Source organism: Balaenoptera ricei, chromosome 4, assembly GCF_028023285.1.
Source record: "Balaenoptera ricei isolate mBalRic1 chromosome 4, mBalRic1.hap2, whole genome shotgun sequence".
Classification (NCBI taxonomy): Eukaryota; Metazoa; Chordata; class Mammalia; order Artiodactyla; family Balaenopteridae; genus Balaenoptera; species Balaenoptera ricei.
This window is the reverse complement of record NC_082642.1, coordinates 143,351,387-143,495,565: the sequence shown is the minus strand read 5'-3', so window position 1 is coordinate 143,495,565 and position 144,179 is coordinate 143,351,387. Positions and strand designations below refer to the sequence as shown.

Here is a 144,179-nt window from a genome sequence, read left to right as displayed (position 1 = left end):
TATATATGTTATTTTATTTTATTCTTACTATGATATAAGTAAGCAGAGAAGGTATGAGTGCTCCTATTGCACTGTCCAGGAAATGAAAGCTCAGAATGGCAAAGGGTTAGCTAGCAGGACTCACTGTAAGTGAGCATTATTTGGAATTAGAATCCTGGTCTTTTGATGTATACATTGCAATTTTTCCTATCACTCCATACTGACTTACATCTCACTCTGCTTTATTACTAATAAAAAGAATTTACCTAAAACTTATTTTCCAAATATAGTTAAATACACACGTCCAGTTTACACCCATCTTATAGTTTCTGGATTTATTTATTAATTAAACACTATTTTCTTCATCCTTCCTCTGGCAAATTTATCATTCCCCATGGGTCACAAAGAGTACAATCATTATTTTTCATTGCACATGCTCAGGGTTAGAGGAAAGAGACATTTGTTCTTGTGATAGAGGAGGGAAAATGAAGAACTATTGAAGGTAATGTTTTATTCTCTAGACTTGAAGGTCACATGTCTAGGAATGCCCCCAAAGTGCCATGACTCTGAGCCCATATACACCCTTCTAGATACTTAAACATATTCTGATCACATCTAGGAGTCTCCTGCGATCCCTTCTGAAATATGCTGGCCTTCTCCTGAAGTTGACCACTGCTACCCTGGCATAAGATTGCCACTCTGCCAGGCTCAGCCATCCCGGACTGGCGTTCATCCCTACTGTCATTATGCTAAGCGTGTCTGACCACATCCTCAGCCATAGAACCAAGACCAGGCTGGATCTTTTAATGCCTTACTGAAGATTCAGTGATAATGGGGAAAAGTACAACTCAGAGAGTAAATTATCAACCTCTGCTGTATATACATGATCTCAGAGCCCCCAAGTTCATGCCCATTTTCAGGGTCCTACAGTATTCCTAGGCGCTGGTCACACACACACAAGGAAGGCAGCACCAACTCACACCTCTATTCAGTGTCCTGACTACCATCACACCTCTGAGTATAGTCGCTCCTATCCCAAGACCTCATCTGAAAGAAAACTTTCCTTTTCATTCTACTATGAGCTTCAACTTCTTGTCACAGGATCTCCATTTTTCCTGGTTGATTAACTGAAGGAATATCTTCTCCCTTAAGGAGAAACCCCTCCCCACCCTCACAGAGATGTGGCATTTTCCACTGGCCCCAATAGAACCATCATATCTGAACACAGTAGCCCTGTACCAAGTCATTTCTCAGCATCCTTGTCACCCAGTCTTAGACAACACCACTGATTAGAAATCAAAGGTCCACAAAAACGTTTACGCTCAAAAACAAATGACTTTCCTTTTTCTAGTTTCTTTCCAGTATGTCTAAAATTATGTCTATCTCTTTCCTGAAATCCTCGACATCTGAGATCCTCATTCCAGAAAACAGCTGCTCGAGCAGTAATACATGCAATCTCAAAGAATAAATCACAGTATACAAGCAGACTACTTTACAAATATATTCATAAAGCAGAAACACCTCTCAAAGAAGCAGCAAAATCTGTAGAGACATGGCTTTGCCAGAAACTTATGCACAACAGTTAAAATCACCAAAGAGACTATAGCGTTTCTCAGTGTATAACATCTGCAGTCATGTTTACACACTGAGGAAAAGAGGCAGGGAGGAAAGAAAGAGATGCTAAAATGCAGAATAAGAGATCCATGCAGAAAAAAATTCTCCTGGGAGGATTGTAACCAAGAGATAGAAAGAGATGGAAGTTAGAATGTTAAGAGGACAGATTAACCTCAGATAAGAGGAGACGCTGGTGAAGCCTTGGGAATAGAGGTCTGGGAAAAGACTCTAAGCTAAAACTGAAACCTCTAATATGATCTTGGGAATGGATAGAAAAAAAACACTAGATTTATTTCAATTCCACTTTTAGCACCTGGGTGGTTAGTAAAGAAGCTTCCTTACCTTCCTAAGTTTGAATTAACCTTATAAAAAAAGACGTGTTACTGCACCCCTGCTTACTTCTCACATTAAGAAACAAATAGAAAATATGTGATCACAAAAAAATGGAAGACAGCAAACCTTCATTAAAGTATATAATATCTTGTTCATACTCAAGAGGGAATATATATGAGAAGCCTTGTATGGTGGCTGGATAATTATAGAGCAGAGTCATTCCTTCCAGGAGACAGAAGATAGGATTTCCTCCTCATTAGCTTGAATGTCTCATATTGAGTGTAGGTTAATCTTTCGGTCTATGATATGGAACATGGGTCAGATGTTATGAAGGAGAGGCTGTGAGTTCACTAAAGCAGACCACCACCATGCCCACAATGTCATCAAGGCTGCCTCCTCTCAGGACTGGCATAACAGGTTACAGGGAAAAGAGAATAAGTTTTGAAATCTTCAGATTTTAATATTCTGGATCCTTTGTTTATTAGCAGTGAATTAGACACATACATAAACTCCTTTAACATATGGTAATAAAAGTGGTGCTTCACGAGGTTGCCAGCTTTTCTCTTTCCTGTCTTAGTGAGGCAACACTGGTATGAGTCACTGTAAAAGCCAGAACCACAAAAACAACATCAAGGGCGACCATGATCAAAACGTCTGGAGAGTCTAGGTAGGCTGTCTTCAGCTTGTCTATGTGGGACGAAGCACTGGGCTTAGAAACCAGTCAGAAACTGGGACAACGCCATAGAACCTCTTGGTTGGAGTGCCTCATGACTCAGTTTTTGGCCCTCTCTCTGTATATTTTCTCACCCTGAATGTTTTCATTTGGGTCCCTGACCTTAAATTCCATCTTATGAGTTTCCTGGGGTGCCATAGCCTAGCACCACCCAGTAAGTGACTTAAACCAACAGGAATTTATTGTCTCACAGCTCTAGAAACCAGATGGTCAAAATCAAGGTGTCACTGTCATTGGGAATGTAAATTGATACAGCCACCACGGAGAACAGTATGTAGGTTCCTTAAAAAACTAAAAATAGAATTACCATATGACCCGGCAATTCCACTACTGGGCATATAACCAGAGAAAACCATAATTCAAAAAGAGTCATGTACCACAATGTTCATTGCAGCACTATTTACAATAGCCAGGACATGGAAGCAGCCTAAGTGTCCATCGACAGGTGAATGGATACAGAAGATGTGGCACATATATACAATGGAATATTACTCAGCCATAAAAAGAAATGAAATTGAGTTATTTGTAGCGAGGTGGATGGAGCTAGAGACTGTCATACAGAGTGAAGTAAGTCAGAAAGAGAAAAACGAATACCGTATGCTAACACATATATATGGAATCTAAAAAAAAAAATGTTTCTGAAGAACCTAAGGGCAGGACAGGAATAAAGACGCAGACGTAGAGAATGGACTTGAGGACACGGGGATGGGGAAGGGTAAGCTGAGATGAAGTGAAAGAGTGGCATGGACATATACACACTACCAAATGTAAAATAGAAAGCTAGTGGGAAGCAGCCGCATAGCACAGGGAGATAAGCTTGGTGCTTTTTGACCACCTAGAGGGGTGGGATAGGGAGGGTGGGAGGGAGATGCAAGAGGGAGGGGATAGGGGGATATATGTATATGTATAGCTGATTCACTTTGTTATACAGCAGCAGCTAACATAGCAATGTAAAGCAATTATACCTCAGTAAAGATGTTAAAAAAAAAAAATCAACGTGTCAGCCGGGCCATGTTCCCTCTGAAACCTGTAGGAGAATCCTTTTTTGCCTCTTTCCAGCTTCTGGCAGTTTGCTGGCAATACTTGGCTTTCCTTGGTTTGCAGCTGCATCTTTCCAATCTCTGCCTTTGTCATCCCATGGTATTCTCTTCTTGTGTGTCTGTATCTCTGTGTCTCTTCTTATGATGACACTAGACATGCTGGATTTAGGGTTCAACCTACTTCAGTATGATCTCATCTTAACTTGACTAATTACATCTACAATGACCATATTTCCGGAAAGTTTACATTCTAAGGTACTGGGGGTTAAAACTTCAACATATCTTTTTAAGAGGTACAATTCAACCTATAACACCACTAATATACTGGTGATTCCCAAATTCATATCTTTAATATTGATTGACCCTGAGCAATCTCTCAGTTGCCTATTTGGCATTTCCGTTTGGATACCTAAGTAGGCATCTCAACATGTGCAAAACTTATTAACTGTCCCAACTTCCAACCTCTAAACCTTTCCTTTCTCAGCCTTCTTCATCTCAGTAAATGGGGCTAACATCTGCCTCATTGTTCAATTTAAAAATCTAAAAGTCATCTGCTGTTCTTCCCTTACCCTCATCTCTTGCATGTATTCTAGCAACAGATTTTTCTCACTCTTCTGCCTCCCGGATGGAAGCTGAGTCATCCATTTCTCTTATCTATTCTGCCACCACACAGGTCCAAATCACCATGGATTACAAAAAACTAGCCTCCAAAATTATTTCCTTATATCATTGTCTTTCTATAATCCATTTTTTCATAACAGCAATCAGAGTAATTTTCTAAAAAGATAAATCAAATAATGACATTCCTCTTCTTGAAATGCTCAAAATCTTCCTGCCATTTAGAATGACTTTTATGTATTTATTTTTATCTTTGGCTGCGTTGGGTCTTTGTTGCTGCACTCAGGCTTTGTCTAGTTGCGGTGAGCGGGGGCTACTCTTCGTTGCAGTGTGCGGACTTCTCATTGCGGTGGCTTCTCTTGTTGCAGAGCATGGGCTCCAGGCACGCAGGCTTCAGTAGTTGTGGCTCGCAGACTCAGTAGTTGTGGTTTGTGGGCTCTAGGGCGCAGGCTCAGTAGTTGTGGCGCACGGGCTTCGTTGTTCTGCAGCAATGTGGGATCTTCCTGGACCAGGGCTCAAACCCATGTCCCCTGCATTGGCAGGCAGATTCTTAATCACTGCGCCACTGAGGAAGTCCTTAGAATGACTTTTAAACTTCTCACTATGGTCTACCAGGACTAACAAGGCTTGAGTCCAACACCATCATCTCATACCACTACCCCATTGCTTGGCAGAGTCATGCTTGGGGGTCACTGATTCTAAAAACTCTCTTGTTCAAATTGTCCAGGGTCCAAATATGAGGTGCTCATAAGGATGCAAATGGGGTTGGAAGGAGTGGAGGAGGAGGGAGAGGAGAAGGAAAGCATAGTAACTGGCATTTCATGGTTGCAGAGGAGATATGGAGTCCACCCAGTTTGATAGATCCACTTTAAACAATCTTTTTTTTTTTTTTAATCTTTATTGGAGTATAATTGCTTTACAATGGTGTGTTAGTTTCTGCTGTATGACAAAGTGAATCATCTATACGTATACATATATCCCCATATCTCCTCCCTCTTTCGTCTCCGTCCCACCCTCCCTATCCCACCCCTCTAGGTGGTCACAAAGCATCAAGCTGATCTCCCTGTGCTATGCAGCTGCTTCCCACTAGCTATCTATTTTACATCTGGTAATGTGTATATGTCCACTCTCTCAACCTCATCCCAGCTTACTCTTACCCCTCCCCCTGTCCTCAAGTACATTCTCTATGTCTGCATCTTTATTCTTGTCTTGCCCCTAGGTTCTTCAGAACCAATTTTATTTTTTTTTAGATTCCATATATATGTGTTAGCATATGGTATTTGTTTTTTTCTTTCTGACTTACTTCACTTTGTATGAAAGACTCTAGGACCATCCACCTCACTACAAATAACTCAATTCAGTTTCTTTTTATGGCTGAGTAATATTCCATTAAACAATCCTTCTTGTTTCACTGGTCTTCATACCACTACTTTCCATGTTATCTGATACCTCCAAGTTCTGAGCATTGCAACTGGATTATCTTTTACTGATACTTAACTTGAGGTATCTTTTCCCTCTGCCAGGTCAGGTATTTCTCCTCAAGTGACTTTTTTTAAAGATTTTTTTGATGTAGACCATTCTTAAAGTCTTTATTGAATTTGTTATAACATTGCTTCTGTTTTATGTTTTGGTTTTTTGGCTGCAGTGCATGTGGGACCTTAGCTCCCCAACCAGGGATCGAACTCACACCCCCTGCACTGGAAGGTGAAGTCTTAACCACGGGACTGCCAGGACAGTACCATCTCCTCAACTGACTTTCTAACTTCCAAAATTCATAGCAATCTCTTGTCCATGTGTCTCATCTCATTCTCTTTGGCCTTATGAATTGATACACTTTTAATTCTTAATTCTTCTTTAGTGAAGTTTGGGAAAGAGAGTAGATACATGTATGTAAACAATCTGCCTGATTAATGGGAAGTATCCCTAACATTAATGGTGATTTCTCTATTTCAACTCTTCTATTATAAGTGGCAGAAAACCCTTAGATTTGGGACAAAGTGAACACTATATCATCTGTATAAGATCAATGAATGGGGTGATAATTAAGAGCAGTGTTTCTCAACTTCAGCACTGTTCTCATTTGGCGACAGATAACTCTTTGTTGTGGGGAGCTGTCCCATACATTGGTAGGACGTTTACCAGCATCCCTGGTCACTACCCACCCTCCAAGTCATGACAACAAAACATCTCCAGAGACTATCAGATGCCTCCTGTGGGGGAGGGGGGAGGGGGGAGGGGGGATTTCCCCTGGTTGAGAACCTCTTATTTAAAGATAAATTAGAGTACTGTTACCAGGGTAAGGAAGAAAGGGACAAGCACAAGAAAGATACTCTACTCCTTAATTTAATCAAAAAAAAAAAAAATGACTTGGAAAACCTTGTAGAAAGACATAGCCTAATACTTTTGACCATGTCAAAAGATACAAACTTCCAACTATAAAATAAATAAGTCATGGGGATGTCATGTACAACGTGATGACTATAGTTAATAACACTGTACTGCATTTTTGAAAGTTGCTAAAAGAGTAAATCTTAAAAGTTCTCATCACAAGAAAAAATTTTTTTGTAACTGTATGTGGCAATAGATGTCACTTGACTTATTGTGGTGATCGTTTTGCAATTCATACAAATACCAATTAAATTATACACCTGAAACTAATATAATGTTATATGTCAATCACACCTCAATTAAAAAATACTTTTGACCCTAAATTATTCTATGATCTCAGTAAAAAGAAATCAGACTCCAAGAGAGGTGAAAAATGGAAAGAGCCAAGGAGGTTCTGAGGAACCTCTGTGGTAGTATCCCTTGAGGAATTCAGTAGTAGTATCCCTTGATCGTCACACAAGTGTTTTACTATTTACAGCATTCAGTGTCTCTCCAGCAATCAGCATTTCCTTTGTCTACATTATATGTCATTATCAATTTATAATTACTGTATATTTTTAGCAAATATTTATTTCTCACCCACAATATGTCAGGGACCATTGGGGACACTGCCCATACAGCAGTGTGTGTGATATTTAGGGCCCCCACCTTCACGGTGTTTGTATTCATATGGGGCAGTTGACAGTAAATAGTAAGCCAATCAATCAATAAATAAATTAACTCTGGCGGTGAAATGTGTTAGAAATGATTGGTGATGGGGGAAGAAGCACAGAAAGCAAGATTAGACTGGGATTCAGTGAAGATCCACTGCAGAGGTGACACTGACTCAAAACCCAAAAGATAATTAGGGGAGATAGTTAAAGGTTTCCCATATGAAGTTCTGAAAAGAAGACTCCAGGAAAAGAAAAGAGCCCAACCATATATGTATATGTATGCATATGTGTGTATGTGTGTGTTGTATGTGCTATGGTCTAAATGATTGTGTTCCCCCCAAATTCCTATGTTGACATCCTCATCCTTAAAGGAGATAGTATTAGGAGGTGGGGCCTCTGGGAGGTGATTAGGTCATCAGGGTGGAGCCTTCATGAATGGGATTAGTGCCCTCATATAAGAGACTCCATGGAGCTCCCTCAGCCCTTCTGCCATGTGACAATGAAAAGACAGTGAATTAGGAAGTGAAAAGACAGCCAAATAGGAAGCAGGACCTCACCAGACACAGAATCTGCTTGCACCTTGACCTTTGACTTCCCAGCCTCCAGGACCGTGAGAAATAAATTTCCATTTTTTAGAAACCACTCAGTCTATAGTATTTTTGTTAAAGCAACCTGAACAAAGTCAGTATGTATATATTTGTACATTTAAGTTCACTTTTTCTCTACCTCCTTGCTCCTCTCTGGCTAACTTAGGCCAGCAAACGGCCCATTCTATCGATACTTGCCCGCTCTCTCCTAGCATCACCCTCTTCCACTTTCAGCTCCCGCTATTACCTGTCTCATTATTTTGGTGTTTCCTAATTTGAATTCATTTGATGGGCTGAACTTATCTTTTTGTTCCAAGTAATGCTAAAAAGTGCTTGCCAATATAAGGATTGACTACTTTTGGATCAGATGTCCTTTCCTAATCCAATCAAAAAGTCTATCCAATCCAATCAAAAAGTGGGAAAAGGTCAGTTAGTACCAAAATACTTGCCTGCAGTTTCCCTTGAGCAGTACTGCAGTCAAGTCAGTTTCTCTTTAAAGAGTCTGTGGATAGGCAAGCTTTCTGACTGACAGATCTCCCAAAATCACCAGCTAAATCACCCTTTGCTGTGTACTCAAGGTCTTTCTACCCTTCAGCTCTGCTATCATTCATGTTCCATTTTTAATTTATCACCTGGAGAAATCCCTGGGAGATACCAGAAAAATCATCCTAACAGTAGCAGAGGTTAAAAGTAAATATATAAGTATATTTCTCCCTCACAACAGTGTAAGATTGAAACTGATTTTCCCCAGACACAGAAATGAACTTATGTTTTATATTTCTTAATTCACATTCTCTGGTGTGAGTCATAAACACATTTATGGAACCAAAAATTATTGCCCAGACATTTGAGCCAAATCACGTTTAAAGCTTTGGATAAAATAGCCATGAACAGAATAGATGCAACTGTTACCTTTTGGAGCTTACACTGTAGTGGGGCCATGCAGTGACTATTTACCATACCTCTCTGACTGCCCAGCACTCCCTGAGTGCCCCTCCAGTGTTTTGTAAATTTTCCACCTAAGCAAGGCTGCCTCCCTAAGGAAGATCCCCAAAACTCAACATTCCAGGGTCTCTTACAACTAAATCACAGGCATATGACCATAGCCCTGCCCCTCACATGCATTGTTGGTATTAAATGCAAAAGAACATGCCGTGAAGATGAAGGGACACACGGACTCTACATTTTGTGAGGGTTACGTGACATTGCAAAGTCATCCAGGCTAGAGAGGGATCAGTAAGAGGGATTTTTATATTTGGAACCCAAGATGCAGAGTCCTCAGTTAAGCAGCCTCATGGTCTAATTTGTGCATTTTCTACATTTGTGAGGTCCAATATGGTAGCTAATAGCCATACGTAGCTATTGGACTCTTAGACTGTGGCTGGTGTAACCGATAAAGTAAATTTTTAAATTAGGATTTCAAAACTGCTGCTTCATTTAGTTACTAGAAAACTTTTACATATATTTGGTATTATACCGTATACATTACTTTTTATTTGAAGTCTTCAAACTCCTGTGTGTATTTTACGTAACAGTCCATCTCGATTTGGGACATGGGAAGGGGGAAAGGTAAGCTGGGACGAAGTTGAGCGAGTGGCATGGACATACATACACTACCAAATGTAAAATCGATAGCTAGTGGGAAGAAGCCGCGTAGCACAGGGAGATCAGCTTGATGCTTTGTGACCACCTAGAGGGGTGGGATAGGGAGGGTGGGAGGGAGACGCAAGAGGGAGGGGATATGGGGATATATGTATATGTATAGCTGATTAACTTCGTCATACAGCAGAAACTAACACACCATTGTAAAGCAATTATACTCCAATAAAGATGTTAGTAAATAAATAAATAAATAAAAATAAAAAGTAATGTAAAATTTCTCATTAATGATATCTTAATTACATGTCATAATAATATTTTGGGTGGATCAAGGTAAATAAAATATATCCTTAAATTAATTTCACCACTTTCATTTTACTTTTTTTTTTTATTATTAATTTATTTATTTATGGCTGCGTTGGGTCTTCATTTCTGTGCGAGGGCTTTCTCTAATTGTGGCAAGCGGGGGCCACTCTTCATCGCAGTGCGTGGGCCTCTCACTATGGCGGCCTTTCTTGTTGTGGAGCACAGGTTCCAGACGCGCAGGCTCAGTAATTGTGGCTCACGGGCCCAGTTGCTCCGCGGCATGTGGGATCCTCCCAGACCAGGGCTCGAGCCCGTGTCCTCTGCATTGGCAGGCAGATTCTCAACCACTGCGCCACCAGGGAAGCCCCCATTTTACTTTTTTAACATGACTATGGAAAACTTTACATACGTGGCTCATGTTATATTTTTATTGGATAGCAATTTTCTAGACCAATGGTTCTCAAATTTTAATATGCATCTGAATTAACTTGAAGGCATGTTAATCAGTGTTTTAATTGACAGTAACAGAGGGTGAATCAAGGAAGAATCTGAAGAAGTAACCTTTCAGGTGAGGTCTGAAGTGAAGATTTAGGGAGAAACCTGCTACAGAGTGATGGAATAGCATGAGCTAGGATTCTGAGGCAAGAAACTGATTGGTATTTCTGGGAAGCCCCAAGAGGCTCTTGAGGCCAGACCATACTGGGGAAGGATGAAAAGGTGGTAAGAAGTTGAGAAAGGCAGATGGGAACCAACCTGTGCGTGGCTTCTGTAGGTCTTGGTAAGGAGTCTGAATTTTACTCAAAGTGCAAAGGAAATAGATGAAAGAATTTCAGTCAGTGGATTATGGGGATCTGACACAATTTCTGAAAGATTATTCAGGCCAATGCCTGGAAAACTGATTGAATATGAGTAAAGTGGAAATGAAGAGAATAGTAAGAAGGCTATGACAGCAATAAAGGGAGGTCTAAGTAAAATATGCTAAGACAAGCTAGTGGAAGTCTAAATCACTACTGACAATAATGATTATGAAGACTGTACAAATACTTAAAAAGTTTAGGATACAGTGTTAACTGAAAAGAGCAGGATATAAAATTGAACAGATATTATGCTTCAACTATGTGAGCTACATATGCATACAAAGACCTAAATGAGACTACACCCCAACTACGCCAAAAAAGAAAAAATATATGGATAATATTTTTCCTTTATATTTATATTTTCCTCCAAAATTTTAAATTAATGTAATATTACTTTACAACATAAATTGGAAATTTTTCTTTAGTTAACTGAAAGATTTCTCTTGCCTGTCCTCTTGGTAGGGTGATATATTTTTATCAGCCCAGAAGGTGAAATTGTTGATAAGTCAAATTTTCATTTGTGTTTATCATGGTAGAGGGTTTCTGTTTATTGTTTTTAATACAAAGAGGCATTCCATTAGCTTTCCAATATCATTCGTTGCATTACAACCACAAAGAAGATATTATCTGCTTGAAGAATTCCTAGTTTTGTTAAAAATAATGCATCAGATCTCCAACTGGAAAACAATGGTGATCATCTGATTTCAAATCTCCCCATATAACCTCTCAGCAACAAAAAGAACATAATATTTTCCAAGCAGTTATGATTTATGTACTTAAACACTTAACAATTGTTATACGCTAATTCTATATCCTCTTGCCCTACTACCCTACAAAAAGAAATCAAAATGTATAGAAACTATACAAGTATGATTATTGAAGGTGAATTCCTCTATAACCTTGGAGTAGAAAAAGGCTTTCTAACTATCACTTCAAAATCCAGATAGCAAAAAATAAAATTTAAAAATTTGTCCTCTTAAAAATAAAAATTATTTGCATAGCATAAGCACCACAAGAAAAGCCAAAAGAGAAATGACAAACTGGGAGAAAATAATTGCAACATATGTCACTTTAAAAGATCTAATATATTAATATACAAAGAACTTTAGTTGAGCAAAAACACACCAAAATCCTACAGAAAAATGGGCAAAGATTTGAACATATGATTCACAAAATGATGAAAAGTAATACCTTATGAAAAGATGTTCACGGGGGCGCCTTCAAGATGGCAGAGCAGTAAGACATGGAGATTACCTTCCTCTGCACAAATACATCAAAACTACATCTACATGTGGAACAACTCCTACAGAACACCTACTGAACGCTGGTAGAAGACTTCAGACATCCCAAAAGGTGAGAAACTCCCCACGTATCAGGATAGGGTAAAAGAAAAAAGGAAAAACAGAGACAAAAGAATAGGGACAGGACCTGCACCTCTGGGAAGCAACTGTGAAGGAGGAAAGGTTTCCACACGCTAGGAAGCCCCTTCACTGGCGGAGACAGTGGGTGGAGGGGGGGAAGCTTCGGAGCCACGGAGGAGAGCGCAGCAACAGGGGTACGGAGGGCAAAGCGGAGAGATTCCCGCACAGAGGATCAGTGCCGACCAGCACTCACCAGCCAGAGAGGCTTGTCTGCTCACCCGCCGGGGCTGGCGGGGGCTGGGAGCTGACGCTCGGGCTTCGGAGGTCAGATCTCAGGGAGAGGACTGGGGTTGGCTGCGTGAACACAGTCTGAAGGGGTTAGCGCACCACAGCTAGCCGGGAGGGAGTCCAGGAAAAAGTCTGGACCTGCCTAAGAGGCAAGAGACAATTGTTTTGGGGTGCACGAGGAGAAGGGATTCAGAGCACCACCTAAACGAGCCCTAGAGATGGGCGCGAGCTGCGGCTATCAGTGCAGACACCAGAGGCAGGCATGAAACCCTAAGGCTGCTGCCACAGCCACCAAGAAGCCTGTGTGCAAGCACAGGTCACTATCCACACCTCCTCCTGGGAGCCTGTGCAGCCCGCCACTGCCAGGGTCCCGTGATCCAGGGACAACTTCCCCAGGAGAACACACTGTTGCAAAGTCACACCGGCCTCTGCCGCCGCAGGCTCGCCCCGCATCCATACCGCTCCCTCCCCGCGGCCTGAGTGAGCCAGAGCCCCCTAATCAGCCTCTCCTTTAACCCCATCCTATCTGGGCAGGGAACAGATTCCCTCAGGTGACCTACACGCAGAGGCAGGGCCAAATCCAAAGCTGAACGCCAGGAGCTGTGCAAACAAAGAAGAGAAAGGGAAATCTCTCCCAGCAGCCTCAGGAGCAGTGGATTAAATCTCCACAGTCAACTTGATGTACCCTGAATCTATGGAATGCCTCAATAGATAACGAATCATCCCAAAACTGAGGCGGTGAGTTTGGGAGCAAGGGTAGACGTGGGGTTTGCTTTCTGCATCTAATTTGTTTCTGGTTTTATGTTTATCAAGTTTAGTATTTAGAGCTTAATATCATTGGTAGATTTGTTTACTGATTTTGTTGCTCTCTTCCTTTTTTATATATATATATTTTTTCCTTTTTCTCTTTTTGTGAGTGTGTATGTGTATGCTTCTTTGTGTGATTATGTCTGTATAGCTTTGCTTTTGCCATTTGTCCTAGGGTTCTGACAGTCCATTTTATTTATTTATTTATTTTTTTAGTATAGTTTTTAGAGCTTGTTATCATTGGTGGATTTGTTTTTTGCTTTGGTTGCTCTCTTCTTTTTTTCTCTCTTTCTTTTTCTTTTATTACATTTTAATGTTTTTATTTTTAATAATTTTTTCCATTGTAATAACTTTATTTTATTTATTTATTTTTTCTTTCTTTCTTTTTTTTTCTCCCTTTTCTTCTGAGCTGTGTGGCTGACAGGGTCTTGGTGCTCCGGCCGGGTGTCAGGGCTGAGCCTCTGAGGTGCGAGAGCCAAGATCAGGACACTGGTCCTCCAGAGACCTCCAGGTCCCACATAATATCAAACGGCGAAAGCTCTCCCAGAGATCTCCATCCCTATGTCCAGACCCAGCTCCACTCAATGACCAGCAAGCTACAGTGCTGGGCACCCTATGCCAAAAAACTGGCAAGACAGGAACACAACCCCACTCATTAGCAGAGAAGCTGCCTAAAATCATAATAAGGTCACAGACACCACAAAACACACCACCGTATGTGGTCCAGCCCACCAGAAAGACAAGATCCAGCCTCATCCATCAAAACAAAGGCACCAGTCCCCTCCACAAGGAATCCTAGACAACCCACTGAACCAACGTTACCCACTGGGAGCAGAGACCAAAAACAATAGGAACTACGAACCTGCAGCCTGTGAAAAGGAGACCCCAAACACAGTAAGTTAAGCAAAATGAGAAGACAGAGAAATACACAGCAGATGAAGGAGCAAGGTAAAAACACACCAGACTAAACAAATGAAGAAGAAATAGGCAGTCTACCTAAAAGAGAATTCGGACTAATGATAGTAAAGATGATCCAAAATCTTGGAAATAGAATGGAGAAAACACAAGAAACGTTTAACAAGGAACTAGAAGAACTAAAGAACAAACAAACAATGATGAATAACACAATAAATGAAATTAAAAATTCTCTAGAAGGAATCAATAGCAGAATAACTGAGGCAGAAGAATGGATAAGTGACCTGGAAGATAAAATAGTGGAAATAACTACTGCAGAGCAAATAAAGAAAAAAGAATGAAAAGAATTGAGGACAGTCTCAGAGACCTCTAGGACAACATTAGACATACCAACATCCGAATTATAGGGGTCCCAGAAGAGGAAGAGAAAAAAAAGGTCTTGAGAAAATTTTTGAAGCGATTATAGTTGAAAACTTCCCTAATATGGGTAAGGAAATAGTCAATCAAGTTCAGGAAGTGCAGAGAGTACCACCCAGGATAAATCCAAGGAGAAACACGACAAGACACATATTAATCTAACTATCAAAAATTAAATACAAAGAAAAAATTTTAAAAGCAGCAAGGGAAAATCAATAATTAACATACAAGGGAATCCCCATAAGGTTAACAGCTGATCTTTCAGCAGAAACTCTGCTGGCCAGAAGGGAGTGGCAGGACATATTTAAAGTGATGAAAGGGAAAACCTACAACCTAGATTACTCTACCTCTCTGATTACTCTATCTCACTGACATTCGACAGAGAAATTAAAAGCTTTACAGACAAGCAAAAGCTAAGAGAATTCAGCACCACCAGACCATCTTTACAGCAAATGCTACAGAAACTTTATAGGTAGGAAACACAACAGAAGGAAAAGACTTACAATAACAAACCCAAAAAAATTTAGAAAATGATATTAGGAACATACATATTGATAACTACCTTAAATGTAAATGGATTAAATGCTTCAACCAAAAATCATAGACTGGCCGAATGGACACAAAAACAAGACCCATATAAATACTGCCTACAAGAGACCCACTTCAGACCTAGGGTCACATACAGACTGAAAGTGAGGGGATGGAAAAAGATATTCCATGCAAATGGAAATCAAAAGAAAGCTGGAGTAGCAATTCTCATATCAGACACAATAGACTTTAAAATAAAAATTACTACAAGAGAAAAAGAAGGACATGACATAATGATCAAGGGATCAATCCAGGAAGAAGATATAACAATTGTAAATATTTATGCACCCAACATAGGAACACCACAATACATAAGGCAAATGCTAACAGCCATAAAAGGGGACATCGACAGTAACACAATTATAGTAGGGGTCTTTAACACCTCACTTGCACCAATGGACAGATCAACCAAACTGAAAATCAATAAGGAAACACAAGCTTTAAATGACATATTAAACAAGATGGACTTAATTGATATTTATAGGACATTTGATCCCAAAACAACAGAATACACTTTCTTCTCAAGTGCTCATGGAACATTTTCCAGAGTAGATCATATCTTGGGTCACAAATCAAGCGTTGGTAAATTTAAGAAAATTGAAATCGTATCAAGTATCTTTTCTGACCACAAAACTATGAGACTAGATATCAACTACAGGAAAAAATCTGTAAAAAATACAAAAACACATGGAGGCTAAACAATACACTACTTAATAACCAAGAGATCACTAAAGAAATCAAAGAGGAAATCAAAAGATACCTAGAAACAAATAACAATGAAAACATGATGACCCAAAACCTATGCAATGCGGCAAAAGCAGTTCTAAGGGGGAAGATTATAGAAATACAATCCTACCTCAAGAAACAAGAAACATCTCAAATAAAAAACCTAACCTAACACCTAAAGCAATTAGAGAAAGAAGAACAAAAATATGCCAAAGTTAGCGGAAGGAAAGAAATCATAAAGATCAGATCAGGAATAAATGAAAAAGAAATGAAGGAAACGATAGCAAAGATCAATAAAACTAAAAGCTGGTACTTTGAGAAGATAAACAAAACTGATAAACCATTAGCCAGACACATCAAGAAAAAAAGGGGGAAGACTCAAATCAATACAGTTCGAAATGAAAAAGGAGAAGTGACAACTGACACTGCAGAAATACAAAGGATCATGAGAGATTACTACAAGCAACTATATGCCAATAAAATGGACAACCTGGAAGAAATGGACAAATTCTTAGAAAAGCACAACTTTCCAAGACTGAACCAGGAAGAAACAGAAAATATAAACAGACCAATCACAAGCACTGGAATTCAAACTGTGATTTAAAATCTTCCAACAAACAAAAGCCCAGGACTGGACGGATTCACAGGCGAATTCTATCAAACATTTAGAGAACAGCAAACACCTATCCTTTCCAAACTCTTGTAAAATATAGAGGAGGGAGGAAAACAACTAAACTCATTCTATGAGGCCACCATCACCCTGATACCAAAACCACACAAAGACGCCACAAAAAAAGAAAACCACAAGCCAATATCACTGATGAAAATAGATGCAAAAATCCTCAACAAAATACTTGCAAACAGAATCCAACAGCACATTAAAAGGATCATACACCATGATCAAGTGGGGTTTATCCCAGGAATGCAAGAATTCTTCAATATACGCAATTCAATCAATGTAATACACCATATTAACAAATTGAAGGAGAAAAAACATATGATCATCTCAATAGATGCAGATAAAGCTTTCTATAAAATTCAACACGCATTTATGAGAAAAACCCTCCAGAAAGTAGTCATAGAGGGCACTTACCTCAACATAACAAAGACCATATTTGACAAACCCACAGCCAACGTCGTTCTCAATGGTTAAAAACTGAAACCATTTCCACTAAGATCAGGGACAAGACAAGGTTGTCCACTCTCACCACTATTATTCAACATAGTTTTGGAAGTTTTAGCCACAGCAATCAGAGAAGAAAAAGAAATAAAAGTAATCCAAATCAGAAAAGAAGCAAAGTTGTCAGTTTGCAGATGACAGGATACTAAAGATGCTACCAGAAAACTACTAGAGCTAATCAATGAAATTGGTAAAGTAGCAGGATACAAAATTAATGCACAGAAATCTCTTTCATTCCTCTACACTAATGATGAAAAATCTGAAAGAGAATTTAAGGAAACACTCCCATTTACCACTGCAACAAAAAGAATAAAATATCTAGGAATAAACCTACCTAAGCAGACAAAAGACCTGTATGCAGAAAACTATAAGACACTGATGAAAGAAATTAAAGATGATACAAACAAATGGAGAAATATACCATGTTCTTGGATTGGATGAATCAACATTGTGAAAATGACTCTACTACACAAAGCAATCTACAGATTCAATGCAATCCCTATCAAACTACCAATGGCATTTTTCACAGAACTAGAACAAACAACTTCACAATTTGTATGGAAACACAAAAGACCCCGAATAGCCAAAGCAATCTTGAGAAAGAAAAATGGAGCTGGAGGAATCAGGCTCCTGGACCTCAGAATATACTACAAAGCTACAGTAATCAAGACAGTATGGTACTTGCACAAAAACAGAAATACAGATCAATGGAACAGGATAGAAAGCCCAGAGATAAACCCAGGCACACATGGTTACCTTATTTTTGACCTTTTTAAAGGAGGAAGAATGAACAATGGAGAAAAGACAGCCTCTTCAATAAGTGGTGCTGGGAAAACTGGACAGCTACATGTTAAAGAATGAAATTAGAACACTCCCTAACACCATACACAAAAATAAACTCAAAATGGATTAAGACCTAAATGTAAGGCCAGACACTAAAAAACACTTAGAGGAAAACATAGGCAGAACATTCTGTGATATAAATCACAGCAAGATCCTTTTTGACCCACCTCCTAGAGAAATGGAAATAAAAACAAAAATAAACAAATGGGACCTAATGAAACTTAAAAGCTTTTGCACAGCAAAGGAAACCATAAACAAGACGAAAAGACAGCCCTCAGAATGGGAGAAAATATTTGCAAATGAAGCAACTGCCAGAGGATTAATCTCCAAAACATACAAGCAGCTCATGCAGCTCAATATCAAAAAAGCAAACAACCCAATCAGAAAATGGGCAGAAGACCTAAATAGACACTTCTCCAAAGAAAATATACAGATTGTCAACAAACACATGAAAGGTAGCTCAACATCACTAATCATTAGAGGAATGCAAATCAAAACTACAACAAGGTATCTCCTCACACCCATCAGAATGGCCATCATCCAAAAATCTACAAACAATAAATGCTGGAGAGGGTGTGGAGAAAAGGGAACCCTCTTGCACTGTTGGTGGGAATGTACATTGATACAGCTGCTATGGAGAACAGTTTGGAGGTTCCTCAGAAAACTAAAAATAGAACTACCATACGACCCTGCAATCCCACTACTGGGCATATACCTTGAGAAAACCATAATTCAAAAAGAGTCATGTGCTACAATGTTCACTGCAGCTCTATTTACAATAGCCAGGACATGGAAGCAACCTAAGTGTCCATCGACAGATGAATGGATAAAGAAGATGTGGCACATATATTCAACGGAATATTACTGAGCCATAAAAAGAAATGAAATTGAGTTATTTGTAGTGAGGTGGATGGAGCTAGAGACTGTCATACAGAGTGAAGTAAGTCAGAAAGAGAAAAACAAATACCGTATGCTAACACATACATATGGAATCTCAAAAGAAAATCGTTCTGAAGAATCTAGGGGCAGGAAAGGAGTAAAGACGCAGACATAGTGAATGGACTTGAGGACACGGGGAGGGGGAAGGGTAAGCTGAGATGAAGTGAGAGAGTGGCATGGACTTATATACACTACCAAATGTAAAATAGATAGCTAGTGGGAAGCAGCCACATAGCACAGGGAGATCAGCTCAGTGATTTGTGTCCACCTAGAGGGGTGAGATAGGGAGGGTGGGACGGAGACCAAGAGGGAGGAGATATGGGGATATATGTATAGCTGATTCACAGTTATACAGCGGAAACTAACACACCATTGTAAAGCAATTATACTCCAATAAAGGCGTTAAAAAAAAAAAGAAAGCGTGTTCAATTTCAATCATAATAAGAGGAGTTCAAGAGATATCACCAATCCCATAAAAGTGATAAAACAGATAAAATCAAAAGCTTGACAGTATATTTTATTGGCAGAGCTGTGGGCAACAGGCAATCAGATGCAATTCTTGTAGAAATGCAAAATGGTATATTCCCTCTATAAGAGAATTTGGCAATATTTAACAAAACTACACATGCATTTACTGTCTAACCCAGCAATTCCACTTGTGCTTATTTACCCTGAAGATATAGCTGCAACAATAAGAAAATACATATTCCCAAGGTTATTCATTGCAGCATTATTTGCAATTGAAAATACTGGAAACTATCTAAAGATCCAGACATATGAGAAGGCTATACAATGAGATACTACAAAGCATTAAAAAATTAATGAGGACAATCTTTATGAACTGATATAGAGTGATTTCCAAAATGCATTATTCAGTATAAAACACTGAAGTGCAAAATAGCATGGATGACGTGCTACCTTCTGTGTAAGAGAGAAAAGGGAAATAAGGACATTTATACCAATAATTCCAATTTCAGTCTATCACCCCAGATTTCTCCCTTTCTATTTCCAATTCCACAATCCTATAATGCATCTAAAATTTCTTTGCCCACTGCAAAAAATAAGCTGCTCCTCTTTACAAACAAAAAGAAACACATGAGAGACAAACTAGAAAACAATGAAGCTGGTTCCACTGAAGGCATGGGGAGACTGAGATGAAAGGCCTATGGGAAGGACTGACACTTCTCTGAATACATCTTACTGTTTGCTTTTGACTTTCAGAAGCTCTACATATTCAAAAAACAGAATTAAGTCAACAAAGATGGGGAAAAAACCCAAAAGAAACAACAATGATAAAAGCAACAACCTCAAAAAACTAAAACTGAAAACAAATGGAAATAAATGAACCCAACTACATTTCAATTAAATTAAAGTTGGGGCTAGAGAGGGAGAGTTTGACTAATTCAAGTATATTATGAACACACTAATAAATTATATACCCTTAGTCTTGGGTCGAGTAGGGCGGGGGAGTAATGAAAACAATTTCTGAACTCTTTTTAGTGTTGGGTGTTTTTTTTTTTTTTTTTTGCATGATCATTTTTGATAGTGACATAAGCAAAGTAATTCTGAAACAATTGAAAATGTATTATAGGAATGCAAAACTAAGTTAATGTAAAAAGGGAGTTACAGATGTGAAGTGGTGGAAATTGAGGAAGAGCCCTATGGTGATGAATTGGAATTGGAGCATTGGTGTAGACTCATATATCAAACATGCATATATTTCTTATCTCTGCCCACTGGAAGGCCCAAGAAGCAAAGACACTCGAGTAGCAACAAGCACATCTAGTGATGAGATCTTGATTTCTAATGCCATTATCCATTAAAAGGAACCAGGACTCCTCAGAGAAAGACTGATTCCAGGGCTGGGGAAGGGAAGATTCAATATGGACCTGGAACATCTTTTATATCAGGAAGTTAAGAAGTGCCTGAAGCAATTATGGGATGTGTCACAAGGACATAGGAGCTAGTTTGAAGGGACTCCACTGGCCAAATGTGGGAGATTTTGAGATTAACAAATTATAAACCCTCAAAAAATAGGAATTCATGAGTCCTTATTGATGATCAATCAATCAATCAATAAAGGAGAAGCATTCTTGTTTTGAATACCAAGTGCCAATTGGCCAATGCAGAGACAGATTTGGAGTTTGAAAAATCATCATTTTGCAACCATCATAGTAAAGACTTCTTCAAGCAAAAAACATTCATACGTGTTAAATCTGACGGGGAGAGGGATTTTGCTGAAGAGCAGGACGTTTGGTTTAGTGTATTCCCACAGACTGCGTATTCCTAGGAAAGGAAAAAGCAGCAACTATATAGTAGAAATTTCCAATAAACCGATCTATACACTAAAGTATTTGGGGGAAAGAGATATGATGTATGCAACTTACTCTCAAATGGTTCAGTAAAACAATAATGCATACACATACAGAGAAAAAGAGCAAATGATAAACATATGGGACAAAATGTTAACGATTGGTGAATCTGAGTAAAGGAAACATGGGTGTCTTTGTACTACTCTTGCAGATTTTCTGTTTAACATTATTTCCAAACAGAAAATCAAAAACAAAACAAAAAGTAAATCTACACAAATGTCATTGTTTCATCATCCTCTGAGTAAATGAAAGTGTCACAAATGATAGAACAAACAAGAAAATATCCAAATGGTAAAGTTTCCATCTTGTCCTTCTTTGAATTAGGGACAGATTGTTGGATATTTTACACAAACTTAAAGAAATGATGAAACATCTGATTTAAATAGTTAAATAAAATAGGCTACATTATATACTTAGTAGTGATACTAGTATATTTCCTCTAAAATGTGAAGTTCTTACACTGCAGTCTTTTAAGAGCCAAGCATTTAACGCCACACAAGATGGATTACAAGAATAAAATTACTTCCCTGTGGATAGACTTTTAAAACTAAATTAATATTTCAAAGCATATGGCTGTTACATGAATTTCTCCCAAATTTCCTTTGAAAAGCTAATATGGTCATATTGAGCGGGAAAAAAACCCTCAAACTCAAATCCCACTTTTAATTATGAGATACTCATCAGAAATCCTTGTGAGACGTAAAATTAGAACATTTAAAAGGTGATTTGGGGGCTTCCCTGGTGGCACAGTGGTTGAGAATCTGCCTGCCAATGCAGGGGACACGGGTTCGAGCCCTGGTCTGGGAAGATCCCACATGCCGCGGAGCAACTGAGCCCGTGAGCCACAACTGCTGAGCCTGCGCGTCTGGAGCCTGTGCTCCGCAACAAGAGAGGCCGCGAAGGTGAGAGGCCCGCGCACCGCGATGAAGAGTGGCCCCCGCTCGCCGCAACTGGAGAAAGCCCTCGCACAGAAACGAAGACCCCACACAGCCAAAAATCAATTAATTAATTAATTAAAAGGTGATTTGCAGGGCTGTTAATAGTCGAACCTCGGTGAAAATGTGAAGATGAGAAACAGCAGTATACTAAAATGGGTATAAGAGCTAGAAAGAGAAACCTGGATTTAAAACCTGCTTCTTTCTCTTAGAAGTCACTTGAGGCAAGGGGCAAGATTCTCTAAGTCAGAATTTTCTAAACCAGTGGTTTGGTTCTAGTTGTGGTACCCAGCAAGCAGCATCGCATCAACCAGGAACTTTTTAGAAATGCAAATTCTCGGGTACCACCCTAAACCTACCAAATCGAGTTATGTCCAGTGACCTGTGTTTTAACAGGCCCTGCAGGTGCTTCTGATACACACTAAACTTTCAGAACCATACTTCTAAGCTACAACAAAAATAACAGCAATAAAACATAATAATAGTAATACAATCCATGTTAGGATTATGATGATTAAATGAGATATTACACATGCAGAAATGATTTCTAAACTGTAGCAAAAACACTCATCATTAATGGTAGATTATTATTGTGGGACATAGAATTGTGAGAGAAAAATCTTAAAACCAATAGTACTTTGTGCTTTTATCAAACTGCCCTTCTACAAAGCTTCAAAGAAGGTTAATTCCTTAAAACTTCCCACACTTGGTACTAGGTCTTGCACATAGGACCGCTCATTAAGCTTTATTGAAGCTAACTGAAATAAGTTCAGTTGACCAAGGTCATTGGCAAGTATTTTATCTCTTGTTTTTGATATGGTCAAACTGGGAATTTTAAACGTCACCGAAACCAACCAAGCTATTAATTTTGAAAGAAAATTTAGCTTCTGTGTTTAGGGGCAGATGCTCTGCTTTGGAGTTACACTATCAGGCACCACTCATTGCTGTGTGACTTTGGCAAAGTTATTTACCCACGCTGGGCCTCCTGACTTTGCTCATAGAACAAGGGTGATAATAATAATAGTATCCACCTCAATGGGATGTTGAGAGTATTAATTGAAATTTTAAAGAACTTAAAAATGGCCCTGGTACACAGCATTCAATATTCTTTCTACGCCCTGAATGCCATACTTAGTTCATCTCCCTTTTACTTCTTCATTTTTTCCCTCCTTGCTTTCCTTTGGGTTTTATGCCCATGTCTGCATGAACACTTTCTTTTCTTGGCATCTGCACATCTTTTAATGAAGATGAAGACCAGGCACACATAGAAACCTTAAATGTACATAAAATGATGTATATACTCTTATCCCCTATTATGAATTAGCACAGCTTTTGAAATATCAACTTCTTTGAGGTAAAGTTTACATACACTAAAACATACACATTTTAAGTGTACTGTTAAGAGTACAATTCCATGACTTCAGCACATGTATACACCTGTAGAATAGCCACCATTATCAAGATATAGAACATTTCCATCACCCCAAAAAAGTTCCCTCATGACCTTCTGCCATCAATCTCCTCTTCCTACACACACCCTCAGGCAACCATTGATCTGCTTTCTGTCACTATAGATTAATTGTGCCTTTCTAGAATTTCATATAAAGAAAATAACAGTAATTTGTTTGTTTCTGGCTTCTTTGCTCAGCATATTGTTAGCAGAGATTTATCCGTGTTGTTGCATGTACTTCAAACTTTCTTTTATTGCTGAGGAGTGTTTCTTTGTATGGATATACCGCAATCTGTTTATCCATGGGTTACTTCCAGTTTTCCTTTCCCGTTTTTCTTTTTAACTATATATCTTATGGATTTTCCCCATCATTTTAAAGTTTGGATATAACATGCACATATCCTAATTTACTTAATTGTTCTACCTCTGTTGGACATGTAAGCTCTTTACCATGTTTTAAAATGATAATAAACACTGTTATAAATGTCTTCATGAACTCAAATATTAATGGAATCCAACTTGGGAATAAGATTCTTGGACTATAGTCTTTATCTTTCAATAGTTTAGAAATATTTTCACTCTCTTTTAAATTCCAAGGTTGCAAATGAGAAGTTTAATGTCTGTCTGATTCTTTTTCTGAGACCTTTTTAAAATTATATATGAAAATTTATATGATTTTAATTTATACAAGTTCAACTAGGTCTCTGGGATATGTATATATGCATGCCTCTTTTTAAAAAAATTTTTTGGAACTCACCATTTTACATCAGAAAATTCAAATATTATTATAGCTCAGAATTCTTTAAAAATCTCTTTGCTGTTTGCGTCTTCATTTTTGTTTCTTCTAAAACTGCTTCGAGCCTGCACATTATTCTCATTTTGGGCCTCCTCTATGTGCCTTGGAGTTTTTTAATATTTTTATCAATGATTTCCTCATCTTTGTATTTCTTCTCTATGTTACGAGTATGCTCTCTATTTGATTGAACAGTCTAAGTTGTTTTTGAACATGACCATTTTATAATTTTTCTGTAATTTTTTAAAAATCTCAAGTCAAGCTTTATTTTCCTTTCCAGAAACTGTGAGGCTGTAGGACCAAGTGATGAAGTTTCTCAGAAGCCAAGGATTAAATGTTTGGATCCTAACTTAAGGGCAACAGGAAGCCACTGAGTTTTAAACAGGTGAATGAATGTGATTAAATCTGTAGTTTAAGAAGAAATAATCTAGCTTCAGTCTGGCTGATATCCCTTGAGGCAGGAGAATGGTTATCATGGAGACTACAAGAGCCTATATTAGGGCAGAAATGGAGGCCAAAATGCAAATTCATTTGAGTGGGGATTAGGCGTACAATCAGGGGTACTTGGTGATAGAATGGTTATTGTGGCTGAGGGAGAAGGAGAAATTGACCAGGCTTCTTGCTGGACCTGGTGGATGGTTAGCTCTGCAATGATGCATAAAACACAGTAGGAAGCTCAGGTTATGTTTATTTTGGAGGTGATGTATCCTTGCATCCTCTAATACCCATGTGGCAGTATATTTATAAACTCCTAGCGGAGGACTGACTAAAGTGTTTGTGCATTTGAATTTTGATACATATTGCCACAGTGCTCTCCTTAAACCATACACTGTTTCTGTACTTTCCAATTCTCCTAGGTTTTCCTCACTGGCTTCTTTCTTTGTCTAACATCTTAAACCCTGAAAATTCCCTTCATTTGTGTAAAGATAAAATACAAAGCTTTTCTTCACCCATTAATTCCAAAAGAAAAATTGGAGGGGAGAGCAGGGCGATAAAGGAGCTTATTAAACTCCGTGTCGATAGCCAAAGCAAAGGGTTAGAAAAAGTTCCTTCAGGAGAGGACCAAGCTCCTAGAGTCACTCTATAGAAGGAAGAACTGGAGCGTGGGGAGGAGTCGGGGCCACCCCCGCCCCCAGCCTCGCGTAGGTGCCACCCGCGGAGATGAAATGTGAGCCCGGGTGGCCGAGGACGCTGGGTCGGCCGCTTAGCCCGCCGCCCGAGCGCCGCGGGGACAGACAAAGAGACCTCCGCCCCAGCGCAGCCCCGCGCGGCGGCCCGGGCTCCCCTCGAAAGCTCCCAGGGCGATGGCCAGGTCTCCGCGCCACCCGCCTCTCCAGAGCGCTGCCCTCTCCGTCTGACCGCCCTCCAGCTCCCCCGTCCCCTCCCGGTGCCGGGCTCTCCCTTGGCTCCCAGCCCTCTCTACAGACCGGTCTGTCTGTCTCTCTGTCCATCTGTCCTGGCGCGCAACCTCCGGCCACCGGCTTGGATGGACGCGCGGAGGGTCCCCGGGTGTCCAGGGGTCTTGCTTCCGAAGTTGGTCCTGCTCTTTGTCTACGCAGGTCAGTGACCTAGGGCGGCGGGAGAGGGGAAGGGGGCTCGGGGCGGCGCTGGGGTCACACTCCGGGCAAACACGGGTTGGGCGGGATGCGGGGGACCGTGGTGGGAGGTCAGAGGCTGTGTGGTCCCCGCAGGCAGAAGCAGAAGCCCGCGCCCGCGCGCTACAGCCCTGGGCTTGACCTCCACGCGGTTGTGTTTTGTCCCTTTCCTTACACGTTTCCTTTTTTTTTTTTTTTTTTTTCTTTTCCTTTTTCTCTCTCCGCGAAGCAGCTACCCCCAACCCCACATTTACGGGTTATTGTTTTTATTTTCTGGATAGCGTGCTTTTTTTTTTTTCAGTCGTATCCAGGACTCGGGAATTTGGGGTGAGAGTGGAGACTGAGCTGTGAGAGGAAAGCATGTTTTTTGAAAAGCACCTGAAGTTAGGGAGGCATCGCTGAGGTTTCAAATAAACTAATCTGATGACTTTTCCATTTCAGTAAATGCTACCCACTGGCCCCTCCACCTCCACATTCCGAATATTCCGGATTTTCCCTTTCAGAAATAAAAAAGCCTTAGACCTCTGTTTTTCTTCTTTAGAAGATGATCCTCAAGTGTGGTGGACAGGGTAATTGGAAGCTTTGAGTTGAAATACAGGGTTTTCGAGAGGCATAAATTCACCCAGAATCTGATCTGTTTCCGCTGAATTTGTTAAGCACTTGCTTATAGGTGACAGGCATCTCGTTTCCCTCATCCTAATTATTCTTAGCGAGAATTGCTAATAATTGATGAAGCAAAGCAGTTTTCTTGTTTTGTGACTGATGGGGAGCCCAAAATGGCCTTTCATTGGTTATTCATGTATAAAGTTAATTACACATGCGGCTTTGCATCTGCTTCATATTTTTAAAAACAGGATAAAAGCAGAGTTCTTTGTAAATGTTTTCATGTCTCTAAATTCCTATAACAAACACCACAGGCTTACCTATGACCTTGCAGTAGTAAGTTTATGTATAGCACTGTGACTTGCCTTTCGACACTTACAAAGATATTGCAACCAAAATGAAGACGTTCTTCAACATTCTTACCTGAACATCAGTAGAAGTGAATTTCTCATTCAGCCTTGCCAGAAATGAATCACAATAACTTCTATAGAAGTTTCCAATCTGTTTATTAAAATGTAAATTAGTGGCTGTCTATAAGTTGTTTTAAAGATATTTTATTGTAGGGGAATAGCTGACCTTCAAATACAGAAATTTATGAAACAGGAAAAGTGCTTTCTATTTAATGAGGAGAGTCCACATTCTAATGTGTTTCCAGCACTTATTTCTTTTACTTAAGTCGTATAAGATTTTTAGAATTTGAGAGTCTAACAGAATCAATTGCATTAATATTTGTTTTATATTAAAATCTCTTTATTAGTTCATTTGAAACAATGATAATTCTTTCCACTTCCTCTGTTTACCAAAAGAAAACAAAAATGAGAAAATAGAACGCAGCAAATGAAACTTTAATTCCCTTGCTCATCTTCAGTCACACCACTGAACAACTTTTTCTTGTTCTTTTGTCCATTTTATTCTCTTTGGTGCGCCGAAAGCTTCTAATTTGCACTTTTCCTTCCTTTCTTCCTGTTCCCCCAATGTTAAGTGCACAGCCCCCCCAGGATTCAGTAAACCCGCCCAGCTGTCCAGCAGCAAGCTTGATCAGTTTAAAAAGTTTTCATTCCATTCATTTCTTCTCTCCATCCGCATCCCTCCCCAGTACGCTACAAAATCATTGCAAACCAATACTAGGTCGAGTTACCATCTTTGATAAGAAATGATTAGCTAATTGCTTTTGATATTAATTCCTGAACTCTATTTCAGAGGCCTTTTTATGCTTGCCGTATTCACACAGCTAATATTTATGGAGTGAGATGTGTTGAATGATACATAGGACAGAGACCATGCTTTGAGTCTTGTCTGGGAGATCAGGTGTGCCCATTACTCTAAGGTATAAAAAGCTGTGTTATAGGAGAGATACACCATGTGCTCTAGGTGTTCGAAGGAGGGGACCTTATTGCTGGCTTAGGAGTATACGCTCCATGCAGATGATGTCTATTTTGTTTAGCATAATATTCTCAGAGACTAGCAAAACACCTGGCCCATAAGAGGAACTCAGGAAATATTTGCTCAGAGAAATTAAATTGAGGAGGACTTTTTAGGACCTACACCTTTGAATTATAGGAAGCCTTGGACATAGGAGATGTAGTAGCATAGAGTGTGAACAAAGGCAAAAATCATGAGATTTGTATATGCAAAAACAGATAACACAGTTGGGTTGGAACTAAGAGATAAGGCTGGAAGTGAGGATTGGGGTGAGACGGGGGAACACTGCAGAAATAGGATTAATCCAGATACCCTGTTAAATAAATTGCCAGCTTTAATGGGACAAAAACCTATGTAGATGCACTGTCCGTAACCGGAATTATTTTCTCCAAGGAAAATGCATTAAATACAGGTTCCATTCGTTAAGGAAATAAGAGCAAGATTTCTATACCTGAAGCATCGTGTCTGACTGTGGAGTCACTTTTGGGAAGGGATTCAACGAAGTGTTTATATTATTATCCAACTCCCACTGCAGGCTACAAAGACAGGATTTGGCCAAGGTTTTAACCTTCCTGACCCTAGCCAGTGATTTCTGTCCCCTCCCTTTCCTTCCTTTCTGATCCTTAGCTATAGATTACAAGAGCCAATTCTGAGCAAGTGCTTGGAGCCAGATGCTTTCCTGTACTACACATTTCTTAAGATGGGAGCGGGGAAGCTTCTTTCAGATCCTGCCTTTAACTAAAGTCATTGAAGAAAATTGGAACTAGCTAATTTTCGAGGATGTTAACTTGAATATTAGTAACAATATTATTTATCTTCTGAGGGCCATTGGGATGTTTCATTCGTTTACAAGTGAGAAAATGCTTCTGTACTGTCCAAACTGTGATCTTTATAGGATTATTCTCAAATAAACCGGAGAAAGCAACTAACATATCAAAATAAGTTTGAGGTGTGGTTGACCCCCCAGTTTGGAAATGTTGTGATTGTGAATGTATTTGCCATACTATTAAACTTTCCCTTTTCAGTTGTTTAATTCTGGGAAGTAGACAAGAGTGCTGGAAAATGCCATAAAAAATAATGAACAACGTGTGACAGGATCTAGATGTTTGCTGCAGGTATAATCCAGCTTCTTGGCTACAAGATTTGGGGCTTGGTTTCCTGTAACATTGGCTCAAAATATTTTGATAACACCATGTCCTTACAATAACAGTAATTGAATCTTCGATAATCATGGAGAGCTTAATAAGCTGTCACTGTCTTGGGCATTATCCAAAAGGCACCCCATGAAGCTATTTAAAAATCACTTGTCCTGCTCTGACAGAATAAGGCGGGATGTCAGCTCTCCCACTATCTGAACGGCTTTTAAGAGCATAAAGCAAAACATCCCAGCTAAGCGCTTGAGATAACTGACTAGTCTAAATATTTGACTTAATTAAACAGTACTAAAAATAAGAGCTATAGAAATTCCCTGGGAAAATGATAAAATAAACTGCAAAAAGCAGACACTGTCAATAAATCATTAGATCGTGTTTTCTGCCTTCAAAATTTTGGATTTAAGTAGAGTTACTGAATCTTACAAAGGTAGTTATTTTTTCCTTTCATGTCTTCTTACCACATCCCAGAAGAAAACACTAAGGTTTGTTCATTTATGAAGTAGAATAAAATTGAGGAAAAGAAAACATGAACTTCTGACTTGTTCCACAGAGGCCATGCATTATTGATAAAGGTGAAAGAACTTTGCTGGGTTTTGATCGCATCAATTTGTAAAGAATCATCTTGTCAGGGAGGTGATTTAAAAGCAAAATCTGTATTTTCCTCTCTAGACAAATCAATTACATGGACATGTAGGCATATATATAACATTTGCACTTTTATGTTATGACTTTGACAGAAAAGCAAAAGTCTTATATAATTTAGATAGTAGTTATCGCCTTCAGAGATTGAGTTGGAAATGACCTATTTTGTGATTCTTGAACATGTAACTTAAATTATCAGACTGTACTTAATGTTTTCCTACATGTACCTGAAACTCACATATCCATTGTAATATATACCATTGATTATAACTAAATGATAACCTTAACTTGTTAAACATAAACCATTTAGGAAGAATAAATAATTTTTTAAAGGTAGGGTAATTTTTATTTAACATTTTGGTATAATTTTCCTTGCCAAAAACATGGAAAAAAGACAGTAATTTGGTTTTGTCAGCTCTGGTATGTCCTTTTTAATCAGAAAATACATTCCCCTCTTCACATAGTGCTGTTTCATAGCTTATTGATTCTTAAATCTGGCATCAAATAAACTCTTAATTATTCACCAGTGAATTATCTATAAGAATTTTCCCCACAGCTAACTAACTCATTATCTTCCAATCCAAATGGTTTGACAGTATATGCAGACTCATCTGTGGTACCCTATGTATACAAACTGTAATTATGAAGGTAAAAAATGGTAGAGAAAGGAAAGCATATAATGCATTGTGGTGAAAAATATACATTACTTAAATATTATCTCCAGTTGATATTATTCATGTCAACAACACTTTCCATTAAATGTAGTTGAAAGTAGCACCCTAAAGTCAAAAGAATTTATCATTTAAAAATTATTGCAAGAACTGTGTTGACCAATTTAATGTCTGATTAGTTGGATCACTCATTCCTCCCTTCAATGTCTCATTCAACCAACTCTGGCTACCAATTATGGTGCTCGATGGAGGAGGTTCAAAGACTGGTCTTTGCCTTTTCCAGATTTATGTCCAATAAGGAAGGAAGACTAGTTTAGATGCTTACAAATGTTTTAGAATTGTGAGCACGTAAAATGAAAGTCTAAATGTGCTAAAGAGTGGTCGTTGACTGATCAAGATGTGAAATAGAGTGATTTTTCGGGAAGCTGGGATTTTCAGAAACGTAACTGCACGGATATGGTTTTTATTTTGTAGAGGATTGCCTTGCTCAGTGTGGCAAAGACTGCAAATCTTACTGCTGTGATGGAACCACGCCCTACTGTTGCTCCTACTATGCCTATATTGGGAATATTCTCTCGTGAGTATTAGTCGAATTTGGCCATATTGATACTTTTTCCCTTGCCCAGTTATGTTTTCAAAAAGTACTAAGTTATAGTTATGAGTAGGAAATTCTAAGATTGGCTGTTGACATAAAATCTTTACTGGAGACACTCAACACTCATCACTAGTGTATTGTATTATTTAACTAAATGTGCAAATTACTATACAAAATAAATTGCTTTTGTTAGAAGGGAGTTTAAAGAATATTTTTTATTGTATAATTTGTTTTATGATAATAATAATGTAATAGTAATAGTAATGTTTTAAGTAGACCATATTCATATATTGATCAATTTTTAACATTGTAAACTATATTTTTTTGTCTGTTTTGTTGAAGGATTAGTAAGTTAGAATTTGTCATTTAATGATAGCCACTTTATTTTGCCACGCATATATTTGTCTGACTCAGCCAGTAGATATCAGGGAAAAGAGACATTATGAATAAAAACCAGTTGAGATATGAAACGTCAGTTTTCTACATGATGCATCTAAAGCAACTTTGGGAAACAAGATTAGAGCCCAAGAAATCTAGCCTCAAGAGGGTAAAGTGATAACCAACTACAAAAATCAATGAAACATACATGCAGAAAAGGTGTTAAGTATTTCTCTCTAACAAATTAAGGATTTATTTTAGAGATGCTTCTAGGTGAAGGGAAATGGACGAGCAGAAGCTGTCTTCAGGGTTGTATGTCTGAGGACTGTGCAGCTCTCTGTTCCTCTACACACACCTTCAAGTTGAGAAATAGAAGGTAGAGAATAGGAACATAAGAATTTCACCCATGGGTGACCATCACCCATGGCTTTCAGGAGTCTGCATTTTGTATTTTTCAAGTGACTGTCAGGATGATTTGAAAGCTCTTCCATTGTGACTTAACTCGTGTTTTATGAAGGCTTACGTGGAGCCAGGAAAGATTAGGCAATAAGTGATGTGTGCCTGGCTATTTTAAGCATATATCCATTGAGATGGCTTATAAGTCATCCTCGGTTTCCTGAGAATAGAAAACCTGGCATCGCATAGACTTTCTAGAATCAAAGTGGGGCTGATCTTAGGGATCATGTCTCCATGAATAAGGCCAGAAAGAATCATACTTCAGGATATTCTTGAAGACTGTCATGGCGATGGAAGAAATGTCAGGCTGTAATAAAGATTGATGAACAGAATTTAAGCATTCTTTGAAATGCAAATAAACTCTAAAATGTTTTAATTTTTTCTCATGGAAGATTTGGTGGAAAAACATTGTCCCTTTACATTTAGAAAACAGAATCAGCTCAGAATATAAATACATAATAATGTTTCTCATTTGTATATCACTTCATACTTTTTAAGTAAATTAAAATACTTCATTACTAAATTCAAATTTGATTTTTCCAATGATCTCCACATGCCAGAGGCTGTTGTTCCAGGTAGATGTGAGTGGGCCCCAAAGGTGGTATAGATTTGAGGAACCTGGGGTCAGAATGACTCTGATTCTTTGGTCCTCTGGCTCCTGGCCCATTTCTCTGCCCACTAACTACATCACAATGTGTGTGTTGTGCCCCTTTTTCTCACCTCATAGATACCTCCACCCTGATAAATATATATAGAAAACATAATTACTTACTAATCAAAATAGTTAAAATTTTTTTAATTTACAGTTGTGCTTTACATGTTTTATATTTGCAATCAGATTCATTTTTTATGGTACCTATTCTTAGAACTAATTTTATCACTTGGTTAAAGTAAAGAATTCGTTGAGTTATATCTTTATCTGGGTTATTAGGGCCATGTACTTGTTATGTTTGAAAAAAAGAATTGTGTTTTTTGGAGGGCGGAAATAAACACAGATGGCATTATATTTTAGGCAGTTAAACTGAATTTTCGGTTCAAAATAGAAACCACTAAGTAAATCCCTTGCTAAACAATTCTTAGAGAAAAAAAAAGAGCTTTAAAGTGTTTTCCCCACTGGATAAAGGAGAATACATTTTCAGGATTTCCAGTTATTGTTTAAGATTTGAAAAGAGTTAACTCCACCCAAAGCTTTTCTCTTTTTTGAGTTAGGGTGGGTGTGGGGGGTAGAGAAAGAGAAAATAATTCCAAGAATGCTTACAAAACTTCTTTCATGCACATGTTTTCGAATATTGCTATTTTGGAACTCATAAGCTATGCTTCTTCCCTTCCAAGCACCCAGGCACATTCTTAGCAAAATCATTTCATCTTAACAGAGAATTTAATCTTCGTGGTCATCAGTAAGGTAATAGGGAAGAAAGCAATAAACACAGTGGAATGTTTTGTATCCTAAATGAATAATTTTATAAATCTGGCTTCGAGCCTTGTTTATTTTCAAATAGAAAATGTCTTGGCTTAGCTTAAAATGAGCTAAAGAGAGTACAAAACACGATTTGGGTCATTCTAGACTGTGTGTAAATTGGTAAGGTAAGGCACACTTGATCCTTCTTGCTGAGGCCTCTCTAAAATAATCAGAGTAGAGGTATTTAGCCCTTAATTCCATTTACTTCAACTGCTCTTTCTAAACTTTTGCAAATTAACCGTTAAGATTTGTTTTCAAAGATATCACAAGAGCTATCTTTCAATTTACCTTTTATATAGTTGGAAAGTATTATTTTACTCAGATCTCTCCCTTTTACCCCCTTTTTATCAGTTAGGAATTTTAAAATTTATTTGTGTCTTGTGAAAACAATTTAAAAATTAAACTTTAAAAATAACGTATATACTTTTTAAAATTGAGATGTAATTGATGTGTAACATTATATTGGTTTCGGATGTACAACATAATGATTTGATATTTGTATATACTGCAAAATGATCAATACAATAAGTCTATTTGACATAAATCTATTTAAAATGGCATGCCTACTTTTGCTCATTATGGTCACAGATATTGACTTCCATATAGAAAAGTAACAGTATTATTTTCCAGAATTTAAGAATAATTTTTGCAAAAGTCAGCATATACTATGCAATCAGTTATTTACAAATTCATATTGAGTGCCTGTTACCATGGCAGCATAGGATCCAAAGACGAATAAATGATGTTCCCTGACCTTTACAATCTCACAATCTTATAAGAGAAGAAAATGTAGACAAATAATTCTTCATAGAATTAATCTATGAAGTGTTATTGAAGGGCTGAGAAGAGAGAAAGCAGCTAAGTGTGTGTGTGTGTGTGTGTTTAGAAAGAGATGTTTAGAGAAAGTCTCATAAATATGAAATTTGAACAGAGTTTTAAAGAAAGAGTAGATATTTACATAAGTGGACAGTGAAGAAAGGGAAGAGCATTCCAGACAGAGACAGTGTCCCCTACGAAGGCAAAGATTTGAGAAAGAAAATGGTCAGTTTGGGAAAACCCATGTTGTTCAGTGTTGCTAGAAAAGGAAGGTTAAACTTTGAATATAACATATAAATAAATAGGTAAGACAAAAGATACATCCTTATTTTACAGACTTTTATTGGTAGACTACATTCTTTTATTGGTTATGTCTAACAAAACTAAAATAAAATAGTTCAGTATTCTTCTGGAAATAAGAGCTGGTTTTATGTAAAATGGACGTACTCTTAGATACCACTAAGACAAAGGACAAAGGTGAGAAGACACCAAATGAAGATTATTTTTACTTATTCCATAGAGAAAATATTTAGAGTGAACACTTTGAGATGTTACACTATTTAATACCATGTATGACGGAATATGTGACTTTGGAAATTTTTCTCCATTTTTGATCAGGAATGTAACTACCTGACAATTAGAAATCTCACTGTGTTTGAAAATGAGAATTGGGCCAATTTACAAAGTAAACAATTTCTCATCAAACTGATTCTCAAACATTTCATCCAGCCACTTTTCTCCATGGAAAATAAATATTCTGTGATGAATATGGAAATGGGTATTTCAGTTTTGCTGCTGATGAAATTTGACTGACATTTCCTAGAGATAGGATCCAACATAAAGATAAGGTTTATGGAGTATTCTTTAGAACTAGTAGAATTCAAGGGCTCAGAGGGTTCAGTTGAGTGGCTAATTACTATTACTAATGGGACAGACTAAAAGCAGGACTTTACTGAAAACGAAGAAAGAGTGTTATGTGAATAGGAGAATAATTGTACAATATTGAACATGAGCCAAATAATAACTGGGTTGGACATAGTGAGCCAGATGATAAGATATAAAATTTAATCCCCTCATTCAGAAATAGATTTTTGCTTTTCCATGTTGCTTTCGTAGAATGCAGATATGTCTAGGGATCCTTCAGTGTGCCGTCTGGCCAACACAAAATCCCCACGGGGAAAAATGAAAAGGAAGAACTAATAATGGAGATGCTGGTGAGATTAAGTTTCTTTTCTTCTCAATGAAATGTAAAAGATGTATTGCCCGACGTTTTGCAAAGACAGCTAATAAATATCACAACTGTGATGTTAGAACCATGTTATTCATGAACGCAAAACTGAGTTAAAAGATAAAGGTTTCATATTTCCAAATGGCATTTGAGGTCCCATACTCACTAAGTAGCTGAGCATTCTGAATAAAATAAGTGAGGCTGTTCAAATAAGGACAGAAACGTAATACAGTTTGAAAGGCCTTTGGCATTGGAAAGAACATTATTTAAATTAAATGAATTAAAATGTTCTTAGGACTTAGATATGGTAAAACACCTCCGAAAGGTACATTCTGAGCAAATCAAAGTTTGTGGGAGTCTTGTTTTTGTTTTAATAATGACAGAAAGATAAATAACTAATATAATGTTAAAATGAATATGAACTTGGTTTTAATATTAATGAGGTGACTTTTGGAAAGCACCAAAAGGGATGGGGGCTGGTTGCCAGGGAAACCAACCATGTGATTAGGGGGTTGGAACTTTCAATCCCAACCCCCGGACCTCTAGGGAGGGAAGAGGGGCTGGAGATTGATTTCAGTATCAATGGCCAATGATTTAATCAATCGTGCCTTTGTAATGAAACCTCCATGAAAATGCGGAAGGACAGGGTTTGGAAAGCTGCCAGATTGGTGAACACATGGAGATTTGTGCAGAATGGCGTGCTCAGAGAACATTTTTTTTTAGTTTAAGTAATTGAATAAAAAAAATTTAATGTAGTAACAGATAATGTTTGCTATAAGAAGAAAGTCATTGTTTCTCAGAAGACATGTATTTTATGTATTACATAAATACATTTTATGTATTATTAAGAGCAAATATAAATGTGTAGATATCTAGAATTTTTTGAATCAACTCTATTCAATCATAATTGCCTTTGTAAATTAAGCTTCATTGTTAAGAACATAATTTGTTTTTAGGAAGGGCTAGATAAGTTTCTAAAACATGTTCCCAGCAATTTATTTCTATAATATGTACAGAGATATTCTGTGTTCTACAGCTGGTAATGGAGGACATAGCCATGAATCAAACCCAGTTCCTGCTCTTGAATCGCTTATCAGCTACTGGGAAACATGAACTTAGAAAACAGACAGTTTAGTAGGCTGTGGAAAGGATTAAATGTAGTGGAATCAGAGAGAAGGAGTTTTTAGTCCAACTTTAGGGTGCTAGGAAGACTTCTTGAAGGAGAGCAATTCAAAGAAGAGCCTTGAAAGAAACGTCAATTGATGAAATCCATCACTCACTTGAGTTAAAAAAAACACTTAGCAAACTATGAATAGAGAGGAAAATTTCTTAACTGAATAAAGATCTCAAAAGAAAAAACAAACCCTACCTCAAGAACCATACTCAGTGCTACACTGTTATGACCATTCCCTTTTAACGCAACTATAAGACAAGCTAGCATCTAGTACCACTCTATTCAGCATCTTACTGGCTTGGTCAGTGTAACCAACGAGACAAATTAAAAAGAGATGATTCCAATTGGAAAGGAAAGAACTAAATTGTTATTATTTACCAATGATATGATTGCGTATACTCCTCAGACTATTAAAACAAATAAAACAATTCATCAACACTGCAGGATGTAAGATCAGTGTACAAAAATTAGTGCATCCCTGTACATCAACAACACTCAGAAAACATAATATATATGTGTGTACACAAATCTCACAACACCAGAAACTAAGTACCTAGTAAGAAATCCAATAATATGTGCATGGCACTTATGGAGTAATATAAATACATAAAAGTTTCAAGAGATGAAAGGGAGACCTAAAGAAATTAAGAGATATACCAAATTGTGGATGGGAATATTGTAAGGTTGTCAATATCGAGTTATGTCAATTCTTCCCGAAATATATGTAAAATCAATACAATTCTAATAAAAACCCACAGGACCATTTTTTATTGAGTTTGACAGACAGAGCCTAAAATGTATATGAGAAAGAAAAGGGTGTAGGCAAAAGAAAACAGTTATGATAAACAACAAAGTGAAAAGACATGCCTAGGAGACATCAAGATTTATTATAAAGTTATGGAAAATAAATAGTGTCATACTGGTTCACAGATAAACTGATAGAATATAAAGCTTAGAAACTGACTCGTGATAATGGAGATGATTACTGATTACAAACCAGTAGAGGTGGGTGGATTATTTAATAAATGGTGCCAAGACAATTAACTATCCATACAGATAAACGTTAAACTAGATCACTCCATCACACCACACCCCAAAATCTATCCTAATGGACTAATTACATAAAGGCAAGAAGCAAACATTTACAACATTTTAAAAAAGAGTAGAATGGCATTATAGTCTCAGAATAGGAAAGATTTCTAAAATAAAAGCTAGAAAGCACAAACTGTAAAAGAAGAGATATACTAAATCACTGAACTCTACACTTTAAAACGATGGATTTTATGGTATGTGAATTATATCTCAATCCTTAAATTTTTAAAAAATATATAAGGCAACGATTCCATAGGCGAAGTGTCAGGCAAATTCCCCACTTGGAGAAGATACTTGCAATTCTTATGATTCACAAAAGATTAGTATCCATAATGCCTCAATAGGAAAATGGGCAATGTGTGTGCTCAAAAGAAGTAGTAGAGCAGAAAACCAGAAGGGCAATAAACACAAGGAAGATGCTCCCCCTGGCCAGCTAAAGCAGGGAAATGCAGCTTAAAACAGTACAAGACTGTTCAGAGCTGTCAGGCTGGCAATACTCTGTAAGTCTGATAGCGCCAAGCACTGTGGGCCAACGTGAAAGGGAACTCACACTGCTGGTGGGAAAACACAAACCATTATCAACACTTGGGAGCAATTTGACCACATGCAGAAAAGATGAAGATGGGCATCCTTTAGGACTTAGCAATTTACCCCTTCTACATATATTCCCTGGAAAATCCTCAAATATGCACAAGGAGACATTGTAATGTTGGTTGATATTATTTAAAATAGCAAAACATTGGAAGCAACCTAAATTTCTATCAGAGGAGAATGGATAAGTAAATTAGAGTATATACATACAGTAGAATGGAATATAGCAATTAAATCCATGCATGTTAGTGTATCATTAGAGTAAATCTCAAAACAGTAATGCTATGTGAAAAAGAACTAACAGAAAAAGAATGTGCCAAACACGATACTCTTTGCGTAAATCTAAACACATAAAATAATTCTGTATATTATAGAAACATGCACATGTGGTAAATATGTGGGGGAGGGAAAGGTACAGATGAATTTCAGTATTTCCCAGAACTGAGGGGTTTCCTGGGGTGCAGGACTTTCAGTGCTACAATTTGGGACAGTCCTGGGACAAGTTTGTCACCTTAGGCAGAGGAGTAGGAAGGAGACCTTCAACTCTAATATTTTATTACTTAAAAAATACAAATCTGAAACAGATATTATAAATTATTAACATGTAATAAGTATGGGTAGTGGGTATATGGGTGTTTTATATAAGTATCTATAATTCTCATATTTTGGAAAATCCTTATAATTAAAAGAAAGAAAACAATGAAAAAGTTTAATGAAGACAGTAAGAGATCACGTGGATACCTAAGATTCTAAGACCAATTTCATTGTGTGGGTTTTCCAACACCACAAGCAATTAACTCAGTTCTGACACTATGTACCTGGAGAGAACATCAGATCCACAGGTTACGGGTCCAGTCCTATAAAACTGCTCACACCTCCACCTTTAGCCACCAGTTGCAAGTCCATGGTGTCACCTGAGCTTCTGAACTATAAATTAGAGGTTTCAATGACCCTAGGATTCTGTAAATTTGCTAGAGCACTCACAGAACTCAGACAAACATTTTACTTACTAGAAAAAAACATTATAACTCAGAGACAGCCAGATGGAAGAGCTGCATAGGGCAAGGTATGGGAAAAGGTTTGAAGCTTCCATGCTCTCTCCAGTCATGTCCCTCTCCCTAATTCTCCACATGTTCACCAACCCAGGAAGCTCTCCGAACCCTGTCCTTTTGGGGTTTTATGTAGGCTTCATTACATAGACATGATTGATTAAATCATTGACTGTTAATGATTTAACTCAATCTCCAGCCCCTCTCCCCTCCCTGGAGGTCTGGAGGTTGGAATGAAAGTTCCAACCCTCTAATCACAAGGTTGGTTTCCCTGGCAACCAGCCCCCATCCTCAGGTGCTTTCCAAAACTCACCTCATTAACATAAACTCAGATGTGGTTGAAAGGGGTTTGTTATGAATATTAAGACACCTTTATTACTCTTATCACTTAGGAAATCCCAGGGGTTTTAGGATCTCTGTGCCAGAAATGGGACAAAGATCAAATATTTATTTGTTAATATGAATATCACAGCACCTTGTTAACATGTGGATCCTGATTTGGTTAGGTCTGGTGTGGAACCTGAAATTTTGCATCTTTAACAAACTCCCAGGGGGTTCTGATGCTGCCCATCCTTCAGGCACGCTTGTAGAGAGGGCTGGTGCTCTTTGACAATGTCCTGTACTGCAGGGCAAAGTGATGAAAGAGACTAAGAATTGGGGCTGAACAAGAGGAACAAGTACAAATCAAGTCTGAAGTTTTGAATGATTGCGTAGATAGTGTGTTCTGAGAACTAATGAGGAACATTCAAGAAGGTTTAGAGAGGGGAATGAATTCATTTTTAATATGTTGAGTAGTGGAGAGTGGGGGTAATAGGCTTTATAGCCTATAAGACAAATTCAGTGAACCTTTCGTGGGTGGAATGCACCAATTGCACCTCACTGGAGAGCCTGGAGCATCACATCTAGATTTGGGAGTAAAAAGCCTAGAGGTGCTGGTTGAAAAAGGTGTGGGGGGAGTGAATGGGATGTTCTGAAGAGAAGGGTAAGAAAGAGAACAGCAAGCCCACCATGGAGCCCATGAAAATTCGGGAATACACTGTCTTTCTCCCCTTTCTGCATCTGATCAGCCTCCTGAAAAGTGTTCTACATCTATTTCAGCTTCCCTAAAAGTGTTCTCCATCCCTTCAAAATTCCTTCACTGTTAAAATTGATCTTTCCTTCACTGATCAGCCTGAATACACCTTCCATGGTGGCGGGAACAGTGAATACCTTAATTCTCTTTTACGTGATTTTTGTATTTTAAATTATGTAAAAGATAGGATTTGTGGTGTTTTGGTTCATTCTGAATTGAATATGTTGTCATAACAAAGCAGTTTATGTGAGGATCCATCTTTATTTATTCATCCATGAGATTGTGCCCAAAACAAATCAACTCACAGCTGGTCATATATTCCAGGTTTTAGGGGCTACCTTCATTTGATAGAAGTCAGAGTTGGATATTATAAGGGAAAGAGTGTTTAACGGTGGCAGAAATTATTAGAGTGAAGGGAACTATCATTTATTTAATGCAATCTCTGTCCCAGATGCTTAAAATATATTAGTTTATTAATCTTCAGAATAGCCCCCATTACCTGGGTATTATTCTTCTTCTCTGTACAGATGAGGAAGTTGAGACTCAGCGTTAAGTAATTTGTCTAATTTCACACAGCTACTGTGTAATAAGCTGGCATTTAAAACTATGTGTGCTTGACCTTTTTCTGCTACTACCCACTGGCTCCTGAAGAACTGATGGTTTCAAGATGGGAAGAATGAAAACTATTTATTGCGATAACAACTTATGAAGATCTAAACATCATATTTTGGGGGGAGCTCTTTCTTAACTTCAATCTGGATTAAATTCCCTCCTATATGTTGCCATATTAGTATCCTTTCTCTGCCCTGCTATTATTTATCACATTATTCAAGTTCCTAAATGATCTGTCTGTTCTTCCAAGAGGACAAGAAGCAGGTCTGCCAACTTACCATGGAAGGTACGGGGCCTGCGCAACTGAATGATCCAGAGTGGATCATTTAAACACAAGTAATCCTCCATTTAAGCACGAAAAAGCTGACATTTTGTGAGTTCTAAATAAATATGTATCATCTGGGTAAATATTTGCTTAGAAATATCAACTCATAATTCAAATATGTTATTGATTTCAGAGAATTTCTTTCATGGGGTAAAAATCAGGTATCCTTACAAAATAAAAGGAGTGATTTCTAGGGAGTCAGCCATCACTTTCGAGTCACATTGTTTATAATAAATTATAATCAGATGATAGGAATTAGAACTCAAAAGGCAATTTGATTATAATGATTTAACTTCTTGTCATATTTCATTGTAGAGCACATATTTGAATGTGCTCTAGCCATGCTCAGTGCTTCAGTGGAAAAAGTTGAAAAATGGCTCCACTACAGAAGATCCAGAATCCAAAGGTAGAAGGTGCTTTGCACTGAAGTTTGCCTCAGGCATATACTAGGAGGCCTAGCTTTGGTCCTACCTACCTCCCATACAGGCTTTTGCACAATTCACATATTTGAATATGTTCTATCGATGAGACAGTATGATCTGCCAGCCTGTGACTCATCAGACAACAGGCTTCTGTACAACTCTATTCAGCTGCATAATTTTTGGAGATAAAATGTTTTATCGATAAAATTGAGGAGGCAAGAATTATGCACACACCGTGATTTTTATTCCATTATATTGGAAGAATTCTGATGGACAGCTGCTGGCCAGAGCACACTACCTTCCAGCTGTCTCCCAATTGCCAAATGTTAGGATGAACACACCCATAACTAATGCAAATTTCAGAGGGAGATGATAACCACATAAAGTATGATGGGATACCATCAGAATGTTCCATGGGTGAAAGCCTTGGCTGTTTAACCCACAGTAGCTCAGAGATAAATAGAATTTGTAGTTTAGATACGCATTCTTAAGGAAAAAGAAAGAAGAAAGAAAATCGTACAGGAAACAAAAAGATGTTTTTCATACCTCTGCCCAAATCTGACAAAAATAGAAAAAAAACATGACAAATTACTTCAAACATACTTGGTATGAATTCACACTGTCAAAAAAGGTAAACAGAATGATATCTCTCTGTGCTTCATTTTGCAAAAAATAAGTGCTACCTGTGGTTGCAAATAACCAGCTGTACAGGGAGACCTTCAAGATGGTGGAGGAGTAAGACGTGGAGATCACCTTCCTCCCCACAAACACATCAGAAATACATCTACATGTGGAACAACTCCTACAGAACACCTACTGCTGGCAGACGACCTCAGACTTCCCAAAAGGCAAGAGAGTGCCCGTGTACCTGACCGTGTGGCTGAAAGGGTCTCGGTGCTCCGGCCAGGTGTTAGGCCTGTGCCTCTGAGGTGGGAGAGCAGAATTCAGGACATTAGTCCACCAGAGACCTCCCAGCTACATATAATATCAAACGATGAAAGCACTCCCAGAGATCTCCATCTCAATGCTAAGAGCCAGCTCCACTCAACAACCAGCAAGCTACAGTGCTGGACACCTTATGCCAAACAACTGGCAAGACAGGACTACAACCCCACCCATTAGCAGAGAGGCTGCCTAAAATCATAATAAGGTCACAGACACCACAAAACACACCATCAGACGCGATCCTGCCCACCAGAAAGACAAGATCCAGCCTCATCCACCAGAACACAGGCGCCAGTCCCCTCCACCAGGAAGCCTACACAACCCACTGAACCAACCTTAGCCACTGGGGGCACACACCAAAAACAACGGGAACTACGAACCTGCAGCCTGTGAAAAGGAGACCCCAAACACAGTAAGTTAAGCAAAATGAGAATACAGAGAAACACACAGCAGATGAAGGAGCAAGGTAAAAACCCACCACACCAAACAAATGAAGAGGAAATAGGCAGTCTACCTAAAAGAATTCAGAGGAATGATAGTAAAGATGATCCAAAATCTTGGAAATAGAATGGAGAAAATACAAGAAATGTTTAACAAGGACCTAGAAGGACTAAAGAGCAAACAAACAGTGATGAACAACACAATAAATGAAATTTAAAACTCTCTAGAAGGAATCAATAGCGGAATAAATGAGGCAGAAGAACAGATAAGTGACCTGGAAGATAAAATAGTGGAAATAACTACTGCAGAGCAGAATAAAGAAAAAAGAATGAAAGGAATTGAGGACAGTCTCAGAGACCTCTGGGACAACATTAGATGCACCAACATTCAAATTATAGGGGTCCCAGAAGAAGAAGAGAAAAAAAAAGGGACTGAGAAAACATTTGAATAGATTATAGTTGAAAACTTCCATAATATGGGACAGGAAATAATCAATCAAGTCCAGGAAGACCATAGAGTCCCATACAAGATAAATCCAAGGAGAAACATGACAAGACACATATTAATCAAACTATCAAATATTAGATACAAAGAAAATATATTAAAAGCAACAAGGGAAAACCAATAATTAACATACAAGGGAATCCCCATAAGGTTAACAGCTGATCTTTCAGAAGAAACTCTGCAAGCCAGAAGGGAGTGGCAAGACATATTTAAAGTGATGAAAGGGGAAAACCTTCAACCAAGATTACTCTACCCAACAAGGATCTCATTCAGATTTGACAGAGAAATTAAAACCTTTATAGAAAAACAAAGCTAAGAGGATTCAGCACCACCCAAACCAGCTTTACAACAAATGCTAAAGGAACTTCTCTAGGCAGGAAACACAAGAGAAGGAAAAGATTTACAGTAACAAACCCAAAACAATTAAGAAAATGGAAATAGGAACATACATATTGATAACTGCCTTAAATGTAAATGGATTAAATGCTCCAACCAAAAGACATCGACTGGCTGAATGGATACAAAAACAAGACCCGTATATATGCTGTCTACAACAGACCCACTTCAGACCTAGGGACACATACGACTGAAAGTGAGGGGATGGAAAAAGGTACTCCATGCAAATGGAAATCAAAAGAAAGCTGGAGTAGCAATTCTCATATCAGAAAAAATAGATTTAAAATAAAGACTATTATCAGAGACAAAGAAGGACATGACATAATGATCAAGGGATCAATCCATAAGGCAAATGCTAACAGCCATAAAAGGGGAAATCGACAGTAACACAACCATAGTAGGGGACTTTAACACCCCACTTTCACCAATGGACAGATCAACCAAACTGAAAATCAATAAGGAAACACAAGCTTTAAATGACACATTAAACAAGATGGACTTAATTGATATTTATAGGACATTCTAGCCAAAAACAACAGAATACACTTTCTTCTCAAGTGCTCATGGAACATTCTCCAGGATAGATCATATGTTGGGTCACAAATCAAGCCTTGGTAAATTAAACAAAATTGAAATTGAAATTGAAATTGTATCAAGTATCTTTTCCAACCACAACACTATGAGACTAGATATAAATTAGAGGAAAAAACCTGTAAAAAATACAAATACATGGAGGCTAAACAATACACTACTAAATAACCAAGAGATCACTGAAGAAATCAAAGAGGGAATCAAAAAATACCTAGAAACAAATGACAATGAAAGCACGACGACCCAATACCTATGGGATGCAGCAAAAGCAGTTCTAAGAGGGAAGTTTATAGCAATACAATCCTACCTCAAGAAACAAGAAACATCTCAAATAAACAACCTAAACTTACACCTAAAGCAATTAGAGAAAGAAGAACAAAAAAAACCCAAATTTAGCAGAAGGAAAGAAATTATAAAGATCAGATCAGAAATAAATGAAAAAGAAATGAAGGAAACGATAGCAAAGATCAATAAACCTAAAAGCTGGTTCTTTGAGAAGATAAACAAAATTGATAAACCATTAGTCAGACTCATCAAGAAAAAAAGGGGGAAGACTCAAATCAATACAATTAGAAATGAAAAAGGAGAAGTATCAACTGACACTGCAGAAATACAAAGGATCATGAGAGATTACAACAAGCAACTATATGCCAATAAAATGGACAACCTGGAAGAAATGGACAAATTCTTAGAAAAGCACAATCTTCCGAGACTGAACCAGGAAAAATAGAAAATATGAACAGACCAATCACAAGCACTGGAATTGAGACTGTGATTAAACATCTTCCAACAAACAAAAACCAAGGACCAGATGGCTTCACAGGCAAATTCTATCAAACATTTAGTGAAGAGCTACACTTATCCTTCTCAAACTCTTCCAAAATATAGCAGAGGGAGTAACACTCTCCAAGTCAGTCTACAGGGCCACCATCACCCTGATACCAAAACCAGACAAGATGTCACAAAGAAAGAAAACTACAAGCCAATATCACTGCTGAACATAGATGCGAAAATCCTCAACAAAATACGAGCAAACAGTACCCAACAGCACATTAAAAAGACCATACACCATGATCAAGTGGGGTTTATCCCAGGAATGCAAGGATTCGTCAATATATGCAAATCGATGTGATAAACCATATTAACAAATTGTAGGAGAAAAACCATACGATCATCTCAGTAGATGCAGAAAAAGCTTTCTACAAAATTCAACACCCATTTATGATAAAAACCCTCCAGAAAGTAGGCATAGAGGGAACTTACCTCAACATAATAAAGGCCATATATGACAAACCCACAGCCAACATCGTTCTCAATGGTGAAAAAAATGAAACCATTTCCACTAAGATCAGGAACAAGAAAAGGTTGCCCACTCTCACCACTATTATTCAACGTAGTTTTGGAAGTTTTAGCCATAGCAATCAGAGAAGAAAAAGAAATAAGAGGAATCCAAATTGGAAAAGAAAAAGTAAAACTGTCACTGTTTGCAGTTGACATGATACTATACATAGAGAATCCTAAAGATGCCACCAGAAAACTACTAGAGCTAATCAATGAATTTGGTAAAGTAGCAGGAAACATTATTAATGCACAGAAATCTCTTTCATTCCTATACACTAATGATGAAAAATCTGAAAGAGAAATTAAGGAAACACTCCCATTTACCATTGCAACAAAAAGAATAAAATACCTAGGAATAAACCTACCTAAGGAGACAAAAGACCTGTATGCAGAAAACTATAAGACACTGATGAAAGAAATTAAAGATGATACAAACAGATGGAGAGATATACCTTGTTCTTGGATTGGAAGAATCAACATTGTGAAAATAACTCTACCACCCAAAGCAATCTACAGATTCCATGCAGTCCCTATCAAACTACCAATGGCATTTTTCACAGAACTAGAACAAAAAATTTCACAATTTATATGGAAACACAAAAGACCCCAAATAACAAAAGAAATCTTGAGAAAAAAAAAACAGAGCTGGAGGAATCAGGCTCCTGGACTTCAGACAATACTACAAAGCTACAGTAATCAAGACAGTATGGTACTTGCACAAAAACAGAAATATAGATCAATGGAACAGGATAGAAAGCCCAGAGATAAACCCACGCAAATATGGCCACCTTAGTTTTGATAAAGGATGCAAGAATATACAATGGAGTAAAGACAGCTTCTTCAATAAGTGGTGCTGGGAAAACTGGACAGCTACAGATAAAAGAATGAAATTAGAACACTCCTTAACACCATACACAAAAATAAACTCAAAATGGATTAAAGACCTAAATGTAAAGCCAGACACTATCAAACTCTTAGAGGAAAACATAGGCAGAACACTCTATGACATAAATCACAGCAAGATCCGTTTTGACCCACCTCCTTGAGAAATGGAAATAAAAAGAAAAATAAACAGATGCCACCTAATGAAACTTAAGCGCTTTTGCACAGCAAAGGAAACCATAAACAAGATGAAAAGACAACCCTCAGAATGGAAGAAAATATTTGCAAATGAAGCAACTGACAAAGGATTAATCTCCAAAACATACAAGCAGCCCATGCCACTCAATATCAAAAAAGCAAACAACCCAATCCAAAAACTGGCAGAAGACCTAAATAGACATTTCTCCAAAGAAGATATACAGATTGCCAAGAAACACATGAAAGGATGCTCAACATCACTAATCATTAGAGAAATGCAAATCAAAGTACAATGAGGTATCACCTCACACTAGTCAGAATGGCCATCATCCAAAAGTCTACAAACAATAAATGCTGGAGAGGGTGTGGAGAAAACGGAACCCTCTTGCTCTGTTGGTGGGAATGTAAATTGATACAGCCACTATGGAGAACAGTGTGGAGGTTCCTCAAAAAACTAAAAATAGAACTACCATACGACCCAGCAATCCCACTACTGGTCATATACCCTGAGAAAACCATAATTCAAAAAGAGTCATGTACCAAAATGTTCATTGCAGCTCTATTTACAATAGCCAGGACATGGAAGCAACCTAAGTGTCCATCGACAGATGAATGGATAAAGAGATGTGGCACATATATACAATGGAATATTACTCAGCCATATAAAGAAACGAAATTGAGTTATTGGTAGTGAGGTGGATGGACCTAGAGACTGTCATACAGAGTGAAGTAAGTCAGAAAGAGAAAAATAAATACTGTATGCTAACACATATATATGGAATCTAAAAAAAAAAAGGTTCTGAAGAACATAGGGGCAGGGCAGGAATAAAGGCACAGGCATAGAATGGACTTGAGGACACAGGGAGGGGGAAGGGTAAGCTGGGACGAAGTGAGAGAGTGGCATGGACATATATACACTACCAAATGTAAAATAGCTAGCTAGTGGGAAAGAGCCACGTAGCACAGGGAGATCAGCTCGGTGCTTTGTGACCACCTAGATGGGTGGGATAGGGAGGGTGGAAGGGAGACGAAAGAGGGAGGAGTTATGGGGATATATGTATATGTATTGCTGATTCACTTTGTTATAAAGCAGAAACTGACACACCGTTGTAGAGCAATTATACTCTAATATAAAGTTGTTAAAAAAAAAAAACTACCACAAATAATGAAAAAAAAAAGCAACTGTACAATGTTAATACAACATTTTTCCTCTATAAACACCAGGAATAATACAAGGTCAACTTCCAAAGTATTACATATAGGGAAATATTTGAATTTATATTTATCAGATAAATGGGGAAAACTCTTCTTTATGGTTTCAGTCTCAAGTAATTCCCATCCTCACATTAAGTAAATAGACCTTCTTGCCCTTTGTCAGGTGAAATTAAACAGGAAACAACTCTCTGTGATTCTATTCTTAATTAATATTTGTTTTAGCAATAGGGGGTGTAGAAGAACAACCAAGTTCACCAAATTGGTCTTGAGTTCCTCTTCTTTTATGCTGTGTAAACTTTATTCTTCTAATATCATTGAGCCTCTTTATTAATTTGTTAAGAGGGAATAAGAGTAACAACTTGCCTATCTCCCAGAATTAGACTGAAGGGTATATTAGCACATAAAAGTACTTAGAAGAGCTTTGAAATATGTTCCTGTCATTAAAGAAAACATTGGGCTTCAAAAACGTTTGGAGTCTGGGAAAAGAGGAAACAAATGGGGAGCAAAGTGACTTCTCCAAGGTCATTCAGAACACCTATGACTGAGCTGCAGAGTGCCCCTTCATGTGCGAGGCTCTCTTTCTGGTTCTCTGGGCCAAAACATGGGCATCTCTCCTCAGGAGAGCTTTCTCAGCCTTGAGTGAAATAAACAGCCTTCTTAATCAAATGTGATTGCAGCCTGATAACTGCAAAGGCAGCTAATTAAGTACTGTCTCCTGCTGCTCAGCCGTTGCTATAAGCATAATACAGCCAAAAAAGTCATGTGCCTTAAGTAGCAAATCTGCCATGTTGCCCTAGGCTGACCTGTGAATTAGAGAAGCTGACTCAAAAACAGGGTAAACAAGTCTAAATAAAAATATATAAATCAGCTTTATGAAAAAATCATACATGTAATCCCAAAATCAGAGGGCAATGATTTTGCTTTACAAAAGGATTCATTGTAGAGTTCCAATTAAGTTCCTTTTCATAATTAATTTCACTCACAACTTTTCAGAAATATGTAGTGTGCATATGATTGGTTCATCTCTGTTGATGACATGTCAATAATTAATGCAGAAAAAGTATCCTAAGTGCTAGCCGTTTCGGCGGAGTGATCCCAGTACGCTATAGATTTGAGCATGCCTCTGCATATAAAACTTTAGAATTGCCCTGATTAGACCTTTTTCTTAATTGTTAATCAGCAGTTCTCTCAGTATGTCAGTGTTTATGACTTACAAGAATGAAAAGGGGGATGAGTTTGCCTCCGATGATATCATACCTAACCAACCTTAGCAACAACCGCCGAAGTGTTTTCAGTGCCAGCAAATAAATGCCAGATGGCATGCTGAATACAAAGTCATTGACCATAGCAAGGATCAGCTGAGGTCTATCAGTTCTAAAATGAGTTTCATTTTACTCAGCTTGTTGGCTTTAAACAGCCAGCTTACTATACATGCTATGTGTTTCGCTTAGTGTTTCCTGTAAACTTGTTTTTGTCTCCTTACCTTTCATTGGGATGATTGGCTCCACTCCTGCATAAGACAGAGAGAGCACACCGCGCTCTCTGCTCCCCACTGAGCGCAGCTGTAGAATTTGGATGGCATGCCTGGAACAGCTGTTTCAGGTAGATGAAGAGCAATTTTATGCAGATTAAGGAACAAGACCAAAATTCAAAGTACTACCCAACTAGCTATGAGCTTACCAGTTTTTTCCCCTCTGTTTACACCACTCTGGACCAAACACAGCCCAAAATACATAAGTAGGCTTCAGGACCTGGGCAGACAGAGATACAGGAAAATCTCTCTAGTTATGGCTAAATAAGCAAGATCCTTCATGCTCAAAGACAGTGGGGGAAGTACCCCCAATAGTTTTCTTTGTTCTCTTGTGTGGCTCCTAAGTGACCTTTTGGTTGCCACAGCAGTGGCAGTGACAGTGGCAGCAACAGGAGCTGGCGGGAGCCTAGAACTCTGAGAATGGCGAACCTTCCTTTCTGATCAGAATGACGTAATACTAGGAGAATGGGGTGAATCCCCATTGCTTTTTTTTATCTTTGTCCTCCACCTATTCAACCCTGGAAATGAGCCCATTTGAGCAGAGTAAATAAAGCCCCTGTTTCTGACCAGAGAACCACAAAGGGTGGCCCTAGGAATCCAGATCATCAAGATAGAAGAACTTAAGAAAGTGACCCCTAAAGTTGCCTGTGAACCCCTGGGCTCATCTCAAGTTGAACATGCATGGATCTGACCCTAAACAGTACACCATAGAACTTAAGAATTGAATACAGGATATACAACCACCCAAGTCCTAGATCGGCATTTGAGTGGTGTACGCATGGAACAGATCCAAACATGACTACAGAAGCTTTGAAAATGGAACCTGCATTGAAACCACAACCCACAGAAGTCTGATTGGAATTTGTGGTCTAAATTGAACCTGGTTGGTTGCCACCTAAAACTAAAATATCAAAATTCCCCATAGACTTAAACAAATCCCAAGGTCTCATAACATAATATTCAAAAAGTTCAAGATATAGTCCAAAAATCACCCAGCATACAGTGAAATAAGGAAATCTCGATTCACAGAGGAAAACACAATCAGACAACAAAGATATTGGATTTATCTGATAGAGACTCAGAAGCAGCTCTTATGAAAATGACCCAGAAAGTAAGGGTGAGCACTATTAGTGAAATTAATAGTGAAAAGACTGAATTAGAAAGAAGGAAATAGAAAATATCCAATCTGAACACCATTTTTCCAACAACAATTGCTCATTTCATGTCTCTGTATCATTCTCTCGATATTTAATGTAACTCTTTCAATATTTCAAACCTTTTCATTATTATTATATTTGTTTTAGTGATCTGTGATCAATGATCTTTGATGTTACTACTATGACTTACTGAAGGCTCAGATGATGGTTAGCATTTTCTAGCAATAAAATATTTTTTAATTAAGGTAGGTATATTTTAGACATAATGCTATTGCACACTTAATAGACTACAGTATGGTGTGAATGTAACTTTTATATGCACTTTGAAACTGAAAAATCCATGTGACTTGCTTCATTGTGATATTCACATTATTGCAGTAGTCTGGAACCGAACCCAGTCTCTCTGAGGTATGCCTATAGTCAAAAGAAAGCAGGTAAAGGGAATGAATCAAAGGAATGAAAAACAGAGAAAATAAGCAGAAATCACTAATAAAATGATGAATCTAAATCCAAACAGATCAATAATTACATTAATGGTGAAAACAACACCAGATGAAGGACAGAGAATGGATTTTTTTAAACAGACAGAAATGTATCCTATCTACATGAAACTCACTTCAACTATCATGATATAAGTAGGTCAGAACTATGGGAGGAGGGGAAAATGGAGTTGGTCAAAGGGTACAAAGTGTCAGTTATGTAAGATGAATAAATTCTGGGGAACTAATGTATAATACTGTGACTATAGTTAACAATACCATACGTGTAATTGAAATTTGCTAAGAGGGTAGATCCTACTTTTTCTCAAGACAGACACAGGCACACACACACAAGAAAAAGGTAACTGTGAGGTGGTCAATACGTTAATTACCTTGATTGCAGTGATCTATTTCACTATATATGTATATAAAGTCATCAAGCTGTACACCTTAAAGGTAAACAATTTTTAATTGTCAATTATACCTTAATAAAGCTGGGGGGGAGTGGAGATGAGCTATCAAGCCAAGAAAAGAAAAATAAATAAATAAAAGGTTGAAAAAAGATTTACTGTGCAAACATTAACCAAAAGAGTGGTTATATTAATATAAGACAAAGTAAACTCCAAAACAGAGACACCAGAGATAAAATGTGATATTGCTTAATGAGAAAAGGGTCAATCAACCAAAAAGGCATAACAATCAAAAGGAGAGGTTCAAAATTTTGATATTTGGTTTTTATAAGCAGCAAATAAAGAAACTAATTTTGTTTTTTGAAACTAACCTTCCAAGAGAAAAATAACATGTGTATGTTGACTTACATGTAGGGTTAAATGAAATTATTTACATTTTCCTTTTCTTTTTCTTCATTTTTAATTATGTCATGTCAGTGAATTGCAGATAATAGCATGGAAGGTTAGATTTACTCTATTCTAATTCTAAACCAATCTAGAACTTGACAATCCCTGGCGTTCTTATGTGTAAACACCTCAACTAGGAAATGAGATCTTTAAGGAAATGGCCCACATATAATGCACCAAAAAGCCATTGGAGTGATGGTAGAAATATTAATTTAACTTACAGCATGGAGAGTATGCCCTGCAGATGACATAGAATAAAGATCAAGACATGAGCAGCAGAAAATTGTGTCGATAATTAAATTTTGTGATGAAAATGACTAAAATGATTAATTTCAACTTAGGTTTATTTAGAGAAATATATTGTTTCATGAAATGTGGAAGAGAATTTGGGAAAAGAAAAGAATGTAATATTAAACCCAAGACCCTTTAATCATTGGCAGGATTTCCCAACTATGTTCATACATTTTTAAAAATTCATTAAGCTTTTTAAAAGAATGGTCCTGGCTTTTTTCTTCTAATCTAAATATTTATGAGGAGAGAGAGCTTACTCAGAACTGCAAGACCCCAAAATTCATTCCTTTCAGGGTGCAGGAAGGAAGTAGTTCATAAGGGAAAAGAGCTTATCCTCAAACAATTTATCCAAAGCCAGTAAAATCCGTTCTACTTTTTAGATTATGCTATTAGGAAGACTAACCTCCCAGGTGTTTCAATTAATCGATGGTCTGATTTAAAGATCTGCAAAATCTTGTAGTTTTTTTTTTTCCTGTACTGCATCATTTGTTTCAAATAACACTTTCAAGCCTATATTAGCATACAAGAAACAAAAGCATATTTATTCATTTCCTAAATCACATTCAAGCTTTTAAATGTCTTGCGATTATAAACACTAGACAATTAGTTATGTCTGCTCACTGGAAAGTAGAGATTTCACAGCATTTAAATTAGGGGTTCCCAAACTTCAGTACGCATTATAATTATCTAGGAGAGCTTGCTAAAAATCCATTTTCTCAGAACCTAATCTAGAAATTCAGATTCAGTAGGTCCAAAATAGGGGCAGTAAACATATTTTTATTAGCCACCTCCCATTAGGAAATTATGGAACAGATGGCCCTTGGACCACACTGGTCTAAATAAACCATACCAGGGTTTCCCTGGTGGTGCAGTGGTTGAGAATCCACCTGCCAATACAGGCGACACAGTTTCGAGCCCTGGTCCAGGAAGATCCCACATGCCACAGAGCAACTAAGCCCGTGAGTCACAACTACTGAGCCTGCGTGCCACGACTACTGAAGTCCAAGCACCTAGAGCCCATTCTCTGCAACAAGAGAAGCCCACTCACCACAATGAAGAGTAGCCCCTGCTCGCCGCAACTAGAGAAAGCCTGCGTGCAGCAACAAAGACCCAACGCAGCCAAAAATAAATTAATTAATTTCAAAAAAAAAAAAAAAAACATACCAAGAAACATTTCATTTTGGACTCCTATTATCTTGTTTAGTAATCAAATTAAGAGATATAATCTGTGATTTCATGAACTATGACTTTTTCATACATACATAGACTTACATAAAGAGTTATTTCATATTACTATGGTGAATATATTCAGGAGCATTGAAAATAAAATCCTATAAAGATTTATTTATGTTTGATCAAAGTAATTGGACATAGGAGATCAATGAGTTCTCAGTGACCCCACGGGCAGTCAAATTTACAAAGCTTTTAGCACTGCCCAAAATAGGGTTGTAAAAGGGTGAGAACATTAGAATCTGTCCCATAGGTGGCTACAAGGAGTAAATTTGTTAATACTTGGGAACCACTTTAGAACAGCAGCTGGTGCTCAGTAGTCATTAGCTACGGTCTATTCTTCTCCAATGTGTGTTTCCATTACATCAGTTATCTCATACGTGATAGGCAAATCAGGGATTGGTATTAGTGCAACAGGAAAGTTATGTTGGTTCAAGCATGATTTTTCCTTGGCAAAGAGAGTCAAAAAAAAGTGAGACTAGAATTACAATCTTCAGTGGGTAAGGACAAGACCTTTAGTTTAAATCAGCAGTCCCCAACCTTTTTGGCACCAGGGACCAGCTTCGTGGAAGACAATTTTTCCACGGACCACTGGGGCCCGGGGAAGGGGGGCGGCAGGGGGAGGGGAGCGGGCGGAGAGGGGGCGGGGATGGTTCAGAAGGTAATGCGGGCGTTGGGAGCGATGGGGAGCGTGAAGCTTTGCTCCTTGCCCACCACTCACCTCCTGCTGTGCGGCCTGGCTCCTAACAGGTTGGGGAGCCCTGGTTTAAAGGCTGCACAGGCGGGATCCTTTCTTGTACTATTTTAAGAAAAATAAAAATGAGTGCTCACATCTGGGGCTCCCTAACCCAAAAAATGCACCCTCAGCCTTACTCAGCTCTTGACTTCTGGCAGATGACATTTCCATCTGCATTGTCTCAGTGCTGGGAAGCTGGCATTTCCACTAGATTGTTTTTGTGCCTTTTTAATATCCTCTGAGGCAGCCTCAGGCCAAAATGAGCTTCCTCCTGGAGTTGGGCAAGTTATTTCCTGAGTATCCATCCATTATTGCTGCTGGGCTACTCTAAGCCCAGTAGAATCTATTGTGACATTAATGAAGCTTTCTCTTCAGAGCTCTTATCTTGCAGGGGCCCCTACATTGTATCTAAGAGCGTATACTCAAATGGTCATGCATTTTTGTAACACTTGCAAAGTACGATATTTTGACTGTCTCTTTTAAGACCGCAGTCTCTTTCCACTTCAGTTTCTTCATCATCAGGGGCTTTGGAATGGCTGCACCACTTCTGGGTTCCAGATGGGAGAAGTGGAATTGTGGATGCATTCAGCCTAAGTTTAGTATATATTTAGGTGATTCCTAGTCACTTCCATGTGTAGCTAAATTATTGCAAGCCATTCCACTACAGGAATGGCTCCCCAAAATGATCAAATAGCTCACTGCACCAACTTACCCAGTGCTCTTGCAGGAAGGGTCAAAGCTGGAGGTCCGGTGGCAACGTGAATGTGTAATTGAAGTGTATCTAACAACTATGCAGAATGGAAGTTTATGAGTAGTGATGGAGAAACAAAATTTGACATATAGGAGCCAGAAGAAAGTCTGTGGAAAATTCTTCCAAACACAGTATTACTACTTGTATATGAAAGAAACCTAATAGAAGTTGTCTTAAATTTGATGAGTCCTAAATATTTACACAACATTATCACTAACGAGTTGTCAGGCTAAAGAAAATTTTTACACCAAGAATAACCCAAAGCAAATTTCAATCCCTGAACTAGAATAAAGACTGAGTTATCTTTTTCTTCTCTGTTTGTTGCAAAGTTATTGTCATGTGAAGAAGAGCTGAAAGAATTTGCAGCCAAAACATGTAGTAAAACATATGGGAATTTACCCTGCTGAGCTGTATCAGGCAGTTAGGTAATCTAATGTATTTTCCTTAAAAAGGGTCCTCAAAATTATACAAGTGTCAGACTTCAGGAAACACTGATCCACCACTGGCTTTGATTAGCAAGCTGCGTAGACCTTAACTGGTCTCTCTCTAATCTGTTTTTCCCGTAAGTCCTATTATTTTTAATTCATGATATTGTAGAATTTTTTTTTCAAGAATGCATACATCTTGTTATAGCAGAAACATCTGTTGTTGCTGTTGTTATTATTATTATTATTATCATCGCTACAATTATTGGACCTTGGGATGAGGAGGGAGGGATACATTTAACCAAACCTCTTCAATAATAGTTTTTAAAGTATGATTTTGTATTTTACGTTTTATTTTGTAGATTAAAAACTTTCCATTTTGTATTTTAAAAATTGCATTTTAAGAAAATATCAAGAGAATGAAAGCCCACAGAAATTTTGTTTTATTTATTTATTTATTTGTTTTATTGAGGTATTGTTGATTTACAATATTATATTAGTTTTAAGTGTACAACATAGTGATTCAAAAATTTCATAGGTTATACTCCATTTAAAGTTACTATAAAATGTTGGCTATATTCCCTGTGCTGTACAATATATCCATGTAGTTTATTTATTTTATACATAGCAGTTTGTACCTCTTAATCCCCTACCCCTAGGAGTCTGTGAGTCTTTTTCTGTTTTGTTATATACATTTGTTCACTTTCTTTTTTAGATTCCACATATAAGTGCTAACACACATTATTGGCTTTCTCTGTCTGACTTATTTCACTAAGGATAATACCCTCCAGGTCCATTCATGTTGTTGCCAATGGCAAAATTCTTTCTTATGGCTGAGTAATATTCCAGTATATATATGTGTGTGTGTGTGTGTGTGTGTGTGTGTGTATACACACACACACACATTTATATATACACACACCATATCTTTTTTATCCATTCATCTGCTGATGGACACTTAGGTGGGTTCCACATCTTGGCTATTATAAATAATGCTGCTATAAACATTGGGGTGCATGTATCTTTTCGCATTCGTGTTTTCATTTTCTTCATATATATACCCAGGAATGGAATTGCTGGATCACGTGGTAGTTCTATTTTCAGTTTTTTGAGGAATCCCCATACTGTTTTCCATGGTGATTGCACCAATTTACATTCCCACCAACAGTGTACAAGGGTTCCCTTTTCTCCACACCCTCACCAACATTAGCTAATTGGTAAACCCACAGAAATATTATCCCAACTTTTTCTGAAATTAAAAACTAAGCAGATCATTGTCTTCTTGATATAGTTACTGAACTTGCATTTTGTTTTAAAAGTTACAAACCATTTCTTCCAACTCCCTTTTATAAATCTCTGATATCTAAAGGTAGCAAGGGCCATGTCCCAACTAAGGAAACACCTTATTTATGGGCTTATTTAAATTAAATTATCTGTTTAGTTTTTCATTATTGAGAAGTGAATAAAGTAAACCATCTTTAAGTTTTTTGGGAGTATCATGTTAACCAGAAGATAGAAACTTTACAGGGCTGCTGTTTGCCTGTGCTGTCATTCATTAACTTTCCCATCTTGGAATTAAACTGACAGTTGTTTATTAACATCTTTCTGTGAAAAAAATAAATAAAGCTGCCTAAAGGAAAGAGAGTGATGTGGGTACCCCTTTAAACTGGATGGTCAGTGATGAGCAGATAAGGGGCCCAAGGAGGTGATATTTGAGCAGAGGACTTATCCAAATGGGAAAACAGCCATGTAAATATTTTGACCAATACCACTTCCCCAGGTGGGAGGCAAATCCAGAGAGTCTAAACAGGATCTGCCAAAGGAGAAAATAGAACTTTAAAAATAAAATATTTCAAAATAGCACAAATATCTTATATCTGTAATGAAATATATTATGTGATTTTAACATAAAATTATTTGCCAAATTAGAAATTTAACACAGACCAGGATTTATAGTAGAGAAATTTCATCATTTAATGTGTCCTGGAATATTTAACCTGTTCTGAAATGGTTTTGGCATTTAAATTATTTTTTTTCATGTCATTTTATAAAGTATAATTTATCTTATTCTCGAAATATTCAAACCCATAAACATTCAAATCTCTGTAATATAAAAAAATAGATTTTTATTTTAATTATAAAAGTATCCTTTAAAATTTACTTAAATAATGTTAAGCAATTTTAATAAAATTATCTTCCCTTTTTTTTTTTTTTTTAACTATTCAGGACCTTTCACAGACAGAGATTCTTCTTTTTTTTTTTTTAACTTTGGGTTTATTTATTTACTTATTTATTTATGGCTATGTTGGGTCTTATTTTCTGTGCGAGGGCTTTCTCTAGTTGTGGCAAGTGGGGGCCACTCTTCATCCCGGTGCGCGGGCCTCTCACTATCGCGGCCTCTCTTGTTGCAGAGAACGGGCTCCAGACGCGCAGGCTCAGTAGTTGTGGCTCACGGGCCCAGTTGCTCCGCGGCATGTGGGATCCTCCCAGACCAGGGCTCGAACCCGTGCCCCCTGCATTGGCAGGCAGATTCTCAACCACTGCGCCACCAGGGAAGCCCTATCTTTCCTTCTGACATTATCATTAATCAGTGTATCCTAAGCATCACCAGGGTACATCACAATGTGAACCCATCAAGAGTGTCATTAGAGATGGACCATGACTACAAAAGAATTTATAAAATTTAGTCTTTTAAGTCAGAAAGGAGATTTATAAACATTGCATTCTTATGGTAGACATTTGGGTAATAAATCCTAAATAAGTCTTGATTTATAAATCCTTTTATTGTCCTTAGGATTCAAGTGACTGATTTATGAGTCAGTATGCTAAAATCTATAATTTGATCAGGCACAAATCTTATTCTGTGATTTCTGTTTTGACGTGTAATTCATAAATCCTGGTCAGTGTAGGTTTTTAGTTTTCTAAGTGCTCTGTATTTAGCAGTGTGTCTTATAAGTACATATTTTAGGATGTCGATAATTAAAAGTGATAATTTGCACATAATTCAGTTAAATAAAAACAGCAGCTAAGGAGAACTTTCTCTGAAGTCTACTGGGTGCATTGGTAAAAGTGAGCTCTGAACTTATTGGTGATTTCAAAATATTTTAGCTTTAAGAACAGTAAAATATTATAATTAAAATTATCGTTGACTGTAGCTGCCAGGTTGGGACTGGTGTGTCAAAACCCACTAGCTGTCTTCTAATATCCAGTCTCTTTTTTTCTTCAATAATATAATTTTCATAAAGCACAATATCTGCCCAAGGTAAACGCTACATTTGGCAGCCTTCCTTGCAGCATGACCATGTGACTAACTTACAGCCAATGGTCTATGAGCAGAGGCAATGGGCACAACCTCAGTACATATACTCTGGTTGGAATACAAAAGTAGCTCAGGTCCAGAAGGGAAAAGGAAAGGGTATGGCCTGTGACATGAGGGTACCATCCTTTGAGCCCGGATGCACTTACGCCATGACAGATAGATGAAACAACTTCTCATATTTTAAGACATTAATTTAAATCTCTGTTATAGCAGACAAACGTTCTTTCATTTTTCAACAAATTTCATTAAATGTATTCTTTGTCAGCAACTCTGCTAATCATTGTGGACATAAAGGTAAATGTGATTCAGTCCTTGCCTTTGTTAAATGTATTCCTAAGCAGTCATTTGTTTCTTAACCCTTGAATACATAAGAATTGTTTTTAATTTTGTTTTCTGTTTGCTGCTATAATATAAAAATATAATCAGTGTTTATATATAAATCCTTATACAATCTTGCTAATTCACTTAGTACTCCTAGTAATTATTTTGTACATTAGTCAGGATTTTCTATGTAAAAAATTGTCTTCTGCAAATAGAGTTATGCTTCTCTCTGATCTGTATGCCTTTTCTTTTTCTTACTTTGTTGCCCTGGAAATATTGAATATAAATTATTAGAGTAGACATCTTTGCCTTGTTCTAGAACTTAGGAGTAAAAATATTCCATTAAGTTATGATTAATGTAATTTTTTTTGTTGATCCTCTTTGTCAGATTGAGGAAATTCTGTACTGTTCCTAATAATTGGGGGTTGAATTTCATCAAATACTTTTTTGCATCTACTGAAATGATCATATGCTTAGTTCTCTTGTAACATGAATTATATTGGTTGATTTTCAAATTTTATACTACCCTTGCAGTCCTGGAAGAAACCCTACTTAGTCATGGTTTTTAAATTTTTAAAATATATTTCTGAATTTAATTTGGTAAGATTTTGTTATGGATTTTTGCATCTATGTTCATGAGGGAACTTGGTCTGTAATTTTACTTCCTTGTAAATGTTTTTAGTTTTGTTCTCAGTTACACTAACTTCATACAACTGCCAAGGAAGTGCTCTTTCTTCCTCTGTTTTCTGAAAGAAACTATGTGAAACTGATTTATTTTTTTCTTTAAAAGCTGGATGGAATTCATCAGTGAAGCCTCCTGGGTCTGGAGTTCTATTTGGGGAAATATTTTTGATAATGATTTTAATTTTTAATAGGTATGGAACTATTTAGATTTTCTATTCCCACATATATATTTTTCAAAAATCTTTTTCGTTCCACCTAAGTCTTCGAACTTAATTTTATTAAGTTCATAATATTCCCTTATTGTCCTTTAATATCTCTAAGATCTGTAGTGATAAACCCTCTTTTATTCCCAGTATTGCTAATTTGTATTCTTGTTCATTCTTTCTTTGTTTCTTTTTTAATCAGTCTACCTTATCTAGAGGTTTCTCAATTTTATTACTAGTTTCAAAGAAGCAACTTTGGGCTTTGTTGATGTTCTCTATTTTTTGTTACCTAACTCACTGATATCTGCTCTGTTATTTCCTCCTATTTATTTTAAGTTTGCACTGCTCTTCTTTTCCTCTTAAGATGGAAGCTTAGATCATTTAATGTCAGATCTTACTTCTTCTCTAAAATAATCATTTAAAGATTATAAGTTTTCTTTTAAGCATTGTATAGTTACATCCCACAAATGTTGCTATGAACTTTCATAATCATTGACATGAAAATTTGTTCTGATTTCCTTTATGATTTCTTTTTTGATTCATCAATTATTTAGAAACGTGTTTCTTAAATTTAACATATTTGGAGTTTTACTCAATATCTTATTATTATTGATTTCTAATTTATTTCTTTTTTTGTCGAAGAACATACTCTGGGATATTTCAAATTTTGTACTTTAATGAGATTTGTTTGGCCCAGCATATGGCCTGTTTGGTGAATATACGTGTGTACTTGAAAAGAATGTGCCTCTGCATTCCTTAAGTGTAGTGTTCTATAAATGTCAAGTAGTCAAGGTGGTTGACAATGTTGTTCACTTGGTCTGTATCCTTACTGACTTTTTATGTAGTTGTTCTATTAATTGCAAAGAGAAGTTGTTAAAATTCCAACCATAACTGTGAATTTGTCTCTTCATCTCTTTAATTCTACCAATTTTTACCTCATGGATTTTGAAACTCTTTTTTTTCCTAAGTGCAAATGTTCTTCTGAATGTTAAGTCTTCTGATGAATTGACATTTTAACATTATGAAAATATGTATATATTTTCTTCCCAGCCTTTAAGGAGTCTTTGAATTCAGGGTGCATCTAACTGAATTTTTGTATTTAAAGTACCTTGGATATACAAAGCATATAGTTCATGCCTTTTAAGCTATTCTGACAATCCCTGCCTTTTTATTGGAGTATTTAATTTCCATTTGATGTAATTATTGATGTGGTTGGTTTCAGGTCTATCGGCTTCCTCTTTGTTTTCTATTTGTCCCTTTTTTGTGTGTTCTTCTATCCCACCTCTCCTATCATTTTGAGTTCATTGAAATTACTTTTAGAATTCCACTTTAATTTATTGGCTTTTTCATTTACCTATTTGTATTATTTTGGTCGTGCTCTACAGATTACAATATAGTTCCTTAACTTTCAGTCTGTTGGAAGTTAATATAAAATGTAATAATTTTGCAATCTTTTAGGGTTTCTTTAAGTGCAATCTTATAGGTCTTTTACTCCCTGTAATTTATGCTATGAATTTCATGTTTACATATTACATGAGATTGTACGTAAGATGCTATGCATGAATCATTTTCACTTTAAATGATCATAAATATTTTAAAGATATTAAGATCTGAATTTTCATCTGGAATCATTTCCCTTTGACATAAAGAACTTCCTTTAGCTTTTGTTGTAAGGAAGGTCTGCCAGAGAATTATCTTTGTTTTTGTCCATCTGAAAATGCCTTTATTTCATCTTTATTCCTTGAAGTTATTTCTGCTCCAGAGAGAATTCTGGGTTGACAATTTGTTGTTTTCATTTGGCACTTTAAAAATATGTCATTGTATTCTGGCCTCCAACTATTCTGCTGAGATGTCACTGGTAACTTGTATTTTTGTTTCTGTATATATAAAGTGTCTTTTTTCTCTGGATACTTTCAAGATTATCTTTCGTTTTTCACATTTCCAAGGTGGGTTTTGTTTTTTGTTTTTTGTTTTTCCTATTTATTCTATGTAGGATTCTCTGAGTTTTTTGAATCTGTAAAATTTTTGAAATTTTTGCCCATTCTTTCTTCAAATGTTGGGTTTACCCAGTTCTGTCTCTCATTTTCTAGAACTCTATATGTATATGACCTTCTAATATAGTCCCACAAATCACTGAGAGTCTGTTATTTTTTTCCCTTTCTTTTTCTCTTTGTTCGCCACATTGTATAATTTCAACTGAAAAAAAAGTGAAAAAAAATTTCGATTGAGTTGTCTTCAAGTCACTGACTCTTCTTTTACTTGCAATATGCTATTAAGCTCACCCAATGAATTATTTGTTTTGGATATTGTATTTTTTTATTTATAGAATTTCCATTTGGTTCTTTTTTCTTTTCTTTTCTGGTTTTTTTCTTTTTAGCTACTATCTTTCTGCTGAGATTTTCTGTTTATCCATTCATTACAAACATATTTCCTTTGTATCCTTGGGCATAGTTAAAATCCTTGTTAGCTAATTCTAGCATCTGGGTCATCTCAGGATCAATGTCTTTAATTGCCTTTCCTCTTGACTATGTATCCAGTAATCTGAGATGTATCCTGAACATTGTGAAAAATACATGGTAGAAACTGGATTTTGTTATTTCCTCGTGTTGATTTTTTGTTTGTTTGTTTGTTTTTTCAGGTAGTTAATGTGGCAAGACTCAAGTTGCAGTCTTTGTCACCTCTGTGATGGATGGATAGTTGCTAAAATCTCTGTTCAGTTCTTTTAGCCTTATCTGACCTGCTGGGAGTTTGCCCCATGCATGTATATTTCAGAGATGATCCTGAGATATTCCCACAATTTATGTGCAAAATTTAATGTCTCCTTTCCTCCATCATTTCTCCTTTCCCTGATTTCCACCCTCACTTTCCATCTACTTTGATAGTCCTAAACTCTGTCTTCTGGTTCTTAAAACCAGTACACTACAAGGGTTTCTATCTAAGAGTTAGCTAATTTGCTTAATCTGATTGGAGCATGCCTTTGAACAAAAAGTCTTATCAACAGGAAACACCCAATCCCATTTCCTTCTTGCAAGTTTTGACTCTCTTCCAATTTATGCCTGCTTTTGGTTTCTCTCCAGTGACTTCAGGGAGTTGCTTATTTTGGGTTTTTTTTAACATCTTTATTGGAGTATAATTGCTTTACAATGTGGTGTTAGTTTCTGCTGTACAACAAAGTGAATCAGCTCTATGTATACATATATCCCCATATCCCCTCCCTCTTGCATCTCCCTCCCACCCTCCCTATCACACCCCTCTAGGTGGTCACAAAGCACAGTGCTTTTTATATTTTGTCAAGAATTCATAGTTGTTTTCTGTGGTAAGGTTGGACCCATAGGAGATACTCTACTTTTACCATTCTACTGGAAGAAGAAACGGCCCACTCCCTGGTTGTTGCCTTTGAGGAACTCATAGTCTACTGTTCTAAGCAGAGAGACGAAAAGCATCTAGGGAAAGTCTAAGAAAAGTTCTTTAAAGAAATGATTTTCTTAAAACACAAAAGAGATATCTTCCTTAAAGTGGCATTGCCTATAACCTTGTTTTCTCACTTTTATATTAAATCAGAAATAAGGAGATACGCTATTATGAGAGGACAAAAAGATGTGAATCCCAGACATAATAAAATGCTCTTTATGAATGCATCAAAGCTTCTGATAAAACAGCATTGAATGCAAATGTCTGTTTCTTCCTGAAGCCTCACAAAGCAATGACAGTAAAGAAATTAAGAGAAGGAAAAAAAACACCTCACAAGGACAGAGAGAAGATAACAGACAACAAAAGTAACATTTTGAAATCTGGGAAATAGTCTAACCGCTGGCAACTGCTTATACTAGAGAAAGCAATGATCTGAGTGTGTTGCAGCAGAAAGCCAAAAAGCTAGTCATTTCCACACAAAACTACAGAAATCTTCAGGGATTGGAGACAACTGGTGCTTGAAAGGCAGGCGTGCAAAAAAAACTGAAAATTGGAATGTGGACTGAACATCTTTAAAAGAGAATGTAGGCTTCCCATATCCCCTCTCCACCCATGCTTCATCAACAGAAAACCTGGGGTCGATTTTGGAGAGGTTTTATCTACAGCCTCTGGATTTGGAGACAGCAAGCACAGTTGAGATTGGAGGGTGAGTTATGAGTTACTGTGCTGAAAACAGAGGGATTATGGGAAAATCTTCCCACTGCAGAGAGATTTGTTCTCCACCTGGCTCCCAAAAGGCCTGCAACCAGGCCCACATACTTGAGGCTGGAGACTGGTGAATTGCCTTCTGCAAAAGAATCGACCCACCCAAAAGTAAAGACCTACAGTAGGGATTTTTTAACCAGAGAGTCTATGAACATGAATGAGAACAATAACTCTTTTTTTTTTTTTTCACTAACCTCTGAAAGTTAGCATTTCCGTCATTTCTGAATGTGGGCAAGAAACCATCGTAGTATTAGCAGTATCTGTGACTTTGTCACCAACAGGAGTCATAGATAAGTTCTTGTCACATTACTCATTACATATATCTTGAAAGAGTATTTACACTCATCATTATTTCAACAGTTATTAGACACAACTCTAAAGCTTATTACATGATACATTAATAAGCACATATTACTGTATCACAGATTTAATTTTTAATATTTTGATGTAATTGATTTCTTGCATTTAAAAACATTATTCTGAAACAGGCTTCACCAGACTGCTATGGCACTGAAAAAGTTAAGAACCTCTAAACTGTGGATACAGGCATTTGGAGATTTCCCCTAACCAAACGAATGATCCCATGATAGCAACCTTACGGTGAGACTCACAAAGTGATAAGCCACACTCATGTTTCTGAATAGGGTTTTTTTTGGGTCTCACTTTTAAATATGATTTGACAGCTAAGGAAGACCAGACATTTGAGGACAACCTCTACTATGAAAGGTAAAGACAGAACAAAACAAAATCGAATCAAATCAGAAACAAAGAGGGGAGAGAAACAAAGTGGTGAGAAAGTGAACCCATGAAAGTAGAATCATAATTAAATCCTAAGAGAAATAAGAGACTGTATTGTGTTCATAAAAGAAGACCAGGACACTCCATACAAAGGAACAAGGAACACGAGGGAGCTCTTAGAAATTCTATTAAGAGAACTTCAATAAAAAGCTCAACAGACATGCAGAAAATAATATGAAGGACATTTCTGTTTTGCTTCTTCCAGGAAGTAGAGGAAAAAGTCAAAGAGATGGAAATGGTATTTTATCCACCTTACCTATTATCCATTTACAAAACACCTCCTGATCTCCACTTCTGTACACTATCACTGCACTACAGTGCCCTCACCCACACCTACCCACCCCTACAGTAGCACATGAGAGAAGGTGAGAGAATGGGTTGGTTGTAGGTAGGGCATCAGTAATTTGCTCTTTCCATAGGCTGCAATATCAGATCAATGAAGGTTCATCTCTGTAGTGATCATTACTGCTGCTCACCAAATATTTCTAATTTTCTACTTACCAGCCTCATGGTAGTAAGCTGCTCCCTCTGCTGTAGTTTGAAGTTGAGCATTGCTCTGCGACTTGATTTGGCCAGTGAAGTGTGCAACGCTTCCGGAGAGAAGCTTCCAGAGCTGGTTTACTATTTGGTCCATGTTCTTCTTTGTATTTCAGTGAAGCCTCTGCCAGTCTGGGTCACTGAGTGCAGATACAGGACAAATACCCCTTCCTGCCAACCTCACGTTGGATATAAAGCTTGAACACTAGATAAACCTTGCTCAGACCAAACACTGAGAGCTTGAGGTTGTTTGTATTGAGTATAAACTAGAATCTCTACCGTCTACCTCCCTGCATGGCTCTTTAAGTGTTCTGAGTTGTGAACCAAAGGGAAATGCCACACAGAAGAATAGGATAAAGAAAGCTGAGTTGGACCCTTTAATAGTCTTGATCTTTTGCGTAAGTTACCTGGGTTGCAGTGGTTTTAAGTCAAACACTGCATAGACCCATACCTGATTCCAGCACCACACAGCCACTGAGTCCCTGCACATGCCATTCTTTCTACCTGATGAACTCTCCCTAGACCTTCTCCTATACTCTTCAATCAACTAACTTGTGTTCACCTATCCCAATCCCCTCCAACATCACTTCCCATGAAAACTTTTCTAAACCCAGATGCCATGCAAGGTCCCCAGGCGTTATGCTCCTACACTTGTCCTTTTCCTTCACAGTGTTTACAATGATCAGCGTTTACAGTTACAAATTCTTGGCACTTTTGCTTGACTTCATGAGTGCAGCATTTCTGTCTGAGCCTGGCACACAGTAGGTGCTCAATAAATATTTTTTGAGTGAAGGAACACATGAAAGTAGCATCCAGAAAGCTGAGAATAAGTCTGGAGAATACAGAAATTATGCGGTATTGGGGAAAATGCAGAAATAAAGGTCAAGGCTGGGATGAAAACAGAACCAGTTCGAGGCCTGCAATTTAGTGGTGCCCCGGTAACATCAAGAAGAAGATCCATTTCCATTCTGGTGTCTCAGGGCTGCTAGTGTTATAAAAATAGTGACTAAAAAATCAAAGGGAAAATGTTATCATTTTCTTTCTACCTAAGTACTGAATTTTAAAAGCAAAGCTTCAGGCCTTTTGTAGTCACATTAGAGTGACTCCTGCCATGCTTTTCTAAAATGAAAACCTCTTAAGTATGGAGGAAACGGTGTTTAAAATGTACTAAGGTGACTTACACCATCCAAAAAAAGTCTTAAGTTCCTGCCATACCTGATTTTGAAATGTTATAATTTGACATTGCCTTCCTTTGATAATACACACAATTTCTTCATTCACATAGACTAAACCTATACCCATACCCATTTGTTAAAAGCATAATAAATCTTCATACAGAAAAGCAGGCCTTAATACCTGTAGGGATTTCAAGAATATATCACTTCTGCTTTTTTTTTTTTTTCCATGTTTCTCTGGCAATTTAAGGCTTATGTGGTGAAGAAGACATACCAACTTACCAGTGGTCTATTGGATAGGCAAGTTGCCAATATCCTCCGGTGGAGATTCCTCAGAGTTCACTCGACTCCTGAACCTGATGGAGAAACTGAGGCAGCCCTTGGAGGGTGGGATCTGAGAGTGGCTACTGAATCACCATGACATCATATGCAGAGAAAAGAACCCTCACAAAGCAGCCACTGTGTGTAAAACAAATGAAATTAGAGAGTCCCCTGGATTTTAGAAAGAACTGTAATAAAACCTGGTTGGAAACTCATTAACTTCACTCCACAGCCACTGAGTGAGGTACTAGTAGAAGTTTCTCACGTCTGCTGGCCACCCACCCCCACCCCCGATCCAAATTAACAGAATGAGCAAAACTTCAACAGAACACTTCTTTATAATAGCAAAATTATTCTGAGCTGAGATGCCTCCATTCCTCCTTTCATAGCTTCCCTCCTCCCTCTTTTTGCCATCACTTAGCAAAGAGTACCTTTCAACTGTTTTATTCTTTTATCCAACATGACACCCACTCTGGGCCAGGCTGTCTCTGGGCCCCCTGCTCTGGCAGGGACTACATCTCAGCTGTCGCATTGTCAGTAGACAAATTTCCAATGACTTATGGGAAACAAAAGAAACGAATAGAAGTAATAAAAGTACTAGGGGTAGGATGTGTTTCTATCACAGTTATTCTGTAAAATGGGAATAGTCTTATTTTCTTTGCCACTGTGTGGAATAAAATTAAATACGTAAGACCTATGCAAGCAGCTGGTACCTGACAAGTTCCCAGAAGGAGATAACACACTCAAACTGGAAAGTGAAGACAGTTTAATAGAAGGACCTTCAATAAAGGTGCAAGCAGGGGCTGGAGAAACCAAGAAAAGATGGTGCAGTATTATAGACTGTCAACAGCAGAGAGCTTCTATCATCCCTAACTGGAAAGGGACACGGCGAGGGAGGAGTAGACAAAATCCAGAGAGAGTAGCTCCCAGCAGAACTATGGCTGTCTACTGAAGGCAGCCAACTGGCAGCAACTGACTGGATGGGAGCCAGAACATCATGGGTCCTATTCTCACTCTCCTCTCAGCCTCCAATCTCCCACATCAGGCTTCCATTGGCCAAACCCAAACAGAGGTCAGAGGGCACATTGATCTCTGAAGCAGTCATTATGGGTCAGCCTTCCCGATCACTGAGCAAGATGGAGAAGGGTGGAGGGTGGGTCAGAGGGACAAGAAGATAGTATCTAGCACATTGACACATGGTAGAGACTCAGTGCATGGTTACTGATGCTGGGGCTGAGAAGTGAGAATCGTCGATTCACTCATTTAACATTAACCCTTTGTGAAGCCCTTATTATGTAAAGGAAGTCTGCTAGTTCCTGAGAATGCAAAGAAATAAGACATCATTTCTGCCCTGAAAGAGTTGTTATGGAGAAATCAGACATGTAAACAGGCAAAGGACAATACCTCATAGTGATATTAGTGAAATATTGACAGTGTCTTCTTCTAAGGTCATTATTGTGAGATTCTGGTTGACAAATTGCTTAAACTGACTTGAAATAAACACTGACAGAGTGCCAGAAATACTGGTGAAGAGCTTACCACATGTGCTTGAGGCTCCAGGTGTGTGGTACAATTAGAATTTGATCCTGAATTTTACATTATTAGAATCAACCTTAAAGCAAATACATCTGAGTCCTAAATTCTTAACAAAAGCTTGTAGGCCTTTTGCCATGAAAGAATAAGTTGGCTGGCTATGTCACGTACACCAGTGCTGGCTGAAGTTCACTTTTACAGGTCTTTTCACTCTCAGAACCTAGCACTGAACACAAAACACACACACACACACACACATACCCCACCACCACCAACAACAACAGCAATGGTAATAGCAACAGCCTGGTCAATGCTTTGTGATAATGTGCTGCCTGTAGTGTGGCCAAAATAACAGGATACTCAACTTTTAGACACCAGTAAAATTTCTCCATTAAAAAAATGTAATTTTATTATAATGAAACGATCATGCAGGCTGATTATGAACAGCTTGGATTCCATAAGCAGGTTTTCAACTCCAGCGACTTCCATAACACACAAATACAGGCAAACTGACTGACGAATCTAAGCTTCGCAGCACACCCCAAACCCTAGAGCTTGGGTTTGCTCCGGTCTCCAAAGGAAGACCTGGTTATTTACTTACCACAGTTATGGCATTGCTCACCAACACTAGCAAGTCAGCATTCCTGTTTATAAATATTAGTGTTGCTGCACAGTTCATCACTGTCAGTGGAAATGACGGGTTGGGCACAATAATATAAAATTGTCAAGAAAGAGCTTTCGAAGAACCTTTGTTTCCTTCATTTTGAAGATTCGCTGTTACCATACGTCTAAGGGTTAACTCCTTAGCCACTCCAAATACACCTCTGCCCCTCAATCATTCTAGCAAACAAACTTGTTTGTTTTAATAGCATAAAATCCAATAGCACTGAACCACAGTGACCTCTGTCAAAAACAATGCTACCTATAGTTGAGATTTTAAATTAAGTGAAATAGAGACTAATGATATTGTTTATGACTGTGCAACCCATGTTCCCCTGTGCCTTCAGGATCTGTGTACGGACATGCCATGCTATTGGTCTATCCATCCTCCAAGCCTGCAGTACTGTACTCTTGTTCCCAAATCGTGCTAACAGCTGCTGCTAGCTCCAGCAAAACCATGTTTTGTATAGATTTAGGCAAAGCCAAGAGCGATCATTTGTATTTAAAATATATGTATTTAACATATATATATGTTAATATATGGCTCAATCTATATAAGGTAATTTATATCCAGTTTACAGAGACTCAGTTATTTCATAAAACTCTATATACCTTTTTAAAAAAATGCAAAGGGAACATATGTAAGAAAATCTGAAGTGATAGACACATGATGGGTTTTGAACTAAGCATATTTCTATTCAAACTGTCAAAAAAAATATTGCCACCTCTGCCACTTGTTAACTAGGTGACCTCAGGCAAGTTAATAAGCCCCTCTGAGTCTTACTTTAGGTTAAGTGGCAATGACAATATGCATCTATTGGACTGTTGTGAGAAATAAGTTATATATGTGAGGTGTCTTTGTAAAGTGTCATTGAGAAGGACTCAATAATTGTTTTAATCTCACCTATGCCCCTTTGTTTGCTCTTAATAGTGGACGAGATGTGTGTGAAATAGATACTAAACCAACAAAACTTTACAGTGTTAGCCTGCCTGCCCCAGAAAAACCTTTGTTGAAAAGGCTCATGAGAGATTTATTTGAATGTTCTTTCTTCTCTTGCACATTTTCTCCTCCAATGGCCACATATAATCAGTAACCAAGCGCCTCAATAACTGTAGGTCAAATTGATTTCTGATCAGGAAATTGCTTCTCTCTGAGTATATAAATAATGGTACCATCCCAACAGATTGAACTGATTCTTAGATTTTACTTTCACTTTTTTCCTCATTTTAAGATCTTTCCAAAATTGCATCAACAAATTTCTGGAAAATATTACTTAACAAGAGACATCTATAAAGAAACCAAAGGCTTTTAAGTGCTAACCTTTGGCTCTGAAAGCAGAAATCTAGCTATTAATCAAAATGATAGTATTTTGGCATAAAATATTCCTATTTCTGTCAAAATGGCTTTTCTGTAATGATATTTGTTTCTTTTTGATTGACAGTTGACCAGATTTCTAACAGTACATTTCTGGATTTTTACTCATTTTAAATGTTGCTGAATTTTTTCCTTGATCCTTTCTTTATAGAATTGCTAGAGTTTATTTCTTGAGCTTTCTATGTGCTGTTTTTATAAAACAGTTCACTCTATAATTTGAGCTTTTTTTCCCAAAAGGTAATAATAATGCCTTAACCTTCAGTACCTCTGACTTTGTTGAGTATCGTATTTCTGGAGACCCAACAGGTGAACAGAACTTGTGATCACTGAGCTATTATATTATTTGAACAAAATATTCTCCTGGGACCTGTAAAAGATTCTGATCCCTCAAACCTGAATTTAGCTTTGAAGTTGGCAGCAGAACTCTTTGTAAAATAACAGTGTTCTGGAGGAGCTGAGCTTTCTTTGTATATGATTCATCTGGCCATATTCATGCAAAATAAAAGAAATGTACAGAAGCAGCAATCAAACAGAGTATATTCATCCTAACTTAGGCCATTTTTACTTCATGATGAAAACAGATCTATTCAACTATCAGCAATTGTTATGTAATGAAAGATTCCTAAATTTAGGGAGAATATAAAAAGCTACTTATTAGATCTTCTTTTTCAGTTGGCCTTCTAAACTTCGAGGTTTATACAACATTCATTGGGAAAAAATAAGTGATTTGACTTCATGTGACTATGTAGACTGGATTATTTTACATAATTACAATATGCTGAGTTTACACAACTTCATGCCTGCAAAAACAAAACAAAATAGAAAGCCATAAAATTTCAGAAATTTGGTTAATTCCAAATTCTAAGCCCCAGCTTAATGGCAGGACTACTTATTTTGGTAGTATTTTGACCTGTGGAGAAAGAAAAGAGGAAAACTGGCAGTGCTTCTGGGCTTTACTCCGGCTCTAATTTGCTCTAAATGTCCAAATGTACTATTATATGTTTCCTGGGCAGAATAGAGTTATTTGAGGGCAGCTACTCCCTAACATCTGATCCTGCATGTTATGAACACACTGGTATATTTGCAAGAAAAAAAACTAGAAGAGTCCAGAGCCTCTTCACCTTTAGGGTCAACTTACTTTATTGTCTAATTTGTTACGAGTGATTGACCTGAACTCTTGGCTTCTTTTATACAGGGATAGGAATGCTTGGTCTCAGGCAGAGTTTGAGAATTAACAAGGCCATAGTGTTTGGAGGACATGTGATGTGTTCCTAAGTGGGGTTCCTGGATTTTAAAACACTTTCACCTTGCTTATTTCCTTTAATACCTAGAACCCTGAAGTAAGGGCAGGAATTATTCTACCACATCAAATATGAAAACAAATAAAAACCAAGAGCCAAAGAGGTAAAGAATCTTACAGAGGATTTACACAGTCCCTCAGCTAATAGAAAGTTGTAGTAGGACTCAAAAAGAAGATAAATATCTCCACAGACAAAAAAAAGGAATAGAAAATCACAGGTGTTAGGGCTGAAGCCTCTGGAGAGGACACAGGCAGGGATGGTTAGATTGCTGATCTGAGATGGGAACTTGGTTTTCTGCACCTAACACTAGGATACCAAGGTGGAATATATGTTCATGGAATCCTGAAGTTGGAACTGGAATTCATTTTTTCATTTGAAACACTTATACATTATTTTAAGTATAGCGGGGATTATCATATTCATCAAATAAATTATAATTAAAAATGGCTGTCATAGTTTCAGGTGCACAGCAAAGTGACTCAGCCATACGTATACATGCATCCATTCTCCCCCAGACTCCCCTCCCTGAAACTATCACAACATTGTTAATCAGCTATACTCCAATATAAAATAAAAAGTTTTAAAATTTTTTTTAAATGATTATAGTTTTAAAAAAATGGCTGCCATGATCTTAACATGGAAGTAGCTTTTACATTACAATAAGAGGTTAAAATGTAACTTTCGTAAAACAGTTTAGCAATAAATTAGCAGCTGCCTACAGTTAACTTTCAGCAAGGTAATAAAACACCTACAAAGTTAGCAGAGTGAAATGGTTTAAACTGTAGGCAATGATTATAGAGGTTCAAGGGGGTCAGAGGGCCTAGAATAGCTTTAAGGAATAAGTGGATTTCTTCAAAAAAAGGAAAAGCTTCCATTTAATATAGTGCTATAAATTCACTCATTAAATATTCCACATACACATTAGAATAACATTTTTAAATTTAAAAGTTGTTATAGGGCTCAGAAATAAAATAAATAGCTCCATGGATAAAAAATGAATAGAAATACACAAATGTTTAGTCAGGGCTGAAAACTTTCAGGAGGGAAGCAGGCAAGGATGTCTAGGAGTTAGTTTCCAAAGTTCTGTACTCATTGTGGGGACCACAGAGCTGGGGGCTGAAACCAGACTAACTTCTTGAACCTGCAGGCTATTATGAAGCTAAGGTCAGCTCACCCACCTATCAGAGAGGCTGAAATAGCTGCAATAAAATAACATGATAGAGCCGTTGAAAATGGTTCAGAATAAATATTATTCTAGAGTCTCGAAGACATGAAGAGGGCCATTAAAAAATTTGGAAGAGCAACAAAGAAAAACAGACAGAAACAGAAAGAAAAGTGAAGAAGGTGAAGAAGGAGGAGGAGGAGGAAGAGAGGGAGGAGGGTAGGGGAAAGAAGAAATAATTAGAAATCCTGCAAGTTAATAATGTGGCATTGTCATAAAAGAAAAATTTCATAGAATAAGATCTGTGTATGGTTGAAGAGAGATTTAGTGAATTGGAAGATGGTCTGGAGGAATTTATAAGGGACACCAGAAAGGAGATGACAGAGGGAATATTCTAAAATCTTCCCATGTTGGTTATCAATTTATTGTTCCTTGGCTCCAAGTTCACCCTTCAATATATTCTCTGTGAGAACAGATGGAATTCCTTTAAGCTTTGCCCTTATAAAGTGAGTGTGATGTTAAGCTTTCTCAGTAGAGGGCACTGGAAGTACATGGAAGTGGGAGGAGGTCAGCAGTGTGGGTGTGAGGACATAAGGTGGAGCTCTGCTCCAGCCACCCACCCAGAATGCAAGATCTCTCAATACCTCTGCAGCTTTGGCCTGACAATAACCTTTCTCTGGGAGCCTTTAACCACAGAAACCAGAGCCCTGAGAGCTTTCTGCCTGCACAAAAGTTCTCTTGCCCACACAGGTACCTGGATTTCTTCTGTAGGCTCCCTACTTGGCAGAGCATTCCCACCAAACCTCCACTCTCTCTGCAGATGCCCATTCAGCCCACCAGCACCCACAGAATTCCCACTTGCTCTACAAGCCCAGCCCCTGGTTCTGATCATCTGGCCCAGTCTGCTCTCCAGAGGCGGCCTCCTCATTGCCCAGTGACTGCAGACCACCTCTGGCCAAATTGCAAACTTCTCTGCTGTCCAGGGACTGAACTACACCTCCAGCAAGTGAAACTTTCCCAGTCTGTCCTTCTTGGATACCCTCCCTCAGCCCTAGCATACCATATAGAATTTCCATATATTTTATAGCTATTATTTTATCAACCTTAATAATTCTTTATGTATATACTTCCCCTGTTTAAACCACTGTGTGGTCTCTATCTCCGGATACAATCTCTGCACAGTTTGGAAAGTGAATGGAGACACGAATTAACTTTAGACTTACTTATGCCAGCTCTACATGTTAAACCCACTGAAAGAATAAAAATAGAATTTCTGAACTAGCACCAAGAAAAAGGCAATACACTGAATCAATTTAACCAACCTATTAGAAGATAAAAAAGGAGGGGAAAAAGCAAAGGGGAACCATGATTATAAACACACACACACATACATACACAATAATGCAATAGAAAGGTCCAAAATTATCATAATCACAATAAAGGTAAATCGACTAACTCACATATTAAAGGACAGAGATGTTTAGGTTGGACTTTTTTCATTTAATCCAATGATTGGATTTTTACAAGAGAAAAAATGACCAAAAAATGTTAGCATATAAAGGAAGGAGAAAGATACATCATGCAAGTATTAATCAAAAGAAAGCTTAGCATTATAATTTTAATCAGCAAAAAATCTTTAAAGCAAAGAGCACTATTAAGCAAACTTGAAAGCAAAAGGCTCCATTTTATAAAGAGACTTATGGAAAAAAGGGACAGTGCACCATTTCAGTTATCATGAGGAAGATACACAATCCTACTACTATGCATCTATCAACATAGACTTAAATTATATAAAACTAAGGGTGACAGAACTACAAAGAGAAACTGATAATGCCCTATAATGACAATGGGAGATTTAACACCCTTCTCAGAAACTAGTAGACTTTTCAGACATATAATATATAAAAATCTAGAAGATTAGAACACAGGTAAATATGTCAGAAAACAGAAAATTTACTTTCCCTTCAAGAATATATGTGAGGTTTACAAAGTATGAGTACAAAGAAAATTTAAACATATATCAAGAAATAATGTCATACAAACCACTCAAAGTACAATTAAAATTAAATATCAAGCACATAAATGTAGTTAAAATACAGCAACCTAAGTTTAGCATCACTCCTAAATAAATTTTGGGTTAAAGGGAGAATCTTACTGGAGATTATAAAATGATTTGAAATTAATAGTATTAAAGGTACTACAGACTTTTCTGAAATGCAAACTAAACTACTTAGAAAAAAATATATAATCTTAAAAAGGTTAAAAATAATTGAGTTAAGCACTCAGCTCAGGAGGTCTTTTTTTTTTTTTAACAATATTTATGACAGTTAGCATTTATTGAACAATTATTAAACTCTAGACACTGTTGAAAGTGCTTTATATGTTGTGTTTTTTTAATTAATTTACTTATTTATATTTATTTTTGGCTGTGTTGGGTCTTCGTTTCTGTGCGAGGGCTTTCTCTAGTTGTGGCAAGTGGGGGTCACTCTTCATCGCGGTGCACGGGCCTCTCACTATCGCGGCCTCTCTTGTTGCAGAGCACAGGCTCCAGACGCGCAGGCTCAGTAGTTGTGGCTCACGGGCCCAGTTGCTCCGTGGCATGTGGGATCCTCCCAGACCAGGGCTCGAACCCGTGTCCCCTGCATTGGCAGGCAGATGCTCAACCACTGTGCCACCAGGGAAGCCCAGCTCAGGAGGTCTTAAAACAGAAATAGAGTTTCAAAGAAAGTAGAAGAAAGGAAATGATAAAAAAACATCTTTTCTGCACCACTAATTGGAATATAAATTGGTAGAACCTTTGACACATGGTGAAAGGGGCATATTCAAAGATGTTTCTTGGAGTCTTATTGTCATGAGAGCAAAAAACAACTAAATAAACCCCAAAATGTTCATCAAGGAGGGAAAAAGTAAATAAATTGTGGGATATTCAGGCAATGTAATAAGCACAGTGGTTAAGAAGAAACAATTTTGAGTCAAAGAAAATAACTTGTAGAAAAATACACATAAGTAAATTTTTTTTTAATTAATTAATTTATTTATTTATGGCTGTGTTGGGTCTTCGTTTCTGTGTGAGAGCTTTCTCTAGTTGCGGCAAGCGGGGACCACTCTTCATCGCTGTGCGCGGGCCTCTTACTATCGCGGCCTCTCTTGTTGCGGAGCACAGGCTCCAGACGCGCAGGCTCAGCAGTTGTGGCTCACGGGCCCAGCTGCTCCATGGCATGTGGGATCTTCCCAGACCAGGGCTCGAACCCGTGTCCCCTGCATTGGCAGGCAGATGCTCAACCACTGCGCCACCAGGGAAGCCCCAGTAAACTTTTAATAATAAAACATTCTATTATTTATGGATACATATCTTTTAAAAAGTATAAAATGTGAAACTCTGGCCCAGCTAGAGCCCAACCTCATAGCAAGGGTTGTCTTTGGAGAAAAACATAAAGAAATAAGACTGTGGAAGGCTATATCATAGACATTATCTGCAATTATTTATTTTCTTAGAAAATTGTCTGAGGCAAAATGACAAAATGTTCATGGCATTTTATTCTGGGTGATGGGTACATGGTTGTTTGTTGAGTGACCCTCTGTATGTTTATGCAGAATGTTAAATTGGCAAAATTTTAAAAATTACAGAAAATAAGAAGGGGAGAGGGGAAGGATTGGGAGAGGGGGAAGGGGAGAATGGGAGGGAAGGAGAGAGACAGAGAAAGACAGAGGGAGACAAAGAGAGTGAGAGAAAGAGAGGGAGGTGGGGAGGAGCAAGGCATCATTGGGTTGCCGACTTCCAGGTTGATGGCCAGGCACCATCAGTTTCTAGGCATCTGAATCCAACAGAACTGCCTAAACCTCAGTTAAGCCTTTATTTCTCCACCACACAGTGCTTTGTTTCAGAATGTCTTGTAGAGTGGGTTGCTGGGGAAAGGAGACAAGTATTTTATATATATAGGCCAAATATCTTTCTTTCTGCTTTCCACAACATCAGCTAATGACTGGAGGGACCAAAACATTGAATGTAAGCTGTCTGTGAAATTGTTGGATTAAATGCAAGAGTAGCAAATTTGAATATCTTCTTGGATTCAAGTTGAGTGTATGCACTTTCTAATGATACTGAGTTGCATTTCATTTCTGTCCAAACTTACATTTTAAGAAATAAAATGGCTAAAGAATAAGAATGTCAAACAGACTATATACAGATACATACATTGTTTGAGTTCTAAGAATACCCAAAACACAAAGTAACCCTCAGTATATGAAATGTTTTAACATAACAAGTATAGGCAACCCCTAACCTCCAAGTGGAATACAAATGTGTGTGCATTTATTTGTCTTACTGTCTAATCTGGATCTTAGAACTAAGACACCAACACACAAAGTTTTTGCCAACATTCATTGCTTTGAGGCCCTGCTAACCAAAGCAACAAATGTTGGTGAAAACTTTGTGTGTTGATGTCTTAATAAGCTTGAGCTTTGATAATAAAATATCATAGCCCAGCTCACTTAAACAACAAACATTGTTTCTCACAGTTCTGGAGGTTGGGAAGTCCAAGATCAAGGTGCTGGCAGATTTGGTTCTTGGTTAAGGACATCCTTCCTGTCTTGCAGAGGGCTGTCTTCCCACTGTATCCTCACACGGCAGAGAGAGGAAGCTCTGGTGTCTCTTCCTCTTATAAGTACACTAATTCCATCATGGAGACCCCCACCCTCCTGACCTCATCTCAACCTAATTCCTTCCCAAAGGTCCTTCCTTCAGATACCATGGCATTGGGGGTTAGGGCTTCAACAAATGAATTTTGGGGGAACACAAGCATTCAGTCCCTGACAGCTGGATATTTATATATTAAAGGTAACAATACTAGAATCTTACAGAGTTTTTCTTTCTTTTTCTTATTTGAGTAAGATACAGAGTTTGATTAGTTTTTGTGAAATGAGTAGCCACTTACAATGAGGTCAAGTTGAGCAGGTGCTAGTACTCTGCATTTCCCATTCAACAATGTGTTCTTTCCACAAATATTTCCTGGCTCTTTTGCAATGGTGGAGATGTTCTGTCTCTGCTCTGTCCAGTATGATAAGCACGCGTGGCTCTTGAGCACTTGAAATGTTGCTAGTGCAAATGAGGGACTGAATTTTTAATTGTATTTCATTTTAATTAATTTTAACTAATACTTAAACACCACAGGTAGCTGGTGGTTACTGGATTGGACAGAACCACACTAGACACTCTGCCAGAAACAGAGCAAGAAACAATCCAATCAAGATTCCCGGCTTGCTGTGGAGCATTTATGGGTGGGGGCAACAGAGGGAGAAGAGTAGAGATATCAAACATGCAAATGAATGCACAAAAACATTTATTAAAAGCAGAAGGCTGTAATGAGATTGGCAACTTCCTTAGAATGAGGGTCAGCAAGGCTTTTCTGACAAGGGGACATTTGGTCTGGAACCTGGAAAGTCAGCCATGCAGAGGTGAAGGGCAAGAGCGTTTCAGGAAGAGGATTCAGGCAGAACAAAGTTTGGAGTGGTCCAGGAATGGAAGAATATGGGTGTGGCTGGAGCATCGTGACCCAATGCAGGGGTCCTAGGGAATGAGAAGGAGATGCAGAGCATGTTGACATGGGTCCAATCACGTAGGGCCTGGCAGACCACAGTCAGAAGTTTGGATGTGACTCCTAAGTGTAGTGGGGATTTTAAATATGGGAATTAAATGATTTCATTTGTATTTTATTTTAAAGGTCGTTTGCTGCCATGTGAAGAATTGTGAGGGGCAAGAGAGAAAGCAGAGACACAACTCTGGAGCTATCTCAGGGGCAGAGGAGAGAGAGAATGGGGGCTTTTCCTCAGATAATGGTGTGGGAATAAAGAGAAGTGAACAGATTCTGTATATGTTTTGGAGGTAGAATCAATGTAATTGGGAAGGAAGTTAGAAAAAGAAAACTTCTAGCTAGAAGAAGAAAACTTCTGGATTTCTAAAGTAGAGGCAGGAACAACTGTATTCTTTTATTAATTTAACAAATTATCTATTTTTCCCACCAGCTTCCTATTTTCTTTTATTTATTAAACTATAGTTGATTCACAATGTTGTGCTAGTTTCAGGTGTACAGCTTCAGATTCTTTTCCATTATAGGTTATTACAAGATATTGAATATAGTTCCATGTGCTATATAGTATATTCTTGTTGTTTATCTACTTTATATATAGTGGTATGTATCTACTAATCTCTTACTCCTAATTTATCCCTGTACCACCCCTTTCCCTTCTGGTTACCATAAGTTTTCTATGTCTGTGAGTCTGTTTCTGCTTTGTAAATTAGTTCATTTGTATTGTTTTTTAGATTCCACATATAAGTTTATATCATGTAATATTTGTCTTTCTCTGCCTGACTTACTTCACTTAGTATGATAATGTCTAGGTCCATCCATGTTGCTGCAAATGGCAATATTTCATTCTTTTTATGGCTGAGTAATATTCCACTGTATATATCATACCACATCTTCTTTAACCATTCCTCTGTCGATGGACATTTAGGTTGCTTCCATGTCTTGGCTAAGCAGCTTCCTATTTTCAATCTGTCTTCATTTCATCCACCAGAGTGAGACTTCTAAAATAATCCAGATTATAGCTCTCTTTTTTCTTACCCTTTAAATACTTCCTCATCACATTACATACACAGGTCTAGACACTTAGGATGGTCCCAAGCTCTTTGCAGTCTGGTCTGACCGTCCCAGACTTCCCCTCAGCCAAGCCCCTTCCCAGCCTGTGTTCCCACCAAACTGAACATACATACCTTCATGCCTGTTGTTCTTTGCGCCCAGGACAGTCGAGCGCTCCTCCTGTACCTAGAAAAATTTACTCATCTTTCCAGTCCCAGTAATCCCTGGCAGAATTCAGTATCCCAGGGATAACACTGCCCTTGAATTCATTTCCCGAATGATGTTTTTCACCATATATGATCATTAGCTGTGTCTATTATGTCTCTCCTGATAGACTGTGAGATTCTCATGGTCTTTTTATCTTTTTTCATCATTACATCTCCCAATGTATAATGGATACCCAAAAATATTGGCTGAAATAAATTAAGGTCTATTCCAGTATGAAAAATTATAACAGGTAAAATAAAATATTTTCTCCAGAAAATCAAGATGTGGAAGCAAAAGGTCCATTTCAATCAAAGCAGAACTGAATTTTGTGAGTAAATTGTTCACAAATTGGGAGAGTGTTCTCCTGATATATCAATAACCCTTAAAAAATACTATTTGTGCATTTTTCTAAGTCAGTGTGTCTTAAGTTCTTTTTTTGTTTTTTTCCCTGAGGGGGGAGTGACATCACAGGTGCTTTGAAATTGTGATCAAAACTGTTGGATCACCTAACAGATTCATATCAATATACAACTTTGCAAATAATTTTAGAGGCTTCCAGGCCCACTATATTACCCTCTTCTGTGAGCTTTTTAAAAAGAATGTACAGTAAATATTCTCAATAGTTGGAATATTGCCCACATTGTCAGTTATTACACTACAATTCTCATAGTGTGTGTGTCTAATACTACAGTTGGTTTAAATGTGCTTTGTTCTCGATGGCATAGAGCTTTGACAGAAGACCACACAGGACAATACAACATCAATGTGAAACTGTTGGTGAATTTCACTTCAGACAGAATTCATTTGTACAATGATGACAGGGTTCCTTTTCAATCCACACCACCACAGATCCTTTCCTGAAGGACAAAACAGCTAACAAGGAGCTCCATTAAAGAGGAAAAACATTATATATGCTACCGTAGCCCACTAAAGAAATGGATATAATTTATTCCTAAACATGAGCAAATATTTTATTCTGTCTCTTCATGTTCTCTTCTTTGAAATATGATGGTCCTGTTTTTGACTCTGAGGTGATGTCAGATGAGATGTGGGCAGGTATATTGAAAAGTATAGCATGTATCCTGCATCCGATGAGACAATATTTTGTTGATCATTCTCTTTGGAATGAGATACACTCAAGAGTTCAACAGAGGCAGCAGTCCATCAGAAATTCTTTTTAAAAAAATAGATGGAAATTCCATTACTTGGTCAAAATTAAAACAAATTGAAGGAGGCCATTATTTGCTATTATTGATTGATGTGAATTTGAATGTTCCTTTCAGATAAATTAGCCCTGATGGCTTTTATTGGAAATTGTTATTGAATTCAGTGTCCATTCAGTGCACCACTGATTTACAAAATTTAAGAATTAAGAAAATACCTGAGCATATCTCCAGGTGAAAATTTATTGGCAGAGCTGTATCTATGTAACTAGATTTCGTTAGTGTGTGTGTAAAGTACTTTGAGTCTAGGCTAGAGAGAATGATAGGTTAATTCATGGAGGGGCCAAGTTTGCTGACTTTTAACCTCTTAAAAATACCTCTCACCTGGATTACTGCTTTGCCTCTTAACTTCATCTCCCTACTATATCCTCACTCCTGGCAGTCTTTTCTCAGTCCAGCAACAAGACTGATTCCTTTGAAAAACATAAGGTTGAATCATGTCACTTCTCTGCTCAAAACCCTTCAGCAGCTCCCCATTTTCATGCAGAATAAGAGCCAAAGTCCTTAAATTGTGTACAAGTCGCTCCATGACTGGCCTCTTGACATCTGACCTCACCTCCTACCATTTTTCAACTTTAGCTACCTTGACTTCCTTGCCTGAATATATGAGATGTGCTTTAGGCTCCTGCTCTGGCTGTGCCATCTGCCCGGAATGCTCTTGCCCAGGTGTCTTGGCTCACTCCTTCACCACCTTCAAGTCTCTGTATCTCAATTCACCTGCATCCTTTCTCTTGATTCTCCTTATCCTGCTGACTTATTTTTTTATTCCTTGTAGAATTTAATACATTCTGACAATATTTATACTTTATTTATTTATTATGCTTATTGTCTTTCCCCCACTCCTTCCAGAATGTAATATCTTCAAGGACAAGTATCTTATTTGATAATACATCCCAAACATCTAAAATAGGGCTTGATACATAGTAGGGTCTCAACAAATACTTGCTGAATCAAACAAATGAACGATTGGCTGTACAGCCTAAGTTTTACATATTAATTTATTCTGAGGGTACAAAAATGAATAAGAAGACATGATCCTACTCAAAAACTAACTGACTACCTCTAACCTTTGGAACTATATTAAAATGTTTGCCATTGATCACAGGCCTGAGTGATAGAGCAGGGATGGTTCTACCAAGTCTATTCAACTTTGAGAGAAAAGACATCTGTTACAAGGATTTCAGGGATACTCCAAAAATGTACATTACTGCCTATATTTTTTTAACTCAGAGTGATATCCTCTTCTTGGGCCCTTTACTTTTCTTAAGGTAATCACTTGGCGAGAAGTAAATTGAACCATTGGTTTGTGTATCAGAAGGCTAATCTTTAGGCAGATAGCACTCTGGGAGCGTCATAAAGTATGGAGCTACAAAGAATAAAGTAGCATAATTTCTGCAGAGATTAAAGCAGTAGGTTCAAGAAGTTACTGTCCTGGACAACAATGTCAGGCGTCTAAGTCTGGATCTCAGATGGCTGCAGATACATAGGAGCTGATTTCTGCTTTCATGACCCAGACACTATCTCAGCATTGCCCTCCCAAATGCTCAGGGAATGGCTCCACCCCATTTGAAGTCAGCCCTTCCTTATTAAGGATCCAATGTCTTCATCATGGCTGTGTAGGTACTGTGACACAAATATTCAGTGATGTTGTGGGCCAAGACCTCAGGGCCATGTGAGAGGAATACCGATATACCTTCAGGTCACAGTCTGTTCAGGCTGCTATAGCACAATACCATAGACTGGGTGGCTTAAACAACCAATATTTATTTCTCACAGTTTTGGAAAACGGGAAGTCAAAGATCAGTCAGCATGGTTGGGCTCTTGGTCAGGGATCTCTTCCTGGCTTACAGACAGCTGCCTTCTTGCTGCAAAGATGGAGGGCATGGCAGAGAGAGAGCCGGATCTCTGGTCTCTTTTTGTAAGGGCACTAATCCCATCATGGGGGCTTCATCCTCATGACCTCATCTAAACCTAATTACCTCCTAAAGGCTCCACCTCCAAATATCATCACATTGGGATTAGGGATTCAACATCTGAATCTTGAGGGGACACAAATATTAGTCCATAGGAGTACCCAAGAAATACCTGTATGTGCCTGTTTGGAAATCTTCTAGGGTCTCTTAGATGTTTAATGAAGAATTGTCTGGGCTCCCCCTTTCCCACACCTTCCGACCTCTAACCTCTGTCAATATATCTGATTCCTCATCTCTCTGAATCTTCTCATTTTAGAAAAAAGAATAAAGAGGAGAATATTTTATATAAACTAAATATACCTCATGGATGAATACATTTACTGCTGCATTTTTCTTCCAGTTGCAAGCCACTTCTGGGAAATAATTAGGTTTATCTAACAGCAGTACTTGAAAGATTAGAAGTAATACTGTATTAAAACTGTATATAATAACATGAAAAGTAAAAAAAAAAAAGGATACTTGAATGAATAGGTTCAGATAATCCTAGTATAGGGTGTTCTGTTTCTTCCTTGTATATCACTTTATTCATAGGTACATATTTTTAGCCTTCATCATAGTCAAAATTATAATTGGATAGACTATCCTAGTGAATTTTTAAATCCTGGCTAAACATTTCTTTTATTATTACCTAAAATCCCTTCATTACTTACTAGCTTGTAGAATAATTTTAAGTTAAGCAAAGAATTTTGAAGCAAATATCCCCTAAAATATATAACATATTCTAGAGGCCGGTAAGTGGCTTTATGCTTAACCATTATCATACATAATAGACACAGCTACTATTGTCTATTTGCAGAGATAATTAAGACTAATTATATTTGGGGAAGACTCTGTAAATCTATCAAAACTAGGGAACTTATCATCCAGCAGTCCATTAGTTTGGTGTCCTGACATCAATATTTTTAAGCTGCAATTTTCAGAAGATATGTATTTCATGCTTTTAGCCTCAATAATGGTGAATTTTCTTGTAATCACTGCAAACTCAAGATTATTTCTTCATAATTTAGTACCCTTTGGTCATCCATTAATAAATGCATTAATATTTATCAAATGAGAAGAAAAAAGTCTCTCTTAATATGCTTGTTAAATGCCTTAAATATAAGTTTTGCCCTCTAATCCAAATCGGCTATCAAATGGCCCTTGTGAACTATCAGAGTGTCAGAATGATGTAAATTATGTAGTAAAAGAAATCATGCAGTTATTTAAGTAGAACTTCTGGAAGTATGAGATCGTAAGGTGCAAATCAGTGTATTTCATTAAAGACTTTGAAAAACAGATTGTATACCATAGGCCTGTACATACTATTGGTAGTGGAAAGTATTTTTAGAATCAGACCCTCACATTGGCTTTGCAAGTGGTATAAAACAAAATCTACTGTATACCCATAGTTTACCTTCAGTACCAACTTCTTCTGTTTCATACAACTGCTTCATTCTGAAGAATTCCAGTGACCAGAAAGGACTGTATTAGCTGGAAAGAACCAAGTTAAAAATAAGGGGGCGAGAGAAAGTTCTGAGGGGAAAATTGCCTACACAGAGGAGCCTAAGAACATGAAATTTCATTTACACATTATTCTTTAGTACTTATAGTTTTTTAAACACCTCTTTTGTATGACTGACACTATCAGGCACTGTGGGGAATAAAAAGATTTGTATAAACTCTAAAGTTCATAGAATTTATAGTAGGCACACAAGTATTATTTCAGATCAAATATAGAATCACATAAGTGGTATAGAAAGAAATGTAAGAGTGGGAGAGAGAGCATGCGAGATCATTTCTGAATAAATAGATCAAGGCAGATTTTACTGGGGAGGTAACATTTAACATAGAGGGCACAAGGTGTACAGTGGTTGACTGGAAGACAGTAAGTAGCCCAAGAGGACTGAACAAAATAAAGTAATCATGGAAAGGAAATATATACTAGTTTGTGAAAGGCTTGGAAGGCCAGAAATCCAAAGCAACCAGAAACCTAGAGCAACCAGCATGTTCTTAGATTACTGTATGTACCTGTTTGTACATGGGACACAGAAAACCCATGAGTTGTGAGTCCAATGGGCCAGTAATAAAAGAGACAAAAGCTGCATAACTTACAAGGAAAATAACTAGAGAAAACATGGGAAAAAAGATTAGTACTATCATACTTACCATGTTGAACTGTAAAAAAGACTGTCCATTCATAATTTTTCTACCTTCATTATACATTTAGTAAAATGTATGGGGCATGGTTAGTGCTAAAGAAAAGTTAGTTCCCTCCCACCATGGCCCTTTCCAGGCTCTGTTCTGTTCCTTCCTCTGTGTCTCTTGTCTTCCCCCAGAGCTAGGGCCACTTAATCCTTCTCTATAGGCTTTCCTACTCTATAGATCCTAGAATTAAAGCTAAACCTGGGCTTCCCTGGTGGCACAGTGGTTAAGAATAGGCCTGCCAACACAGGGGACACGGGTTCGAGCCCTGGTCCGCGAAGATCCCACATGCCACAGAGCAACTAAGCCCATGCGCCACAACTACTGAGCCTGCGCTCTAGAGCCCACAAGCCCACAACTACTGAGCCCGCGCGCCAGAACTACTGAAGCCTGGGTGCCTAGAGCCCATGCTCTGCAACAAGAGAAGCCACCGCAATGAGAAGCCCACGCACTGCAACGAAGAGAAGCCCCTGCTCGCCGCAACTAGAGAAAGCCCACATGCAACAGCAAAGACCCAACGCAGCCAAAAATAAAATAAATAAAGTAAATAAATTTTTTAAAAAAATAATAAGATGGGGCAATTCCCTAAAAAAAAAAAAAAAAAAGCTAAACCTAAGCAGGAGTAATGTAAGGAACCCCTACCCAATATTTGGGACTCAGCTCGGTCACCCTATTGGTAGGAGTTCAGCTCTGATCTTGAGTGTTGTTTCTGTCTTTGGCCTTTGGCCCAGTCACCTCCTCAGAATCCCAGTCTCTCTAAGACCAAGTCTCTATCTTCTTGCCAAACTCCACAGCCCCCACTTTATTCTCTTTTCTGTTGTCTCTGCTGCCCTGGACCCTGTTCTGGTTGATAGAATCTTGCTATTTATAATGAACATCACCCAGGTTTAGGGCCTGACTGGTCTTCAGCGTGAGATCGCCTGCTTCTGGATTGGGTCTTCGGTTTGTGCCCTTCAAAGCTCTTGTTTGCTTTTTATGGAACTGAGCCACCCCTCCCCACAGAAGCTTTTTTAGAGCACTGACTTGGGTCTTTTGCCACGCCACTGGAATTTCCCTTGGACCCTGCAACTGAGGAAGTATGCGATTGCATGTGTACTCAGCCCTGGCGTGGTTCCTGGCACGAGTCCCTTGGTCTACAGGGATCTGTACCAGGCCTGTCCACATCCGCACCATTCTTAAAGGTACAAAGATGAGTACAAGTCTTATACTTAAGGGTCATATAATAGAGTAGGGAAAATGAGACAAGTGCATGACTAAGCACAGCGCAAGGCAGGATATGGTAAGTGTGTCAGAGAAGCGAGAATTCATACAAGAAATCACATTAGGTTGACACATTTCTGAACTGCCATGTTGAAAACATTTGAGCTGGGCTCTAAGTGTTAGATATCAAAGAGGAGCACGCAGCTAGAACAAAGAAGCAACATAAACAGACAAAAGGTGCCAGGGAAAGAGTAAGTAGTGATGTGAAGGCTAGAGAGAATCTGGTCTAGAACTAGTATTAGAGATCAAGGCTGTAGTACACAGCCATACAGGCTATGCACTGCCCAACTCCACAAGGTCCCATTCTTACACATTGCGGGTTGACAAACTTCTTCTGTTTTATCTGGCCAGATAGGAAATATTTTAGGCTTTGCAGGCCATGTAGTCTTTGTTGTAACTACTCAACTCTGCCTCTGTAGCTCAAGAGAAGGCAAAGACAATATGTAAACAAAGGAGCGTGGATGTGCTCCAATAAAACTTTATTTATGGATACTGAAATTTGAATTTCATAAAATTATTCTTTTGATTTTTTTCAACCATTTTAAAATGTAAAAAAATGTGTTCTTAGTTAACAGGCTATACAAAAATAGGCAGCAGGCCGGATTTGGCCCTCAGGTTATATAGTTTGCCAACCCTGAGATAGACTCAATGTGAATGATACTCCTGGATTGTAAGACACAGTGTCCATGTGGAAAGCCATTGGTGGTGTTTATTAAAGACAAGCATAATATTGTCAAAGCTAGATAAGAGACAGATGTGAGATAGGAAACCAATTATTTTCTTTTCTTTTTTTTTGAGGAGGCTAGTTCTGAGGCTGCTGTCATAGTTCAAGCTGTGTGTATGTGTGTGTGTGTGCACGCATGCACTATTTTTGACACATTTTTGAACTGCTATGTAGAAAGTGACTTTTGACCTAGACTTTGTTTTTCTACAGGCTCTATTCCAAAATGACTATACAGTGTATGACCATCAACCTGGCACTGTGACCACCTCTCTGAATGTCTTTTATACAAGAGAGTGGCAGAAGTGTCTAAAGAGAATAAAAGGAGAAAAGCAGTCATTCTCAAGGTTGTAACAGTGTGGGAGGGAGGGACCCAAACCCTTGAGTCAAAGCAGTATTGTAAGTTGTCAGCAAGAGGAAACAAAGGAGCATTCACTTTACGATATCCTGGTCCTTCCTATTTTATCACAGCGTCACATAAAACATCTTACAAAATTCACCATGCTTTCTGTTACTCTCCATTTGAAAAGCCAGCACTTCGGCAGGTGTCAGAAATCTTGCTTCGGTTACCTTCTGCTTCAGAAAACTTTATCTCATTGTAGATATGCTGTCTGCGTTCCAGCACGTGGCCGTGGGTAGCTATTTGTGGCTGGCCTTATTGGACCCATCTTCTCTTGCTCATCACAGCAGAGTTATGTGGGCCAGCGACTAAGCAGCAAAACTCCATGACAAGGTTCAACTAGAAAATTCTCATAGGGATTTTTATATGTTAGTTACCCTAATACCGACTGGTTTATAGTCTTTAACATTTCAGGCTAGCAATCTGTAATCTTTAAAAAATAGTAAAGATGTCCCTAATGTTTAGTATCTGTGTGTGCAATACTGTTACTAGCAGTAAGAAACAGCTTCTGAACTACAACAATGGGTGGAGGTCATACCTAGGCGAATATATGCTTAATACGGGAAATACTTTTCTATTAGATATAGATACAGACAAATGGAATGAACTTTCTCGTAGATAGTAAATGGGATGCTAAGTCAATAAGAAATTCTCCTTAAGGACAATGTGTTAATTTGGTAGGATACTGGAACAGGTGACTCGGACTCCCCTTATCATAATGTTGTAGGAGTCCACTGACTTTTCCAGAGAACCCAAAGCATATTTTAATAGTAGAATCTATATCTTTGAGTATTTTGCATTAAATGTATTTAAAAGATTACATTTGTTATTCACAACATTTCTTTGAATACAGGAGATGGACAAATAGGTATCCTTATTAACATTTTATCATCATCAATGATCTTGAGGTACTAACAAAATAATTATGTATAAATTCAGTATCTTTTTGAAGTCTGACAACACAGGTACTCATGAATTACCCAAATCTATAAAAACCTACTAAAAGGTTTTGATAACTTCCTAAATACATTCCAGTGAGATTTTTCAAATAGCTGACAGTTGGTCAGTATTACACCTGATCCTAAATACACATCAATCCTTGGAACATAGGGTTGATGTTGTCGCCCAATAGCTGATCCAAGTGTGGAGGCCATATGTGGAGACCGTGGAGCCATAAGATGCACAAAGGCTGGATTACTTAGTCACTACATAGAGGAGAGCTGTCGTGGTGAGTCACCTAACTTAAGCAGACTTCAGTTAAGGAAGAAATAAACTTTCTCATTTAGTCACTGAAATTTGGGGGCTTGTCACAACGGCACAAACTCAGCCTATACTAAGGTAATTCATCTAGATCTTTTCTGCAGCTCCTATCAGCACTTTACCATTACGTCCTAATACGCCATGATCCCTAATTAAGATGTTTGAGAAAGTACAAAAACTGCTCTTTGGTGCTATGGAGAAAATAAGGCAGGAGAAGGTGACGGGGATTGGTTAAGGTTTCGGTGCCTTTAGGTGTTTACACTGAGTGGTCAAGGAAGGACTCACTTAAGAGAGAACTTTTGACCAGTGACTCAAAGCCATGCAGATATCTGCAGGAAATGCATCCTAGGCAAATGGGAATATTCAATCATCTGATGTTTTAAGAGAAGCAAAGAGACCAGTGTAGCTGAAAGGCAGTGACTGGAGGAGGAGGAGAGTAATGAGAAATGAAGTTAGAGGGGGAAAAAAAGCACATTATAGAGGGCATCGTGGGATGTTATAAGGACTTTGGCTTTTGCTCTGAGTGAAATTGGAAGCCACTGGAAAGTGTGGTGCTGTGTCGTGACATGGTTTGATTTATATTTTTAAAGAATTGTCTTCTAAAAGCATATTTATGACACTAAAACGTTATTTACAATGGATGATGTTGTTGCAATATAATCCTGGCTTCACTCATGTGTCGTTATGATCCTTGACTAATTCTCACCAATCCAATACTGGTGGTACTAACTTACAGTGCAGACTATATTGATGACAATCAGACTTCCATCTAAGTTCCCCAATGATACCCTAGGCTGCAGTGCCCTGATTTGAAACACTGCCATAAAGCTATCAAAGAAATCTTTTCAAGAGTCTTTATTCTCCTGAACCTCCGCTGTAAATTGTCAAAAAGAGTTGGATATAATTTCATAGCATATGAAACCAGCACTTGGAGCGTCCTAGACAGAGATGCATTGATCTCACAAACTGATTACTTTGTCATTTCCACCTGGATACCCAAAAGACGTCTTTTGGCTCAGTATATGCAAAACCAAAATCATTCCCCACTCCCATCTACCTACTCCAGACATTATGTTCACTGTATTCCTGTTTTCAGTTCAGAAAAACCCCATTACCACAGTAGTTCAAGTCAGAAAACCCAAAGACTGGTAACCATTTCTAAAAGTTCCTTCTCCTACACACCTTTCAAATTCACCCCTTCCCCTTTCTTCCCCCAACACACCTTCAAATCTAGCCCCATTCCCTCTCTTGTGAACTGCTGAATCAGCCCCTAATGCATCTCTCAGGCTCCATTCTCTCATTGGACACTGCTAAAGGAGCATCTTTCTAAAATACAAATCTGGTTGTGGCACCCTCCTCCTTGTAAAGAATGAGCTAAACTCTTTGGACTTAAAGATCCCTGACCATCAAGTTTCTGCCTGCATTTTACCACATCTAGATTGCAATTTTTGCTGCACCACACAAAACTGCTTGTTGTTTTCCAAATATCACAAACAGTTTCACACATCTGTGACTTTGTGTATGCCCTCTGCTGGAATATTTCTTCACCTTGTCTAACTGCAAAATTGCTCCTGCTTTCAGCCTCTGCTTATATGCTATATCATTTGTGAAGTCTTCCCTGATGTCTCTTCCAGGGTCCCTCATGTGTAACTTTATTTCAATGGTGACTTTGAGCTTACATCTGTCACCCCCATGAAACAACTCTTTGTATGTCAAGCCCCTAAGACAGAGGCATAGTAGATACATAGTAAGTGCTCAGTCCATGTTGAATGAATTAATACTCCAAAATACCAGTCTGGCTCTGTTGCCTGGTGCATAAGGAAGAGGATGTCATGTCTGTATCCCAACATCCTATGATGCTCAGTGGGTAGAAAGTGGCATTATGCTGTCACATTGTTTGTGAAGGAAAATATAGTAATTTCTTTCAGCAGTTTTTTTGGGTAAGTTGAACATAAACGATATTTTAATATTGAACTTGTCCTTACAGGTTTTTTTCTGGCATTTTATTGCTCCAGATTGATTTATCTTTGTAACTCTTCTTTGGCTTGCAGCCAAATGTTATTAAATGATTACCATTCTTCTTAGGGCTGACCTCATTTTCCTGCTTACTGGATACTTTGGCTATGAAAGGGAAACGTGTTGAGAAAAATCAGCCTTTGGTTTCTTGGTTCATATGGGGATCTGAATTCTGAAATTTGTGTCAAAATAGATTTTATTTAAGAGAGCAGCTATCTAAAACTAATAACCTTTTTGATGCGATGGTAAATGGGATTGTTTCCTTAATCTCTCTTTCTCATCTTTCGTTGTTAGTGTATAGGAATGCAAGCAGTAATGGAAAAACTAAAGATGCCCGATTTTCTTAAGAAATTACATTTCAGTAATACAGCATTGTTTAGTGCTTGTATTTGGCTCTTTTATTCTTATTACAGGACAGCATATGTTCTGAGTTGGGACATTGCTGTTTTTGCCTGATCAACTTGAAAGCCCTCTCTAGTTGGCATAAGGCATGTTTGGTTGAATACTGCAATAATATGCTGATATAACTGGTGGCTGAGTCATCTGTTTTTACAGGATTGGTACTGTAAAGAGCTGAGTCATATGTCTTGTGTCAAAATTGAGTGTGAATTTTAGAGCCAAAAGTAAAATGAACCCTTGAGTGTACTCAAGTGAAAAATCACAGCAACTTGTGGGCTGAGGGTTTTCATAGCTACTATTTGATTTTTTTTTTTCCAAGCTGCATTATTTTACTCTTTGTATTTTCATGCGGCAAGTGGAAAAATCCAAGCTCAGAGCTCACTGTTACTGTTATGGAAAGGATGATGTTAGAAATGAGTCTAGTTCTCTGTGATCAGCTATAAACCTTGATCCCCTGCTTATTATGAGCTTCATTTGCTTGTAGAGTTTCCAGTGGCCAAGTGCTCAAATGAGGGGCCAGGGTCATTTTTGCAAGTGGGCAACTACTGAGATTAGGTAGAGAGCCCACAGAGGTCTCAGAACTTTTTTTCAGATAAATACCCAGAAGTGGAATTGCTGGATCTTATGGTAGTTCTATTTTTAATTTTTAGAGAAGCCTCCATACTGTTTTCCATAGGGGCTGCACCAATTTACAATCCCACCAACAGTGGACAAATGTTCCCTTTTCTCCACATTCTCACCAGCTTTTGTTAGCTCGTCTTTTTGATGCCAGCCATTCTAACAGGCATGATGGTTTTCATTTGCGTTTCCCTGATGATTAGTGATGTTGAGCACCTTTTCATGTACCCATTGGCAATTTGAATATCTTCTTTGGAAAAATGTCTCTTCAGGTCCTTTGCCCTTTTTTTATTGGAGATATATATGTGTGTGTGTATATATATATATATATATATATATATATATATATATATATATATATATATTGCTGTTGAGTTGTATGAGTTCTTTATATATTTTGGATATTAACCTATTATCAGATATATTATTTGAAATATTTTCTCTGATTCTATAGATTGCCTTTCCATTTTGTTGATCTGTGTGTATGTGTGTGATATGGAATTCTTATAGCCACATTTATTGTTCCTTTATTGTTGACTTTTTTCGGAGTTGTCTTCATGCCATTTCACTGAACTTGCTGTTCAAAAGTCCTCTGGACTAAAGAGAATGTTAATAGACAAACAGAGCTAAAAAGTACAGATATTAGAGCCTTTTAGAATAATCTTGAAAATTAATATAGATAAGCAATGGGGGGGGCCTGAAAATTTCTCTTTTTTTTAAAAAAAGTGGACTTTTAATTTTTTTGCCCCATCTCCCTTTGGCATGGATTTTTTAGATTTAGAATTTTCCAAAGGTTTTTTTTTTTGTCCTTTGCACACTACACTTTAGCTCTTATGATCACCTGAATGGGTAATATCCAGACAAGTGTTTTATTGTGACTTTAAAAAAATGTTACTTGATCAGGAGCAAGCTGATGATTTCTATCAACTCCTTATTAGAAGTCTTAAATCTCCAAGAGGCCACGGCAGTGAATATTCTTCAAGAGTGGTCTCCAGGCAACAGGATTCCAGGAAGATACTGCAGAGGACACACAAGTGAACAGAAATAAGATGAGACAGTGAGTTTGTAAAAAGGAAGAATTCATAAAAAATATAGATGTATTTGAGAGATACATATCAGAACATTCTAGTGTCTTGGAGAGAGGAGTTAAAAGGAAAAAATATAAGCCATAATTCATTTCTTAAATTAGAACATGGGAGTTTTTAGCTATTGATTCAGGACTTGTTTAATAACATTTGAATTTTTGTGAAGAAAATGTAAAGCTCATTAACATACTCTTAAAATATAATTTTGGTTCAATTTTGATAATATACCTCACATTACTGAAGTAAGTGGTTAAGGAAAGCAGGACTCAAATACTTGAAAGTCAAGAACAGACTCTAAATTTTCTCACTAATATCCTAAATAAATGAGGTCCCCGAATATTCTCTCCATCATAATAGTATCTCCCAGTGCTTTTAATGGTGATGAAATTACCCTACTGAAATTAGAATTAATGTCATAGAGACTGTTTTTGTGAACTCCAATGTAGCTCTAAAATTGAACCTTGTGAAAAAAAGAAAAAGTAAGGTTAAGTCTGTTATGAGTTCCACCTACTTTTATCTTCCTTGTCCCCCCTGCCTCCAGAATCAAGTATAAAACAGACACTTTTGACTACAGCAAATACACTCAGACCACATCTCTAGGGAAGAATATAAACATTTGGGCAAAAATAAACAAGCACATGGGAATAAGGAATAAAAAGAAAAAATCATCATCAAAACTATTCATCTATAGGAACTGAGCACCAGCTGTTTCACATATGGTATTAAAGATAAGAAGAACTTAAATAAAATGTCTTAGCTTTAACATTAGCAACAGCTGACTGGTGTATTACAACATAAACAATATGAAATAGAAAATATATTTGGAGTTAAGTATGTTATAAATAGACTTATGACACCTGTTTTATGTGTACAAGGAATCAGAGCCTTCTAAAAAGAAAAGACAGACACTGTAATATCTTGTCCTTGTAGATACAAAGACCAAGAGAAATTGAAAGGGCCAAAATAATGTAACTATTCTCTATATGCTGGAAGGTTTACAGCCTGAAATAATTAGTGTACAGGAAGGAAACAGTGACTTTAACTTTCTCTAAAAATATTTAAACTCATAAATAACTTGTTCTTTTCTTATTGCTTTACAAATGTAACTTACTCTTCTTATCAAACTTGCTATGCATTTTCATCTGCTCCCTGAATATTCTTCAAAGCAAGCAACATTCAGATCCCCATTTCATCTCTATTTGCAAGACCGAAAAAAAAAGCAGTTATCAAATTTATACATAGAGAATGAATTCTGCCCCATGCTGCATTTTGAACTGGGGAGGAAAGTATCCTTGATCTCTTTGCTTTGGCTTTATTTCTGAACATTTCTGTCTTTAGTCCTTTGCCTTCCTATATAGACGATTCTAAATTTCCAAGACACGTTGCTTGATTTCATTACATCCTGGGTGCATTAAATCAGTGCTTTATTTTAAAAATTTAGCAAGATTTTTTAGAATGCAAAGAATATTTCACTATTAATGGGTTTATGGTCTTGGAATGTCAGGTTTTGTTATTGCTTTTATTTTTCTACTCAGATATTATGCATATTCCTTTCTACCCTAAGGCATTGAGATACTAGGGCAAGCAAGCCAAGCTCCTTTGCTGGATGTTTTTTCCATATTCATTAAAATATACTTATCCGTTGACACTTAATAATCAGCTCTCTCTCAGGATGGACTCTTCATCTTCAGTACATTTTCCTGACCATCATTAATTCTTACAACACTTCAGAGAGGTACCTAAGTGTGCATCACTGGTCAGATTTTCATTCAGTCTAACTGGGAACCCTTCCATCAAGGTGACAAAATGAAAGTGGGACCCATTATCTCCACTGTACTGATGAAGAAAACGAGCACAAAAGATTAAGTGGTGAAGCAAGGAGAAAGAGAGAGAGGCTGTGTGAACAGAGTGGAAACGATTTTTCAATCCCAGCTCCCAATCCTAGCTCGTTTGTGTTTGATCTTGTTACAAACCTCTCTCTCGACTGGGGAGAACAGATGGAACCAGATGGGATGCTTTAGAAACTTCTGTATAAACCTTTCTCCAAAAATTAATAAGAAGTGATACAATTAAAGGAAAACAAATAATCACAGCATGATTTGTGATTCTCAATTGAGCGCTAGGGAATTGGTTAGCATCTATTCAGAACGGGCTTTTGCCACCTTATTGATATGGTTCTGAGGGAAAAATTGATTACTAGGATTTCTTAGAAGAAATATCCGTCGTTGTTTTTGAATGTCTAAACAGTACATTGAACAAGCATGATCCCACTGCCATTTTACAGGAAGCTTTCCCCTCTGATGGCTGAAACTTTGGCACATCTGTGGCTTTCTTGCTCACAGTTCGTCCTTAAATCTTATAAGTCTCAAAACACTCTCATTTGGAAAGGTTCAACGTCTAATTTGAGATGTCCGTAAGCATTTCAGACTTCATGCCAGACTCCTCCCCATCTTCTAGCTGAGAACAGTAGTTGGCGGGTCACCTGTCTTCAGGGAGAGGGGCATGGCCAATTGTTCTCTTTTCCCACCCATTTCACACCCAGCAGTCCCCCCTCCCAGTGCACCCCACCAGTGTGAGAGCCGAAAGGGGAAGAGAGAAAAGGAAGACATAGGAAAGTTCTGGCTCAGCTCTTGATACGTAACTGGATTCCCGCCCTCTGCTGGGTCCCTCTGACAGCAGCCCCGAGGACTCAGAGCTTCTCCCTTGCTGGCTTGGTGGGCTTGTTGGCATCCATTTCAGGTGGCCCCTGTCCCTTTCCCCTCTACCACCTCTGGCCTTCCATCACCCACTCCACACACAGACTCAGCAGTCTCCCCCGTTGCAGCCCCGCTGCCCCCTGGTGGTTCTCTCAGGACCTAGAACAGCTCCCAGCTGACTCTTTATCCCCCATAGCCCACATCTAGTCCGTAGATAGATCGTCACATCCCTTGCCTGCTCTGGACTGAATGTTTGTCCCCTACCTCCAGTTCATATGTTAAGCTCTAGTCCCCAGTGTAATGGTATTTGGAGGTGGGGCCTTTGGGAGATAATTAGGATTAGATGAGGTCATGAGCCTGGAGACCCCATGGTAGGATTAGTGCCCTTCAAAGAAGAGGAAGAGACACTAGAGCTTTCTCTCTCTGCCATGTGAGGACACAGTGAGAAGGCAGTCATCTGTAAGACAGGAGAGGGCTCCTTGATCTTGGACTTCCCAGCCTCCAGAATTGTGGGAAAATAAATGTCTGTTGTTTAAGTCACCCAATCTATGGTATTTCTTACAGCAGCCCGAGCTGACTAAGACACTGCCCTGTGTTTGGCTGGGGTAAAAATTCCCCAGACCCAGCCCTTTTACCCCTTTTCCCTTCACTGCCATAGACCCCTCCTCTGGCCAGAAAATACTGCATTCTGTTCATTTTTTCCTCCCTTTCCAATTTTCCTTCAAATTGCTCAAGACCATAATTCTTCTCCTTCAGCCAGTCTGGTCCATTCACTGGTATTTTGGCATTCCATGTGCATTCAGACCAAGCAGCTTTTCACTAATACAACCTCCTGCCTGTCTGCCCAACTTCATTTCCGGTTTCACTCATGAATGCCCTTAGATCCTGCTCTACTGGACTTTTGCAGTGTCCCAAATGCCCTGTGTTCTCTCCCTCCTCCAGTGTCTTTCTCTTGCTTTACTGTATTTGTTTCCTATGGCAGCTGTTACAGATTACCAAAAACTGTAGCTTAAAACAATAGAAATTTGTTCTCATAGTTCTGGGGGCAGAAGTCTCAAATCAAGGTGTCAGCAGGGCTGTGTTTCCTCTAGAGGCTTTAGGGAAGAGATTTTTCTCACCTTGTCCAGTGTCTAGTGTTTGTTGGCATTCCTTGGCTTGTGTTCAGACTTCGGCCTCCGTGGTCACATTGCATTCTCCTCTTCCGCCTGTCAAATCTCCCCAGTGTGTCCTTCATAAGATGTTTGTCATTGGAGTTAAGAGTCCACCCAGATAATCCAGGATGATCCCTTGATTTCAAGATCCTTAATTTAATTACATCTGCAGAGGCCTTTTCCAAATAAGGTAATGTTCACAGGGTCTGGGAATTAGGACATGGACATATCTTTTGGAGGACCACCATTCAACCCACTATGCTTGGCAGCGCCTTTTCTCACCTCCCAACTGGTATCCCTGTCTCCACTCTTGTCTCAGGCAATCCCTTTGTCATTGTCACTGACATCCTCCTGAAACACAACCGTCTTCTTGCCACTGATGCCCCTGTTTTATAGTCTCCCTTTTACCATGGTTTTCAGGGCCCTTCATTACCTCATTGCTGTTTAGCTCCCCAAGCCTATCTGCAGCCATTAGTCAAACACCTTCCTACCATCAAAGCTGTAGACAGTACTTGCTCTACTGATCTTTTCTCTCTTAAAATGTGCCCTTTTCTCTCCCGATTTCCCACAGGTTGTTGCCTCTTCATGAATCCTTTGTTTTCTTTCTTGACTAATTCACCTTTCAAATCTCATTTTAATTACAACTTCCTTAATATTCCTACATATCTTATTATCTAGCTGTCTTTCTTCCATGGTAGAGGTCAAAGCAGATGCTTTCTGGATCACTATTGTGCCCACAGCTCCTAGACAAACAGATGAATAGGTACTTCATCCATAGCTGATGAATATATGAAGAGATACGTTCCTCACTCTTTTTTCAATAACATCAAATGTAAAAGATGGGAATCTTGTCAAACTGATGCCAAATTTAGCTGCTTAGAGTTTAAAACCAAATGAACATATATGATATAAATGAAATGGGAACTCAACTTGAGATCCAATTTAGACATTTTAATTCGGCGGAGGGCATAAAATCAATATTTACACGTGGGTCTCCTGAAAGACCCATGTTTTGCTTGTCTTTCAGTGTAGAAAAGAATGTGTGTTTCTTAGGCATTTTGAAACATAATGTCTAGGAGCCTTGATCTTAAATTGATTAATTCCCCCAAAAGCAATTACTTTCACATTATCATGTTGTCAGAGGGAGTATGTACGATGCTTTCTGAGGTTGGTCTTGTGGACGTAAGCCACACTTCACTGAGTCCATGGCATTTAAATAACTTGAACTTAAAATAGTAAAAGACAAAATTATATTTCTTAGCCCCATGTGATACTAGAATTTCCCTTAGGGAACAGTAAAAGAAGCAAAGTAGTAGCAGAAGGGAAAAATAAAGGTCAAGATTTATAGAATAGAGCCGAAAGTTTCTGCAACCATTTTTCTTTGTACGCATGCTTCTGATAGCCCTCTTGCTAGCTGATTTGCTTTTAAAAAATGACCTTGTCTTTCTTACAGAATCGAATCCAAATTCTTGTTAAAGGGTCTATTTTATGTTCTATGAATTGAGTAATGCAAGATTGATGAAACAATCTTTGAAATCATGAACTAGTGAATTGATTGGCATAATTCCAAACAGTTTACATAAAATAAGTTATTGGTGTTGTTCCCTGGAATTTTTATGATTTAGATTTCCTGATGAGGGTACATTGGTTAGGAAAGGGCTCATTTGCAAATTAAAGCTGAGCAAATGTGAGAATATTTTAAGGACCAGTCAAAATTATTAAGACTGTTGGCTTTGATTTCAAGTAAAGAAGAAAAAAATAAAAAGCCTTGATGCCAGTAAATTGAGTACTTTTAGTAACCTTCCTACATCATCAAAACCAAGTAATTAATATGTTAGTGTCCAACAAATGCCTTTCATTACTAGTAGATATTTTCAAGTTTGTCATTCCACTGGACCTTAGCGGTCCAAAAACAGGAGAAATTTGAGGAACAGTTATAAACGACTAAAGGAAATTAAGGTACACATTGCCATTAAGATTCACTCACATCTGATAGGAAATTAATCTTTCTTGCTGAATGTGGGGTAGGTCAGCAATAGAACAGGGCATTGGATAAATAAGAGGTCTGAACCAACTGGCAATTTCTAGGTTGCTGAACTAAGTTTTCTCCCCATTTGGGAAGCACTGATCTGCCTATTTTCACAGAATCAAACATATATCAATTGTTCAGTTTCTTTATTTCTATAACATTTTGTTAATATTTCACTCGTTTTGTATATTACCAATCAGAAATATTTTTCTGTGCTGAATATTCATGTGTACACCCATGATTTCTTCCCTTATTTTAAGTGCATTTAGTAGACTGAGAATATGATATGGAATGAGGACTGAAAAGAAAATAACAGTAATATTCATAATGATATTTATTCTGTGTAAGTTCTGTAGATGGAAATGTTTTGACTTAAATCACTATCTCTTTTTTGTTGAGAAATTGCTGCTAAAATCACTTCTTTTGCCAATTTCACATATCTGAGTCCACTTGGTGTTTCTTTCCCCTGAGCTCTATCCTTCGCCTCCTGAACCAATTTCAACGGAGACAGAAAGCTTTTAGGCAGCTTTAGGTCTCTTTGTTACTCCAACTCATTGATTCCTAATTCTGGCTCTATATTAGCACAACCAGGGTAACTTAAAAAATATAATATCTGGAGCTCATCCCCAGAGATTCTAATTTCATTGATTTGGTTTACAGGTGTCAATATTGTTGTGTGACTTAATTTCAATCTAATATGAAGCCAGAATGGGGGACCAGCCTTCACTCTGAGGCAACATCAGATTGGCTCTCATATTCTTTACCAAATCAGGTGCCTTGTGGGTCCCATTCACCTCTGTCACTCGAGGAGCCTGAGACCCACACCTGATTCCTTACAAGTTTCATCTGTTTTAGGAGGCAGTATTTCCAGGGCCCACCACGGGAGTTATATTTTGTTGCCTGAGTTGAAACCACTTATGATGTCTCATCCTGATAACGAAATTCTTGCGCCCAAAACTGAAGCTCAGAGACGTCAGGTCACAGAGGTCGTCAGTGGTGGAAACAAGATTTATACCTTGGTATGCTGAATCCACATCCTGTGCTCTGAGTCACAACACCGATGCCTTCTTCAGGATAGCTAGGCTATGCTGCAGAAACAGATAAACGCTGAAATCTCAGTGGCTCAACCCAACGCCATATTATTTTTTGATCACATCAGCAGCTCACCTGTGTGGCTCTCCCTGACGCCATGGCTCAGGGACTCCGCCTCCTTCCATATAGTGGACTCATCATCCCAGAATCCTTTGCTTCCAGCCACCCAGGCTGGGGTAGTGAAAGGAGGTGAGGAAGGAACACCACCTCTTAACCGATCTTGACAGGAAGTGACGCATCTCTTCCTTCAGTATTCTGTTGGGGAGAATTAGTCACACAGCCCCTCCCTTCCAAGATGTAAGGACAGCTGGGAAATGTAGAGGAGCAGGTAGCTCTTACTGTCTCCACAGCAACGCTGCTGCCAGCACTCACCTGCCTTAGATGGACCTGTGGAACTAAAGATTATGACCCCCTTAATTCTCTGTTTCTGTGTTTCTTCTTGTTGGATCCACCTCTCTGCCCAGTCTGCAGTAATTTGGTCAGAAGAATCTTGACTTTATGGTGATGACCCACACTGTAATTTGCTAGTCTGTCCATCCACACAGGTAATATAAGTTACTTAAGTAACTACTGTTTACCTCATCCCACCAGACTACACAGCTTATGTTGGCTAGTTATCTTCTCCCCAGTAAGAGAACTGTCATTTTTTGGGCCATTCCTCCTAAATTTTAACTGTACTATTAGATGCAACAGGATGAAGTCTGCCTAAAACGAGACAATACTGATGTAATACCACTCTAGTGGTTCAAACCGGGCATAATTCCCTCCCTGTATGTTGCATGGCTATAAGAGTGAGTAGCTCCCTGGCCCACTGGAATTTCAAAGAATACAGTGAAACATTCAACCACATTATAATAGCTGCTCCTAAAATTGCAAGAATCCATCTGATTTTTTAATCTTTTATTCTATTTAGAAAAATCATGTAAAATATCTTCCACAACTGTTGTGTCATGGTATAGCTATTTTTGCCAAGATCTTTGAGACAAAACTATGACTTTCCAAAGTAGAAATAATTAATAAAGAGTTGGCTTGATAATATGCATGAGAGCATGCAGTTATAATTACTCACTTAAAATACTGAATACTACCTTGATGATTTTTACATCTCCACAGACTTGAGATTGTTGCTTATACTGACAATAAATGAGATAAGAATTATTGAGAAGAGGTATTGTCTTTCTATCTCAGAATTGGAGGTGATGTTGTGGAAGAGACTTGTATGAATAAATATAGCTTAAATTACAGTTAGCCAATATTCATTTTCTTGGACTGTAATTAATTATCACACTGAATTTTAACTTGCTTCTAATCTTTCTTCAGTGTTCATTAGGTCGAGATTTCCACCTCTGCTTTGCTTTCCTTTCTTGAACTGCAGCAGCTGTATTATTAAAGTGGAATTTCTGCTAATTAGTTGTGGTACTGGGGAGCTGGAGGGGACATCGGGCATCATCTGATCCAATTAAGATTCTAACTGCACAAAGACTTGGTTCGGAAGATCAGACTGCATGAAGCAATCTAAGAATAACTCAAAGACTATTATTTTTAATTTATGTTTTACAGAGGTTTAAGGACATGCATTTCAGAGAAGGGCAATTAAGAGTTCACTGATTAGACAAATAAAACAAACCTCCTATCTATGCATGCTCATTATGCTAAAAGTTTACGTAATGCAATATTAAAGAGTATATATGCTTTTTATAAACATACTCATTTTTGGAAAACACACTTGGTTGAAATCAGACCAGTAGACAACAAGGGTAAGCAAAGTTTATCTCCTGCCCTCTGACACCTTCTGGGCCTGACACTTCCCTTCTTTCCTATGAAAGGTCAGAGCTTTCCCTCTGCAGAGGTCCCTTCTTTGAGAGAGATAAGAGATCTGGTGAACTAAATCTACGGAAGTGTCCCACAGTTACAGGGAATTATTCAGTAATGGAAAAGATGCCTCCAGACTTAGTGACTTTTAAGTGCTGGGAGCGTCCAAGAGCTTTGCATGCCTGCGGATAGCACAGAGTTATAATAAGCTTTTAGGAGTTTGAATTTGATGACCTGAAGGCACCGATAACTTTACCTTCCATGTTATATGTTCTGAGTTTTTGAACTCCCTCCTCCCCACCTTCTCCCCTGCCCCACTTTCATTGTCAGGTTCAGTCTTTCACCACGTTTTGCCCAGATAATTACAATGGTCTTTCAATAGGACCACTTGGGTACAGCCTGGTACCCATTAAATCCACTCTTCACGTTACTCTTAGATTGACCCATGCTTGCAGGTTTTCACTTATTTTTCCATTAATTCCAATAAAAAGGTCAAGTTCTTTACAGTGTTATTGAAGACCCTCCTAATTGCCCCCCCAAACCCCTGCTTTTCCTCCAGCCTCATCTGCGTCTTTTCTATTTCAGCAACTCTCAATTTTTCATGGTCCCTTAAACATGTCACAGTATCTTACATTCCTATGGCATTTATACCTTGTTCCTTTGATCTTAAATGTAATCCCCTCAATCTCCATTGATTAATTCCTCATCTTCCTTTAAGATTCAGAAGGGGTTACCTCCTTCAGGAATCCATCCATCCTCAAGCACCCCCCCAAACACGTATATACACCTGCACCTTCTTTCAGTGATATACATTCTCACACACACCCATCTCTACTCACACACACACTCGCACATTTGCTATCCTCTGCTGTCATAGAACCTACTCCATGCTTCCCCTGTTTGCAATCAATGCTGTGCATTATAATTATTTACATACGTGCAAATGTGTCTTCCCCAGGCTCTGTCTTCCTTGAAACGCTAACATATATCTAGGAAATACTCAAATATGTTTAGTGTTATATAATTTAAGATTCTTTGAAATAAGGTCTTTCAAAACATGGCCACTAGAAATCCTTAGAGTCCCAAACCTCTGTATTTGTCTAAAGTTACTTTTCTGACTTTCTGGTACCACATATATATTTAGGTGAAGGATGAACAGAACTGAGATTGTCTCTATCTATCTGTCCTTCATTCTTTCTTTTTTTTTTTAACATCTTTATTGGAGTATAATTGCTTTACAATGGCGTGTTAGTTTCTGCTTTATAACCAAGTGAATCAGCTATATATACATATATCCCCATATCTCCTCCCTCTTGCATCTCCCTCCCACCTTCCCTATCCCACCTCTCTAGGTGGTCACAAAGCACCGAGCTGATCTCCCTGTGCTATGCGGCTGCTTCCCACTAGCTATCTATTTTACATTTGGTAGTGTATATAAGTCCATGCCACTCCTTACTTCGTCCCAGCTTACCCTTCCCCCTCCCCGTGTCCTCAAGTCCTTTCTCTACGTCTGCGTCCTTATTCCTGTCCTGCCCCCTAGGTTCCTCAGAACGATTTTTTTTTTTAGATTCCATATATGTGCGTTAGCATACGGTATTTGTTTTTCTCTTTCTGACTTACTTCACTCTGTATGACAGACTCTAGGTCCATCCACCTCACTACAAATAACTCAATTTCGTTTCTTTTTATGGCTGAGTAATATTCCATTGTATATATGTGCCACATCTTCTTTAACCATTCATCTGTCGATGGACACTTAGGTTGCTTCCATGTCCTGGCTATTGTAAATAGAGCTGCAATGAACATTGTGGTACATGACTCTTTTTGAATTATGGATTTCTTCATTCTTTATAATCCCAGCTTACAGCCGTAAACTCAGACTTGGGCTTGGAATCCTAATGTCAACTATACAAAGTTATCTTGTGTGTGAATGACTGTGCCATTGTTTGCCAAATTCTTGCCTCTGCTCCTGAATTGACCACCTCTATTTCCCCCACGTGTTTCTGCATTGGTTACATAGAGCAGGTCTGGGGACAGGCATTTGACCCAAGCTGGGCTAATCATGGTATTCTTGGCCTTGGCCAAGTGGACTGTTCTATAGGAGGGTCCCCAACTCCACCTGAGCCATTCACATTCCTTCTCTGGGATTGAATCTACTGTAATGAGACATGATTGAAATCAGTTTTCCTCTCATGGATAATTATACGGCATAAAACTCAGAAACTGTTTGTAGCTATTTGATTGATGAAGAAAGCAAGAATAACTCAAGCCAAAAAGTCCCCTTTGAGAACTGGTTGGTTTGCACTTATCTCCACTCATCAAATTTTCTGAACAAATGTCCAATTCCTATGTTAGATTTGTAAAATGAGTTCAATGAAGATCAAATGCATATAATAATTGTAATATTAATAGTAGCAATTAAATGTTTTTTCCAGATATATATGATCATATATGAACATATTTAATTTTAATTTAGGAAAACAAGAATCTGAGTGAAGATTCCCTGAACTATATTACTTGACATACTCTGTATACTGGGTGGATTCCAAATGTCATGATCTGATTAGCTGTGATGAGGATGTATTGCTTGTTAATGACTTTAAGAATCATTAAAGTGAGTGTGAGGCTAGATTCTATGAGGCAGCCAAAGTGTGACCATTCTGATCAACCACATTGGGCTGGTGCAGGTGAGGTTGTGAACAAGACTTTCAGAGAGGTGAGATCAGGCAGCCTCTCTTGGGTCTGGGCAGCCCCAGCCTGACAGAGTTGTGTGCAGATAATAAATGTCAGAAGTGAGCAAATCATTGGCAGAAGTAGAATGGAGACCTTCCCGCAGATGGTGGTCAGTTGCAGGTTTGTCTCGGCAGAGGATGGGACTTGCTAGGGTCCGGGAAGAGGACCACAGTTGTCTGAGTGGGCTGGCTACCTTGTAATGTATAGTCTAGCGGTTGACGGAGCCACATGTGAAAATACTGTATTTGGTGGCCCATGGTCTCACTGCCAGGGATCTATTACATCATCAAGGTCTGTTACCTGTTTCAGCAGTTAATCTGGAAAGGTTTACAACCTCCACCCCAGTCCTATGGGAACCTTATTAAATTTTCAAATGTCTAGGCCTAAAAGGTAGTTGCTGTTCTGCCAGATCAATAATTATATAAGCCTCCATATTTATTTGAAACTCTCCATGCTGGAGTCAATGGAAAGGAAATCGGATTATTCTGAGGGTTCTGATTTTCATAATCAGATTCAGTCTCTTAAATCTTACATGCTCTCAGGACTTAAATCTCAACAAATGGATTTTTAATAGAAATCCTTAGAGTTAGTGTTAAAAAAAAACAAAACGGGTTTGTGATTATTTTTCTACTTAAAATATGATAAAAAGGTACAGGAAGAAAAAGAAGAAAGTCCTGTCTAAAGTAAACATCATAAGCAAGTTAAGGTAATTAGCTCAGTGTGAAGTTTCAGCAAAGGTCACTTCAAAGGGTGAACTGTGCCAAAGCATTATAAATGTAAGTCTAGAAGTAATTGGGAAATTTTTAGGTTTAGAAGGCAGAAGGCAAGGAAACCTGTGTGGCTTGCCTTCTGCCTGTACCTACTTAAATCTAGTTTATGATTCCATGTCTCATTTATTCTTCATTTCAAGACATTTTTATGGACTGTATATGGTACAGCAAGGGGCAATCATCCACATGGAAGATATTCCGCACTCCTGCCTCTCATTTACTACCCAATTCAATCAGTCATCAGGTCTCAAGGTTTCAATTTCCCCAACATTCCAGGAATCCTTTCTCTCCTCTTCTCTGCTTCCTAAGGAGACTTTGTTCATCTTTATATGCCTCGTGCTCACGAGAGTGTCTGGCACAGCAGATAGACTCTATAAATGTTTGGTGAGTGGATGAAAGAATATGAGCAAGGCAGTCCACTGCCATATAAACAGCTCTGGGGTGAAAATTAGGATCGCTGAGCTCTATTCTTTACCACGAAACTAACTAGAAGATCGTTATTTTAGCCTCTCATGGATTTGATTTTTTCACCTGCAAAACAAGTGGGTTGAATTCTATTTCACAAAAGCATCCTCTGGTTCAAAAAACTATTATATGCAAGTAAGAAGTATTAAGAAATCACTACTATTCTCTTGAGTTTATTACATTCATTTTTTTAAAAAATGTTCTCTTTTGCTGAGTATGATCAAATTTTTAAATTATTTTATTGACTTAGTCTTCTATGCCTGGAGATAGTGGCCTTTCAAAATCTCTCTTTTTGTTTAGTATGCCATACATGCCTCTAAAATCCTTGAAGACAGGTACCATGTATCACTCAACTTTGCATCCCAGCACCCAGAATAGTGCCTAGCACATGGTAGATAACCGATATATATTTCATGAATAAAGTGATGACTGTTAATTATCTAGCGATAGCTGTTTAAAATTACAAGCATAATGACTGAGGAATAAATCAAACATCTCAAGGCCATAACTGGAAACTTCAACCAATTTAAGTGTGGGTCAATACTACTTTTCCAAATATTGTTGTTAAATAAACAATGAAATGAATCACATTTGTGAATATTGAAAGAAACGTTTCTGGAAACTTCTGTAACTAGAGTGACTGAATTTAAATTTTGACTTACACTATGTTACGCTGTGCTATCTCAAGGCTATACTGACAGCTAATCAGATCATGACATTTGGAATGCACACAGTATACAGACTATGTCAAGTAATATAGTTCAGGGAATCTTCACTCAGCTTCCTGTTTTTCTAAATTACAGTTAAATATATTCATATATGATCATATATATATATGGAAAAACATTTAATTGATATTATTAATATTAATATTATTTTATTATATGCATTTGATCTTCATTGAACTCACTTTACGAATCTAACATAGGAATCTAACATAACTTGTTCAGAAAATTTGATCAGTGGAGATAAGGGCAAACCAACCAATTCTCAAAGGGTACTCTTTGGCTTGAGTTATTCTTGCTTTCTTCATCAGTCAAATCATTTACTATCGCACTCCAGTGATAATGCGTTATCGTGCAGGTCACCCTAGCGTTCACAGCACATTCAAGACCATTTTTTATTCTCATTTTGTATACCTCTTTGACATCTAGGCAACGTAGGGATTTTCTGAAGGTCTTTCACTGAATCATACAAGTTTAACTCTACCTAAGATGGAAGATAAGTGATCTCAATTTAATAGAAGTTGAATGCAGTCTCATGCTTTCTTGGTTCTAGTATGCTTTTCTGGAACCTTTTCCCAGGGATCTCAGAGTACCTGTGCGCTGCTTAGAACTATTTCCACATGAAATATTTCTTTTTGTTTACTCAGTGTGCTTATTGTAGCAAAGAAGTTGTATTAGGTAAGATTAGGTCAAGCAGTGTAGCTTTCTCTCACACACACACTTAAACTAAAATAACAGAGGTTTTAATAAACTTTTTAAAAAACAGGGTGTTGGTGTCTCATGTAAAGGAAACCTAGAGATAGGCAACTTGGGAGTGATATAGCATCTCCATGTAGCTGTTAGGGATGCATACTCCATCAAATTCATACCTCCTGCATCTCTAGGTGGACTATCCTCATGGTCCTACATGGAGACGAGAGCTCAGCCACCGCATCCACATTTCAGAAAGCAGGATGGAGGGTAAGATAAGGAGGAAGGGACAAAAATCCCTGAGTCAGTAAATGAAGTAAATTTAAACATTTAGAGAAAAATTAGTTTCTAATTTTATTATTCTGAGGACTACAGAAAAGTTACCTATAAAGCCCCAAGGATGAAGATATGTTGAATGATGTTATTAGACAGAAGGACTAAAATGAAAAAAAAAAGGCAAAATAAACATCTTTAACATATCTGAATTTTACAGGATTTTTTTGCAAGTAATATAGACTTATTAGGAAAATCACATGGATTGGTGTTTCTACTCTTCATACGCATTTAACACATGGAATTGCAACAATATTTAGCAATAATTTAACCACTTGAAGTTATAGTCATCTTATTTGATATATATATAAATGTATATGTAGATAAATAGGTAGAGATAGATACAGGTTCAGATATAGATACAGATATAGATATATTTAGTTCTGGGGACCTACTATTATTCATTAAAGTGACGGAACTAAATACTCTCCATATTAAAAACCATACTCCATTGAGCTTGTTTTTCTATTCTTACTCTTCTGTATTGATTTATTAAAGCAACAATGAGGAAAATGCATCATTTTTAAATTAAGCCAGTAAGAGTTTTGCTAAAGTTATAGACTTTATAAATTGTGAATAGGTGTAGAATAAAATATGGGTTTTGAAGATTATGAGCATGAAAATATTGTATTACATATTTTAATGCACTGGCTGAAAGAACAATTATTGAGCTAATGAAAGAGTCTGAAGAAGAATTTTGCCAAGTTTTATTTTTCTCATGTGTGCTTTTTCCTTTCAGCCCTACAGTTGAAATGATATTTTTTCATTGCTTTAATTAATCACTTATGATTATAAATATATGGGATTATTTAATATTTCCTCTTTAATAGAAAGATAAAATGCTTTTGCTGCATTTATGCCTTATTTTTCATTCTAATAGTAAATGAACTCATTTTAAGTTTATTCTTTTGAAATTGTAGGCAGTTATTCCAGAAAACTCTTTCTAAAAGTTTTCTCACTTAATGTACTTCTTAAAAACTCTTATGTTCATTTGAAAAGTTTCTCCTAATGGAAATATTCTATAATTCTTCCTGCATCTTATGTAGGCATCAAATATCTCTGTGGCCTTTTTTTCCTATTTAATAGAGACATGTTATTAAATTATTGCATGGAATATTCATAAGTCCTTTGTATAAAATGCATTTGTAGATTGGTCATGTCAGAGAAAGAAGAGGAATAATCTAATGGCATTCTTTGCATACTTACTCTTTACGTTAAACATCAATTAATAGTAAAATCATGTCAAGGTATCTGTATTTTTAGGTTGCTGTATAGCAGTACCAAGGTTAAAATGTGTTGTAAATATTATTGTAACAATTTCAACATTATCAGAATCTTTTTTACTTATGAAAAGCTATTTATAGAATGAAATATATTGTCTCTGAGCCTTGTTATAAACCCCGGTTTCATAGTATATTAAAGCCACTACAAGTACATTTAATATCTTGATTATAAAGTCTCATTTTGGTACACATTTCAATCCATAATTTTGTTCAAAATTTTTTTATTATCTGCAAATGGTCAAAAACCATCCATGGAGCTAAACAATACACACTGATACTTAGATGTGTCCACAAAGATTTTTGGAGAACAGAGAAGAAAGCCTGTGGGGTGTCTTTCCTCTTGACACCAACCAATTCTCATATCAGCTGGGTGTCCTACAGTTCAATTTAATTCTGACGCACACTACCTGGAGAGAGTGTCAGACTCCACAGGTGTAACGGTTCGGTCCCATAAGACTGCCCTTATTTAGGATGCCAGTCACAAGTATTGAGTCCCCAGGTTATACACACATCCATGCAACTTGACTACAAAGTCAGGGATCCCCCCTACCCCTTCCTTCAAGTTTGACTAATTGTTAGAATAACTCATAGGACTCAGAAAAATGCTTTACTTACTATTACCAGTTAGATTATAAAGGATACAACTCAGGAACAGTCAAGTAGAAGCGATACATAAGGCAATGTATGTGGGGAGGGCCATGGAGCTTTCAGACCTGCTATGCCCTCTCCAGGTGCTCCACTCTCCTGGCACCATGATGTGTCCATCAACCTGTAAGTTCTCTGAACCCCATCATGTAGAGGTTGTTATGGCGGTATCCTTGTGTAGGCACGATTGATTAAATCACTGACCATTGTTGATTAACTCACTGACCATTGTTGATTAACTCAGCCTCCAGCCCTGCCCCAATCTCTGGAGGTCAGAAGTGGGACTGAAAGTTCCAACCCTCTAATTATGCTTTGGTCTTTCTGGAGACCAGTCCCCCTGTTAAAGTTATCTAGGGGCCCCCAAACACCAGTCATCTCATTAGCATACAAAAGACACTTTAATCACTTCAGAGATTCTAAGGGTTTTAAAAGCTTTGTGCCAGGATCTTGGGGCAAAGACTAAATATTTATTTTTCATTATACCACAAAACATGAGTAAGTTTTGTATTGAAATAGCATCAGAAATGTACTAGAGTAAACAATATTAGTAGTGGCAATCAAAAGAATATTCAGACCTTGTAACTCTTGTGAGTTTCTCATTAATGGAATTAAAAGAGCTTCCAAATACCATTAAATGTTAGATTTTTCAGTACAAATTGTCTGGCCTGTGCTACCACTTGCTTTGTTACAATATCATTATTGACGTAATATTTTAGAAAACGTCATCTAGGGAAAGGCAGCATTAATTTTTTCACAAGTGAAATAAATCAGATTTCAGTACTTTTTCTACAAAGAGCAAGATGGTAAATATTTTAGGCTTTGTGACCATGTGGTCTCTGTCACAACTATTCATCTTTGACATTATAGCACCAAAGCGGTCAAACAACAGGTAAACAAATGTGTTTGGCTTTGTTCTGATTAAACCTTATTTACTGAAACAACTTGTGGGCCCCATTTGGCCCATGGCCATAGATTGCCTACCCTTGGACTAAAAATTGACCAAAAAAAGTCATTCACTATAATAAATAATTATAATGGATAGTTTAAAAGAATAATTTGTTTATATAACCTTGGATTTTTTGTCTGGTGATTCTTGTATGTAACCAAAAAACTAAATGCTTTTGTTTAGAACTGAGCTCACACAAAATTATTAAAGGCACGAAAAGATAATTACTTGTGAAATTGTAGAATTCATAAAAGGTGTTGCAGTAGCCTCCTGAAAACAGAAATTTCTCTTTGCGTATACATTTACAGGAATTATGCTTTATAGTCCAAAATATCAGCAGTTAAAAAAGAAAGAATTGGGCTTCCCTGGTGGCGCAGTGGTTGAGAATCTGCCTGCCAATGCAGGGGACACGGGTTCGAGCCCTGGTCTGGGAAGATCCCACATGCCGCGGAGCGACTAAGCCCGTGAGCCACAGCTACTGAGCCTGCGCGTCTGGAGCCTGTGCTCCGCAACAAGAGAGGCTGCGATAGTGAGAGGCCCGCGCACCGCGATGAAGAATGGCCCCCACTTGCCGCAACTGGAGAAAGCCCTCGCACAGAAACGAAGACCCAACACAGCCATAAATAAATAAATAAATAAAATATTAAAAAAAAAAAAAAAAAAGAAAGAAACCAGGATTTAAAAAAAAAAAAAAAAGAATTAACAACATCAAAAAGAAGTTATATTTCGTTCTTCTTCCAAGAAAAATGCCGTTTCAGGTTTCATTTGAATAGGGAATTAACACATGCCTTTAGGAAATACTTTCATTACAGAGAAAGAATTTTGTGGGTGATGATAGTTCCTAACAGTTTAATAATTGTGGGTAAGGTTAGCTTAATTTGTGTATTTATTAAAGATTTTTGAGTGCTTTTAATATGTATAGGAAAAGGTTCAAAATCAGAGGAGCTATATATATGTAGATCAATGGCAATGTTTTTCCCTAAAAACCCAACTATGTTTTTAAGGATATTCATCACATTTTTCATCTCTTCTATAAAACTGTTTTTATATTATGCTTTAAAAAATCACTTTACAATTTTAAACAATACCATTTATTGCAATATTTTATTTTTTCAGAGTAGACGTACATTTCCCTATTCCTCCCTCTGTGTACAAGTTTAAAACCCTAAATATTATATATAAAACAAACAAGAAAATTCTGAAAGGTGAAGAGAAGAAGGCAGAGCAGCTAGGAACTTCGTGGGCTGAAGAACAACATGACAGTGAGCTCCCTGGGTTTTCTTTTTGCCTCATTTCTCCCAGGTTTGTAGATAAAGAAGCTGGCAACCCATAAACACCAATAGGAGCAGACAGTGAAAACCCCAACAAAGGCCTGATCTCTGCAGCCAAAGTCCCCAGAAAGAGACAGCCTAGCAAAACAGAAAACTTTGAGAAAGTAACAATTTAACTAATTTGACTATAACCCAACACCATAAGAAAAAAAAAAAAAATACATCCTCATCCCAACGTCTATCAGCACAGGTCAAGTGCGGAGCCTAGACAGAACAGACAAGCTGCAAAATATATGGAACAAAACTGATAGAACTGAAAGAAATAACAAACAAATCCAAAATTATAGTTGGAAACTTCAGCATCCCTCACCAACAATTAGTAAAACTAGATAGAAAATCAACAGGATATAGAAGAACTGAACAATATCATCAACCAACAGAATCTACTCAACATTTATAAAACACCCTATCCAACAACAAGAAAATATACAGAACCCAAAAATACTCCCAGACAGCATGGCCAACTTATTTTTGACAAAGGTGCAAAAGCAGTGCAATGAAAGAAGGATAGTGTCTTCAATAAATGTGCCAGAGCAATTGGCTATCAATGGGCAAAATAAATGAAACTCGATCTAAACCTGACACCATACACAAAATTAAGTCAAAATGGATGATAGATTTAAATGTCAAACATAAAACTATAAATCTTTTAGAGGGAAACATAGGAGAAAACCTTCAGTAACTAGGGGTTGGTGAAGAGTTCTTAGACATGACAACAAAAGCACAGTTCATAAAAGAAAATATTGATAAGTTGGACTTCATTAAAATGAAAAACTTTTACTCTTGCAAAAGACTGTTAAGAGGACGAAAAGACAAGCTACAGGCTGGGAGAAAATATTTACAAACTACTTATCTGATAAGGGAATCTCATATCTAGAATTTACAAAGAACTCTCAAAAGTTCAACAGTAAAAACACAAATAATTCAATTAGAACATGAGTAAAAGATATGAAACATTTCACTGAAGAAGACATATAAATGGCAAATCAGTTCATGAAAAAATGTTCACTAGCTTAAGGGAAATGTAAATTAATATTACAAAGAGAAAGCACTGTACACCCATTAAAACAGCTAAAATAAAAAATAATGACAATATCAAATGCTGGCAAGGATGTATAGAAACTGGATCTCTCCTATACTGCTGGTAGGAATGTAAAATAGTACAGTCACTCTGGAAAATAGTTTGGCAATTTCTTTTAAAATAGAACATATGCTTATATATCCTAGCAATCCTACTCCTGGACAATTATTCCAGAGAAATGAATATTTATGTCCACATAAAAACCAGTACAAGATTGTTCATGGCAGCTTTATAAATGGAAAAGCCAAAACTGGAAGTAAACAGAATGTCCTATAAGAAGTAATGGTTAAACAAACTGTGTTATATCTATACCATGGAATACTACACAGTAATAAAAAGGAATGTATTGCTATACAGAAAAGCCAGTATGGCTTCCAAGGACATAATGCTGAGTGAAAAAAGAGCATTTCAGAAAGTCATGTACTATGTGATTCCATTTGTATAACATTCTTGAAATGACAAAATTATAGAAATGGAGAACAGATGAATGGTGTCAGGGGTTATTGATGGTGGTGGAGGTTGGATATGACTGTAAAGGAGGAGCCCAGGGAAATATTTTGGGGTGATGGTATAGTACCTTGCTTGCTGAACTGGTTGCATGGATCTATGCACGTGTTAAAATGACATAGAACTGTACACACACTTTATACCAATGCCAATTTCCTGGTTTTAATGTTGTACTTTAGTTACCTAAGATGTAACCATTGGGGGAAACTGGGTGAAGGATACACAGGACCTCTCTGAATCTATAATTATTTTGAAATAGAGGTTTAGAGAAGAGAAAATGTGCAAACCTTGTAATGCATTCTTTCAAAAAAAGAATACATTCCCTAAATAAATCTTTTCAAGGATTTTATGATGCCAAATTTCTCAACTTAATAGCTTCTCTCTTTCCAACAGTTGACTAAACCAAATTATTTATATACTGGAAGGTGACTGCTTATTTTTTAAATTAATAACAGACTAAATAATGCTATAAATTTTATACTTGCCATGTCTTAAATAACTAATTTACAATTGCTAATGGGTATCAAAGGATCAAGGACACGAAAATCATGATTTAATCAAAAACCTCATTTAACACATTAGTTGCAACCTCATTATTGACCTCAAGGGCAGGCACTTTTGCTGAAGCCACCAACAAGAAAACAAAATGTGACTGATTTTTTACTTTTCTCTATTTAAAAAGGAATTAATGAATATAAATATGTCCCAAGTTGATAGCTTCCATAACACATACTTTGGAAACTCTACACCTGAATAATTAGACCATTGATTATTTCTGGAACATAAATTAAATCCTCCAATTTAGTCTTATTTAGACCTGAAAATTACAATAAAAAAAGAAGTTTCCAGATTACTTTTAGTTTTTTTTAATTTCAAGTTATCACCTTTGATAAATCTTTTTTCTTGTAAAGACATATTTATTGAACTGCTAGACTCTGCCATTCTTTAATTGCTAATAGCAGCCCATCCAAATATGTCTCACGTTCTACTTTCATAATTTACTAACAAAGTTAAAATGCATGTGGGTATATTTTAAAGGAGTCTATTGGAATGCATAATGGTATTCTGTTTTTTTAAATGAGTAGGGAAAAGTCAGAGAGAGACGATCTCTTCTGAACAGTATAAATATACGTCCACAGTCCCTTATCTGCAATTCTGAAGTCCTCAAAAACTCTGAAAAGTAAAGGTTTTATACAACTCAATTGGTGGCAAGACTGAATCTGAACGAACCTGGGGCTTTTATTATAGCTTCTATGTAATACACGAGAGTTAATATTCCTACCTTTACTGCAGAAATGTACATGTGTTATGCTCAGGATGCTGGCCCTGGGAATATCATATAATATACAGTATATGCATGTTCCCTTTTCAAAATCTGAACATTCCTGACTTACGAGACACATCTAGTCCCAAGGGCTTGGGATGAGAGCTATGAACCCGTCCTAGAAAAGTACAGGATAGATGTTCATATAGCACTTGAGAATAGGAACTTATTTATGTGGCAAATGAATCTAGGAGCACAGTTATTTCATAACATTAAATTTGGGAGGAGAGTCAGATAAGAACCAAGCTGACCTTTATTTCATTAGAAGCAAACTGGGGCATTGAGCAACTTGCCCGAGGTTACCCAGCTACAGTTGGAACCATGGCAGTCTGGCTTTAGAAGTCATGCTTTTAAACCACAAAGATTTTGTTACTGAAGACTTAACCTGAAAGCCTCCTCTGTCATAGCAGAATGAGACTGACTCTCTGAGCTGAAAGCAGGAGGATTTTGTGAAAGTCCATACCCTTATGGATAAAACCCCAGGCTCCAGGAAACTGGCCGCCCAGTTCAGATTCCCCAAGTATGAAACTGGAGGATTCTTTTAAGGAGTAAAATGAACAGCTACAGAGAAAAACAAAACTATGCGAACTGGCCTCAGTTGATCCTTTACTGCAGGGTTCGTTCACCTGTCCAATACTAGCTTTGCACACTTAACTCCCAACCAGCTATTACTAAATAGCAGCTTATTACATAGGAATAGATTCAGGGATCACCAGACATTTAAGGAAAATGTCAAACATGAAACAGATCAAAGTAAACAATCGATAAGAAGGAGCCTAGACAGGACAGAGGAAACACAAAAAACAGACAGTTTCAAAGAATATGTCATGAGTACTGTTAGAGATTAATAGAAGAAATTACATCCATAAAAGCAAAAAAAGGACACTATAAAACAGATGTTGCAATAAAGGATAAGATAGAGCACGTGGAAGTTAAAAATATGATAGCTGAAATTTAAAAGTTCAATAAAAGTTTGGAAGATAAAGTCAATGAAATTCCCCGGAAAGTAGTTCAAGAAAACAGAGACAGGAAAAATCTGAGAAGTTATCCAGGAGCCTCAGAGGTTTATTTCAGAATAGGCTTTCAGAAAGAGAAACAGAGAAAATGCTGCAAAGGAAATTATTAACTTATGGAATGGTTTCAAGAACTGAAAAACATGAGTCTTTTTTAACATTATCCTTAAGAACATGTTTAAAGGGGCACTTCTCATGTAGTCATGGAACTATAGTTGAAAGGCTGAAGAATCTTTATGAGGCTTTTCAATAAATGTACTTTCGCTTTTCCTTTTTAGGGGCACAGCAATTGCTGGCATAGTATTTGGAATCGTATTCATCATGGGGGTCATTGCTGGAATTGCCATATGTATCTGCATGTGCATGAAAAACAACCGTGGGACGCGGGTGGGTGTCATCAGGACCACCCACATCAATGCCATCTCCTCCTACCCTGGTAAGCAAAACTGCTTACTCTTTCTGAAGGAAGAGTCAGATTTGTTAGTTATGCTGTACTCCTGGGGTAGAAGACTCTCACTGGAATAATCTCCAAGTATGCAGGATATTTCGAAATTAATGTAGATTGAAGCTCTAACTTTCAATGGAGATTACTTAGATCCACATAATAAAATCTACCTCCTATTTGAATACATTCATATTTTCAGTGGTTGTCTTATTGACTACAGTTGCCAATCAGCCATAGTTAAGAGAAATAGACAATTCACACCCACTGTGTCTATTTGCTGGTGAGTTCTGACAAATAATTATAGAGAAAGAATAAGTTACATGGCTGAATTAACTGGCATCTGATTCAATAGGTAGGTATGTCTTGAGAAAAAGTATTGAAGAAAGTTTTTATGTGTCCTCCTTATGCAAAGAAAACAGTCTTAATATAATATTAAAATTATCAGCAAAAAGGTAATTTATTAATAATTTGACAAGTATTTCTTGAGAATTTACTATAAGTTCCACATATAAATATATTGAACACGTAAACAAAGTGCTGCGTTTTGCCTTGATTTCAATAGCATTTTTAAGTCAATCTGTATATATATAATTTGATATATAAAAAAGAGTCAAGTTCTAAATTTAACAAATCCTTAGGAAGATAATTTTCTATCCATACTCATGTCCTCTCTCTCAGTCCCTATAGGAAAGGAATAAGGTAGCTTCTACATCCAGTCTGCCCTGAGTATCAATTCCCTAGTAACGTCTCTCCTCTCTTAACTCTTTCCCTATCATCTTCAGCTTGAGGGAGCAAATTTCAGATGACTGTGAGCATGATCGTTTCCCCTGTCCTCTTTTGTCCATTCTCCCTCTTCTCCAATATCTCCATGCTAGAGTGCTTCAAGGCTCACCCCTGTGTCTTCTTCTATCCTGTATCAATGCTTACTTCTTTGGTTCTATCATTTGGCCTCATGGTATTAAGTACCATTTATATGCTAAATGCCTTCTAAAGTTATATATCTCCTTTCCAGACCTCTTTCCTGAATTTCAGACTCATTTGATCCCACTGCCTGTTGAACATCTCCACTTGGATGTCTAATTGATATATCTCAAATTTAACGTGTCTAAAGCTGTACTTCTGATCATCCCCCCAAAGCCTCCTCCACTCACCATTTACCATCTCAGTTGATGGCATCTCCAGCCTCCCAGCAGCTCAGGCCAAAGACCTTGGCATCCTCCTGGACTCCTCTCTTTCCCTGACATCTACATGCAATCTAACAGGAACACTTCTCAGCTCCATCTTCCAAATATAAGAGTATCTGACTACTTCTCACCATTCCTTCTCTGGTGGGAGCCACCATCAGCTCTCCTACTCATTCCTGTGAAAACATCCTAACTGCTCTGCCAGCATCCACTCGTGCCTCCCAGGGGTCTATTCCAAACACAGTAGCAAACTGAACACATTTAAGATGCTTAAATGTCAAATCATATCACTTCTCTGCTCAAAATTTTCCAGTGGCTCCCCATTTCCCCCAGGGGAAGACTTAAAGCCAGTGGTTTCTCATTTTATCCAAAGTACAAGACCAATTCTTTACCAAGGCCTGCAAGGCAATGCATGAATTGGCTCTTCTTTTTTATTTCTCTGACCTCACTTCCTTCTACTCACCCTCTTGCCACCTGGCTCCACTCATACTTTTTCCTTGCTGTGCTGTGAACATACAGGGCACACTCCTATCTAGGTTTGCCTAGAACACTGACTCCCTCACTTAATTCAAGTCTTTGTCAAAGGTCACTTTCTGAATGAGGCCTTCCCTGATCACCCTACTTAAGATTGTAAAGTGTCCCTCCCCCATAGCACCCCAATCCTCCTTATTCTACTTTATGTCCAGAGTGCTTCTTTTAATCTTCTAAGATACCACATTGTTCACCTAATGGTTAAGTTTATTATTTATTGTCTATCCCCTCTTTCTGGAACATTAGCTCCATGAGGCAGGGATTGTTGTCAATTTTATTCACCACTCAATCCTAAGCATACAAGACTGGAACTGGCATGTAACGGGCACTCAGCAGACATGGCTGAACGAATGAATATCATGACAAAATCTGATTTAATTATATCAATGCCTAGAAATTTTACCTTCAATTCCACCCTGAAATGTATAGCTTTTACTCACTACAAAAGCAATTCACTATTTTGAATCTTTCCAACTTATAAGAATATCGTTAGGGTTAGTATAACAATGTTAAAACTATGGTATAAGGAAAAAATAGGGGGAGTTATTTTTTATTCTTCACATCTCCTTATTTTCACCTGGCCAATCCATAACCCAAGAGAAGAAGAGGAGAGTCTGACAGAGGCATTAATTGGAGAGAAGGTGAGGAGAAGCACTCTGTACATAATGCTCCAGATTCACTTTTCTTGATCAAAAAATGTAGTTAAAATTAATTTTTAAAATATTTTTTATAAAACTAGACTAGAAAATGCAAAATATTTTAATGTGTTGTCTTGTGTTTTCTGGGGTCTGAGGTTTCTATTTCATGCATGGAAACAGGTTTTCAAAAACTTTATTCTAGTAGCATTATTTATACTGGCAGATCACAGCACCATGTTGCATTTTCAGTAAATGCATTGTTCTGGGAACTGAATAATGCAAAAAACATCATAAACCTTATGGTGGAAACATTTTCACTGCAAAAGACTAGGTCGTTGAAAACATGATTTGCTTGATTATTTCTCATTTCCTTCTCAAAGTCCCTAATTAAGCTTTTACTTAAAGGATCAGGAAACAACACAGAGTAGTACTCACTGCTTTTCAAAATCTTTCATCTATGGAAATAAAAAATAATTTTACCCACATTAATTAATTAACCCTGTGCTAACTGAATAATCACTCAAGTTATTGAATAGTCCTACAGCCTGAAGGCCACATAAATGGGTAGAAAATAATTTAGTCAAGGTTATCTCATCCCTTGGTGAAAGCACTCAGTGGGGAACCCTACAGCGAACATTACTCTGCACTGGGAGGAGATTACCAAGTACAGGTAATCTGCCACACCCAGCTTATTGTTGGACAGTGACCATTTGAAATAGTTTTTTACTCCTGCCATGTTGGGTGGCATGAACTGTGTCCTGTTTAATGACAACTATTTTTAAAACCATCAGTGTGAAAACAAGAATTATTTGTCAAGACTTACGTTTCCCCTACTTTCCAGAACTTCAGTATAAACAAAAGACAGTGATTATATTAACTCTTTTTTAAAAATGGGTTTGGATGACACACATCTGAAGGAAAATAACGCAGAAAGAACAGAAGAAAAGGCCTGGCAAAGATATAAAAATCAAATGCCATGAAGTACATTATTGAGTCCCTAATCGTAGGTAGGTAGGTAGGTAGATGATTGATTGATAGATGATAGACAAATAGACAGATAGATGATGACGATGATGATGATGAATTTAGATAGCTAGCTAGCTAGCTAGATAGATAAACAATGAAGAAGGATCTGAGTTTCTTGGTAACAGAAAAATGCCAAAAGATGCATGTAGAAAGAAGTTGTGGAACTGGAAGAAAATCATCTTTTAAAACCATCATAAGAAAAATTTAGAACAAGATTCATCAATTGATGCTAAATCTGGGGGACACGTTGCTGAGGAGCAGGATATTTGCATACTCTCAACCTGTCTACCTCCAGATTTCTCATTAGTTACAAGGAGAATAATAGTAACTACATAGTGGAGAAACCAGACAACATCTTGACGAGGAAGTAAAAATTAATATCAACAAAGAGGGACAGATGTACATCTTGCACCTTTGGGTGTTACTTTGAAGATCGTACAATTTCACATGTGTAGTGTTCTGGCCGGAAGCTCATAGCCTGAATCTTAACATGAGAAATTATCTGACAAACCCAAGCTGAGGAACATTCTATACAATAGCTGGCTTGTATTCTTTAAAATCTCTTGGAAATATTTCATTAAGAAACTACGGGGCTTCCCTGGTGGCTCAGTAGTTAAGAATCCACCTGTCAATGCAGGGGACACGGGTTCAAGCCCTGGGCCGGGAAGATCCCACATGCTGTGGAGCAACTAAGCCCATGCACCACAACTACTGAGCCTGTGCTCTACAGCCTGCGAGCCACAACTACCGAAGCCGCACGCCACAACTACTGAAGCCCACACACCTAGAGTCCGTGCTCTGCAACAAGAGAAGCCACTGCAATGAAAAGCCCGTGCACCACAACAAAGAGTAGCCCCCGCTCACCACAACTAGAGAAAGCCTGCGTGCAGCAACGAAGACCCAACACAGCCAAAAATAAATAAATAAATTTATTAAGAAAAAAAAAAGGAATCCAAACTCCATTTGCATCATTGAATTCACAATTGAGGGCAACCATATTAGTATATATACTGAACATGAAAAGACTCATGCACTCAAAGGATTTGGTGATATGAGGATGGTCTCTTCTGATTGTATCTATTTTCTTAGTGAACTAAGAAGCAAGTCTTACACTGCAAGTGGCTTGAGGAGGTGTTTGTAGCTAAGGAGAAAGAAAAAAGCATGAAACGGTAATCTCAGAGAGTGGAGGGGCGGTGAAATGCCTAATGCGCAATTTCCAAGTAATGCCAAGGGCCTCCACACTTAAGAATATGGTCATGCATTTGAACTGAGATGAGTCAGCATGACCGTGCATTTTGCTCTAAGCATATTAAGCTCCTAGATACAGATCTGGGGTAGCCAAAATGCTGGACTGGAGCTTTGGCAAGCAATGGGGAGAGAAAGAGATGAGAAAGTTGATGATAGATGCACAGGAATAATTTTTGTGATGGACCATAAATCTAAGCTGAATGAAGAAAGACATGAAGACAGGAAAGAGGTGACATCAGTTTAAATTAATTTTTTTAATGCCCTCAGTAAATCAGAAATCCAGGTGAGGTCCAAGATGTATTGGGATGTATATTCTAGAAAGATAAGTGGGTGGTCATATTTACAAAATGGTACCATAATTGGTTGCAGTAAGGGTGAGAAACAGATTTTTGAAGGCAAAAGGCCCAAAGGACTGAGAGGCAGGGTTACATGTGTTAAAAACGGATTAAAGAAGACAATTTAGGTGATGCAAGCTTCATGAATCAAAAAGTCTTCATGGGGAGAACAGTAAAATGGACAGAAGGCAGGAAGCTTTTATAAGGTGAAGAATAAAGAACGAAGAAGAGAAAAATAGAAACTATCTGATTGGCTGGGGCCACGGAGGCAGCCTTGTTTGGGGTGAGAAGGAACCAGGAAGTTAAGTATAGAGCCCAGAGTTGGCTTGGCGTTTGGGGATTAGTTGACTGGATATACTGAGTTTCTCATCAAGCGGAGCTTTTCAATGACGTGAAAGTTACCTAAGCTTCAGTTTGCTGATGTGGCAACCCAGGCAGGAGTGGCTCCATCTTGGAGCTAGAAATTTATTTCAGCAAGTGGATGTTGAAGTCACCTAGAATGATAACAGAAGTCGTGATGCAGAGAAGAGTAATGCGCTTGATACTAAAACTGCAGTAAGTGAGATTTGGGGGTAGAGAGAACCATAGATATTGATAACAAGGAGGAGGAGAAAGTAGCAGAATCTCATGGCATATGCTACAAAAAAGCTCAGGTTTTTGTTTTTGTTTTTAACTTTTAATTTTATATTGGAGTACAGCTGGTTAACAATGTGTTAGTTTCAGGTGTACAGCAAAGTGATTCAGTTATACATATACATGTATCTATTCTTTTTCAAATTCTTTTCCCATTTAGGTTGTTACAGAATACTGAGCAGATTTCCCTGTGCTATACAGTAGGTCCTTGTTGGTTATCTATTTTAGATATAGCAGTGTGTACATGTCAATCCCAAACCCCCTGTCTATCCCTTCCCCCCACCCTTCCCCCCTGGTAACCATAAGTTCTTTTGGATGGACTTAGAGATTGTCGTACTGATTGAAGTAAGTCAGAGAAAGAGAAATATCATATGATATCGCTGATATGTGGAATCTAAAAAGAAATGATACAAATAAACTTATTTACAAAACAGAAACAGACTTACAGACTTCAAGCTCAGGTTTTTAAGGAGGGAAATTAGTTGTTTAAAAATGGCTGAATCACAGGGAACAGCCTGCATACCTCCTGGTCCCATAAAATGTAGGATGTGGGAGAAAAAGGATAGCTCTGATTTAATAGTGCTGCAGAGGAAGCTGTCCACTCATGGAAAACCAGATTTTAATTAAATTAGAAAGGTGAAGCAAATGTTCCCTTTCACTCCCTGAGATAACTGTCTCATGTATTCTTCTCTCTTCTCAAAACTCGAAAAAAATCCTCAGCCTTTCTCTCTCTCAGCAGATAATTTCTCAGCCGATGTTACTTCTCTGAGAAAACAGACACAATTGGAGGAGAACTTCCTTATATTCCGAGCTGGGGTAACACGTAAAGGGATGAAAAGAGGGTGAGGGTACAAAGGGCTTTTCTGATGACAGACTTTGTGTTCCACTGAGCACAGTGAAGGGGGTGGGGAAAGTTGGGAAAATTAATTAGATTAGATATGTAAAGCCTTCCAGAGCTAAAGATCTACACTGAAGGGTGCTCTAGGAGCTTGTCTTTCTCACGCTGACAGAGGGATGTAAACGTGACAGGACGTGTCCTGATGTTATCTGAGAGGAAGGGGGACGCTAGGTTCTAATGATGTCACCCTTTCCGGAGGTGCATCTCGGGCCATTGTAGAGGAAGAGACGGGCAGCGCTGTGTTGTGTGGTGAGGAGCAGGCAGTGGAGGGCCTGCCAGGAGCTCTGTGGGCCTCTGCTCTGAGTGGGGTTCAGGTGAATCGTGACTAGTGGGGTTTGGGGGAGGGTGAGGAGAAGGTTTGCTCCTAGTAATAATGTTAGAAATTGTCCTTTCTTTTTTTTTTTTTTTTGGAGTATAATTGCTTTACAATGTTGTGTTAGTTTCTGCCGCACAGCGAAGTGAATCAACCATACGCATACACACATCCCCTCCCGCTTGGACCTCCCTCCCCAGTCCCCGATCCCACCCATCTAGGTCATCACAGAGCACCGAGCTGAGCTCCCTGTGCTATACAGCAGGTTCCCACTAGCTATCTATTTTACACATGGTAGTGTATTTATGTCAAACCTAATCTCCCAATTCATCCCACCCTCCCCTTCCTCCCCCTGTCCACATGTCCGTTCTCTACATCTACGTCTCTATTACTGCCCTGCAAATAGGTTCGTCTGTACCATTTTTCTAGATTCCACATATATGCGTTAGTGTACGATATTTGTTTTTCTCTTTCTGACTTAACTTCACTCTGTATGACAGACTCTAGGTTCATCCACATCAGGTTCCTTAAAAAACTAAAAATAAAACTATCATATGACCCAGCAATCCCACTACTGGGCATATACCCTGAGAAAACCATAATTCCAAAAGATACATGCACCCCAATGTTCACTGCAGCACTATTTACAATAGCCAGGACATGGAATCAACCTAAATGTCCATCGACAGATGAATGGATAAAGAAGATGTGGTACATATATACAATGGAATATTACCCAGCCATAAAAAGAAATGAAATTGGGTCATTCGTAGAAGTTGTCTTTTAAAATAAGTCATGAGTGATAGAAGTGTCAGCTAATGCTAAGATGTGTTAAAAGATAAACTGAGGCATATTAAAATCTTGAAGCGTTTATTTGAGCAAAAATGGGGCAGCACCAAACCCAAAGTGGTTAGGAGGGCCCTGCCTTATACACAGGAAGCATGGAAGCAACAAAAGGAAATTATTTGATTTCCTTTAACCTAAAGCCTAGTTGGCTGTTTGTGATTGGTTGTCCTTAGCGTTTTGATTTCATAACTTTGAGGCACTTGCAGCTTAGATTTTGGTTTGCTTACATAGACACCATGGCATTAGAGCCACCTCAGTCTAATAACCTCCTTGTTTAATTAATTTAACAGTTGGTAATCATATTGTGATATATAATTGTATCAAATCAATACATTGTACCCCTTGAACTTACACATTGTTATGTCAGTTGTATCTCAACTGAAAAAATAAATTTAAAAAAAATGTTAAAAAATAAGTCATGAAATTTCACCTGTCCTATCAGACAGTAAAACCATTGAAAATCAATAATAATTAAAATCAGGTGTTTCTGGTAAAAAAGAAAGATATGCCTTGGTAATTGGAACAGAACAAGTGATTAAAATTTCACAAACTGTAAAGGAGAGATAACAAAACAATGTGAAAAGTGAGGATTAAGAGGCAATACTTTGGCTTAATCAAAATTTAAAACTTAGAAAAAATAAACTCTGATGTAAAATAACAGATGTAAGGAAGCACCAAATATATAAACTTACATGGAAAAACTCAAAACTAGATTGGTTATGAACCAGATATCTGAAAGACAAATGTTTAAACTTGGAAACAATACAGAAGAGATAAAAAGGATGAAGAACCCGTGTATATTTTCTTAGATACAAGTTTTAAACTTCAGGATATCAATAAGGTAAAAATACCATAGCTAATCATTTTGACAAAGTTATTTTTAGAAAGGTATAGAAAATATAAATAACTTTGTATACATATTTATATCTTGTTATCTTAATTGTATCTTAATTCTAATTAAGATCCCAGTTTGTAAATTACCAGCCCAAAACAAACAAAAATCACACAGTATGAATTACAAATAATAAACAAGATGTAAAACTATCAAAGAAATGTAAAATTAAGGGATATTTTAATAGTGAATTTTTTTCACTATTAAAATTACCAAAATATTAAATGATAGCCAGTTAGTTGATTCCGGAAATTTTATTCTAAAAAACTAAATCAAAGTAATAAAAAGTCTATATGTAGAAAGACATTTGTCACTCCACTCTTTATAATCATAAAAAATTGCTAATCTCAAAGTAAGTGAATGGTAAGTGGAATAATGTACAGCTGTTAACAATAGAGTTCATGAAGAATATGTAGCAGAATGAAAAAGACTGTTACAATACAGAGTGAAAAAGCATAGACTATTTTACATGACTACAAGGATATAAAAACACAAGTGACTAGAAGGGAGTATATAAAGATATTGTTTGTTAAATTGTGGTGACAGAATTATGGATGACTTTCCTCTGTTTCCACATTTTCTAAAATAATGTTGTACAATTTTTATAACACCATGCACCTTCCCTTTACATTTGTTTTAGAGATGTTATCCTGAGTGGGTAAAAAAAAATTAACTTCCTCCTATGAATTTCATAGCATCCCTACATTTTGCAAAATTCTACACAACTACATTGACATACATGATAAATGACATATTTGCCCTACTTAAGTCAGAGAATTAGAATTATTGGTTATGAAAGAATTTCAAAAGCACCATATCTCTAGCTGCATCCATGTATCTTTTAAAGATGATTTGACCTTTAAGAGAGAACAATACCTCTTAGGGTTAATCAGGAATTCTAAAATTGATACCCTGAAAAGTTTACTTCCTAGTGAAACATTTTTATCTGTAAGAAAGAAAGATAGCACAGTCCACAGTTACACCATTATTATTTCGAAATGTATTCCCGCAGCTGGTACTATAAAAGATGTGCTGTGCTTATTTCATGATGGATATAGTCCTCCAGATACCACTCTTCAGCATTATATTATCACCTCGTCAAAATACAAAGGCTCTATGAATGAAAGAACACTGTTTCATATCTTAGCTTTTCGTGTTCAACATGCAGCTGTATAAACCATAGGGAATCTCCCTGAAATGTCCTCCAGCAGTTTTTATGCAGATGGAAAAATATAAATGCTTTGTTACTGAAGCATAAAGACACACCACAGCTTCATGACAGAGAAGGATGCAGAGTCAATCTGTAGAATCATCTGGTGTGTGCTTCTCAAGTGGGAGGCAAGGAAAAGCTTCAACATAAAAACAGCTTAGAACCCACATGCTTATAAGAAACAGTTCAATGGGAATCCAGCTGTAACTTCCTGTTTTACATGGAGGCCGCATTTCTTGCCTTGGATAAAGTTTATTATAAATCTCTCTGTCTCAGTCCTCTTGGATATAATGAAGCAAAGGAGTAGGCGTAATGCAGAGGGAATGTGTGTTTAGACTCTGGCAGGAGTTATTCCATTTTGCTGTAGAAAACAAAGCTTGGAATAGGCCAGCCTCCCCGGGTCTAAAGCAGCCGTGGAGAAGCTGCCTTCTCCACAGATCTGTGTCCTCTGATCTGAGCCCTCGGCTTGCTCAGCCCACAAGGGACTTGCAAAGCCTTTGCTCACCATTGCATCCCTCAGAGGACATCCCACCCAGTTCTGTGTCTCCATCTTTCTCTTGTGTCAGGTGCCTCAATTCTGCTTCTTCACATCCCTAAGTATAGGCAGATCAGTAAATGGTTTAAATCATCAAGCTCCTGGTAGAGAGAGCCAAGTTAAAGAGATGCAGATGGGAAAAGAATCTAAAAAAGAGTGGGTATATGGATAACTGATTCACTTTGCTGTACAGCAGAAACCAACACAGCACTGTAAATCAACTATACTCCAATACAAATTAATGTTTAAAATAATTTTTTAAAATAAAGAGATTCATAAGAAACTTTGTGTTTGCATATAGGGTGAAGCCCTATGTTTATACATGCATATTGAACAGAATACTGTCATAATCTTATTGGTAAGAGTACAATTTAGAAGACGTTTTAGAAATAAGTTTGTTGAAATGTTGCTTGTTCTTTTCTGCCATTCTAAAAGTAAAAGCTTGGCTGTTTATTTGCATTATTATAACACTAGTCTTGTGGTTTAGGCTACATTCACAGTGAGCAATTAAGACATGTTAATTTCCAACTAGAATCATGATCTTGATGATAAATCAACTACTGGAAAATCATCAGAGGCGTTGCTGAGAGGTTGCTCAGTGTTGCTGAGTGATTTGGTTCTTGAAGACATGGAGTGCTCAAGGAGTACCTCTCTTCCAACCCTGGAGACGGGATGGAGAGCACTACAAAATAGACGTCTATATATAGTCATAACAAACGTATTGAGTGTGATTTTAAAACACACTGACATATAATAGTACGATAAAAAATTAAAGACACTTTTTCAAATAAGATTTAGAAAACTAAATTCTCCATCCTCATTTCTAAACCTGTTTGTCCTCCTTTTTTTTATTTTTCTTATTTCTGTAATGGCTCCACGACCCTCCAAGTTACAGGAGTCCAGTACCAGGTACCCAATACCTCGACGCCTTCTTACTCTCGACCCCTTTTCCACCTACCCAGTCATCACTTAAGCACTCAGCTGCTCAAGGGCTCCTATAATCCCCACCCCCAACTTCCATGAGTCCCTTATCGTCCCTCACATATGCTACTACATCATCTCACCTGTTCTTTGCTCCACCTGAATCCATACTGCCGAAAGAGTCACTTTTCTAAAGCATATTCACTAGCATATTCAAAAAATCTCTGATGCCTGCATATCACACACTCCTTATGTGATATTCAAAGCGCAATGCCCATGTAGCCTATCTTACAACCAATAGTTTGTACCTCCCACTCCCCGACCCCTATGTTATACAACACGGGAATATAGCCAATATTTTGTAATAACTGTAAATGGAGTGTAACCTTTACAAACTGTATGAAAAAAAATTTTTTGGCTGTACCACACAGCATGAAGGATCTTAGTTCCCTCACCAGGGGTGGAACCCATGCCCCCTGCATTGGAAGCACGGAGTCTTAACCACTGGACTGCTAGGGAAGTCCATAAAATTGTATGAAATATTTTAAAAATTAAATTAAATTAGAATTTTTTTTGAATTTTATTTTATTTATTTTTTTATACAGCAGGTTCTTATTAGTTATCCATTTAAATTAGAATTTTTTAAAAGCCCACAAGGATGGTGATACAATCAGATTCCTCAACATCTTTTCCCCTTTCTCTCCTCCATGTATTTTTTGCTTTGAACAAAAGTTCTCTCTTGCTTTGGTGCTTTTGCTCAAACTTGAATCATCCTTTAGCCCCTTCTCTATCTGCCCCTTCTACATCATCTTTCCAAGAAACTTGCCCTAAGCCACCAATTCCAAATACTTTAGCCAATGGCACCATTTTTTATAGCACTTGCCCTTTCATACATGTGTGTCGTCAGCCTGATAAAACTATGATTATTGAAAGCAAAACTTACGTCCTCCCCCAAAGTACCCAGCCTAGTGGCTCAAATATAGTGGACACTCAATTATTGCTAAATGCCTGATGCCCTTCTCCTTTTCTTTTCCAGTGGCACCACCCCCCTACAGTTACGACCATGAGATGGAACACTGTGCAGACTTGCCTCCTCCGTACTCCCCGACCCCAGCACAGCGTTCCCCACCCCCTCCGTATCCTGGAAATTCAAGGAAGTAATCCTTCTCCCAGGACAGAATATGCGCCAATCAGAGATCTTGCCCCCCGGAATAAAATGTCTCTACTCAGAAACAGACAGGAAAGGACTGCCCTAAGGAATACCCTTTTGGGTTAGACAATATGTCAAGTGGAATGTCCAGGCTAAGAGAAGAGATTCAGGGTTTCTACCCTACTCAGAGCTGATCCCATCTGGGGTATTATGTTGGGTTCAATGGGACCACATTTGAAGAGTTCTACCGATCAACATAAGCACACTCAGAAAAGAGAAATGGATAGACAAAACATCGGAAATTCATGTTGCTTAAGGAACAAATGAAGGAAATTGCAACATTGATCCTGAAAAAGAGAAGATTTATGTAAGACAAGAGGATAACCTGGACTACCTAAGGAAACAACTATACTCTGTAGCTTTAAAAGTCAGAACTAGAATTGTTCAGTCTTTTTGTTCATCGACAAATGCAGATCGAATGCCTGAAAGCCTACTCTGTGCCTTACATTGTTGGAAACACTAGATGGAAGTTACAGGAAGAGAACTTTGGTTTTAGTATAAGAAAGGGCTGCTGAAGCTTTCGTATTGACTAGATTGCTTTGTGAAGCTCCCTATCACCAAGACTCCAAACAGAACCTGGCTGACTACCTGGTAGAGACATGCTCGAGAAGGGAGAGCTAAATTAAATGGTCGATGGGTTCAATGGGCCCCCAAAGCTCCGCTCATGTTTTAGGTAGATGTGAGGTGAATTTCTATGCCATCAAGAATGAAAATAACAGAGATAGTTGAATCCATCTAATTTGAGACTTAAAACAATCAAAAGGACTTAACAGCTGCTTGAAGCCAAGAACTCTTCAGTGCTAGATACTGGCCACCTAAAAATCATCTGATTTTACTTAGTGTATTATGATAAAGGTTATTCCAACTGTGAAAAAAAATTGTACCAAGTTCCACAAGCAACAAATACTTCATTTCAGATTAAAAGATGAGAAGCCAGAATCCCATGGGATTTTACATCAGGGAGTAAAATTTCAAAACTCGACCAGGAAGATATACAAAAGTTTACAAAAAGAAGAGGGAAAAATGAAGTTTGGATTCTGTTCTGTGTAACTCCGCTCACATGCAGCTTAGACAAATTTCTATTTTTCTTGTAATATTTTAATAATCTATTCTCTTGAAAAAGTTATACAGTTAATGGTAAAGTAAGATATTGACATCAAACTGTGTTGCCTTTTGCCAAAATCCATATTTTATGAAGTGCCTACCTTTAGGTGTAAAAGTTTTTAATAAATAATTCTAATATGCCATACTTTGCTGCAAGTGACCTTAATCAACATTTCTGTTTTTATGAGGGTCCTTTCATGTATTTTAAATTGTACATTGAGAAACTATTGGGAATAGATGATTATATTTGTTTGTCGCTTTTCAATTAAATCTAAAATGTTTAATCCAACATCATCAGCACAATTCAGTGAAATCCCAAAATGATGCTAATGATTTTTCTGAATAAAACAACCAAAAGAAATGTCTTAAAGCAAAAGTTATAGTTCAGGAACTCAGTAGCTGTAGTTGGGAAACTCAGTAGCTCATATAAGTAGCATATTTTACTTTCAAATACATTGATCTGGCTGAAATACTGTCTAACTGCCAGTGAAATCTAAAAACTAGATTTGTTTGGAATGACTTGCTTGATTTTTAGGCACTGGTGATTTTCTTGCTTATGAAGCCAGAAAGCATTCAAGCATTCCAGTCCATCCTAGTAACTGAGATTTTAGCACAATTTTAACAGTGCATATGCTTTAATTTATCTCCCTTCTGCAAGTGCGATCAGACCCAATTACACTGTAGCTACACAATTCAAAGTGCCAGAGCCTCTGTGACATTCAGAATGATGTTTCCCAATGCACTTAAGAAAAAATGGAGAGGAAAAGTCCAGCAGAAATTGAATTCTCATCATCTTCGCTGTCAATAAATGTTTATTGTGCATACCTTCTATGTTCTGCAAACATGACCCACATAGGAGCTATTACAATCCACACCATCTCTCTTCTTTGAGTTTTTTTATGGCCTCCCTTAAAGCATATCACAAACCCACACACCTACAATAGATGAGTATTTTTACTATTTGTATTTAGTGTCACGATCGTGTACATGTGCACAATATCAGTATAGACTTTTGGAGTTCACTGATTATTTTCATAGATGACACATCTTGGGGGGAAATAGTATATGATGTGAAAGCTTTGAATTATGGTTATTTAAAAACTAATGTATTTGCTATGTCCAAAGTGTTTATAATAAGCAATAAAATGAAATAACCCATTATAACAAGAGTTATATTTTAAATTGTCTTGCGTCTATTTTGTTTCACCCTCCATCTCTGCCGATTTAGCCTCGTTCTTCTGTACAGGAAACACGGGACTGGAGCCAGATAAACTTTGTTTTGAATCCTGTCTCCTGCCTGTATGACGATTTGAGTCAGGCCACTTCATCTCTCTAAAATTCAACTTTCTGCTCTGGAAAATGTAAATAATAGAATCGACTTCATCAGGTTTTGTGAAAATTGGATGACTACACATAGCATTGTCCATATTGTGCCTGGCATGTAGAAAATGTTCTATAAATATTAGCCAAAAATAAATTAACAAAAGAATAACATAAGGATGACAGCCTCTAGAACTGTGCTATCTAACACATTAGCTACCAGTTACACATGATTATTTCAATTTAAATGAATTTAAATTAAACTAAAGGAAAAATTTAATTCCTCAGTCTCACTAGCCACATTTCAAATGCTACATCATCTCATGAGGTCAGTGGCTACCTTATTGGGCAGTGCTGCTCTAGAAAATCCTCTTTGCAAAATGCAAAGAGGTAGCAGGAAGGAGTTGAAGAAAAAAGCCACTATAGTCATCTTGTCCAGCGGGAACTGTGGACTTTGTCAGTTAACTGTGATGTCCTTCACAAATGTGTGAGGCCATTGCTCTGGAAGTAAGGTGGTGAGCTGCAGGAGAAGGAGACCCGTGAGCGATGAGAGACCCACCCACAATTTCATCAGGACCAGGGATGAGGAAGCTACTGCAAGAACTGGAGGGCTGATGGTAGAGGGGAGACCCCAGACCTGGCCCAGGAATCAGTGAGACAGGGCCACAGCCTGTGCTGAGTCTAATCAGTTCTGCAGCTGCCCTGCTCGGCTCTAGAATCCCTTACACGGACATCCAGGGCCACCCACGTCCCTAAGATGTAGCACTGAGGTGGACTCCGTCATCATCTCGTTCTCACCACCAAAGGAAGGCAGCGCTCACCACGCATCCACTTACTCCCAGTTGGTCCATGTTCAGCCAAACCCATTTTGCCAGCTTTTGGCTGTAGGTCAGACTAGATTGGGCCCATCAAATCACGGAACTCTGGGTGCTATTATTTTGCGTTTTAACTTAATTTAAACAACCCAACACCAGTATGCCAAAGCTACATGATCACCTTACTCATCACCACAAAGACTTCTGAGGACTGTCAGATCCTCAGTCAGAACCTGCTTGAAATGTGCAGTTTTTATTTTCTAATTACAGGCCCAAGCTGCAGGGAACATGGCTGAACTTGTGTAAGTTCAGTGCTTTTCTGTGCAGGCCCACTCTGTGGTATGGTCCAGTCCAAACTATGTCAGAAAGGACAGTGACATAACTAGCTTGAAAAAAGATCTATAGGTGATTCTGATTTCCACCCTAACCTCAACCATACCACTGCCTCCTATGACTGGTTAATGCAGAGGAAAGAGCAAAGGCTTCAGAGTAAGATTCTAGTTTCTCTCATCTCTGTTACCTTCTGAGTTATGTGTTCTGAGCCAAATAACTGAGTTTCCATAACCTCAGTTTTGTCCAAAATATATTTGTGACTAACACCACCCTTGCCAGGATGTTGCAATGATTAAAAACAGTACAGGTAGGACAACGGTCATAAAGATTCTATCTAGGTTGGTGACACAAATATACATACCTAATTCTCATTCCAACCTTTGTGTCCCCAATCCCAGGCCTTACCACTTTTATAAGCAGGTGTAACAGTTATCCATCACTGTGTAACAAATTACCCCAGAACTTGGTGGCTTGAAACAACAACATTTATTCTCTCGGTTTCTATAGGTCCAGAATCTGGACGTCGCTTAGCTGGTCCTCCAGCTCAGGGACTCTCACAGGCTGCAGTCACGTCAGTGTGCAACAGAGGAAAGATCAGTCTCCAAGCTCACTCACATGCATCGTCGTTGACAGGACTCTGCTCCTTGCAGGCTTTTGGACTGAGGGCCTCAATTACTCACTGGCTGTTGGTTACCCCTATTCTTTACCATACAGGCCTCTCCTTAGGGCAACTCAAAAATATGTCAGCTTGCTTCCCCAGTGCAAGCCAGCAAGAAGAGCCATAGAGTGAAAGAACCAGGTAGCAAAACATAGTGCTAGCCAGAGGGGAGTCACAGACTTAAAACCTAATCTTGGAAGTGACATCCCATCACTTTTGCCATGTCCTATTCCTTAGAATCAGGTCCCTAGGTCCATTCTGTACAAAAGAGGAGGGGATTACAGGAAGGTGCAAATACCAGGAGGTGAGCGCATTAGGAGCCATCTTGGTAGTCAGCCTACCAGAGCAAGGATAATTCATCTCATTCCCTTTAAATTCATTATTTGGAGTTTAGGCAATCTTGCCTCTAACAAGAATGTGCCAACTCAGCAGCTGAAAGAATACCAGGGCCATGCTTGGCTGTGATCAAATTGCTTTTAGTGACCTGGCAGGGGTAGAATGGAGCCAGCAACAGAGGCCCATGCTAACTGGGTAGGTGCTGCATTCCTAAGGAACATTGAAAGGAGACACTACATTTGCATTTTTCATGAACTTCATTTACAAGCTGTACTAAAGTCCATCACATTTTGACAGGGAATGAAGTACAACACATACCACATACCTTCTGGACAAGTCTTAACGTGGTCCCAGTTCTAACCTCTGTTTCAACTTTGTTCCAAAATATTTAATCTTCATCAAGAAAAGAATTCCAAGACAAGTTTCCAGATGAGTGTTCAGTGGATCAAGTTGCTACCTAACCTAATCCTGAATACCTTCACTAAAAATGGAAAACAAACCCAAAGAATGTTTGGGACTGCAGAAACATGTGCTGGGAATGTTTGCCTTCTCTGGATGCGTTAAGGAATAACTGGTTTAAAACAATGATACACAGTTAGACTCTTCGATTCCTATTTCTGCTCTGCTCCCCCTCTGATACCCCAGTCATGAGGAGCTTTTGAGTGTTTACCACCTGCCATTTCTTAGGGAAGAGGAGGCAGAGGAATCACCTTCTGAATCACGTTTGGTAGTGAGTGATAAGTGAATAAGAGATCTCATATTGTTTCCATGGCCTGAAAGATCAATAATTTTTTCTGATTAAAATCCAAAGAGAACCAAATGATCTGATTTCCCCATTTTTGTATCTTGAAGTCAATGTCTTCATTATCACACATCTTGCGTATTATCTTCTCTGTTAGCTGGGAACAACTTGAAAGCAGTTCAGAAGAATGAAACTGTTGAAGTTCAAGTTCTTCTGTCTCGCCTGTGGAAATGCACTTGGAGACCCACCCCCTGGGTCTCACCACCACGTGAACACACAAGACAAACTCCCTCACTTCCTTGCCTGGGGATAGGCCTCTCACTTCTGTAAAACCCCTGCTCTTCTTTCCAGATGGAGTTAAAGGGCTTATACTCTGAGAATTCTGATCATTCCTCCAATTAGAACTGAGTCCCACCTCTGCCCCTTTTTGTACCTATCTTTGTACTCCAAGGACTATCTCTTGGACATCTGTCATCCCCAGGTGGTCACTCTACGATATTTGAAATATGAAATAGATGATTGAACATATTAGGTCAGCAAATAATATTTGGCATTAAAGAAAGTTAAAATAACTTTAAGAATGAAAGGAAGAGAGTTTATAGTGAGTAGCATATTCTAAAAGGGGTCCATAATGGGTCAGGGAACTGGGCAAAAGGCTATAGTTTTGTGGTTTTTAATTATGATGCATGTCAATCCAGATAAAGCTGGATTGTGTTTTTAAGCACAAGTTAACACATGTTGGCTAAGGTAAATGCACACGCTAATCTTCACTGACTCACTTAGTCAAAACAAGACAACATGCTAGTTTGGGAGAGGCACTTTCATAATTCTTCAGATTAAAATTGAGCTTCTCATTTTTTCCATAAGAAAAATACCAACCAAATATCAGAAAAGAATTACCTCATAAATCACATTTCCATAGAATGGATCCTAATGTAATACAGATTTCAGAAGCATTGTCCAAAGGATCCACTAAGGGCAGTTTTACTAAAATATGATGCCATTGTTTTCATATTACCATTCCTTCAAGGTATGTTGGAAAACCACTGAGTATTCTGAAATGAAACAAAAAAGACCAAAACTGCTGGAAACGGGTAATAAAATGGCTACCCGCTTTTGTGCTATTACTATTTAATGTGTACAGAGAGCAATAGAGCATTTATCCAAGTCCTGAAAAGCAATAATACCATTGTAAAAAAGATTGATTCTCAATGGAATCCTCCCTAAAAATATCTAACTTTAAATCATAATAATAACAATAGTTTGGGGGGGGGGGGTTGGTGCCAGACACTGTTGTAAGCACTTTACATTTAATTACATTTAATCTTCCAGTCCCATGGTCTAGGTATTAAAATTATCCCCATTTTGCCGGAACTGTAGATACATCACTTCACAGTCCTAAAAAATATCTTTCAGTGACAATAAACTTTTAATGCTGCAAAGAAATATATCCATATCTACACTTTGCTTGTAAGAGCTACCCATGGCAATCTTGGAGCTGATCATAGAAGCTGCCTTTTCATGGCTTGAGTTCCAAGTGGATGATTGTACATGTTTGAACAATCATGATGACTCATATCCTTCACTTGGTCCATCTGTTGCAATTCATCATTTAGTCTCCATCGGTTCCAGTTCTTACATACACTGTGGCTGAGATAGAGAGTGACAGGACTCTTTCATTTCTGTTATGGCACCTGGTCCCAGCAGATACTTTCACTCAGTTATCTCCCAGGTCATGACTTTTCACCTGTACAGAAACCACTATGAATTTTCAGTGGATGCTCTATATTTTCTTTTGATCAGACAAGAAATGAGTCAATATTTATGGAAAAGGGATAAAGGAAGGAGACATCTGCAAAACGATGTGAACTTCTAACTAATTTTGAAGGGATAGTCATAAATATTGTTAAGAATGAATAAAAACTATAAAAACTGGTGTCTACATTGTACACATCTCATATTGTTATGGAATTGGTTGTTGGTTTTCTGTTGTGCATTTTTTTAGAAACTTGAGAGCTCTACAGAATTTTAAAAGAAAAAATACATATAAGCAAGAAAATATTAAAGGACATTAATAATATGTTAGAATAGTTAGGGAAGGATTTTTAAATGAGAAAAAGGTAATAGTAGCCTTCCAGATAATTCTGCATAAACAGCAGAGTTCTATGCCAATCAAAAAATACAACAAGTTTTGCCCAGCACACAGCTGTCTATACATGAATGTCAAAATTAAAATATTTATGAAGTCTGTGCTTCTCCAGGCCATACTAATCTAATAAATGATATTTCTCCATCTTGGGCCTCATTTGCTACTGTAGCACTTCCACACTCCTGCAAAGTACAACCTATAATTATATTTGGGAGTCCCCAGAGGATATTTCTTATGGCCTTTCAGTTACCGGGTTGCATCTTCCAGTTTCTTTTTCTCCAGCTTCCTTTTACTGATGTAATTGGCTAGACATTTGCCAACCACTAGATTGCATGAAGGTCATGTGGCACTGCCTTGCTGCTGACGACCCCTGTTAAGACCTGTGAATTGGTTTGCTGTGCCCAGACACCAGGATTCCTTCCAGGAGCTGCGATGTCGCAGTATCACTGCCCACTATTGCAGTGGCGGAGCTATCATGAAGAATAACCCCGGGGTCTGTGTCCACCTCCAGATGTTGTTGAAAGCTATTGGCCTCAGGTGCCATTAGAGTTAGGACACACACATCCTGAGGCCTGGGCCACTAAAAGGGTAGAGAATCCAGTATGCTAGAGTTTCCTCTGTTCTATCCCTCCCTCAACAAGCCAGGAAAATGTTGCACTATGAGATAAATGGGAAAACACTTCTTTTTCTTTTACTGAAGACTTTAGGCTCAAAGCAGCAATACTTCATGTTCCCAATATCTCAGGGGTTAATTGTGAAAATAGATCTTTCAGTTTTAACCTCACATCTTCTCCTCTCCCTCAAACTTAGACATGGATCTATAAGGAAAGGACAAATTTTAGACAAATTCTAGTGATAGACACAGTGATATTATTATTTTTTTTTTACAGTGATATTATTATTAAAAAACATTCCACTCTCCTCTGAAGACTGAGACATTTTTGGGGAATATAACTCTGGCTCTTTCCTCTTTTAAGATGAACCTTACCCAGGAGACTTCATAATCTCTCACGGAAGTAAACTCTTCGTGGACACGCTCTACCACTCAGTCCTTCGGACATGTCGGAGTGAAGAGTTTAAGCTCAACATGGGCAACTGCCTTCTGCACTACTTACAAAATCCTATGATTTCAATGACTAGCCCATTTCTCCCAGGAAAGAATAAGTGGCCAAAAAGTAGCACTTACCCGAAACTATTGTTTGGCTGAATTCAAATGAATTGAGGGAATAATTTTATCAAACTATTTAGATGGACTCATTATTTATTTCAGTCTTTTATATGAATTGACTATCATTCTGGATATCTGTAGACAAGTTCTTAAAGATATGTCAGTAGGAACCAAAACAAGGGCCAAATCCAAAGGTCTCTTCGTCGTATAATGATTTTTGAGCAAATGTATGGTACACGCCACAACAAAGATCCTGCGTGCCGCAACTAAAAATAAAAGGAGATCACACATGCTGCAACAAAGATCCCACATGCAGCAACAAAGACCGCACATACTGCAACTAAGACCCAGCGTAGCCAAACAAATGAATTAAAAAAAAAAAAAAGATACCTTTTTGGTATCTTTAGTGTTGGATGAACAAAGTGTTGAATAGAAACAAAAGGTAAAAGAACCTTTTGCATTAAACCTTTCTGTACTGCCTACCTTCCCCCTTGCCCCTCTGGATCTAACCTCTACCCCTCTCCCCTCTATCTCTGCCTCAGGAGTATACACTGCATGACTGCATCAATGAGCTCCCTTGCCTACTAGGCTTCTGGTTGAGCCTGGTCAACGAGGAGCCCACTCAGAATATCATAAGGAAAACAGAGTAGGGATAGGGCATTTACTTGGGGTATTTCTGTGGGCTGTATCTCTCAAACAAAAGTCTCAATTCCCATGGGATGCCTTGTCCAAACAGCTATTTCTGTTAGCTCCCTCCTCTGGCCCATTCAGGACTAGGGCTAATAAAGCTTCCCCTCTGATACTAGCCCAGGGGTCCTGCATTATCCCTTGTTGCTTCCCTACACTTACCTATGCATTTCACTAAACTCTCTTCAAATTACCCTGTTTGAGTGTGCCATTAGTTTCTTGCCCTGACTGAAACACTCATTCTTAAACAACAACAACAACAAATCTACACATGAGTCATTTAATGTATTAAAGTAGACCAGAGTCTCTTCTCAGCTGCTCTAGGTTTCATCATATATTTATTTGTGAAAGCAGGCAGGAGATCAGAGTTCCAGTGTCAGCTCTACCATTAACTAGCTTCAGGACAGTGAAGAATTCTCCAGGGCCATTATTTTCTTAAAAACAAAATGAAGGTGTTAGACTAAATGATCTCTAAGATCATTTTTAGCTTTGTGTCCTATGAGGGACTAATAAATTACTATGTGGCAGCTCTCAAGAATGAACAAGCCAATAAAAAGAATTGCATAGACTCAGAGCTATAAGGCACCATGGGAATATTTTTATGTAACAGCTTTATTTCTTAGGTGAGGAAACAGACACAGAAAAGAGAAGAGACATATTCAAAGTCACTGGTGATGAGCCAACTTGTTGGTGGCAACTAATAGGATCCCAAAGTCCTTGCTCTTATCCACTGCACAATGCCACTTCTCTACACAGCTGTTGGTTCAGGTTGTTATTTCCATTCTCTTTCCAACCTCAGGGCCTTTGCACATGCTGATACCGGTTTTTCTCACTGTTCAGATCTCAGTTTAAATACCAAACCATAAGATAAGGCTTCCCTGACAACCTGGTCTGAGTAAGTCTCCAACTACCCCTTACCATTACTCTGCACCACTATTTCCTGTGTGTTGTCTTCACATCACTTATTCCAAAATGTAATTAAATACTGTTTGTTTACTTGTTTCAATTCTGTCCCCTTTCTCCACTAGACTGTAAGCTCCCTGAGACCAGGGGCATGTCTGTTGGATGCATAACTCTATATGTGGCCCCCTAGTAAAATTCCTGGGGCAGTATAGGCATTCAAAAGAAAGTATATATTGAATTCACTATTGAATGTCTTTTACAAAACAACAAACTAGGGTATAGACTGTAGTTGCCCAAATGCTCTCATAAGAGAAGAGTAAAGTTAGGTGTAAGCCCTCAATTCTCAAATTTCAAGGGATCATCTCAGGAAATTATCTCCCTCCCTCTCTACTCCTTTTCTACACTGCCTCCCCTAAGGGACACGATTCACAGTGAGGGCTGGTGGAAGAGGAAACAGTAGGCTAGAAGCTCACAACTCTTAACTAGATGAAGTAGATGAGATCTTCATCTACACATAAGGGCTCACAGGACCACTAAAGGGCAAAATGTAGCTGTGTATGTGCTTTATCTAAGGTCAGGCTTATAGCTGACATCATTACCACCGCCACCCAGCCCCAGGGGGTCTCTGGAACAACATGGTAGCATTTGAGTTGACACAATGCCTAAGGAGGTGCTACGGGCATTTACTGTAGCACAAAAGACAATCCTGTAAAACAAAGAATTTTCCTGCCCCAAAGGCCACAGGGGCCAACATTTTCCCCCAGATTTTGTTTCCTCAAGCACCTCAGAGTAAACCCAAAAGGAAAAAATCCACAATTACATGAAGTATCATTAACTTAGAAATGTTTCAGATAGTTAATGACCCCAAGACACGCCGTTAGCAGTGAATTGCTCCACTGTCTGTGCTGGTCTGAGGAACAAGGGAGTATTAATAAATCTTCTACCTTCATTCTCTTCTTCAAACTTCAAAGACAGGTGGTTAAATAGCAAGAATAGCTCAAGTAGTGTTTTGGTCTCTCTGAGTGCAGTTTTGCTTCGACAGCTATGTTTCACCCAAGTCATGGACATGTGTCCGGCCTCCCAGTGATGGATGCAAATATTCATTGTTCAAGTCAGAATATACTTCTACCTGACAGCAAACTGTATTCTGTTCAGAGCGAAGCTGCTGCGTTTTATTGTTGGTGAAGAGGCGAGTGGTAACTTGTGGAAGTGTAAGTTGTTGGAGTATGAATAATTGATGTTGGACATAAGTCCTTTCTTTTATGGACTCCATTCATTAGGGGAAAATCCAATCAGGAAGCATGGTTTTCATGACACCAGGCTTAAGGTATGTCTTTGGAAATAAAAACATTGGCTTTTTATATGTCCTGGGCTTGGATTTAAATAAGTCAGGTCCTGTAACTGTGAGAGACGATTGAAATTAAAATATTAGAGGCCACTTTTCTACTTATATAAGGAGAACAAAACAGAAAATTACTAAATGGGTCAATTGATCTAATGATATCTCCAGGCCTAGGTTTAAAAATAAAGTAAAGTTGGTAGATTTCAAAGGAAGGATATGATAACCTCTTTCCAGCAAGTTACCAAAAGTAAGCCTGGAACATTTGTGGACACCCTCTTCAGAATTACTTTCACTCACTTATTCATTCATGAATTTGGGTATTTTTTTCAATCAATAGATTTTTTTTTTAATTGCAAACGTCTTTTGTGTCAGGCACTAAATGCTGGATTGATAGCAATGAAGAAAATGGACACGGTCCCTTGACTTATAGAGATTACAGCAGTCTCTGCTTACTGTATATGAAAAATACCAGTCGCTACAAAATCCATTAATCGGATCCAATTGTAGAAAGTGCTGTGAAGGCATACCAGTCCAAGATGCAACCTTAGAAGTCGTTAAGCTTGACCCCATTATCTCAAAGGTGGGAAGGATGAAGCAGAAGGAGAAGTGGCTTAAGTGAGTGTCCACAGGGGAAGCAGCATGCCTGCAGCTCACACCAGGGAAGCGATTTTCTTCTGCGCATAAGGCGGATAGGACCACTAATAGGCAAAATACAGCTGTGTATGTGCTTTAGCTAAAATCAGGCTCATAGCTCATGTCATCTAAAGATTCTTCCTTAAGAACGTTTGTCTTCTAAACCTGAGAGTTCTTTTTTTATTGTTTTAATGTGACCAACATTGACTGTTTTCATTTAGTTTTGTTTATTAAGCTTATATATTATATCTGTCTATGATTTGTTTGCTTGTCAGTTGGTTGGTGGGCTAGTTTTAGCAAGGCTTAACTACTTCACAGTTGTAAAAAGCCCTTTGTACAAGCCAATCAGAAAAGGCTACCTACTGATGACTCCAATTATAGGGTATTCTGGAAACAACAAAACTACAGAGACAGTAAAAGGATCAGTGATTGGCAAGGGTTAAGGGGGAGGGAAGGAAGAACAGGCAGAGCACAGAAGATTTTTAGGGCAGTGAAACACTCTATGATACCATAATGATGGTTACATGTCAAAGCCCGTAAATGTACAACACCAAGAGTGAACCCTAAGGTAAAGTATGGACTCTGGGTGACAACGATGTGTCAACACAAGCAACAAATGTACCATTTTGGTGTGGGATTTTGATAGTGGGAGAGGCTGTGCTTGTGTAGGGGCTGGGAATATATGGGAAATCTCAGTACCTCCCCCTTGATTTTGCTGTGAACTGAAAACTGCTCTAAAAAATAAAGTCTATTTTTTAAAGCCCTTTATAAAAAGACAAATCAACAATTCAGTAAACAAGGAAGAGACAAGTACTGCTATCTAGGCCTACCTTTACTGATGTGCCTTCGTTCGTTCAACAGACGTTGACTGCACACCTACTATGTGACAGTCACAGCTCTAGGTGCTGGGGATTTAGTAGGGAACAAAAACTCCCTGGAGCTTCATTCTAATGGGGGAGAAGGACAGAATAAATAAATCCATAAATAAATAAGTAAGTAGTGTGTCAACTGTGGAAAAGCTCTGAAGAAAATAAGCCAGGTCAAAGGAGAGAGGACAGAGTTGGGTAGCAAAAGTTTTTTTTTCTGGTAGGAAGATCAGGGGACTCTTGATTTAATGCCATTTAAGTAGAAAATGTAAAGTAGTGAGGGGCTGAGGCTTGCAAATATCTAGGGCAAGTGTGTACCAGGAAGAGGAAAGAGCAAAAGCTAAGAGTCTGGGATGGGAGAACACTCAACCCATTTGTGGCAGAGCCAGGAGGCCACTGTGGCCGGAACAGAGGGAACAAAAGGGAGATGAGGTCACATGAGTATCAGAACAGATAGGGGAAAGCCTTGTCAGCCATGGTAAAGATTCTGGATTTCATTCTGCGTGAAATGGGAAGTCACTGGAAGACTCTGAGGTATATAATGTTACTAGAATGTGAGTGTTTAATTCAAATGGCAAAATGGTGTGATATACGTTCGCTGTAATATTTAACACTCGTATATTGCTCTTCAGATTTCAAAGTGCTTTCATCTGCATGACTGCATTTGTATCCTCCTAGGGGTGTTTAACGGGAAAGTGTGAGGAAGAGCTGTGAAATAAAGATATATATGGGTTAAGGCAAATATGCAAATGCACAGCCTGAGGCCGTTTGGAATTAGGCCATGGTTATCTGTCCCATCGTAGCACGGTTTCCTTTATCAGGACAGCCCTTCCTTTAGCACATCCTTAATGGATATTTGTAGACTGTAGAAGATAAAGAAAATTTTGGGAATTGGGTCACTGCCGTGGATCTTGAGGGGGCGGGGAGCAGAGCTGGGTTGCTGGGTAGCAGTTGGGAATAGCTTACAGACAGGTGGTACTGGAATAAAATTAGGAGTACTTCAAAGTGGGGAGTTATGGTTCCCTGAAATTTTTTCGACCCAGAAATGTCCCCTAATGTCTGGAGAATACCGGTCAAGCTCTATCCAGCCCTTCTTAGCCTATCCACCAGAGGCACATCCAGAAATAAAACTTCCCAGCGCAAGATGAGGTGTGAAAAGTTCATTTTCATTTTAAAAAGCCTGTAGGTCTTCCCTCTGAAATGTTCTGTCGCCCTGTTTGTAGTTTCCTGGACTGGAAAATCTGGTTCTTCACCTGGTTCTGCCTATACTTCCTGATGTTTATTATCTCTATAGTACACAAAAATACACAGCCAATTTCATTCTTTTTTGGCCGGTGGGTATGTACAAGAAGGGTTGTGTCAGATAATTAGGAGTACGAGGACTGGTAAGTCCTTGGTTTTTGTAAATGTTCTTATGGACAGTTTTACCACTGTTTTTTTTTTTTGACAGAACTGACATGTAACATAGGGCCTTTTACTTCCTAAAGGTATTGTAATTTATGAAGTATATTTAATATCTTTTATGCATGCTTTGGGCAGATATGAAGTAAGAATGGGAAATATTATTTTACTGTACTTCCCCTCTAAAATGAATTTAAGAAGTGTGTGTACTTCTGAAAGTAGAAAATTTTAGTTTATTGCTATGAATATTTAATGTCTACATTTCCAATGATGAGTAATTTGATGTGCGTGTGTGTGATGCTCATTTAAGCATACATAATAGCAAATGGATATGGAGGTGATGTCCAAATCCAGAGAATCCATCATATATTTATGAATATAAATCATTTTTCATCCCCCAATTAGTCCATTACAAAATAAAATTTACAAACCAAGCGAATGTTTCCCATGTCAATTACCAGATTTTAATCCCTTGCCTATATAAAACATTCAAAGGAGGACCTCAAATTTGGAAATAGCTACCGTGTTTTTCATTATAAGATTTAACATTTTCCTTGAGTCAATAATTCATGACATTTTCCAGCTTTCTCTCAAAGCTATTCTTATAAGATGAATCAAACGAGAGAAGATAAATGTGGACATTTTAAAGAAAGCCATCTCTGCCATCAAACTTCTTTTTTCTAAAATAATGATGCCGCCTCCTAACTCAGAGCCAAAACATGACGATTTAAGGGTTGAATGATTATATTCTAAAGAAGTAATGCTATTTTATTTCTGACTTTTTTAATTTCCCATTTTCTATTTCTGAGTGGCATGAAGGAATGCACAAGCTCTTTGGTACATACAGAATAAAAATTAACTGAACTGAATATTGAAATTACCAAAGCACTCAATTTCTTAAGATGCAGCTGATCAAAAATAGAATATTCTAATTTGCTTGGAAAGAGGGGAAGAGGGTGAGGAGTTTAAAAAGCTCTAAAATGTATAAATTGTTTCTATATACACACAGACATACAACCTATGGTTCTGTTTTCTGGA

The 144,179-nt window shown here is 37.9% G+C and overlaps 1 protein-coding gene across 1 annotated transcript; it reads left to right on the top strand.

Annotated features, from left to right (window-relative positions):
• The first annotated feature begins 25,461 nt into the window (after positions 1–25,461).
• CYYR1 (cysteine and tyrosine rich 1) lies at positions 25,462–130,940 on the top strand. The gene is given in 5 exon segments (XM_059921408.1): positions 25,462–25,704; positions 25,706–25,880; positions 30,883–30,985; positions 116,098–116,255; positions 128,511–130,940. Coding segments are annotated over 5 exon segments (783 nt in total). The 5' UTR covers positions 25,462–25,482; the 3' UTR covers positions 128,636–130,940.
• Positions 130,941–144,179: the final 13,239 nt, after the last annotated feature.